Raw genomic sequence first — 122,211 nt, 5'->3', positions numbered from 1 at the left:
GGTAATTTTTGCTAGTACAATTATTGTCTCAATGTTCAAATCTGTTATAAGATCTTTCTTTGTATGATCACACGACTTTTAGTACGCACTTTGACACCAGACAAAGAGTGTTCTCGCCTTCGAAGCTACGGATTTTCGCTTCTTCTCTAGTTATTTATTTTATGGTGCAACAGTTGATGTATAAATGTGAATTCGATCGCATTATTTTTATTTCGTCTGGCTTTTTAAGTTTTAATAGAAAAAATGTTGAAGGAAGATATGAAGCAATTTCATAAAAGTCACTAATGCCCGTTTTATGTTGATTTGTTAATAAATTTTGTTATAATAAATTAACAATCTGTATTATAAATAAATAAAAACAATTAATAAATAAGAACCCGAAATACATATAAATTAATTCATTAATAACCTTCTGTGGCCCTTTAAAGACATAGTATGTAGTATGTCCATCAATGGGATAAACAGTACTCTTCCTGCTAGAAAATCGCATTCATTCTTGATTTTAGCTGCAAATTTCTCCCTCATAGGATCGTTCATCACCCAAAAATTACCTTTAGAGGGACGTTAATGATTTTTTTTTTTTTATGTTTAATTCAAAAGTTTATGCCGCAGAAACATGGGTCTTGAACAGAAGACAGCGCGAGAGACTCCTAGCAGTAGAAATGGATTTTTGGAGGAGATCTGCAGGGTGTTCGAGGCGCGATAAAGTGAGGAATGTTAATATCAGGGAAAGGATGGGAGTGGAGAGAAACTTCCTGGAGGTTAGAGAGGCTAAGGTATTCACATGGTATGGGCATATAAGGAGGATGGGTCCAGAGAGATTGCCTAAGGTGGTGATGGACAGCGAGGTGGATGGCCGGAGGAAGAGAGAAAGATCCAAAAGTGGGTGGAGCGACCAGGTGAAGGAGATTATGGCGGGATATGGTCTGACAGAGGAACAGGCAGAAGACAGGGGCGCTTGGAAGAAGGCATTGACTATCGATGGCTGAAGGGATCACGAATTGTGGAGAACCCTAGAGAGAGAGAGAAAAAAAATTAAAAGTTATTTTTACTCCTAAAAGAATTTTAAAGAAAAATTGTTTACAAATACAAGTTGTAGATTGGTTAGTTTACAATTCATTACGCAGAGATCCTGCACTATAAATGTGATAGATTCTAAGTAGGTTGACCAGAAAATCTACTCCACACTCCAGAAGGGGATTTAAAGACAATTACAGGAATGGCACTTTAATCGATATTCTTTGGATAAATGTTTCAAATAAAAGTTTATTTATTGGAACTAAATTTATACAAAGTTAATTCGCTAAGTTTAAAGAAAAACTTAAAAGGGTTCCTAGAAAACCTTGACCAATCAAAAATCGATTTTGTGAAGAAGTGCTTCTGGGTTATCAATTCTAGCAAAAATCCTTATAATAGCTTCAAAGAACTGTTATTCAAAAGTAATTTCAGTCTTCTGTATTTACCTAAAAAAAACTTTGATAAGCAAGCACCGGAACGTTTATTTATTACTAATTGAAATACCTGACGTTTCTCGTGAGTGTGACGGTTTTTGTAAAGTACTGAAGGGAGTAACTGTTTGAAACATTCCTTTGTAATTTCACAGTCGATTTATTCATTTAATTTTTGTCTCTTTAATAACTTTTGTACGATTGGCAGATTCTTTAACAGTGTACTTTCATAAATTTGTCCTGTTGCTTGTTCGAGTAGAGATAGCCATCTGCCTCCAAGGACACCTTACATCGCTCAGGTTTGCCGGAACATATATTTTTACAACTCGCACAGTTACACAAAACACACTTTTTCTCATCGGAATTAATGGGACTAAAATTAAACAAACACATGGACGGGAACTTTACTAAATAAACAAAAAATAGATTTTTTAAAACTTGGGCACATTCCTTAATTTGCTTTGGCCAATAAGACATAAATATTACAAAAAAACACAGAAATTTATTAATGATTGATCACTTCTACGAATTTTCCCCTTACCTTCAAACTAGGTGAAAAGCCAACAGAACAGAATGACATGAATAATGTAAACGATGCGTTTATTTTAGTTCTCCAGCAGACGGATCTATTCCATTGCTGTACAATACTAATAAATTACTTTGTTGCAGTGTAAACTATCTGTCTGTCTATTTATTTTGGTTTTTAAATGAAATATTGTGAATACAATATTGTGAAATTCGCTTTCAAAAACCATCAAATTCACGGATAACGCCGACTGTTTCAGCCAGTGTGTAAAAACAATTCAATTATTTGTGAGGTTCGGCCAATAAACAAGATGATGAAATGCCAACGTTTCGATATATTTGGTAATTTTTGTACTATATTTCCTGACGTTTCAATCAACTTAAATTCAGCACGCTCTATTTCTGTATGCCTTGACGAAGAGATAAACTATATCGAAATTTTGACATCTTTACGACTTATTCATTGCCAAACCTCACAAATAATTATTACTGATGGCTGATCATAACATTGTAATTAAAATTGAATTTATGTTAATTAGTTTTTACCATTTTTTTCATAATCGATATAATAGTAACATAAAAATCCTAATCTACAGATAAAATCGTTGTATTTTATTTCAAGATCACCAAACTGGATCAATTTCCCTCCTTGTTAAAAAGGTCATGTTCAAGATTTCTGTCTATTCTATTGCTAATATTTCTTATTCATTGATAACTTTTTTTTTTTTGTACTCCATTATATTTTTACTAATACTCGTACAACTCAACGTACACCCACGTGCACACAAAATACTAACGTTTTGCATATCTTGGGTAGTTTTTTTTTTAAATTTTGTTTAATGATACGTTGAATCATCTCGGGTCAAAATAAATGTTTTTTAAACAAACAAAGATAAGTAATTGTTTGTTTTGTCTCTTATAATTGATTCTAGTTGCAAGATTACTAACACTCAATTTTACATCTCAATGTCTACTCTAAACATAATAAATATTACTATAAAATTACAATTCAGTTCATTGTTTTCTTTCGATATCTTCAGTTCTTTAAAAATAGTCTATTCTAATTTGTTTTAAAAGTGTAAATTGCTTTTAATATTTAATCTCAAGAACAGAGACTAATTAACTTTCAGCCAGCTCGAGATTTCTTTCTATCCACTCGTTAATATTTCCTATTTATTTCTAACTTCATTTTTTATCTTGAGTTATTTTGTTGTACTACACGCCCAGAAAGCGTAGCGCTGTTGGATAGTTATCTGGGTAAGTTTTAATCGGGATTCCTTTTGTAATGACAGTTATTGTATTTTTTGCAGTATTTTTCAATAACAATAATATAATAAAAAAGTTAGCTGATTGCTATTGAAATGAATAATAAAAATGTCTTCAATTAGAAAAAGTTTTAAAATTGAATTGAATAAATAAATAATTTCAGGATATGCCAGAAACTACATCAAAATATTGTGTAGAAAATAAGAAAGAAGAAAATAATTTCATTCTTATAAAGCTATCGACCTAGGTGTTTAAAAGAATGAAGATGGCCGAGAATTAGTTCCTCTAGAATCTGTGACTTTCTATGATACAGAAAACTTTTGACGTTTAAGTCACTGAAGTTACACACATAAAAGTAATTGAGAAGGCTTTGACTTTAGTGAATCGGAAGTTTAACTGAAATGGTACATTGTTAGGAAAGATATGCTTGAGGAATGGATCAAGGCAAGATACGAGTAGTAAGGGTCTCACAGAAGTGGTTTATAGATACGAAGTGTGGCTATTAAATAACGAGACTGATGCTGCTACAGAAGAACTATGCATGCGCCAAATCCTAACGACCGACAGCGTAAAGCCTTCTCTTTCGATTGCAGCGTCTCAAGTGTTTGTAGAGAAATCTGTCTGACCGGAACCGCCGTTTGTGTAATATCGATTATAATTAATCAACATTACTACCGTGAGTTGCTTGCCTAACCCCGTGAAAGAGTAAGGAAAAACGGCCCAATTTGTGAAAGAACAAGTCATGGGTTTTCCATCAAGACAACGCGCCGGCTCATACTGCTTTGTCTGTCAAGACGTTTCTAGCCAAGTACAACATCCCAGTTTTAGGCCATCCGCCTTATTCGCCTGACCTGACCCCGTATGACTTTTGTCTGTTCCCTAAAGTCAAATCTGCATTAAAAGGAACACGATTTCAGTTCTTTGAAGCTTTGAAAGAAAAAGCGGCACGCGTCATGCAGGAGCTCACAGAAAAAGACTTCCAGCACTGTTTCGAACAATGGTAAATTCGCATGGAGCGTTTTAGAGATAAGGGAGAGGTGTTTATTGAAGGTGATAATAACTAAATATGTATAAATTTAAAATAAAATGTTTTACAGCAATAGTCTCGTTATTTAATAGCCACACCTCGTATAGGTAAACAAGTGGAGGTTAGCTGACTGCTAGGGCGTCGGATGACATTTCCTTAAGCTGTTCCTAATGTGCATTTAGCTTGAAATACCTAGAAAAACACAGGGGCCATAAGCATTTTTTCAGGTTATCCAGGCTGTTTTGAAAAGCCAGAAGGCTTATCCAAGTTGGTTAGGGAATGTTGGTTGAAGACTTCAATGTAATAAGACAGAAGAAAGGAATGAGCTTTTATGGATACCTAGCGAAGGAATCCGGAAAAATAAAAAAAACAGATGAGTTGACGATGTCGGGTTTTTCTCGACTCTTAGTAGCTCCAGAGCTAAATGTTCCTGGCAGTTATCTAGAATCAAAGAGTGGATATTACAAAAAAAAAAAAAAATAACTTGAGATGGCTCCAGCTTAACAAGTTTTGCGCCTGGACTGAAGAGATTTAATCAAAAGATAAAGCATAAGGATTCCTTCGAGATTATTGAATGGATTTGGAATGATCTAAGGGAATTTGATACTAATGGCCCTGATTTATGGCTCATGCACCTGTATCTCGTCGTTTGTTTTCATTATGCTGCAGATCAAAGTAGAATGATTAATTAATTAGCAAAAAATACAAATAGTTCTTTGATAAACGAACTATCTTGCAGTCGAAATTCTAGCTGACATGAAACTAAAAACATTTTATGAGGAAGCTAAACAACCACTTGAATGGAACATCAGGTAGTAAAGTTTGAAAATATACCGTTCCAAATATTTGTTTTATTTATTATTATGTTTTTATGCAACAGATTGAAAAGGAAATACAATTAGGAATCACGCAAAAAATAAATTTAAAAAAAATTGTACGCATTACGTACTCATGACAACCTTTATCATTATACTCGGTTTTTAAATTTCCTGTTATCATGTCCTTTTCATAAATAAACTCAACTGATCCAAAAATACGCAATTAATATTAATTTAAAAACAAAAAACTTCCATTAATATCAAATTATCTTTCAACGATGTTTAACATCTAAAAAAAGTAATAAATAACGCATGTTTTAGAATACGGTTAAGGAAAATGTATACTTATAATTTGTTTTCAAAAGATTTATTGTTTTTTTTTTTATTTTTTTTTTATTTTTGCCCTTAACTTGTGATGAAGGAAAGAAGAAGAAATGAGATGTGAAGCCTAAAAGTTGGAGGGAAGCAGATTTAGGACGAATGCTGTAGGGGTGGGGGCATAGAGGGTTAGTTAGAGTGCTGGCTGTCTGCACCTCAGTCTTTCTCATTTCACCGAGTTCTCCACTTGAGGTAACTTAACTACCTAATCTCTACCTTTTGCCTTTAAATTTCCCTGTTTGCTTCGTTCTATCAATACCGTGAAAAATCTTTTAAACTTTCATTAATTCTCCGAATACTAATCAAAAATTGGCTTTCCTATTTCATATATTTCTGATTTAAATAAATTTAATAATTCAGTTACAATTTCATAATACATAGATTATTTATCCGATCTATCTTTATGCCCTTCTCATCTTCACTATTAATGTTCAAGATAAAACAATGGACCGAGATTTTCGAAGGTTAAAATAGTAGCAAGTATTTACATACCGATTATATCTTGAGCACGAGTCATAGACCTTCTCTATGATGTGTTGACACAATCCTTTGAAGTCAATGTCACTTTATTATGGTACACTTGTTCGCAGTCTATCTCAAATAATCACCTGTCTAATTGCTACTTCACGTTCTCTCTGACAGTTATTAATTAATTATTGCATTTGTTCTAACTCTCGAACGTTATTGAAACATTTATTTCTAGTTTCAGAGGGATAGAGAAGAAGAGATGCTAAAAATGAGCACCGTTTCGTTTTTTTTACTGGTAAGCGATACATTTTATTTAATTATTAATGTAGTATTTTTGTTTTTCTTAAATAACGCACAATTTGATCGTTTTAGATTTCTATTCATTTAGTCTTTACCTAAGAATTTGTTTATACAAATCTTTGGAAAAGGTGAAAGAACTGTGAGATAAGATTTGGAAAACGCTTGCAGTCTTTCTCACAAGTTCGTGTAATTTCAGGGTCGACCTTACCTCTCTTTTCTCTGATAACCTGTTCGTTTATTTTCACTACTACAGACTTTTCTTCCTTCTTTCTTTTCCACGTTCCTTGTTCGTTACTAAAGATCCATTTTCTTCCTTCATTCTTCTCCACGTGTCTTGTTCATTACTAAAGATCCACTATTTCAGTTTAATTGTGAGACTTCGTATTAGTGTTATGTTTAACTGTTCTTCTCCACAGGTCTTTCCAGTCTCATGAAATATAGTAATTGTCAATTCTATTTAAAATTGTAATTTAAATCTTCTGCTGAAAGGGGAAAGTCATGCTATTATTAAGGAGCACATATCTTATTTTCGCTCTAACAAAGAAATTTAAAAATACAAAAACATTTTCTCAGAAGAAAACACACTTTATCGCAAAAAACATTAATTTTCTTTGTTCAAATCCTTTAAAAATTAATTGTTGAATATTATTTGACATATCCTTAACTTAGTGCAATCGTAGGAAATGCAGCATGACTCAATATTTACACTCCACAAAAACAAATTCCGGATGATATTTTAGGAGAAACCTCTGTACTGTCTACAAGTATTTGTACGAGGGTCGTTTGAAAAGTCCGTGCAAAAATAAAAACTACTTAATTTTTGGGGGTAAACCTTTTTTATTTTTCAACATAGTCTCCTTTTAGGCTTATACACTTCGTCCAACGCTGCTCTAGTTTGTTGATCCCTTCCGAATAATAGGATTTGTCCAAGTCTGAAAAATAGCCATTCGTTTCTGCAATCACCTCCTCGTTTGAATAAAATCATTTTCCCGCCAGCCATTTCTTCATATTGGGGAACTAATAGTAGTCCGAGGGAGCCAAGTCTGGTGAATCCCTATTTCCATATGTATGTAAAAAGGGATGTAAAACGAGTTGGAACCCTATTTCCATTAATTTTGCGACCACAACTGCTGAGGTGTAAGCTGGTGCGTTGTCGTTATGGAAAAGGACTTTTTTGTGGGCCAATCGTGGGCGCTTTTCTTGCAGCTCGGTTTTGCCTTTCATAAAGTAGTGTTTAATCAACACACGAAATTCTTTTTCGTCCATTTTTTGAAAATCACTCGACTTCCTCGATTCAAACGAATGCCAAACACAAAGAAATAGACCGAGCTGGCTGAAACTTGGTGTGTGTTCTTCCAAGAGATGCTACTAACTAAACATAACCTCGATTCGCGCCAGTGGTGCTATCTCTCTGACTTTGCACGGACTTTTCAAACGACCCTCGTATGTCTGAAATGCATTAATAAAAGATAATGCCAAGAAGTGCATACATGAAATTATTTAGGGCGACATTATTTGGCCATAGTTGCCACTTTAGTTATTTTTTTTCTAAACTTTTATTGAAAAAACAATTCTCTTGGATAGGATTCTAAGATTTTCATTAAAAATGTGGAATGCTAATTCTAGAAAATTATTTTCTATTTTCTCGAAGCTTCTTAGAATATGTAATTATTATTATTTGTCATTGATATTTATCTTTTACCAGTCTCAAGCACAAACAGTTAACTTTTAAATTCAGAACGCCTTCATTAAATTATTCGCTTTTCGTTCTAACAAGTTTACAGTGCCGGTTGCCTACTTAGCCCCTTGCGTTCAGTAAGTGTCCCATGTTTTGAATGAATCGTTAGTGAGTGGTTAGCCTTCAAAATTTGTTGTACGCTATTTTCTAAATTATGAGAAAAATATTCTCTGTGAAGTATTCACTCGTCCTTCTCGCAATGTAATTATAGTGTTATCTCACCATTCTAGTGGCAAAATTGCTTCGATTGAGGACTAGTCTCGATTGAGGCACCGACTGAGGATGTCTTTCTTGTATTACACAGAAATGTGGGTATTGGGGATTTTTTCTTGATTCTAATTACCAAGAACCCTTGCCTTCTTTCCTTGCAATTACTACAATTCAGACTTCAAACGAACGCCCACTTCCTTCGAAACTTCTTGAAGCAATTTTACCGCAAAAATGTTTCAAAAATAATTGGACCGTTTTTATAAATGCTGCATATCCGGTGAGTCAATGTACTTCATAATGCTATTTCCCATCCAATTTACAATTACACAGACTACATTCCCACTTTCAATATTTGTGTTCTTGCATCTTATGAACAACACTCTACTCCTTTCATGAAATAACTAATTTTCTGAATCTATAGATAACACGCAAACGTCATTAGACAAAATAAAGGACTGGTTCCTAGAATTAAAATTCAATACAAAAGTTTACAGAAGTCCCGGACCAAAATCCCTCAGTACATTGGCACCCAACCGTAACTTTCATCAAAATAAACAATCAATGGAAGAAGGCAGGCGAAACCTTAAAAAGACTTCGACTTAGAACTCAAAACTGGTCTCTTAGACCCCACACATCACTCTGAAATTAAGACAGGCCAATGTACCCTAAATACTGTAAATCCTAGTATTCCAAGTATATTCTTATACTTAGACCCCTATTGAGTTACATATGCCTCGTGTTTATGGAGGCTTGTAAAATTGCAATTAGCTGCAAGTTTTCCAAAACAGAGTTCTGGATATCGCATTTAAAGCAACTGGTTCATCCAGAATGGAGAAACCTGTTGGCAGCTGGAACATAAAACAAAATACACATTTCTATAGGATCCACAATGTCTTGGCAACACCACAGACTCGGAGAGAAAACAGATCAAACACATTTTAACCCTAACCTGCTCTAAGCAGGACTTATTATTTTTTTGTTATATTTTCATTATAATTGTATTCTTTAAGATAGATAAAGAGCTAGCGGGATGTCTTCTTCTCAAACTTTGCGTAGTAGGTCTGCAAATATATTGTGCTGAAGTGATATTTTGCTTCAATACAATTTATTTTGGAGAACTATCAATAGGGGTATTAAACGCTTTAATACATTTCATTTAAATTTCAAGAAATCACTTTGAGCTATTTCGGTAAAATTGTGAAAAACAAATAAAATATTAGAAAAGTCTCAATACCATAACTTAATTATTAGAAGCGAGGTAATTAATATCTAATTAATGGCCAACGTTTCACGATCGCAGGGTATTCCTTTTTTTAAATATTTTGTTGGAGGCTATTCACTGTAACTTGGCTGTATATTCCTTATTGTCTTTGATATCACACTGTTTGTAAAGACATTCTAAAAATAGGTGAAACAATTAGGAGAAAATAAAAGAATAGGCTCTCTTAATTTTACATGGTTATAAGTGCATGTAAATTCAAAAGTATTAGACAGTCTAAATATTCGTTACAAATATTGAGGTATTTCTTAATTTTTTATCTTATTTTCTGCAATTTTCACAAAAACAGCGGTCAATTTCATTAACCTTTCAATGTGGTGACTCTTCAAATGCAGTTTTTATTTAATCCAGCGTCGCTACAATGGACAGGGTAAGGAAGTATTCGTTGAATGGTTTAGGTCGTCGCTGAATGGTTCTTTTGGAGAAAGAGTATCATTGGTTATCGGGCTATGAATTTTGAACTATAAAGATTGAACTCAATTTAAAAATGGCTGCTTTCTTTACTTGATTTTATTTTATTTTATTTTTTTTTTATGTGAGATTAAATTTTTTTTATTTTTATGAATGAAAAAAATCATTAAATTGACATTTAAAATGTGTAGGAATAGTTAAAAATATTATGAACATGTTTTAATAAATTTGTGAAAAATGACCAAACGCTGCGAAGTTAGTGTCAAACAATCCACAGTATGTGGACAATTTTAAATTAGACCTTAATGGACCTTATAAAATACCTTAAAATTACAAAAAATGTTCGCTTAGTTTAGATGAAGTAAAGGCTCATTGTAGCTAGGTGAATGTTAAATTAAATGTTCATAATCGTAAATGGTCTTATTTTTGGCTACCCATTCGTTCCAAAAGCACAAACCTTAATTTTTACGAAACATGTTCGCACTAAACATTGAAATACATTAGAAAACATCAGCTTCTTGTTATCCTAATTATTGCTGATTGCTGGTATTCTGACTAATTTAAATACAACAGTCAGAAAACGAAGGTGAATTTTCCTAAATCATTCTGAAAAGCCAGGGGCGGATTATTCTCTCACGGAAGTGCCAAAACTTCCAAAATTGAAAGTGTTAACCCTTGCCCCCGCCATGACCTGGCGAGTTAAACTTGGTCAACCTCCCTTACCAAGGTCAAATAATCTTTTGTTCTTTTATATATATATTTTTATGTAAGTATATGATGTATAAGATGTTCATTGGTATTTAATTTCAAGCTAGGAACTTGTTGAATAAACTTGACCTAAAATCGAACAAATGATAGGATTATAAAGTATTAATAATGTTTCCTTCACGTTGATAGACTGTTATATAATTTCTTGATATTTGGAGTAAAACAAACCTGTTCAGATTCTCTCAACTTTAATTTTCTTTTATTCTAGTTTTCATTAAACAAATGTTTTGGACCGATCTGGTCTATCTTCAGTGAAGTAATACCTAGTAAAGTTATCCTTCTATTATATAAATAATATAAATTCGATTTCGCTCAGAAATCCTAAGGGAAAGAGACAGCATGTAATTATTTCCTTAAACCTTTTTAACTCTTTAAGTTGGCCAAATTCTAGGATACAGATTTTTATTGTCCTTTAATGTGCACTTTAAAATATATTTTCTGGTTTCTCGTCTTTATATTTTAATTCATTTTTACTATCATAACTTGTCTTATCTCCGAATCGTCATCATTTAAAGAAATTTATGAACAGCCTTAACTTTCTTTCTTAATTTATTTATGTACATATATTATTGTTTGTTTCCTTTTTAGTTTCTCTTACTCAGAAGGAATCGAACAGTAATCGAGTAGTAGTCGTAATCGTTTATTTTTACAAACAGCTCCAAATAATTTTTTTATTAATTTGAGTAACATTTGCATCATGTAGATTTGAAATATTTCTTCATGAAAGTTCAAATAACTTGAAAAATGTTTTCCGGAACTTTGATTAACGGTACTTTTGTGAATGGGGGCTTTTGATAAGATAATAAGAATATTTGCGAGAACTTTGTGAGTTATTTGTGGTTTTGCTGAGTAGTTTTAGTTTTACTTAGTAGCAACCAAGAAGATTGTTTTTAAAAATATTGATCTTAATGAATCAGTAAATAAAATAATATCAATGTGGTAAAAGTAATATATGGACAAGTAAAGTATTCGCCTATTTTTCAATCGAGACTTTATGTAGAACTACATAAACTATTAGCGTACTGGTTATACTTTACTGTTAATAACCATAATTAGCTTAAATTAATAAATTAACGTATAAAAAGTAGCCAATTGGGGAACCTCCCATTTATTAGTTCCGCACATAATCACTATACTAAACCCCTCCTATGAAATCGAATTAATTAAAGAAAAAGCCTATGTAATCTTTCCACTTTGGATTAAATGACGTCCCTAATTGGTCTTCAGTTTTTCGCAATGAATGTAAAGAGCAAGGTCTACTACAGTTGTAGCATTTGGTACTGACCTAAATAGCAAAAGATCATTACGCCAAAACACTTTTTTTGTGGGCCAAACTAACTAATAGTTCCTAAGATTTTCTCCGTTTTTCACAATGAGTGACTTGGCCAAAAAAGTTTTCGTGAAAAGAAACTTCTGGTGCGATTTTATATCCTAGTCAAGACAAAACATTATTTTTTCTTTCAGTTTGTTAATTCAATTTTAAATTTGCTCCCTTCGTTGGAGAAATTGTTTTTTTTTTTTTGCAAACTTCATTTGAAGACTATTTATCGCAACTGTTAAGAACAAAAAAGTGTAATTCGAGTTGAGTCTATTGATATGACCTTCAAGCGCGAGTTCTATGTTCGTAGAAATATTCTGGAAGGTTTTTTTCTGCGACTTCAGTAATAAGTGTTTCCTTTAGGTGGTTTTCAATAATTTATTAATGAACAAAAAACCAAAAAATAAGGTGCTATTATAAAAACCAAAGTAAGTTCGATACCTTTACTGTGAGAGATAGTTAAACTGTGCAAACAATGCGAACTAAGGAAGGCTAGTGTACTAGTCAAGGCTGAATGCATTTTCTTCATTGTACTTATGCTAATAGTGTAATCTCTAAAACAAAGTATAACATACCCAGTCATCAAGATTCAGCCATATTCCGCAACCCCCGCCGGCCATAATTCACTTCGACCTCAGTGGTTCATTATCATGTTAAGTTATGCTTGAAGATTATGTTTGTTTGATATTTACTAGACGTCTGATGATTGCTTTTCGTCCAGTCTGACAAAGAAGACGATCTAGCATAATTATTTTCTTACGTCAGGAAAATTAAATAATTTTAAAAATTGTTTACCCTTCACTGTTTTCATTGTTTGTGTAGATATTTCTGAAGAAATACTTTGTATGTAACTTACACTTATATCTTTAAAGGAAAACCTAATCACTGGCCAGAACTTATGGGATTACTTATTACTCACCATTAGTTCAGTTGGCACCACATTAGCCGAGCGGTTGGTGGCGAGCCCCTAAAGCTAAATTATATTGTGGTATTGGGTTCGATTTCTGGTTTCGCTTTGAATTTTATTTAATGAATGTGATAAATTAATAGTAATAGTATGCTAGTCGCCTCCATACGCCTCCTAATTTGGTAGATGGATGTAATACACGTATGATTGCCTGAAAAAAAAATTCTTAACACTTTTAACTTTTTACACTTCAGTTAATTTCTCACATTCTTTAATCTGGTTGCAAAAATCCGGCAAGAATTTCATAAGTAGCTTTCCACCTAGGCTAAGGTAAATTTGGCCAACTATTGCACACTTACAGACGTCCACAAGATAGGTATTTCCACACCAAATTCTACTTTGATACAAAATTGATCTGTTTCCGCCTTTCAACAGTAACCGAGAAGAAAGCGAGTTCATTAAAAGTTGTCTCAACACGTACCATACGTATAATGTATTAATGCTAACCTTCTGTTTACAACAAACAAACCTAAAAGTTACTAAAACATAAGAAATTTCAGTTTAAGAAATCAATTATACAATGTCTATTGGAATTACGGCAGCTACTACGAATGGCCCTATTTATGTTGTGTACTGTTAAGGGAGTTAATTTCAATTTCTTTGAAGCAAATTCCTAAACTGCAACTACGTCTTGACTCAATCTATTCACCTTTTTTTTTTAGTTCTTCTCGAAAATGGCTTCCAGGATTGTCGGTAAACTTTGTAAATAGGCATACATTAATTTATCTTTTTTCTAGTAAAATTCGTTTTTGGATAGATCCTGAGGGGAAGTTTGGGTAGCCTTCTCTGTAGCTTCACTTTTCCAGGGTAGGATATTGTTTTAAAATCTGTGTAATGTAGGAAAACACAATGCTAATGTTCGGAATTTGAAGAAAAAGGCTAAGCCTGAATTTGGAAATGGTAATGAGAGAAAATCGTGTCAGTGTTCATCAAGATTTTTTTACAGTTAGTGATTTTCCTTGATATTTGGTTATAGGTTTCTCCCATGTATTGTTCTTGGGTATATTGTAGAGGGAAGAGGAAGTCATGGGTGCCTGTAACACAGACGGAAAGGAAAATTCACAGCTAGTTATGGGGAACTATCTCTCAGCCTGAAGACAAACATGATTTTGGTCGTGAACTTTCCTCGTAATTCCCAACATGCATCAAATAGGACTGAAGTAACAAGTAACGGTCATCACCTCTAATTGAGTGACTTTGTGATTATTTCTCACTTGCAATAATTCATCTCTGTATTAAGTTTAATGAGGGAAATATGTGAACAATCTACCAAACAGTCGCAGGGGATTTCCATCTAAAAAATTTCAACTCACAGATTACTAAATTTGTAGACCGCATATGCCTAAAACCAACTTGTCTGGAATAACCGGATTTTTACCATCTCTTTGGGAAGGTTGGTATTCTTATCTACACCCTTTTTGCTAACTAATGCTTATAGGCATTTGTAAATTTCAGAAGTTTATTTTTATTTTTTCATTTGCAATAAAAACAAAAAACTTTCTTTTAGTATTTGAAGCTCTTTTACACCTGCAATCCTATTGAATTGCCTTTTTCAAACAAAACAATAAAAAAAAGAACCTGTTAAACGAGTTGGCCGTTAAAGGTTAAATGGAAAATTGCCAGATTATAGATCGACTATCTGGGAGTCACTGGGTCAGTTTGTTTCATTATTGTGATTATTATTTTTAAAGAAATATAATTAGCCATTTTCATTGTTAAAATTCATTTTTAAATCAATTCCTTTTAAAAATAACAAAAGGGGTTGAAGCACTTTAAATAATTGTGAAAAGTTCTTTGCAAGCGAATCTTACTTTAAAAAAGCGTGAATTTGGAATGAGGTCTAATTAATACGCACCTACATAAATTTCTCTTACCACCTTTAATTAAATTTTTGTGTAACTACGAATCTGCGAAAAACGTCAGTGGATTTGAATGTTACAAAATTTGCACATCAATAACATGGTATTTTTTAAGAAATCGAAATGCAACCAGGGGCGGCTTAACCTATAGTGCAGGGTGTGCAATGCACACGGGCGCCGCCGCGGCGCCTCCTGAGACAGCTAAGAGCATCGTCTTGGACCATCATGGTACAACAATGATATGACAGAAGCGGCCAGCCAGCGCGGTGGCGGCAGTTATCAAACGCGATAACTTAGTTAATAGTTATAGCCGCGGGGGGGGGAGGAGTCAGGCCTAGGGGGCGCCAGGGTTTCATTGCACACGGGCGCTACACGAGCTAGAGCCGCCCCTGAATGCAACAGATATCTCAGAACCCATCTAGGATACAAGTTTAAAAATCGAAGTGAGAAGCTAAAATAAGTTTTATTCAAGGTAATAATCAAACCCGTAGGCTAACTTTGGTCGTATTACAAACATGAACGTCTTCTTGCTGGTCAGTGGCTCGCTTAATATGCTCAATAAATATGAAATACCTGTAATTCCGTTGGAGGCCGACATTAAGGTTTAATGTCTTTATATATATACATATATTTCATTTATGTATCGAACGGTTTCATTATCGCGCTGAAATATTTCAATTTGGAAAATTAAAAAACAAGACATACCTTGTAGAACACTTTTAAAAAGTGTTCTCTGAATTCTGAAAAAAAAAGGTAATAATTTTATTTAAATTCATCACTGATGGTTTGAATCTTCAAATTCTGCGTGGTTATTAGTATGCACAGATTAAACTGAATACAAATTCCAATTTACGTATTTAACCTTGTAAATCGTCAAGTCTGTTTCATTTTGCTTCTAGCAATAGTCTAATTAATATTAATTGAACTTTTGAACAATTGAAGCAAATCGCCCACTATTCGTTTAATAATATGTTAAAAAATGATACTCTCTAGTAGTTTTTTTAGATGAAAAGGCGGAGTTGAACACTGCAAACATTACATATAAAAACCTTTGAATAAATGAATTTTATAAAACAAGATTTGTACTTATAATTCTGTTGTAGTTACTAATAATGTAAACGGGTATTTAACTTTGGCCAGACAGTATTTTGTTCGTTACTTCCTGCATTCCTAGGGAATTACAAAGCAATGCAATTTAAAAATAAAATTGAAAAAACAATAACTGATCTGCCAGGAGGGGAAGAATTTTGAATCCTTTATTTCTAGATTACAAAAAAACAAATTGAACTGCGATCACTAACCACTTTCTTATAATACTATCTTTTCAAGAAAGTTATAAATATATCAATGTTTAACTTGCGAATGTAGGTGGAAATAAATTTAGCTATTTCTTTTGTTATAAATTCTGCAATAGTTTAATTAATTTTTTTGAATAAAACCTACTTAAAAACGGATTTCGTTTGAAACGTCAACATTGTGTCAAGCTAACGAACGTTTTTAATCTGAATAAATATGAATACATTATGAACGATTCAGCTCTCTAACTTGGCCATTTTGATGTAGCTGCTTTAAATCTCAAATTAAGTTAATTATAAATTGGACACCTTTTTCTTGCCAGGTCGTTTCGAAAAGTTTTATTATTATGAGTCATTCGCGTTATGCCCGAATAGGCATAAAGGATATAAAGTCTGATTCTATTTAAAAACAATTTAATGATTCTATATATCGGTGATAGAGTGGACGCTGAAATACGTTTCAAACAGTTTAAATTTACAGATAACAACAATAAAATAGTTGGTTTTAAACCCTTCCCACTATCACTACCTTGGCTGTATAGTCTACTTAGCCAGGATAACACGCTCAGCACAGACTAGCTACTCCTCAGACTCAGGACCTTCATGTAAACAACATTAAAAATAGCCACTCCTTAGATTTAACTTCTGGAAAATCAGCTACATTTTACCCTGCTCCTGAGCTTTATTGATGGGAATTTAGGGTTTGAAAACATTTTTTTCCTGAGCGAAGCCTGCAAAACTCGTCACACTGAAAGCCTAGTGTCATTGCCCTGCTTTGGTGCGCTCAGTTTGCAGCTTCTTTTGGTATTGTTGGCGAGCCGTTTGTTCGACTGAGAATAGATCTTTATCAAAGCCAAAAAGCGCTATAAACTCGTGCCCAATGAATGTTTGTCTTCTGTTAGTTCAGCTGATCAGATCTCTCTCAATTTCGCAAAGGTCACTAAGAATATACACTCTTGGTACTCAGACTCTCTACAGCTTTAGAAGTTTCTGCACAATAAAACTTAAAGTGGGTTTCTACACCATTTAAAGAACAGGGATAGAGTTACATGGTTCCAGTTATTTTGACACCTCCTCGAATTTATCAAGAAGATTTAAAAATACTGTTTTAAGGAATGTTGCTGAACAGATTTACAATACAAATGAAACAAATTCCAAACTTTTACGTAATATCTGGTAGAAAGGGCTAATTTTGTTTCTTTTTTTTTATATATACAATACATTAGTTGCCACTTTAGTATTATGTCGCGGTTTTCACGGTAAGACATACAATTTTCAAAAACATGTTCATAGAGAGTTTGTAGAGCCTATACGAACCCTATATAGCAGAATTTAAGTTGAGGCTGCAAACATTTTGTAACAATAGGGTGAATGATATTTAGCTTTGACATGTTTAGATAAAGGCCAGTCATATCAAACGGATGCTTTTCATAGCACTGTCTACCTTCTGAGATGGCCTTAGACACTGAGAAAGTTCCTAGGAACAGAAGATCTAAAGGCAGCATTACGTGGATTCAAACTTCTACCGTGCCATTAATTAGTCGTTATTCATTAACAATTAAACAATCTTTTTGCATTAAGCATCTGAGACAATTCGAACTCAGAGAAACAAAATAAAGTAAATCTAGAAATAAAATTTATATTGATTTGCTAGTATTAATACTGCCAACGATATCGCAGGGAATACTTTGAATCACATTAACTCCATTTTCTTGGTCATCTTAATGCAAAAGTTTGCGTTTGTAATACGCCGAGCAGAAAATATGTTAATTGGCCAGACATATTCTCTATTCCTAACATTAACTGAGCTAGTTATATCTCTTTGCCCTCTCACTGTGCTACGTTTTGATGGAAGATTGCAATATTATAGTTATAAATTAATATAATGTATTTTATATATAATTATTTTTTTTTTATGTTAAATTTATATACATGGATATTCTGTAATTTTAAAAAAATGGGAAGATCTCTACAGAATTCTTTATCTGTCTAATCGTCCTTCATGGATTGACTGAAATGCCGTTTTGGTTTGTTTTTTCTTCTTGATATTTTTATATTTACCGTTTGAATATAAATTTCTTAGGCTTAGATGTGGCGGCTCGTTATTTATTTATTTATTTTATTTGATGAATTTTAATTGAATTTGAAGTTCAACTTTAAATATACATGTATTAAAATAAAGAAATGTAGTATTTATTGAATGCTCACTTGACGATGTTTAACATTCCTATTGGAGTTCTCGATAACATAGAATTTTATTAAAAACAAAGCTGGTTATTTGTTCTTCTGCCAGAATCAGTTATTTGTTACCATCTGTCCAAAAATTTGCTGTTAGCAATAAGTTAACAAGATATGCCCTCAAAACAGAATATGATGTTAGGAACTAAGAGCACTTCACTATTTATTGACCCCCGTCGTTAGTGTAGAGATACCATGACCTCTTTCTTTTAATACTACCAGAAGTGTTATCTGGAAACGGGAAGAAAGATATTTGGTGGCCTGCTGTGTTGGTGAACTACAGTGGATTGAGAGGTGATTCTAAGTAAAGATGGAATTTTCGTATAACGGATTTGTGCAAGTTGTGTAAAGAAAAAAATTTTTTACGTTTGTGAGATAGTTTGATGGTGACATTGAGTGGATCGTTTATTATTAGAGCGGAGAATTTTAGATTTTAACACCTGGAGATTCATTAATGGTTTAAAGAGGCCCCACAGTTCAAATCTAGAGCCTGATGTCTTCAATATAGAAAACTAACACTACTTATTCATTTTATTCTCATTTTCTTTATTTTGTCAGATTCTTTACGTAGTATTATTTTTTTTGCAACAGAAATGTTGAATACAACATAACTCTGATCTTAATCATCTTAATCATACCTTATTGTATGGCAGACTTATCAGATCAGCCTACCAAGCATATTATGTGTTGGAATATATCTAGCCAATAGACTTAGAATCGCCTCACAAGTCTCAAACATATTGAACGTAACGCTTCATTCTTCTAGCTAGGTCAACTGGCAAACGCTCAAAGACTGAATAATAGTCGACTTGGACTTGCGGACCTAAACTCACAGTTCAAAGATCTAATAACATAATTATATAGAATTTAAATTTTACAATCGAAAATCGTTCGCTGACTTGTGAAATCTTCTTTTCATGTTTGATATCTTATTACTTTTCTGCACCTCAAGATTACATTTATTTCCAGATCTTACCAAAACTCGATTTTCGTAACCCAGTCTTCTTTTATTTTAAACAGCAAATCTGTCAACAACTAAATTTTAGTCTAATCCTTGACAGACACACAATGCTGACAATAATCAATGGATGATGAGCATTCAAGTTTTTCGCAAATATTTTTTGCAAACCCTTACCTTTTTTTTTCTTGTAGCGCAATAGTAAATATGCAACAAAAAATATGAAAATTTACGATGTGATATGCAATAGGAGAATGCTTCGCTCTTAACGTATGTCCGATCTTAAATTACAATCTCACTCACAATCAAATAGATGTGGAGGGAAAACATAATTTCTCGACAAATCTACAATCAAGATACATGTATATCTTGAACTGAATCAGATTTAATCTCGTTTCTCTTATTTATCTCCTTAACAAAAACTTACAGTTTAAAATGTTAAGTATAAGGGTTGATTAAACGCCAAAAGGTACACAAATCAGCAAGTACCCAACATTTCATTAATACTTCATTAATATTTAAGTAATTTTACTGCATTAAATTTCATTAATATTTTTTTGAATTTATTAGAGGTCACAGACCCTTATGCTGGCCATTTTCGTCTACAAAATATTTGTTCAAATAGAACACTATTTCTTAGATTGACTGTAATATCTAATCAACAAACTATTAATCACAGGTTAAAAAAAAAAACTTTATAAAAAAAATATGAGGTTAAAAAATTCAAAAACTTTTTTCAAAAATGCTTGCACCAACATTCATCAATGATTTTGTTTATTTTATTTATTTATTTTTATTTTTAAATAAAAATCTTCGGTTTAAGTTCGTAATTCGATTAAAGCAATTGTTACTTTATTTAGTCAAGCGTTTTTAATAATAGGTAATAATTAATCTGGCTTTATCGCAAATAATATAGTTTTCTTCAATTCTCAATCTAGGTATTCTTACCGCAGTGTTATATATTTGGAATATAAGATATGCATATTTTTATGACAGCTAATTATACCAGTATTTTACCTACTATAAGTAAAATTAGAGGGACTACATTAAATTACAATTGAGAAATGAATAATTATTGTTGAATAATTTACTGGATATTACCTATGCGTTATTTGTACTCACAAATACTTCGGTAAGAAGAATTCTAGACTGAAATATTGTTTTAAATCCGTGATTCAAATTTAAACAGTAGCCGACTCTAACTTTGTCTTTTTCTATTTTAACATGCATGTATATGTGACTACTCAGAATAAAGGGCCTAATAAAGATAAATCAGAAGAATAATTTGGAATAAAGCTATAATAAAGTACCTATTTAATTACGAAGACATAATATACATTTTATCATAATTATAACAAAAAATAAAATATTATGAATGAACTAAGGGAAGGGATTAGCTATGCGGTTAGCGTATTGGATTCCCACGTGGAGGTTCCGGGTTCGAATCCAGCTGCTGTCCCTTAGATTTTCTCTTCCTAAGAGCTTCTTACAGCTCACTGGCCGGTGATGGACAGTGTTGTCTGTAACGAGAGAACACTGTCTGGAGGCCGGCAGTGCACTGAAAAAAACTCCGGGCGCCAATAACCTCAGATGTTGACGCGATTTAAATCAATAAAAAAAAAAATTATGAATGAACTGGCCAGCATAAGGGTCTGTGACCTCTAATAAATTCAAAAAAATATTAATGAAATTTAATGCAGTAAAATTACTTAAATATTAATGAAGTATTAATGAAATGTTGGGTACTTGCTGATTTGTGTACCTTTTGGCGTTTAATCAACCCTTATACTTAACATTTTAAACTGTAAGTTTTTGTTAAGGAGATTTTTGGACTTTTTGGATAGATTTTCCTTTTTGTCTGTTTTGCAAAGTTACATATCTGCTTTACAGATTTTATTAAAATTTGGAATAATAAATTCTACCATTATAACCTAAAAAGGTGTTAAGTCCGAACCGTAACTACCACTGGAGCGATCTTTTTAAAGAATGATTATAGTTGCGGTCCCCCAAACCATCCTCAATAACAATTTTTTAGAGAAAGCGTTTTGAATAAAATAGGAAGGTATTTGTACGTAAATAGCAAAATTAAAAAGCGATTTCAGTACTTCCTTTTAAGAGGAGTAAGAAAAATAAACTGCGATTACAGTACTTCTCCCTTAAAGGCAAATATTTTGAATCGAATTCATTGATGTAAATAGGTTCACTCATTGATAATTTTAACGATTGCAGTACTTCCTCTTAGTAGGTGTAAGAGCATGGTGGCACTTCACAGCCACGTAGAGGAGCTTTAACCACTTCTTCGTGGTAAATTTTATCCAAATCGAACTAAGCGTAATAGAAATATTGGTAATAATAGTATTAGAAAAGGCCTTACTTGGGTGGGGCAAACTCCCCTCCTTATGAGTCATAGCGACGAGACTTTTAAAGTGCAAATCTGTACAAAATTTCGATTCGAATGACACTTTATTCATGAAAATCGGTTCACGTTTCGATAATTTGAAACGATTACCATACTTCCCCCTAATAAGGGTAAGAGCAGAACGTCGTTTAAATGTTACGTAGGAGTGCCCTAAACCTTTCATCCTGCCAAATTTTATTAAAATCGGGTTAACATTTTCAGAGTTATTAGTAATAATAATTTTGAGAAGGGGCCTCACATATATGGGGCTAACTCCTCCCCCATTTGATGTACAGCGTCGAGACCCCCAAAAGGCACATCTACATAAAATTCCGAAACGAATGACACCTTATTCATGAAAATCGGTTCACGCGTTTAGGCGCTACGTTGTTTACAAAAAAGGTAACAACAAGAAGAACAACAACAAGAACAAGACCAATTTTTGAAAATGCCGTTTTTGCTCATTTTCAGTAACTTTTTTCTCTTAATATATTAAATCTGGGTCTTGACAAAAAAATTACAGTTATAAAGGAGGACTTGCCCTATAATTTAAAGAAAATTTGGGAATTTTATCTTTTATAGAAAAAGAGAAAAAAATTGTCAAAGTTGGGTGCTTTTCAACGTTACACTTTTTCGTGCAGTTTTTGATGATCAACCCTTATACAACTGTCCTACCGGACAGTTTTAATTCACAGCCAATTATAAAGTACTTGAATAGTTTTAGAACAAGTTTAAGGTTTTTTACGGTTTTATGAGTGTTTAATTTGTTCTTTTTGGACATCCGGTCTGCCAGCTTATCTTTTTCCTTTTCTAAAAGCACTTGATTCCTTCCAAAAAACAAAAATAGTTTTATTTTTATAAGATTACATAAAATGTAATAAAGTGAGATTACAAATTCACGAAAGTCCAAACAAGAAAATCTTCCTTTTAAAAAAAGAAAAAGAAAATTGTAACTAAGTTACAGGTTTCTAACAATGGAACTGGAGATGCAAGGCTTGAGATAACTACAAACAAGCTGTTTCTAATTGCTTTGCGTATTTTCAACTCTACTGCTGTTTTTGTAGACAAATACAATACAAAAAAAAATTCTGTTACTTTAAAGTCTTGTTTCTGTTTGAAATAGATTATGTAATTTCCATTCTATGCTAATAAAGACTTATTATTATTTTCAACTCCAAACGCATTTCATATCAAGATATCCTTGTATCTTGAGTAAGTAAAATTCCAAACTTGAAGAAATTTGGCCCACTGGGAACAAGTGCCACCTTTCAAAGAAGGTTACACAGTTCTTGTTTCTAACTTTTCAACTATTTCCTTCTAACTGCGAACGTACAGACACAATAAATTCATAAATAATATTTAGCGAACGGTGAAGTATTAGGGCACTTTTCTAAATTAATTTCTTTTTATATGTATTTATCTCAAGTTTTTAGACTTGCTTGGAGCTATTCTTCAATATCGTGAATAATTAGGATGCTGAACCTTAGATTTTCTCTTCCTAGGAGCTTCTTACAGCTCACTGTCCGGTGATGGACAGTGTTGTCTGTAAAGAGAGAACACTGTCCGGAGGCCGGCAGTGCACTGGAAAAAGCTCCGGGCGCCAATAACCTCAGCTGTTGACGCGCTTTAAATCATTAAAAAAAATAATTAAATTAGGATAATATTTCATTTAAAGTAGATCAAACCGTCAGTAAATTATTCAATTTATTTAAATTGATTAAAGATGACATAACAAAAATCTTTCCAAAGATTCTTAATTAATTTATTTCATAGTTGGGAATGGATTCTTTATTTTTCAATAATTGCAAAAGAATTTTTTCAAGTTGTGCACGCTAGTCATGAACATGCAAGAAGCTGAAGATTTAGTCTTTTTTTCTGTATCAAGAGCTAAACTTGCAATTTACATTCTTTAGTCACGTGATAAATATTCTTTTACATTGGAAGGCTGTTTAAAGTAATAACCAATAAACAGTGTTATTGATGTGGGAATTAAGATTCGTAAAAAGCTTTAATTATGTGCATGTGGTGAGGTGAAGCACAAAGAGATATTGGAGTAACCCTTAACATGATTACATCTGTTTCTGATGCAAATTACTTTTAAAAACTATTGCTCGAATGATTCCGCCTAATAAATATAAGATTTTCTTTTTTTGTCTACTTTTAATTATTTATTTATATTTTTGGTTTTGAATACGGAGGCGTTTTTTGTTGCCACACCTTTTTCACTTTAGTGTGTAATTGGAGATGAACTCCCACATGTTGGGGGTCATATGTTACGCGCCTACATTTGCACTGAAACACATCTTTAATTTAAAATGAACTTGTGTTTTATAATCCGTTATATTGGCTGTAGGTGGTTGACTAAGTCTGGTTGGTACACAATCGGCATACGTATAGTCCGCGAAACTAGCAAACTTTATTATACAGTTAGAATGTTGGTTGTGAGCAAACTTGTAAATAAGAACTATTTTCTTTCCATACACACTCTGAATGCAACGTATATTTAAATTCATTTATTTATGGCTTCAGTTTGATATCAATAACTTTGAACTTGTAATGGGCTAAATCTGGCGTGGAAAATTGATTTTAACTCTCTGTAGTATAATTGAAATTTTGCTTTATTTCGATGTTGAATAAATGAAAAGAAAGCCTTTCAAGAATAATTCATAATTTATTTCCAATGATAGTATTAATAATTACAGAATTTTAATTTTAAAGGCTCAACTTTTATTTTTTTTTTAATCAGTTTACCATAACTAAATCTTTCATTTTTTTTTTTTTGCAAAAAGCCATAGCTTACTTTTATGATTATGCATGCCGTAACTATAGCAATTTTAATGGGATTGAACAAAGAAGAAGTAGCCAATAACATAATTGGTTATAGACTTGTAAAAGGATGTAACATCTAAAATTTACACTTTCCAATAGCGTAGAAGAGAAAACTTGCTGTAATTTTTAAATTTTGCTTTAATCGAAGACAAAAAACATTAATTTTTGAACATCAATCAAAAATTAGGTTCGTTTCGTTCATGTTTCTAATTCTCAACATTCACTATCTTAATTTGCGGAATCTGTAATTTTGATTCTTTAGCAGTATTTAGTAAGCCATGATATGCTCTCATTCGTCTCAAGGTTCTTATGGTGTTTTTATTAATGATTTGCCCAAGATGCCAAGGTCTTCTACTAACTTCCGGAATAAAGGATTTATAAAATAGTCCTGTTAAAGACTATTCAAACCCGTTCTTCCAGTTGGCTATTGAAGCAAAATAATTTTTTGGAACTTTTTTTAGTAGGTTGTCTCATTAAGTGATAGTTTTGCAAAATAAAATCAGCCTTTTGTTGCCAGTTGTTTGCATGCGCCTGTTACCCTTAATCTTGACTTAACTTTGTTCTGATGTAAATAACTTAATTTTGGAAATTACTCAATTAATTGCAGGATATATTATTCATAAAGAAGAGGTTTAAAATTATATGTAAATAGAAGTATGTAACTTTATTTGTGTTTAATGTAATTGTATTTTTTGAGTGTAATTATCACGTTGGTTAAAATACTCGTAAAAAGTATTCAATTTAAATCTTTCAGTTTCATTTTGAATTTATTTTTACTCTTAAATCTGATGTCTATGACAGGACAATATCCTCAGAGCACTAAAGATTAACGCCGACGACTCATCTCTCTAACTCCTGAATTAGTTATACCCTGGCATTTACAAGGGCTTACTCTAGTAGCTAAACGATAATGCTTAATTTGTTATATTGCTTGAGCATTGATCTAGAGCCTCTCAATAGTAGTAACTCCTTTAAAAGGAACTTTTAAACTCTCCGATGGCAGTTACTAGGATGATGCGTGTGTATATTTAAAAGTTATTTTTAAAAAATTAAATTGCAGGGTCTACTTATGCGCCAATTCAGAAATAATTAGTCTGAAAGTTTCTTAATGATATTTAAGGATTTCTGATATTTTTTTTTTCTTGTTATCTCTTGGTGCCGTTAGATTAAAAGATTTAAATGCACTTGACTAAAAGATAGTTTAATATAATATAGTCTAAAAATGAGGTTATTCTTGATAATAAACTTATTTCAATGAGTAAACAAGTAGACGGAACATCTAAAGTTTTGAAAGAGTTGAAGGCGGCTCGTTGCAAGCCATTCTGCAATCCAGCTGCACCTTGCATACCCCGCTCTACTCTTCTGTTCAAACTGCAGAACACGCCCTGCCAACCTTAAATCAAGTCAAACCTCTGCAATACTCAATGCTCATTAGGTTGCATACAACATTAGATTCTGCGAACACCCCACTTACTAACTTTACATCTGTCTATAATTAACTATATTGCACTCTGGGACATCTGCCCACAACTTCAGTCGATTGCTTTCAACTTAAGTTTTTATTAAACTATAGTATTCTTTCTTTCATCCTGCATTACAGATCCATTTTCTTTCAAATACTGCAAATAAGTGGAACGATTATTATTGTGTCCAATTCTATTGCATTTCCGTTGGAAATACGGAACGCGTTCTGAGAAACATGAAAAATGTGATTTTAGCAAATACTATGTGCGCACGAGTGAAATATCTAAAAAATGAAAAATCAAACTGAAAGCTCAACCTTAGTATTCTGTTCTCACATCGTTTCTAATTCAAAATCCGTCAATCGGATTGGTGCTAGTTGAATAGAATAGAATATAATTTATTTGCTTTTAGAGTACACTCTTTACATTTAGCACGATCATCCCCCAATCCTCCATTAAATTCACTAATTTCTTAACTCTAAGATTCGTAACTGTATCAAGTGATAAACGATTTTCATAAAAACTTCCGTTTTGAGGGAAACAGGATTGGTGCTAGTTTCTCTGATACTTAGACGCAACCTCATCTACCTTGAGGTGTAGAGATTTATTGTAATCTGTTTGATTTCGAAAATGTGGGGGGATTGGCCCACAGTCCTCTAGTGTAATGGCGCCTTCAGAGTTTTATTCGCGGTTAAACTCCTACTTCCTGAGTCGGTCTGATGGCCTGACCCATTCAGGTTGGTGCCACTGTTGACTGTTTAGATTAGGCAGGGGCACCTCAAGCAGACGATCAACTTCACCCCCCACTATCTCTTAATGATTTTCTGAAAATGTAGTTAAGTGCACTGACCAAAAATGACAAATAGAAAAGTTCAGCTGTTGCGAGGTGGGGAGCTGTCAGGAATTCTCACTGCTTCCATTCTCGCATTTTTTACGAAATATTTTTTGTTGAAACCATTTACCGCAAAAAATTAGCGAATAATTTACTCAATAAAATGGCACTTCAGTTTTGCCGATTCACTTCACTACACATTGCAGTCCTATAAATATTAGATAGGTGTGGCTGCTCCAATTATACTTAATGTTACTTAAATGTTTAACCCATCTCTCCTCCAGAATCGGCTTAATATGCAACTCTCTTGGAAAATTTGCCAAATAAAATTGACAAACGTGTGCCCACCAAGTTGAGCACAACTCGTTGTAGCCCGTAATTGAGAAAATCCCAAAAGTTGATTCAAAAAACCTGGCTCTTTCGATTAGAATATTTTGTCTAAAAGCTTATTACCGAGTCATATAGTGGACCTGGTTTTGAATTTACTGCAGTCTTCCGTTTTTAGTTATGCTGCTCACACATATTCAGAATGCGAGAAAGTACTAAAGTAATAAAGTCAATGGCTACCGACTAAATTTGGTACCATCGTTTAGTTTCTCTCTAGAATGCTGCGTTTAATAAGAGAACTCTACTATTTATTAATTCTCTTAACTTGTCGAATATTGTATAATACAATTTGTACTAAATGCTGATTTAAACGTGAACCCAGAACTCTTTGATACGTTTAATCTTAAATTATTATTATTATTATTGTAAATGATTTAACGCGCGTCAACAGCTAAGGTTATTGGCGCCCGGAGCTTTTTCCAGTGCACTGCCGGCCTCCGGACAGTGTTCTCTCGTTACAGATAACACTGTCCATCACCGGACAGTGAGCTGTAAGAAGCTCCTAGGAAGAGAAAATCTTAGGGTCAGCAGCTGGATTCGAACCCGGGACCTCCGAGTGGGAATCCAATACGCTAACTGCATAGCTAATCCCTTCCCTGATTCGTATTATTATTGTTATTACTATTATTATTATTACTATTATTATTATTATTATTTTTCATACATCATGTGCCGCTTATTAATCTTATCGATCTATCCATCTTACCAATCTTATCCTTCTAATTGCTTTAGCCAGGTCCTCTAAGTGTCTTCCGCTTATTGTCTGTTTTACGTGTTGAACTATCTGTTAGTAATGTTTTCAAGTCAATATTTTCTGCAAAAAAAGAGCAGTATGATGTAAATGACACGAAAAATATATTTCCTACGTTAATAGGATTCAGAAGTTATTGAAAACAGACGATTGCGAGCTGGAATATTCATAATGTAAATCTCTTTCAGATGTAGAAGTTTATTTAAAAATTAATTGATGGTGTACTTAGGTGTCGGACACAGGTAGGTGTTGAGCGCAGTAATTTTAGTTTTTAGACATAAAGTTTTAATCGTCTTCTCCTCTCTAGATAGCAATTACCTCTAACTTAAATGGAGAAAGCAACTTTGGCGTTCCAAGACAAAATGATTTATTTTTTCGCTCAGATAGAGTAAATTTTATTGATATAGAAGAGATTGGTTCCACAATTTAGGTGGTAAAAAAAATTAAAAAATAACTAATGTCTGTTTTTCAGGCAGGCTTTACGTCAAACTACCAAATTGGGTGACGTGGACGGAGGCGACTAACAAACATCCATACTCCACTATAAATTACTCTTATTAACTATTAAATAAAATCCATGGCCTACAACGGGAATTCATCTTAGCTTTGCGGGCCTCTCATCTAACCGCTCGGCTATCGAGGCGCCTACAATTTAGTTCGAATTAACAATATTATAGGGAATCCAAGTTCCTTCGAAAAAAAATAAAATTGTGTCAAGTGTATAAATCTTCGAATACATTATGGGTAGTCTATAAATTTTAGACTTTTTCTATGATAAATAATAGCTTTTGTAGAAAGGTATAATGGCTTATGGCTTTGGACTTTGCGCTTAAGAATGGAATCTTTTCACTTGGTTTACATGATTTCCCCTTTTTTGCTAATATTTTAGGAACCATTGCCTCCAACCTAGCCAGAGGATTCGGAGATTGAATGGGGATTGTGAGTTTAAATGGGATGAGGTCAGGCAGATTTCAAATTTTAACCCAAGTCGCGCCAATATGTGCATTTATCTGCTCTAGTCAAACTGACACGTTTTAAAACACTTCTGAAAACGGCCTGGAACTGTGGAGTCGAAGTGTGGGGCTCCTCGAAACCGTCAAATATCCAGATAATCCAATCCATCCAATCTAGTCCTTCGACATATTGTCAACGCTTTATATGACTCTAATTTATTGTATATTGCTTGTTAAAACACTGCTGCCGTAGAGTTTCACAAACTGAGTATTCTACTTTTAATCGTTTTATAAGTTACTGGACTTAGTAAATGCTGAATAACCTGCTTTAGGTTTAAATTTAAAGAAAAACTCGGGGAAATCCGAGGGCGATGTCGAATAAAAATGTCAGAAAGACCTTCTACAGATGAAAAATAGGCGAGAGCAGATGACAAAATAATTTAAAAAAACTGAAAACCATGGGTTCTCACCACCCAGAAAATCTATTCTAGTACATAGACCAGTTCTGTTTTGTTCTTTTTTCGTTTTTTATGATGGCAAGTTTAAGTGAACAACGTGCAGCTCTGAAATTTTGTTTTCTACTCGGCAAAAATGCTGCTGAAAGTGTTTTAATGTTGAAAACAGCTTACAAAGATGACGCTGTGGGAAAAACTCAAGTATACGAGTGGTTTACTCGGTTTAAAAATGGCGACATGTCGATTGATGACAAACCTCGTTCTGGACGTCCATCAACTGCCCGAATCGACGAAAATGTTGAAAAAATTCGAGAGCTGGTGTTCACAGACCGTCGACAGACAATTGATCAACTGTCAGAGAGTAGTGGGTTATCTTGGAGCTCGGTTCAGCGAATTTTAACGGAAGATTTGGGGATGAAAAGGGTTGCTGCCAAGTTTGTTCCTCGAGTTCTGACTGACATCGAGTTGAAACATGTCGTGCTTTGAAACAACAGCTTGAAACTGATCCAGACTTTCTGTCAAAGGTCATGGTGCTATGGTTATGACCCAGAAACAAAGCAACAGTCGAGCCAATGGAAGACGTCATCTTCACCCCGACCAAAAAAATGTCGTCAAGTCAAGTCAAACATCAAAACAATGCTGATTTGCTTTTTTGATGCCAAAGGCGTAGTCCATTCAGAGTTTGTCCCCCCAGGTCAGACCGTCAATCAAACCTTGTATTTGGAAGTTTTGAAAATATTGCGCAATAGTGTTCGCCAAAAAAGACCCGATTTGTGGCAAACAGGAGACTGGTTCTTCCACCACGACAATGCACCTGCACACACAGCCATCTCTGTTACACAGTTTTTGACTAAAAATGGCATGGTTCCGCTGCCCCACGCACCTTACTCGCCTGACCTGGCTCCGTGCGACTTTTTCTTATTTCCACGCATGAAAAAGGGCATGAAAGGTCACCGATTTGACAACATTGAAGAGGTCAAGAAAAAAACGAAGAAGGAGCTGTCAGCCATTTCTAAAGATGACTACAAAAAATGTTTCGAACAGTGGAAGCACCGGTGGGACAAATGTATTAGTTGTAATGGAGAGTATTTTGAAGAGGATAAGGTTGTTCTGTAAAAAATTTGTAAATAAATAGCTTTTAAAAAATAATTCCGGTTTTTTTTGGGTACCCCCTCGTATGAGAGCCTATACGAGTCACGTGGGAAAACTAGACTGGCAGAAGAATTGAACAGTACCGTCAGAGGAGGGCTTTGCAATTTCCGTAATGCCGCAGGAGATAATAGGATGGATATTACAAGATACACAAGTGAAAGGTCGAAGAACTCGGGGAAATCCGAGGGCGATGTCGAACAAAAAAATGTTAGAAAGACCTTCTACAGATGAAAAATAGGCGAGAGCAGATGACAAAATAATTAAAAAAAACTGCCACATCATACCAAACAGTTGAGAATGCTAAATTAATTTAAAATTTATTTAAATTTCATAATTGTGCTTTAAAATAAAATCTTAGTAAAGAAGAAAAAAAAATATTTGAACCGGCGTCTGGATTAATTCAAGGATATCTGGTAGATATAAAAGTGATCAATGTCAAAACGATATTAACCGCAATTATAATTTGCGGCTATCTGTAAACATAGGCTGTATAGAGAAAACAAATACAGATTTAGTAAAATATTGGTCCAGAGGAGCATTTTTTTGTCAATGACGAACTAGTGTTGTTTTATCAACTCTGCTAATACTAATTCAAGAAAATAATTAGTTTATCATAATTTCTTACATTTTTGTTTTGACTAATTCTTTTTGATTTGACACTTTTAGGACAACTAATTTCGATTACTTTTAATCTGAATGTTTGCCGGAAATACTTGTTTTGGGATCCCTAACAGGAAATAAGTTTTAGCGAACTCATGAGAGTTGTGTGAGAACTAAAACTGACCGAAAGCTCTGATTAGGTATTGATAATACCAAGGATTTGGCAAAAGTCTGTCTACCGAAAGAAACACATTCTTGATGCTACACGTACTTCTCAGTTTTCCAATTTTTCTGAAAATTACTCCTACAGTTTTCTTTACCTTTGTTAAACATAAAAAACTTGTCACTTAGATTAAAACATTTTCCAAGGGAAATTGAGTTTCCCAAGAGATCTCAAGGTAGGGCTAAATTGGTATTCTTCTAAAAAGCCACGTCAGCTCCATATCCAGTGCTTTAAGAATGCAATTTCAAATACTGTAAACCGTTGATAGATTATTAAGTTTGAAAAAAAATTTGTTAAGAAAAAAGAAAATAAGTTCAAGTTTCCTAAACTCTGAAATTATTATTATATTCCATTTTCAGTTATTTTAAGAAAGCGGATAAACAGAACAAATTGATAATGAGATGATCCTTTAAAGAAATGTTAGAAGAATTTGCCCCCATATCTCTGCTGCAATAAATTTTCTTCTCACTTTAAATTTATAATATTTTAAAGAAAATTTAGGAATTTTACCTTTTGTAGTAAAAGAGAAAAAAGTTGCCAAATTCGTGTACTTTTGATCATCAATTCTTGTATTGGACAGTTTCAATTATTTACAATTCGGACAAAAAAGTATAACGCTTTTTCTTTTCTTACAATAATCTTTAATAAAATGGCCACATCAAGAAAATAAATAACAATTTACCAACATATCATTTGGGATAACGTAAATTGTAATCGGTCCAATAGAAATTTTGGAGTGTACGAGTACAATACAAAATGGCCCATCCACTTAACGAGATTGCAGTTGGCAAACAGGAGGATGTTGACTTGTTGAAGTAATGACGTACTTTGATTCCTAACTATCTAATTAATATTAATTTTATCTTTTGTTATGAGGAGCAAGGCATCGGAACAGAAAATGATAGAGATTGGTCCATCAGGTTTATTATTGGGTTTATTTGCGGTTATTATTGGGGCAAAAAGTGCACTGTTGGTCCGGCTAGAAGTGCTTTCTTAGAACTTAATTTCGTTTCAGTCAATAGCCTTAACTTTCCTAAATTAAACTCTTGGTTAATATATTCTTTCTTTCCGGCGAGTAGGCTTTTCAGTTTACATAATGGCGACTGAAAGATGACTTAGCGCTACTTTTAGAATACAAAGTAATTAAATACGTAGTTAATATCTAAACGGCTAGATATTTATTTATATTTTGCAGATATCTGAATGTGAAATGTTAGTGCTCCTGTTTAAGCATGAAGTGTGGGTACGGAATATGGTTGTGAAGAGGCGATCAGTAAGCGTTTAGCTGAGTTCGCTACCCCCACGTAAATGTAAACATCGACTACATCCACTAACCTGGAGGCTCTATCCTGTACTGGTTATGGTGGAAGTGTAAATGTTGTAATTGTCCTCTTACCGTTTTGATTGGGCTGTTCGGATAGAGATGTTCCAATAATATTGCTGAAGAATATCCTGGAATTTTTCTTTTACGGGATAATTGCATGGTGAATTTTTTTTAAATTAAACTGCAAGTGATACGTATGTGGATTATTAAACAGTGGGCGATTAATGGTGCTGGATAACCAATAAAGTGGCGTGTCTTGTTTAATTAGTTTCCTACATTTTACATTATTTTTAACAAAACCTAACAATTATAGTCTGTTTTTTGTTTCTTTTTTAAAGAGCAAAAAGTGAATTTGTTTAAATTACTTAATGGGCGTCGGCTACTTTTAATATCGTTTTATTATAAATTTTCATTTATACATAATGATACTAATTAAATCAACTAGCAAATTATCCCTCGAATATAAATGACGGTCCAGTTGTTCCTTTTGGACATAAAAATAGCCTGCCAATTTAGACAAATTGGACTGACTGGAGATGGACAAATTCCAATACGCGAAATCCAGTCCATATCTCTTTCTGGGCTGAATTTTGTAGACGTTCCTTCCTGCATATCTTCTATCCTTGGATGATCTCTTCTCTTTTCAGCCGTAGTGTTCAATCCCCTTAGACCAACACCTCCATCTTCATTAAACTATTAGATCGTTAGAGGCTTCTTGCTTCAATGTTGTGAGGATTGTATTGTTAATAGATAGTGAAGAGAGTGATTTTTTAGGAAGAAGAGCTTTGGAAACGGTACATGGTTATCTGCACCAGTGTGAAATGGCTTCAAGAATGCACAGAGTATTCAGGTTTCATTAAATGGAAAGAATTTGATAAATACGCAATATATAGTAGAACCGTACTAAGAACATTAGCATGAGAGCAATGTTAAATTGCGAACGGTTGGTTCAATTAATTGAGAAAGCAGATGAGGTGGTTTAGTCATATGAATAAAATGAAGAAATCTGCCACCCAGGAAGGCATAAATCTGTGTCTCGGAGGAAAAAAGGAAGATAATTTGCATAGAAAGTATTAAAGAGGAACGAACGGGCAAGGAATAGGAAGGAAGAGTACGGAAATTCGGTGCTAGATAGCGATTGATGCCTGTTTTTTTGACAGTCGATTTATTTATATATTTTACCTCGTAATAAGTAAAAAAAAAAAAGTAATAATCTAAAGTAATGCCTATTTTTTCGGGCAGGCTTTACGTCAAACTGCCAAAGTAGGTGTCGTATATGGTAGTGTCTAGCAAACGTAATTTACAATGAATTCCTTTGCTAGCCATTAGATAAAATCCAAGACCCAGACCGGGAATTGAACCTAGTACGACAATACGTATTAGCTTCGCAGCACTCGCCTTTGACCGCTCGGCTACCATGGCGCCTAAGTTATAGGTGAAAGAACCATAGATTACACAAAAGTGGTACGGAAACAAACCCCTCCGCTAGAACTGCCATTAAATAAGTTTTCTCGTGAAAGTTTTTCAAATTAACGTTACAGGCGTCCAAGTTTTTATGAAAATAAAGAAGTTTTCGAAAAAATTACTAAAAAAAATAGGAAAAATCAATAAAGTATGTTTTCATTTTCGGATATAAGATGTTTTTGCACAAAAAAAAACCTAAGGATTTTAAGGGTCCTAAGGTGGTAACTTCAACCAAATATGAGTATCAAATTTTAACTTTCCGGGAGTTTATTCTTGAGTTGTGCTGAACAACATCCACCGATAGATTAACCCACAATCAGACCAATTTTGAAAATCTAATACTTCCGGAAAAACTCAAAATTCTTAGTTGCACTTCTAGTTTATTTTCAAGAATTAAACACATTCTTTCACATGCTTAACTTAGATAAAGTAATTTATTTAACTTTGCAGCAGCGCCTTAGTTTTTATTTTTCAATTTCAAGAACTTCTGTTGAAGTTACTTGGTATTATAAAATCGTTTCTGAATGATCTAGTAACAAAAATGTAAAGTAACTTTATTTTTTATTTTTTTATTTTATTTTTATTTTTATTTTTTTTTTAAGAGAGAAGCTGTAACAGGATGAGAGTTCTTGGTCAAGCGAAAAAGTTCGTAAAAAAATATCGGTATGAGATCTGACCTTGGGAATGTTGCAAGGTAGACAGTGAGAGCCTAACCGGTAAAACTTTAAAAATAAATAACGAATACAGTCGTGTACGCATATTTTAAAAAATACAGATACTAAAACTGTGTCTAAATTCTCCCTCTTTTTTACGCGTGAATATAATAATAACCTTTTCCAATTTTTGTTTGGCTCGATCAGTAAGTAGTAGAGCAATGATCCTTGGCATGACAATCAAATGATCTCTTCCTCTAGCCAGAAGCAAATTCACATTAAACTAAATATATAAGCTTTTTTTTCTCAGTTCATGTTTCGTTGAGGTTAAGTTCGGTCTAATTATGGAACTTGCAAGGTCGGAGGCATTCAACGCCCTGTTGTAGGCCTGCTGAATCCTATTATTTTCTTGTATGGGTTAATAAATCATTCCACATATTGGAAATAAAGGCAGTTTGAATTTATTACATATGAAATGAATTAGCAATTTACATTATTTCTTTGCGGATGTTGAATTTCGAATCGTAAATTGTCTCTTAAAAATGTTTATTTCAGTTGCAACAATCTCAAATTCTATTGTATTTATCTTGGTAATCTAATACTTAATTTTGAGTTGAATGTTAACTTATTCTATTCTACACATTCTATTCATTTATAATAGCTAATATATTTGTATTTGTGCTGAATATTGGCCGGATACATTGTGATGAAGATTCCTATCAGCAACAGTAAGCTATTTTTCGTAATACATCTTTTAACACTCAGGTTTAGCGTGAGAATATTCGCTAATTTTCAAGTATCTCAAAGCATTTCGACAGGAACATGGTCAAATACTTTGAGAAGTTCATTCGATTAAGTATTAATTTCATTGCTACTTAATTGAAGTTTGTTGATTGAATCATTTTTGCATCTTCAATAATTTTAGAAAAAGAAGACATTTGTATAGGAAAATGCGCTCAATGAAGAGATTATTGTAAAACGAATACTATAGGCGTAATTCCGCTTGTTGAAAAGTGATGTCAGGATGTTAAAACCCTTTTTAATTTGCAAAATATTTGCACTAAAGAAATTTCTACCCATTAATTTTTATTTGCCCTTATTACCAAAGGAGGAACAAAGTTTTGGTTAATAGAGAAAATATTTTATCAGTCTCCGTTTTCATTGATTTTCTTAGATTGAAAAATGAAGGGTAGTTTTCCTGTCATAAATTAATCATCCTTCTTGTCCATCTCGTAAGAAGTAAGTATTTCTTAATGATGAAAAAAATACGCTGTTTGCTGTTTACACTGGTCGATTTTTATTATTGTTTGTATTTAAGGTGTGGCCAAACAGTAATCCAACCTTCAAAGTATTGTATTTTTCATACCAATCTACAGCCCTCTGCCATATGGCCACGCTTCTACTTCGTATCCTATTTAAAGAATACACAATAACCTTGTAGCCCATCCAATCTCACTGCATTAGCCCTTAAAGTCGTTTCGAACGGTCTTTTCATCTATCAAGTTCATAGCTTCCAAGACTATATCCACAAAGCGCCATAACAGGCTGGCTTCTATCATCACGCCTGATAGTGACACTGAATCCTGAAACCGGGGCACAATTTTTCATTTTACCAAAGATACATAATGTACGAGGTACATAGATTGTTAGTGAGGTTCTTGGTACTTTCTACGTTCATGGTGACAGTCCAATTTAGCTAATCCATTTTCTTAAATTTTGTATAAACTAAGAAAGTAAGTTAGCTATTTAGTGAAATAAATTAACATTATGGCTGTACTTATTGGAATGAAAATATTTTTTGGTGAGCTTAAGCATCGAAGATTTCTGTTGCTTCTCCAAGTTGCTTTTCGGAAATGCTTTTTTTTTTTTTAGGACAACCTAAATGTTTTTACTTAGAAATATTTCGCCATGCTGACAATCGGGATACAGATTATTAGTAGTTGTCAATAAAAGTGTTGACCTTTCCTTTACTACGGCCATCGTCTTTTTATTTCTCATTATTCTCAATTATTTTTAATTTTATTTACAGTGGCGCTCGTCTATATTTATATATTTGGAAACCCTTTATGTGATGAATTTTTCAACAAATTTTGAGAAGAGGCAGCATAAAAGTGCATTAGACGAAAAGATATAATTTAACTTCATAATTAAGAGCCTATTTGTTCCCTGAACTGTACATAAACAGATGGTGAATAAATATTTTCAAACGATTAATTGCTGCAAAATACGAGATATATTTGGATAAGGGTTTTAGGTAAAAGTAATGTTGAAAACCTGGTTGGATCCGCAAAGCTGGATAATATCAGCGATTTCATTCATCATAAAATGCCTGTTTCATCCACGACAATCCGAAAAGGTCAGACTCACAAAAAAACAGCTTGCCATGACGGATGAAATTACTTATATTAAAACTAATCAAAAATGAAGCTTGTATCACATTATATAAAACTCTTATTAAAAGGCAGAATTTATTTGATATCGCAAACTTCAATCTATTGTGATTGGCAAATTATTAATAAACAAGATGATGAAGCAAATGTGAATAATGATTGAAACTTCAATAGTTTGAAGCGGAGTATTAGATTTGTTTTTTAGAGGAGAACAATCAAAAGCAGAGACCGTCTGTTCCAACAAAGTTGGTGTGTTTGGTTTTCTTATTAAGTTTACCTTTCTCTATTCCACAAAAATGTTTTAACTTTTTGTATAATTAAATTCAAGGAGAAATTTCCTCTTTTTTTAAAAATAAAAGTACAAAACATATTTTTAAAAAGATTAGTTGCACTTTTAATGAAATATGGGGGAGCAAAAAATAGAGGATTAATCAATCAACACATAAACAGGAACTTTCAACAAAAGTAGATTGGTTTAAAACATTTTAACATCTTTGACGAAAAAAAAACATATTTCATTTTTTTAAATAATAGGCAAAATAATATCATAAATTCAATTGTATTAAAGCTAATTTATAGTATATTATCTTAAGCACCTGTTAACTCTACCTTGCGTCGTAAGCCCCAACTTATAATTCTAATGAACTCCATTGAGAATGATACAGTTCTCTTCATGTCCACTAAAGCAGCCAATGGTGCTTACAGTTTCTAAAATTAATTTATTATGTTTCACATGCGATAGATCTTATCTTCTATCCATGCCCATCCTATCTTATCAAATCATAAAGGAGACAAAGAGCATATCCCAAAGCTTCTCTTGATCCACAATAGGCTCAATCTAAAGGCAATTATCCATAGTCACTCTTTTCTTAGGCAGATTTACTTTTTTCCATATCTCATTTTGTAAGGATCTAAGCTTGTTTATGCTTAGATAGTGAACCGTACATTGAAGGAAAAGCAGAATATAAATATCTACTTTCTCTTAATTTATTGCAATGAGGAGAAGTTGTCGTGACTCGAAAACGGAAAATAGCCGAAAATTCAAATTTGATAAAGGCCAAAATGGGGGGGCTAACAGAAATTACTACAATATGGTTTTAGTCAAAATCTGTCAGCCAGAAGTATCATTTTACAAAAAAAGTTTTCTCAATTTTTGAATGATTTTCCCGAAAATCCAACAATCATTGAATGATTTTCTTTTCTTTAAAAATTTATGAAATGAAATTGAATGAATTAATGAAAAACGGCTGCGGGGAAGTATCAGTTTCCTGGATGAAATTTGCCCATAAATTGCCCATTAATAAGGAGCTTCTTTAGATCTTTCAGAGTTGTATTCTTACCAGTTTAGATACTTTTATGAAGGGATAAAAAGCGAAATGGAGAAACAGGCAATTATTTTATAATTTAGATTACTTTTAGATAATACATAGTTTGTTTTGAAAGAATGCAGATCATGTGTAAAAAATAAACATTAAATATTACCTTATTGACCTCGGCTAATTTGATAGTATTTTTTATTTATTTATTAATATTACATTTTTTTTTTTTAATTGATTAAAGATTTATTCAGATATAGAATTTAATTATGTTGCTTCAGGTTAATTATTTCTGTGGTTACTAAATAATGTATTGTCTGTTATGGTGGGGAACTGCGTTGTCCTTAACAAGGTGATTGTGTTTAAAGGCCTCAACAACGGAATAATGCGAAAGAAAATGTGTTCACAAGTCATCTAAAACCGAAAATAAATAATTTTTTTAACTAATCCTAAACGCTCCTGGTCGTTCTGCGTGAAGTTTTGTTGCATTGAGTAGATGGTCACCATCATGACAGTCACTTACCTTCATGGCCTCACTGGGTATTCAGCATAAAAAAAGAATAAATTTCAGTGCCAATTTGCTTCGAGAGTTTTTGAACGCATAGGTTATTTCTTCCTGGCTCTCTACGGTTTCACACTTTCTATCTAAAATTCCATATTCCTCTGTAAGTCGGTGAACTGCAAAAATCAATCATGCACTTACATTCATTTACTAAATCTAGTATTTTAAAATATTAGTCATTCAGCCCGTTTGGAAAATGCCGATCATCGTTTTTCATTGAAGTCCCCTCTTACTACATCACCAATCTTTCGCATCTTAAAGTCCTTAACATTCCTTTCGTCCGCGACCTAGCCCAAACCCGTTCACAACAATTTTCATTCAAAACAGTTTTATCTACCTTTATACTCTTATATAATCGCTTATTTGCGCTCACCAAGAGATTGAAGTATGGTGACCATGAAACCAAATAATTGGCACCAACAATCTTCTCAAAAGCCATGCCTTCGATCATCATTACATCTATTATCTATAGATCAGTGCTCCTCTGGGATAATTTAGAAAATTTAATATTTCAAATTAAAAATGAATGTTCTAAGTTGCAATATTTAATTGAGCCAATCAAGGTTCTTGAATTTTTCTATCCGATTAGAATAGAATAAATAAAGTGGAAGCGAGCCAAACCGCTCCCAGCTCTTACAACCCTTCTTAGACCCGTAAGGATTTAATCTGACTTCCCACAGTTAATCAATGGCTCAGTGGACATATGCAAGCCCAATGATCGTAAACTAGCCGCTTGAAAGGTGCCTATGTATAGTAAACCTAAAAGGGATCTTACTCTTGCCAATATCTCAAATGAGCCCAGAACACCTGAAGCATTTTTTCGTTCTCAGTCAAACAAATCCTGTTTACCCTCGACCAGACCCAGAAGGTTCAGTCTACAGGGCTCATTCAGCAGAACCACCATAACTTTAAAGCCATCCTGATTGAGCAAGTCTGCAGTAAATTTTTGGATAGGATTCTTGAACAGACTCCTTTGATCATTCTTTGACCAGTGTGGTATCACTCCTTCAGAAATTAAAGTTATTGCAAATCCTGCATATGATGGCTGATTTATAGCAGCAGAATGGTCCCCGTCCCATGAAGAGCTTAACCATTCATATTCGGTGGATTTTCTCCTTTCCCACATCCACATCTGTCCCTGGCATCCCAGAGTGAGCGTGATAAGACTGCCTGAAAAAACTGAATACTCTAGAACTGACTTGGTAAGCAAGGATAGCCTGACAGTGCATTAAATGACAATTCTGCTTATGGAGATTTCTTTGGAAGAACTCCTAGGAACTGTAAATAATAATCGTTACCTCAGGCTTCCTAACAGTTATTTAAGATGCTGCGAAGTAATCAGAGGAAGATCTCTTACTATTTGTTGGAAAAATGTTTGTAGTGAAGCTTCCATCTCCTGATCACGACAATTACATTGGTAGTTGAACTCAAAGCCAACCAGAAAAAATAGGCGATTACGTTATTCTTTTACTTTATATAAAAAATAATAATAGAAAAATGTGATAGAAAGTACTAATTATTAATTTCCTTTAGTACTTGTTAGTTCATAATATTTGTCAACATAAATATATAATATCGAAGTAAGTGTAAGTAGATAAATGTATATTCAGGATTTTTTTAAATGAAATTATCGGTTAACAGAATAACCCGCTGTCAATAATTTCATATCTTTGCCCATGAAACACTTTCTCTTAAAAGTGATAATAAGAACTAGTTCATTAACATTGATAACTGTTTTGACTTATTTTTGTAGTTTAATTAAAGGTCATAGTCTTTAACTAAAAAAGAAACCAATGGACACCAATGAAACCGCAACGTCTTAGATCCCTACTATATCATACACTTCTCTTATGTGGATGGCGATAATAAGACTGCATTAAATAACCTTATCAATTATTAATAACATAATCGACCTTAATTACTTAAGAAAAATAGTTATTTTTGTTTTAAGGCAGACTTAAGTTGCTGGTCAAATAAGTTGTATTTCTTCTTCTTGTTTAATAATTGTTTAAAGATTTACATATATAAGGAAATTTAATCATCTTTATCTGATTTTAGATGTTTATAGTTGTAAATTGTAATGAATTAATCGCTGGATTACAATTGATTGAACTTTACTATCTAGTTATTATTATGAACAGTTTTATTTTATTTCTTTCAAAATTGTTCAACTAAACCTGATTGTCTCCAATTTGTAATTGTCTTCTAGATTAATGAGGGTAAAGAGATAAATTCTTTTTATTTGATTTGGAGTGTGTAAAACACATTCTGCATTTTCAATGTTTAAATAAAATAGAAGGATTTTCATTATTTTAATTCGATTTTATTTATTTTGTGCCTTCTACTTCAGAAAAAAGAGAGAGAAAACTGAAAATGAATATATTAATTATATTAATGAATTAAATTGTTTTACAAATCTTTGTATTGTTATTGCTTAAATGTATTTATTTTCCTTATTCGATTCTTTTGTTAAAAATCAAAAATAAAATGTAATACATTCTGAATTCAACATATCCTTCTTTATGATTGCAACTGTAGCCCTGACCTAAACGGTAAAAAAATTCTGATAAAGTCAACAGCTTGAGGCATTTATTTTTAATTCCGTCAGAGGGTAGTAATACGTAAAATGACGTTACTGACAATTTCATATATAATATTAATAATAAAGAGCATAATAAAAAAGATTAAATTTTGGTTTTAATAAATCGACAAGACTCATTTTATAAAGTTAATAACATTATAGAATTTCTGCGTCACCTTGTTTTTAAGATATTATTTTCTTTAAATTGATTACTTAAAATTATTAAATGTTTTCTATAAATGTCATATTTAGCAATAAGTAATTGAATAAGAAAAATGTTCCTATAACATGTTAAATATTTTTAAATTCATCCTTGTTGATCTCAAAGAACTGACGTAAAATAATTCATTTTCAGTTAACTTGGCTTACAGCATAAAAAATAAGCTAACTTTTTAAAGTTTATATAAATAATAAATAACTTGAAATTACGAAATATCACAAAATGTGATCCAAATAACGCAATCGTTATTTTGGATCAATCGCTGCAATTGCATTTTTAAACTTTTGTTTTTTTTTATCAAGGTGAAATAAATTGGCAAATCTTTTAATAATTATTTCTTTATTAGGAAATTACATTTTTTCTACAGATTTAATTTTTTGTATAGGTATTTTTTGCTTTTATCTTCTTTACTTTATACATCTTCTTTCTCTTGCCAATGTTTTATGTTTACTTTTTCTTTCCGCAGCGCCTTTGAAGCGAAAACTACAGATTATAATCATCAAAATTAATAGTCTTCTTATATGTCCATGATTTTTTTCCGGATAGACTCCATATATTTCTACAGAACTTATCCGCGTGACTTCGCAACCTTCATCAATGCCATCGTCTTGTAGATCCATTTTGGAATGGAAGCAGTATTGCACTAAGCCTTTCGCCACTTCCTCGGGCATCCTTGTTTAATATCAAGCAATTTCTTTCTATTTTATATCATACTCTTTCATTGTAACTTTGTTACGGAAGTAACATGGTTAAAGAGGGTTCTAATTACGCTTCCTTAATGCTAGAGTAGAGACTGGGTTTTCTCAGCATCTCAGATCCTTATTTCATCCTTACAGAACTATGCTATACTATAACGTTCTGACCTATTCTCTCTCTCTCTTCTTATTCCAACCCATTGCGATCTTCTCGTAGCTTGCAATAACAATTAAATTTTTTATAACGGTGGTTTAGAAAATGAAGATTCTGAATTAACAACCAAAGATGCCAAAATATAACAATTCACTCTCATATGTAAAACTTACTCTCACGTTTATTTAAATCAAACTGCACTTCTTTGCGCAGACTTAGTCAAATACAGGAAACTATTGGCAAATGGTGTGCGAATATAGAATAAACGTTATTACTTGCTAGCTCAACTACTCGACGATCAAAACTAACACTTACTGGCTTGGACATAAGGACTTGAAGAGTGACGCTCAGCTCAGCATTCCAATATCTAGTGTTCTCTTTTTCTCTACCAAAGCTCCCATATCAAGTCTCGAACAAAACATTTCATTCGTCAGGGTCTTAACTAAGTTCGATAGAAAAAATTTCATTCACTCATATTCGATCATCCGGATTCAGTAATCATCACTAGCCACCAGTTGACACTGCTAATTATGCCCCTCTGTGACTATAACAATATGAAACTATTAGGATTGTACATATCATACGATAGACATTTGGCGTATATTAATGTATAAAGATGGGCAGTTTAATATTCCGCACAGTTCAAAAAAATTGCAGACTTTTTATTATAATAGTCACCCCACAGCGATAAATAACATAAAGTCAAAATCTATGGTGAATATTTTCTCTCTATTTAATGCCCCAACCTAATAAATAAACGTTTTCATTCAACTTGGAATTCTTACGCAGCGCTATCCTGGCTTCATTAGCTTCAGCTTAACGTAAAAAGTGCTTTTAAACATACGAGTATTTGAAGCACTACAGAAACTCGGTTTATTTGTTAGTACTGGTTATGAAGCATAATTTATAAATTATAAGTTGAAAACTGAGTTTATAATGAAAAAATGTAACCTCTAATAGTAACTGCTAAAAAAGTCTTTTCTTTTCTAGTAAGGCATCATTTTGAACTAAATTCAATCTAAAATTATAGAAATTATCTATTATGAACTATTTGAAATAATATCTTCCTTTAACATATTTAATGTTACAGAGGTTAATCACTTAGCAATCAATTTCATTAGATATCATAAACTACTGTTACAAGCAATAATGTTTGTCTATTCAAACAGGTTTACTATCAACTGTGTTTTTTTTATAATTTTCTTTGACTCTTTCGTGACTCATTAAAAATTTAGCGCGATCTTGAAATGCTCAACTGTAGAACACAATTTAAGGTGATTTGCATTGGAAAATACGCATACACGAAGGATTAACTCAATAAATGTATATTTTTATAACTAAAATATTTCGAGTAAACGGTATGAGAGTATTGAATTGAACAAAAACTTACTATGTTGCCCAAATTTTTACTCTTTTTCTTCAGTTTAGCCAAGTAGTGGGGAATTAAGCGATGTGTAGAATGAACAAGGTGAGCCGGACGGGCAAGGACTTGGGGTGGACAAGGACGCACCGGTCTGACATTTACGTAAGGCTGGAGCCCTGCGGCGGCTTGCCGACATTGCTGCGATCTTAGTGATGCTGACTTATCTTGTTGTCTGGAGTATTAGTCCGTTAGTACAGTTGGCCACCGTTACACGAACAATGACACCGCCCCTCTTATAATACCTGTCTTTATTTTGTGTTTTCAATATCAATGATTACTATATTTGATTCTGTTGCATTCATCAATGCATTGCCACATTTTACTCTAATTACGACACTCCTACGAAAAATATTCCTTGCGTATCGATCTTGTTGCCCCCTAAATGCATATATTTATTAGGAACTTAAATATTTACGAAACGTATCCACGTTTTTTATATTTAAGGATATCAGCGTAGGTCGACGATCGTTTCTGTTAATTTTATAACCTTATTTTAATGTGGTAAGTAGGTAGAGTGGATGTTGCTACGCTGAATGTTATTCTCAATTTGCATTTTCTGTCTATCTACAGTGTTATTAACATTTTCTAATTTTAATGCTCGAAACTAGGTTTTAGTTTCTGGGACTTTTGTTTATTTTCTTGATGTTCAAACTAGTTTGCTGCTGCTGTTGATTCTCTTTCATCCAACTTCTGAGAGAGTCAGTTTGGCTGTATAAGAAACTTTAAATTTTAAACTATTTCCAAAGAAAAACACGCTATTTGCATCACCAAGTTGTGAGATATGTATATAAAACTGCTACGAAAACAAAAAATCTAGGAGCAAGGATTGTACATAATTCAATCTACAAAGCAAAACTTATTTATCTAAAGTTTGCCTATTCATCAAAAGATCCTAAAGTGAACTTTAGAGGTTTTATCAATCTCATTTACAAACATAAATAAATATCAAAATAATTATTAATAAAGTAATTAAATTAATTGCTTGCTCTGTACGGTGATGCAATAATGTTTTCTTTCCCTTGCTGGAAAGAAAAAATATTTCAATCGAGACAAATTTTGGAAATTGAGTATTCTTTGGAACCCTCAGTGCACTAACCAGGCAGAGTCAATATTCCGCACTGTTCAAAGAAACTTCAAACACTTTTTATTAACAATACTTACTCCATAGCAGAAAATAAAGTAGAGGCGGGTGTTGGTCTAGTGGTCAAGATCATGGCCCCAGTTTGGATCCTGCGTATGACTTAATTTTTATTTGTTTGGGAAAATTGTTTGTAGGAAAATTATGAGTTTTCTTCCCCGTCCACGACACCTAGTAAATGGTAGTTGGACCTTAAGCCCCGCCTGAAAAAATAGGGGATTACTTTACTTTACTCTTAAATAAAGTAAAAATCTATAGGAAATTTTTTGCATATTTATTTATGTTCACAATCTAATGTTAAACATTTTTTTGCGACAGAATTTTTACTCTGAGCTAACTGGCTCCAGATTAAAGGATTTTAAAAAAACGTGAAGTCCCAGAATCTTCTTTCCTTGAAATCATTTTCATGAATCTCACTTTTTTACCAATTTTTATTTTTTAAAAAACGCAATTTGAGGTCTCGAGCTGAATAGACCAAAGCTTCAAGAAGCTTCAAGAAGCTTTCAATGATTTTCTTCAAAAGATTTTTTTTACTAGGAATTTTAAACAAGATTAAACTTAAGATTTTTTTAAAGTATTATTAAGTAGTATTGAGTAAGATTTTTCAGTAAAAGTTTAATACTCTCTAATATGACATAGTAGCTGTTAAGAAGATGGCTTTCCCTACCCACCATAGAAATGTATTTCTCTTGGAAAATAACTTCTATCCAAATGTAGCCTTTCAAATTATCTTTAAAGATTTTACTTTTACATCATTAAGTTTAATGACCTCTTGGAGAAGTTTTAGAAATTAAGCACTTTCTAGAAATATTCAAAAATATACAGTAATGGGAGAATTAACTACTTTTTCTTATTGATATAATTAGAGATTTGCAGCGAAATTATATATACAGGGTGTTCATTTTAAGACGGCTCAAATTTAAACGGTTAATCTGAGCAAAAAATGGTAGAGGAAACATTTGTTGCCCGTTACCTCCAGTTTCAGAATATGTGACTTGATTTTAGGTTCCTGCCCGCATACGCGGCTGACGCGCGACCAAATGTGAGGGTTTGCAGTTGACCCCCATTTTCATATACACAGTTTTAAAGAGTATAAAAAGTTATGAAAGAAACCGGAAATCGCAATTCAATATCTTTAAAATTAAAGGTGCTAGGCCATTTCAAAATCTGTTATTTATTAATTATATTTCTATTTTTTAACTTGTTATCAAAGAGAAAGAAGAGCACGCGATAGGTCATTTTTATGTATTTTTTCATCCCCTTTCTATAAAAAATATTGCCAAGGCAGTAAAGCTAGTATTTTTCTTAATATCGTGAAATAAGTCGTTTTCCGAGTGATTTTTCTAAGAAAAATCAAATGTTAAAAGCTTTAGATGTTCTCAAGCATACACAAAATGGGTAAAAATTAATTTTACATCTGTTACAAACAATAAGGTTTAATAATTATTTGATAATTTTGGGAGAGTTGCGTTTAATTACCAAAAAAATTGAAAACCTCCTGCCACATATTTAAGTGATCAATATCTTTAATGAATTGCAGTTTCCGGTTTCTCTCATAACTTTTTATACTCTTTAAAACTGGGTATATGAAAATGGGGGTTAACTGCGAACCCTCACTTTTGGTCGCGCGTCAGCCGCGTATGCGGGCAGGAATCTAAAATCAAGTCACATATTCTGAAACTAGAGGTAACGGGCAACAAATTTTTCCTCTACCATTTTTGGCTCAGATCAACCGTTTAAGCATAAAATGCATTTGAGCCGTCTTAAAATGAACACCCTGTACGAGTATACGTATAAAAAAGTCTTTTATATGTACGAGTACATATATAAAAGAACTTGAATGCTGATAAAAAAAAGGAAGAGAAATTACCTTTGTAAGACAACACATTGTATAACATTGTACTATTTAATATAGGTTGAAGAAATTAATCTGTTTTATAAAATAAAGAAAATATTAAGATCTTTTGTGTATTCGCTTAAAAGGCGATTCAATAAACTAAAATTAAATGCACTGTTGTCAAAGTTTTGACAACTCAGAGATTTCTGAGTGGTACGTCGATTGCACTTTGTGAAATGATGTATATTCCTTTCTAAGATAATATCTACAACCTCATGAAATGACAAATGTTTTTAAGATGGAGAACCTTAATGAGGAGCTGGGGAGGGCAATTTTTATACTAATTTCACCAATCCCTCCAAACAAAGTATTTTGTCAGTTAGGAAACTTATGAAAAAAGTTTTTCTTTCTATTTACTATTTATTATGAATTAAAAGTCAAACAGTCAAAAGCTCTAGGGTCTTAAGAAATCCAGGAGGTCCAGGGGCCTCACTGTCCAGGGAGCAGTTGGCTCACTGCTTTCTGTAAGCTAGTTTTAAAAACACAATGCTCACGTGAACATTTAAATTGCAATAGAAAACATGAAGACTTGAAGGGGGAGATGTAATGATGAAGATGAAGATTGGGAATGAGAAGATGCCAAAGTAATGTACTCTCCAAAATTAAATGGATTCTAAAAACTAATTATTTCTTTCTCTTTCTGGAATTTCCTGTAATTTCTAAAAAATTCAATGGATAATCCTAAAAGAGTAATGGAAATTAAGAATTTATTTTTGGAAGAAATGGTTTTTATTAAAGTTAATAAAGAAATTCATTTATACAGTAAATCTTAATTTACAGGAGGTTTTTTTTTTTTTTTTTTATGTTCGATAAATAATATTGCGCGTGCACATCTGCCAGGGTCATCTAAAGTTCATGGGAAACACAATCAACCTTAATAAATAAAATAAAGCGGAAGATATTTTGGGCGTCGTCTCTTAGCCGATTTCTAAATAACAGTGCAACTTGAAAAGTATCAATTAGATCAACTAATACTTCCTTACTTGATTTGTATGCTTGTGGGCGGCCACTTTCTTTGTATTCCTAATAAATTTTATTTGTCACTCAAAACATAGTAGCTTCTTCAATTACGAAAATACTACAATTTAGTCTCTTTTTAACAATTTGTTTCTATAATGAAGTACTTTATCAATTTACTAGCTTTCAATAAATATTTTGTATTTAAAATAATAATAAAACTTTAAAATTTGGTTAAACCCGCATATTTTATTATATCGCTAATTTTATCCATCGCTTCGAAATTAGCGGATCCATCTTGATGCAATTTGCGGGCTTTACCACTAGCGGGCTCAGGTCAGAATGATTTCTATGTTGGCAATAAAACTAAATGACGTTTTGATGTTTGAACTTCAATTAAGCTCGCTCACGAAAATTTAGAGAGCCGAACTGCATAATTAAAGACGTTTATCAATTGAATAAATTATAATTGAGCAATAACTAGCACAGCTGAGATTGGATTCACTAAGTGACAATGCAAAGGAACTCTGGATGCGAAGATCCCGGATTTGTTAATCTGCACTTAAATTTCTCTTTCTGCGGATGGACGGTGTTGTCAGCGTAAAATAAGCTGTCCATAGGCTGGCGGAGCACTGAATGTTGAGGGCAATACTGATATCACATGAGCGTTTTAAAATTAAATAAATATTAAAACTACTCCTTGGAGTCATATAGTTGCGATAATATTCTCTTACCTTTTCTCAGGAAGTCTAATAGAAGGCAGCAGTGGAAGATCAGCATTTAACAACATTTGGCACAAGATAGTTCAGTATTTATAAAATAAAAGAACAGATATTATATATTGCAAGTTTCAAACCTTAAGGCATTAGCATATCGGCGCTGTTATTTAATTATATTTGGGTGGGTGCTCATTTATTTGTAAATATGCAATTATTTTCATTCATTACCTCTAAAAATATTTCACTGTAATGACGTTTTTGTAGAGAGAGAGAGAGACGACAAAAGTCTCAGCAAACAGAAGCACTTCTAAAATAAGTACAACAATCATTAAATGTTTTTTCATACAAATTTGCAATCTTTCTTTTTATTAGTCAATCAATTTTCTTTAAATCTAATATCACAGGAGGTATGAGCAGAAATATGATTTACTCTAATGATGGTTTACAGAGGATATTCAGGATTGATTGACAATAAAATTCCTGTAACGGTTCAATTATTGGAGTGGATTACCAACAGGGTACAACAGAACGGAAGAATAACATCAGTAGCGCCATGCAGCCTTCATAGAGATAATTATAATGCTACTTCGACAAAATGGTCATTATCTAATTCTCTCTGTAAGGCAAGATAAACGACCATTATCTTAAAGGAGAGCATCTGTCCCAAGGGCAAGTTTTGGCGAGGATAATAATGACAATTATTATTATACTTTCCTCTGTATAAAAGAGAAAGAGCAAATTTAACAGTTTCAATTAAATGCAGACCATTGTTTGGTTTCAGATGGTGTTATTGGAGGACTTATTCGATTATAACAGTAATTTCAATGAATAATTAGTGACAATCACAATAATAAATTCATAATGTATGAAAATTTAAAAGTTTCTCAGTAGAACCAATTTTAAAGGCAGAAACGTTGGCAAAATAAAAATTAAATTAAATTAAAACTCTTCGTAAACAAAGAAATATTAGAAGACTTTTTACAAACAAACAGAAAATTCCTGGTTGAATTTAACACAGGTCTTGTTAAAATGAACCAAATTAATTAATTTTTTAAATCATCCGCCTTTTCATTTTAATTATATTCTACAAAATTACTCAAATTTGATTCTCATCCCAAGATTAGCTTTTACTTCCACTATTATAAAGAGCATAATCACCATGAACTGCCTGCTTTTAAATTGTGTTTATATTTTGTTAATTTTGGGCGAAATTGGTAAGAATGAATGAATGAATTACTTTAATGACAAATTATAAATATCAAGCAAAGAACATCTATAATAAAATATTTAATTACTTAAAGGAATCTGGTATTAGGGGAAAACAAACAAAACAAAACAAAAACAAAGAAAGTGACCTCGCTGAACATTGCAGGGGAATTTCCTTTAATGATATTATTGGCCCAATATCGTAAGGGCTTTAAAATTATTATAAGTTTCTAATGTTTAGTTATGCTTAAGTACATTTCTTTATATTATAATAATTTTCATTTCATGAACATTATTTATAATTTCTGTTTCTATTGGTTACAGGTGGTGTTATTGGACAGTGCGATTTGTTGGAACCTCCAGCATGACGGTGGGCTGGTCCAACTGGCCGTTATTGGGGACAGACCTCTTTCGATTGCCAAAAACATGGTTCAAGTGCCATTAGTACTAGTGCCCAACAATGACGTTGCTCTTTATTCAAATGTTCACATTAGTTCAGTCTCGCCTACTGAACCACTTGTTACTTGTAAATTGAATCATTATTCTCTGGTAAGAAAACTAGTAATTAGAAACAATATATTTATTTGCGAGTTTTGTATTATTGACAAATTGCCTTCCTGCTGTTTGAAATAGTTTACGCTCATGATTTCCACTTTCTCAAAGAACTGCAGCAGTTTTGATTTGGTTCCCAAGTTAGAGAGACATCAATTAATATTGTTAAATCATCAAAATGCCAGAACTTTGGATGCAACAGGCTCATCATTTTTTTTTTCTTTTTTTTTTTGAGAGAGATCTTGATTCCAAATCTACTCAGATGCTTTGCCCACCTTAAACTATCTTCTGCATTAAAATGGTAAATGATTGGATGCCTTTTAAAATTCTGATAGTTCCCGGTTCAAGTTTCGGGGAACTCGCTCATGTTCAAAAGAATCGTATGGAGAAGGTCAGTAATAAAAACAAGATTCGGTCATTTCACTTTTGTGCCAATCTAAAACTTTGAATTGCCGAACTTTGAATTTAAAACTGTGAATTGTCGAGATTTATTTAAAAAAAATGAAACTTGATATGCGCTAATTGACTTTTCTTAATTTGCCGTTTTTTCTCCTCCTTAAATAAAAGAAAATTTGTAGAGAATAAATTCTATTGTAGGTATCAAATAAAACAAATTAATCTACATTGCAGTTCGTTGTTGCAATTATTTACCATAAAAATTTAGAAGTGAAGAGGAAAAGAATAATTCGAGAAGTTTATTTTCGAAAGAGCTATTAATTGAAAATATAAAGATTAGAGCACATCTAAAAATGTATATGAGGTAAGGTCTATCTGAGGCCATCTTTTTTTGCAAGGAAAAAGAAAACTTTAATCAATTATTACTTACGTTTTCAAAATTAAATAATTTAAATAGCATAGTCACACAGAATTTAAAATAATTGAAATTAAAAAAAAAGAAAAAAGAAGTGTATTGTAAGTTAAAGGAAGAAGGTGCAGGCGCATGTATGACTAAGCCAGATGCATATCTTATACGGCCGTTGTACCCGCTTACGTATTCTTTCTGTATATTACCGTTTTTATTCATCTCTTATTCACGACGAAAGGGATGTTTATGTCGTTGGGTAATGTCGCCGTAGAATGACTTGTTTTTTTTGTTGCAAGCAAGCTAAGGCAAAAAAAAGAAAATCTTGTCCTACGCGAAGTAGCAGCCACCCTGCTAACAAATACATTAATCAAAAATAATATTATTTCTTGCTTATACTGTGCAAGTTTTATAGAAACAACAACAATGAAATTTATATTAGTGTCAGGCTAGCTATAGTTTGTACACCATCCATTTATTTCATTTTTGTTTTATGCTTCATAATTTCAAAATTCGTCTCTTCAAGTAAGATAGAAAGATAGTATACAGGATTTCATTTTATGCAGAGGCATTGTTTTTTTTTTTGGAAAGTCGTATTTCCATATTTCTTTTGTTTATTTCACAGTTCTTTAGCCCTAGTTCCTGTTCTTTATCCGGATCTTTATAATTCAGGAGACCTTAATTTCGCTTTTAAAGTTTAACAGTATTCCAGCAACTACGATGTTTTTTTTTTTCTTATTTCTAATTTTCAGGATTTTATTTAGAAATGATTCCGTTGTTTAAAAAATAATCATTGGATTCAAAATGATTCTGTGACCAATCATCACTGTTACTCCTTCAAGCGAGAAGAAACTTCACTTTTATGTCATGTACATTTATTAATTTGTTTTCATTTCTTTTCTCAAGGTTTTTAAGAATGTACTGGAAGAACTATTTCTTCTGTTTGCCAAGCATGCCGATTGAGTTTAAAGCAAATTAAACACAAAAAAAATTGTTAATTTATGTATGTTAATGTAAATTTAAATGCCAAAATATAACGAAGTATATAAAGTTTTTAACCATTTGAAATATGGGTTTAAACTGTAGTTTTTATTTTAGTCTGCAGCTAGTTAACAAATTGGATAAAATTAAGAAAAGTCACCTAACTTTTAATAACACTCATCATTTGGAGAACTGCACATACAGTGGAGTCTCGGTTATCCGTCATGACCGGGACCGGACACGTGACGGATAGTCGAATAGACGGATAATGGAAAAAAACAGGAAAATTTCCAGATTCTTTTGTTTAACGTGTATAAAACTTTGCATTAACTGGTATACATATTTTATACGTTTATACGTTTATGCTCGTACGTTTAAGCCTTAAAGGTCAGGTATCTTTCATTATTCAATTCATTCTATTGTGTATTAAAATTAATGAATACAATGTCTGCGACATCTAATCGACATCTTAAAAAAAAACCCATATTTTTTTTAAAGACAAAAGGACTCTTTTTTTAAGGCTAAAGGACTCTTTAAAATTTCTGTACACTTAAAATAAAGTTTTTTTTTTTAACTTTTTAAATACTGAGGAGAGTGACGGTTAATTGGAATAGACGGATAAAAGGGTGACGAGACTCCACTGTATTAGAATACAAAGTAAGAGAGGTTAAATGAAATCAACTTGATTTCAAATCAGTTTTAATACTGCATCCTTACAACTGAATTCAATATTTTATAAGGTTTAAAAAAATAAAAAATATGTAGGTATATATTATCTGTTTAAACTTCTCCTTTATTACGGTGATGCCTACAATTATATTGAACACTGATATTCGGAACCGATTGTTGCTACTTGCTAGGAGTTCATTCTGATTCTGAGTTCAGTCTGATTTTTACCATAATTAAAGTAAAATTCTGACTTGGTCCCTCGTTCGAACCTTTGTTAAAAATTATACAATTTATTAAAAGTTATACACCGCAAATTTATCATCAAATTTTTCAAAAAATCATATTAGAATTTGGGCTATAAATTTAACTTATTAACATTATTCAGTGTAGAGTACTATTCAACTTGTTTGAATTTTATAGGTAAAAGGTTTTTGAGTTTTGCAAGGCCCGAATGAAAAAATAGGAATTACATTATTTTTTTTTTCTTTAATCACTGCTCCTTTTTTTGCGATCAGTTCGCTATCGCATAATGTATTGAAATGGTACTTTAGATAGAGCAATGGTTCTCAACCTATTGACCTACGACCTATTGTTGGCTCCAGGTTTTTTGGGGCCTACTACTTAAGCGCTCAAAATTTGCTTAGAGGAATCATCATCTCAACTTCCGAGCAAATCTTCCGCTACGAGGATGGTATAAATATCCCCTCTGCATATCCCGATCCTTAGCTCAGCAATCACAAAACTAACAATGGAGTTAAAGATAGAGAATGAAAGTAAATATCGACAAAAGCAAAAACAATCTTCACACTGAGAGAAGTGCCATCTTCCTTTCACTTCTTATGAACCGGGTCTTACTGCCACGCGTTGATACATTGAAGTCTCTAGAACTCTACTACGCTTGACCTGGAACCCTCAGACTGAAAACTGAAATCTTCAGACTGAAGGCTGAAATGAAGTGAAGTAAAAACTAGACAAACGCTCGAAACTGCTAGAAACTAACACTAAATAACAATGTAGTGCTTCTAAATCCATTTTTGGAATTAAGGACTTGAGTAAAGGGGTACAACCAAGCGTTGCAATATCCACCGCCTCCAATCTCTTCATTCAAAAGTACTCCTTGCTTAACTAATGCTGTTTCTTTTTCCAACATGCCAGTTCATTCCAATTCTCAGTTCCCATTGCTCAATGACCCAATCCGTATGGGTTATGCCGATTACTACATGTTCCTCTGTAAAATGGGGATGGACCTGTAACCGAGATTGGACTATTTCCAGGGGCAGCTCTTCTGTCGGGCAGACTTAAAATTGGTTTCGTGATGGGGCACTTATTGAAGCTATAGTGACATCTACCAATGAATGTTTTTAATTATCCTATTTACGTGAAACAACTTTTTTTATTTTATTAAAAAAAAAAAAATACTCAAATACTTCTGTTTTAATAGAAAATAATCATTCTAAAACTTCCAGCAGTTCCCTGAATATTAATTTTTGTTGTTTATTTTTAATTCCAGGACGCAACTCCAGCTGTCAAAGTGGTGCTCAGGAGGCCGGTTATTGTAGAAAGTGCAGAATCATTTATACCTTTCCCAGCTAGTGTGGGGGTGGTACACGAAGGACTACGTATGTCGATTCCTGTTGGAGCTTTAATAGCGCCAATCCCAAGTTTTGCTCATGGACCTCAAGCTATAAGAGTTATATATGCGATACCAACAACTCCTCTTAATTTACGTTATCCATATTATTCACCTGTACCTTACCCATTCAGGTAATTATCGTTTAGATTATATTTCTTGTTAGTGGGTATTCAATAGATAGAATAATTAGAATTTTTAGGTGGTATTAGTAATGATAATTAAAAATGATCATTATTGGAATTCAACATGACTGTTAAAATTTTCTACAAAACACACAATAATTCCACATATGAAACAAATGTCTAATATAAAATAATAAACAATTCATAAATCAAAATCACAGTGGGCAATATTTAATCTCGGGCCTTTTTGATGGACAGATCGCTTTAAAAACATTTTTCAACATAATTTTTTTTTTATTCATTTGCTTGGCTTGTTTTAGAATTAATAAAAACTCTTCTTCTTCTTTCTTTTTAGTCCTGTAAAAACCAACATATTGACACGTTTGCTTCTTTACCTTCAACCGTCTGTACATGAGAAAAATATGCTCTTTCTTTTTATAAGTGCAAGGTTTTTCGTGGAAATCTGTGCAACTTCTTGCACATTCTCCACGCTAGAAATGTAATAAGGGTATCTTGTTTGTCTTGGACTAAGTTTAGAAACGTTAATATAAATTTCTATTGCCTTTAAGCGATGAACATCACTGAAAAATTTATAAAGCTGCATGCCTATATTGACTTGTTTTATTGGTGTTTAAAGTACCTAAGTACTGATTTAGGCAGAGGAGATATACTGATGCATTTTAATTCCTCCCTCATATTGTCATTTTATACTCTTTGATGGGTTGGTAACCAATTCGGTTTGAACACAAGGAAATCGTTTACATTCGGAAATTCAGTTTAGAAATGTTTTCAGTATATTTTTTGCCTCTCCTAAAAAAACAGAATTTTCTGACAGAATTAAGCAGGAATACCAAAGAAAAAGGAAGGAAAATAATGTCCCAAGTATCCTGTTTTGAAGGAAAATGTTTTACCCGAGGTTGATATTAATTTGGTAACATTTGTTGGACTAATACGTACTAATTCAGCAAACTTTGTTACTTATATTCCTTCTTAATAAAGATGCAAAAAAAAAATGTGTAATGATTATTGCTGTTTTATAATTAAAATTCATTTTCAGGCCTACTTATGAAGATTATCTGTTTGAACTTAAAAAACCAACTTCTTTTCCCATAATCTCTACAACTTCTTCACCACTCAGCAAGCCTGTTGTGTCAACATTGAAACCTGTCCATGTAACAACTCCAAAGCCAGTGGAAATTCCTTCTAAACCATCGATAAGTACGACGGATTTGTCAGATTTGACAGGCATAAACAAAAAACCCGTGAACAGACCTCTGGTGACAGTTTTAGATTTTCCATCAGAACTAGCCAGTCCTGCGTCCCTTTACTACCAGCCAACGATAGAAGATGAACTAGGTAATAGAGGTCCGCCTGAGGCCATCATACCAGCAGGTATTGTGCAATCTTCACAACCGCAGCCAACCCTACAGCTATTCCTAAATGCTAAAGAGTCTGCATTACTACAGGCCCTCAGAGATGAAGCTGAAGCAGTCAACGAAGACAAAAACAGTGCTAGCTTCAATTCAATAAAAGTTGAAGCTCTTTAGAAATTTTAAATTAATAAAAGATCATACATGCATTAACCATAAGCTGAGACTATTAAGTATAATAAAACTGACATATCTCAACAACTGCCAAACTACTAAATGCAGCATTAAAATGCATTAAGAATTTTTCTTAAAACTCAAAGGATTTTAATTTTTTATAAAATTCCTGCGAAGGGTCGCCAGATGCCAGTAGAAAAGTTACCATCTTATTACTTAAGAAAAATTAATTTATAAAATTCAATTTATTTAGTAAATTCAGTTACATTTCCGCTGTTACTCACTCTAAATGTTAAGATGAAAACAAAACAAAACTGAAAGCTTTAAATGTAGAGTTGTAAGTGACAGTCATTTATAAAACTGAATAATGTAATAAAAATTGGCAATCCAATAGTAATTGAACGGAGTTTTGCACCTGTAGAATTATTTTAAAATATTACAATTGGCTCAAATTTAAAAAATGTATGTCACTTTTCTACTTTTATACCTCTACTGTTTATAAGTATTCTATTTTTTAAAAAATGTTAAAATTACTATAAGTATTACAAGCATTAGAATATGCATTAGTTCATAAAAGCTATAATTATACATAAAGTTCAGAATTTTTTGGCCAAATTTTATTTTTTGTATTTTTATGTTTTTGTAACTCTAACATGATTTTACAAATTTTTTTAAACATTTTGATGGACCTGTCAGTATTTATTCAGAATTTGTTCTTTGTGTTCCTTCCGAATAAAGGCATGCAGCATTTTCTGATCATTATTGTTATTTGTACACCTCTTCGTCTCAACACTTCTATTTATTATTATAGCTCATTATGGACCAATTATTGATCACGTAAACACAGAATGTCATTTTAAGCATCTGAGGTAGAGAACGTACCCTATTAAAGTGTAATTATATTTTATGCAGGTATGGTGTGAGTACATTTTGCAATTTAAACAGGTGGCCGCGAAATTCCTAGAGTTACTGCTTTTCAGGACTAGAGAAACTTCTAGCAAAAATTCTACCATGTCCTTAATGAATTCACCGGCAAGAAGAATTAACATATGTCCAAGTACTAGTGCCTTAATTGCTGTCGTGGAAAGTACTAATATGGTCACCGCAGACATGAATCGTTGATTTTTTTGCCCTTCTTTCAAATGTTAGCCCTTCATTTCTCATGAAGGAATACCCTAATCGCATACGCACTAATGCTGGCCCTCATACAATGAAAAAATACTGTTAGTCTATGACTGCATTGTTCTGGAAGGATCCAGATCTAAGTGCTAAGGTCTGATACCCTAACGTATATCACCAACTGCCCAGTGAGTACGGTCTGTGAGGAAACACTGGAAGGCTTGTGATGATTGATCAGGTGCCATGAAAAACAGAATTCAGATGTTGATAGTATAATATAATAATTCGAATAAAAATAAATGTCGTAATTAACTAAGCTTCAGTTTAAATCTGTGCTGATATAAATCACAGCTCAAAAACGTCTGTCCATGGATACGTACTGAATGATATCTTCTTATATCATGAATATGTATGGTACTGAAGGAGAATGGTTTCAATATGCAAAATAAGAGCCAGAGGTTAAAAGAAGGACAACATTCTGGCCAACTAATGCTAGACAAGAAAAAGTCAGTGACATATTTAGTGAACTTTAGCTTAGGTGGTAGACCGCTGGAGTGGAACTAATCAAGTGTAGAAGATACTATCTTAATAAATAAAAAAATAATGTACACACTAAAAATATTTATTTAAATAACAAAAGATCAGACATAACTTTACATACTCATAAGTTGGACAAATATATACAGCTCCTGGGTTTACTTCAGAAAGTGATGAACACTAGGGAAATTATTGAATTTGTGATATTCATTATGAGGTGTATTGTCGAAAACAACGTGGGTTCCAACTTTAGGCATTTTTAAAGAAGAATTCTCGTCACTGATCAAGCTCAGATTTTTAAAAAGGACATTACTTTTGCTGCTTTTAATACTCTCACTTTTATTCAAAAGATTTGGAAAAGAATCATCGTCACCTGCAAGATACGACTTATTCAGCAAAAATGTATTATATTTTTTGCTAGGATACAGATTATATGTTACTGTAGTTTCTTCTCTCACAAATGGATTTGTGTCACTAACTGACTTTTCATTTTTGTTAAATTCTGAAAGGTTATTGTTTATATTTTTTTTCGATGTCTTCTTATACATAATTCTTGTTCCCACCTTTGCAGCTGAATTTTTCAATTCGATTATTTTCTTTAATGAAGATTTTCTGAGGGCTAAATTTTGATATAGAGTTGAAGCAGGATTGATTTCATTTTTTAGTGAAATTTCAGCAGGGGTACCTTGTTTCTTTTTGGTTGTAGTTGATGGTAATATCCAATTATCCTTATTGAGCCTGAAATTTTTTTCACTATTTTTTTCATTTTCATAGTTAATCCATGCTTTCAAACTTTTGGCATTTAATATTTGGTAAAGAGTTGAATATAAATTTTGATTGCCATTGCCTGGCTCCTGGGCAGAAGGCGTACATTCAAGATCTAATTTCTTTTTACGAATGGAATCTGAGAAGGATGTTAGTTTAGAATACAAATTTTCTGGGAGCGCATCCCGTGTTTTTGGTGGAGTACTGTAATTTTCATCTTTCTCACCTTTTATTTTATGCATAATTTTATTGGGTTTGTTACGTTTTACAAAACTTACTTTATTTGGTTTATTTGCGGTTAAAAGATGAAATTTATTTTTGTATAGCGGTGGTTTTTTGAAAGTTTTTAAGCCAGCATATGATAATTCTTGAGTATTACGCTTAAGAAATGTATGAGATAGGGTTTTGTGCTGAGGAATTGCTGATATTTTCGTTTTAGGCTCAGTAGCTTCTATTGTTGTTGATTTTAATGCGGTACTCGTTTCCCCCAATTCAGACCTGGGAGTTGACAATATTTCTTTATTTTTAAATATATTTCTATGAATTGGATTTTCTTTTTCAGGGGCAGTTTTCGAAGATAGATTCAATAATGCTTCTGAGTTATTTGTGGATGTTTCAATTTCCGTTTCAGGCTCTTCATTTTTGGATACCTGAAATGTTACTTCTTTGTTACCTAAACCAGAATTTTTTATCTTTGATTTCAAATTGACAGATATTTCATCGCTTAATTTTATCTTACTCTTGTCAACATTAACATTTCCTGAGTTTTTTAATGGTATCTTATTAGTATAAGAAAATATTCCTAACCTTTGGCCAGTCGATTCTTTTTCTGAGTTATTTGCTAACGAACTTTTCTCTTGTTTTTTCAAATGCTCCTTGAATGAAGAATCGTTTGCATTTGGAATTTCTAAGGAACTTTTCAGCGAACGGAAATCTGGTTTGGAATTCCTGAGAGACAAGCGATTCTTATTGGATTTCTTGTCTGATGTATTTGACCTGTTCTGTAAGTCAAGATTATTCGAAGTAATGTGTGAGTTACAACTTGTAGCAACAATATTTTGCTCATTTATTTTATTACGTGGTTCGAATTTACCAGACTGACACGCATTAAGTAAAGAAAGTTTATTGAACGAACACTGTTTTGATGGTTCTGGAGAATCCTTCTCGCAAGTAACTTCTTTATCAGATATGTTATTTTTCTCAGGAACGTTTTCTACAAAATCGAATCTGGAATTTAAGAGTGATAGTTTGTTAAGCTTCTTTTTATTTGAGACCTTTCCGTCATTTTTAATTTTATCTGCATTAAAAAGTAAATCAATACGTTTTAAACCGTTAAATTGTCCTTTTTTCATCTTCTGAGGATCTGATATATTTTTTTCATATAAGTGAGTAGAAGAATGTAAAACTTCACTTTGATTATTTGAGTTTATATCATCTAACGACGGCGTATTGTTTTCACCGCCCTCATTTTTAAAAATTTGTGAGGTGCAGGTTGAAGTATGGCTTTTTTGAAGTTGAGATTTATCCTTTGACAGTGATGCCTTCATTTGATTTTCTTCTTTCGCTTCTTTATAAATTGATTTATTTTCATCACTTAGAATAGTTTCACTTCGTTCTTCGGTTGTGGTTATAAGTAATTTTTGTCCAGTTTCAAGATTTTCTGGTTTTGAATCTTTAATTATTGCATCTTCTTCTGCTAAAAGATTTTGCTCTATCTTTAAGTCTGCTTTATCTTGAGCCTGACAGGCATCTTCTTTTGCTTCATTATTCTGCAAATCAAACTGTTCCATTGTGTCGGCTTTATTTATTTCAACCTGTTTTTCTTGAACAAAGTCTTTTTCTGTTATTTTATTTTCATCTTGAATACATGATAAGGTAGCTTTTTCCTTGGCTATGTTGGGCTCATCTCCGCTCTTATTGACATTATCTTGTACCATTTCTTTTTTGATACCATTAGTAGCCAAAACATCCAACTTTTTACTATCTTTAGCCAATGCATTCTGATTTTTACTATCAAGTTTATTTTTTATGAAGTCACAGCTTGAAGAAGTTTCTTTCATAAAACACGGTTTAAGTTTATTTTTTAGAGAATTTGTGGAATAGAACTTTACTGTAGGCTCAGATGACTCAGATGGCTGTAAATTACCAACTGCTTTTCGTGCAGAAGTACCCGCTTCAGCCACACAATTTTCTCTTTCCAACATTCTTCGCTGTTTAAATCTTTCAAGATATTCAGATTGATTGTTACTTTGTTTTCTTGGAATTGCTACAGTGTATGTATTTTTAGTAAGAGGTTCCAACATTGGAACACCTTTCGATACTGCAACAGCTTGATTGGTAGAAATATCTTTAATAGAAAAAATTGATCTCTTGTAATCTAAAGATTTACAAAATTCTGTTATTCTTGATATACTAAAATCTTTTAATTTATGCGAATGTGTTGTACTTTGTCCTGGTTCAGTTGTTATTGTTTCCATACCCTCTCCGTTTAATCTTTCATTTGGAATTCCACTGCTTTTCTTTTTGAAGCTAAAATTTTCTGAATTTCTTGGATAATGATTATCTAATATTTCGTTGTTCCAAATCTTTTGTAAATTATTTGGATTAATGCTTGTTTCCTGATAAGTATTAGTCTCCTTTTTGTTCCCATACATTGATTTTTCTTTGGACGGTATTTCGTAAGGAGAATAAACTAAACTATCAACATCAGAGACAGAACTTTTTTTCTTATTTCCCATATTCGTAAGCGCTTCCAAACTATTATCAAAAATGTCCGATGAAGTATTATTTTTCTCTTTTATATTACCTTTAGCGGTTTTTCTTGAATTGCCAAATATCTGCATAAGTCTATTTGAAAAGGAATTTGTATTCCTTTCATTTTCGGGAATGGTATTTTCGGTAGACTTGTCATTTACTCTAAAATGTAGTGGTTTATCAAAACAATTTATAGATGTATCTTTCATAGGTTCTAAACGTTTATTTCTAAAATATAACGACGCTTTATTAAATTCTTTTCTTAAAACTATTGCTGCTTTAGAAAGCATTGCTTCTTCAGTTTTGTTGATTTGAGGAATACTAAATCGTTTTGAAATTCCTTTTTTTCCAAGAAGTACAGGCAAAGAAAAGAATTCTAAACCGTTCACCATGTCAGTTTTCGTCATTGCAAAATCAACAATATTTGGGTCTCCTCGAAGCCCAGAAAGTACTGAAGTGAGGAATCTTACGTTTCCATAAGCCTTGTCTATTGAATCTCTACAGCCTTTAGCTTCAAATATGTTTAAGTCCCTTCGCTTGATATTTTTTATAATTTGTTGTTGTACTTCCTAAACAAATTTAAAAACTGTCATTGTTTAATAGCAAAAAGATAGAAAGCACTTTAGTGTAGTGTCAAAAAGAATCCTGTTACGTGTACCTCATCTGAACCTGAGAAACTCTAAAATGGACTGCTAGTTCCATTATTATCTACGGATATTAAATATTGTTATTATTATTTAAAAACTAATAATAACATTTTCTAAGTTAGCCGAATCAAGGAAGTGTTGTAAATATGGGGTTATACAGCCAAACAAACATTATATAACATTATACATAATAAAAACATTAAAATACCATGTTCTACTTGTTCTACTCATTGCCCCAAACATTTTTAAACTTATTTTGTGAAACTAGTAATTTTTATCAGGAATTCTTACATCTGGTATATAACAATTTGGTTTTGCCAGTGATAGAATGGGCACTCTGGTTCCTTCTGATGAACCTCCTATTACTGGAACGGTTACGAACTTCGGATCAATTTTCAGGTAATTGGCAAGAATGCTGTTGGCGCAAATATTATCCACAGCTGTTGATCCGAAGATTTTATTCCGCATGTCGACACCATTAACGTCAAGTACCTTCTCAAGCACAGGCAGCAAGAAATTTAATGGAGCTGCAGCAAGGATAACGACTGCCTAAAAAATAATTCATATAAGTAACTGCAAATATTATATACTTAATTTTTTTTTAAATGGACATGGTTCATACATACGTTGGGAGCTGTCTTAGAAATAGCATTTCCATAACTAATTATTTTATCAACAACAACTGGAAAGAGACTTTCTTGATTGCCAGCTTTTTCATTTCCTTCATCACCAATAATAACAACATCAACATCCTAAAAAAATAGCAGAAGTAATAGATGGCTTTTCTAATAAGTGTTAGAAAAAAACTTAAAAAACAGGTAATAGATAAAATATTTTCAGAGTCTCTGGTGGCTTAAGTCCCTCGTGTTTTTGAAGTCCCAATAATAATGTTAACAATTATTTCCAGATGAGTTATGTATCCATTTTTAAAAAATATATATAAATAAAAGTAAAGTAATGCCTATTATTTCAACGTTTACTAGAGAATATTAATTATACAATCAGTGCGAATAAATTGTGCAATATAGACTTAGCATAATTAGTAGGACCGTCAGACCTTACTATGTTAGAACTTCAGGAACCACCCTTTATTTTTATTTATTTTTTTATTTTTTTTTGGCTACTAACAAAAACAATAATTTTGATGCCCAATCATCAACTCATGACATTACATTAAGAGGCTAGGCATAAAAATTAGGTGGACGGACAAGTCATTCATTCCCAAGACCTTTTGAAAATTTTAAATTTACATTTATAACATATTCAATAAGGCAATCTATTATTATTATTATTTTTCATACTAAAAACTAATTTGGAAAGTTCATATTCATAGCAAAATTTAAATTAAAATATCAGTTCTCAAAGTAATCTTTAGAAAGCATCTTTTTTCTTTTAATAATACTTAACCATATATCTACAAGAAAAAACTGAAACTGTTTTGTGCTTAAAACACAACAAAATGGAGGAACCCAAAAGATATCAAATAACCTAGGCATGCAAATGAATCACTATCTGGTGGACGCCGCCAACTATTTGCCAAAACAAACTTTGCACACAGACTTATAAATACCATTTGTTCAAATAGTGAATACAACTACTTTCTTAATGACTTGAAGACGATTAATCCAATCCGTAATTAAAAATGACTTCACAATCTTCATGGATTTTGCAGGATGATCTAGAATGTGAATCAAGGTTGCTCTCGGTTAAAATGAAGAAATGCCAAGAAAAGGAATCCAAAAAATAACTTGCAAACTTTAAAATAATTAAATAAGGATTTATTTATCATTAAATTTCCAGTGGCTCTTTTTTATTGCATATGAATATTGCAAGTGGACTAACATTAGAATATTTTGTATCGCTTTGCATTTTAAGTTATTTCTGTAAGAAACTTTTAAGAATTAAAATACATATATTTCAGGAAACTTCGCACTTCCTATACACATTCATTCATAAAAAAAAGAAGAATGCTCTCATAGTGAAGGGATTAGCGGAGGGGAAAAAAACCGTAGTAAATAATTAAAATAGTATTGTAAGTAAAGAATTATTATTATTAACAATTGAATTTTGGTCAGCTAAAAGGCAAATGAGGAGGAGATATCTTTTATTAAGCGCTAACTATATTACTTGCCTTTAGAGCGCTATTTAACTGATCTCTTCCAAGAAAAGCCTTTACTTTACAGTTAGTGTTAATAGCGGAGACATCAATCGCTGGCCCAATGTTAGTGTCATCGTACAACTTTAAACATTTTATAAATGGTGACTGTTTCAGCAGTAGAGTTGTAATTTTACCAAATAAACTATTTAAGCCAAGGTAAGCAACCTGAAAATGAATTTAAAAATTAGTCTTTCTTATTTGTTTTTGTGAGCGTCATAGTTCCATAATAATTCAAATTTGGATTTATTAATGGGGGACACGTTGGTTAAAATTAATTCTAATCTTCCATTATTTTTCTTAAAATACTCCAAATGAAGTTGAAATTTTAGTTGGAAAAATTCTTAAATTAAGAATGTACCATTGGAACCGAAAAATATCTTTTGAATTCTCAAAACATTTTCAGGAAAAAATGTATTTCTACTGCCTCTGTTCGTTGTGCGGGCGGTGATTTTTACTAATTCACGCTTTTGTTCTTAAAATAGTGCTTAATAAGAGAATCTTTAATTATTATTTTTTTTTAAAAAAGAAATCAAATTTAGGAACTTATGAACAGGTTTCTGGGGACGGAACGGGAATATAGAACAAAAACACACTATTAAGACAAAATGTAACGAGATAACGTTTCAGTTTCTAAATATGAACATCCTGAAGTAATATTACCAATATTATTTTTATTTTTCAGCATTATTTGTTTAAAAACACTAGAATACTTTTCTCGATAAATACGCTTTTAAACAAATTCATATTCAAACTAAGTCTGGAGACGTCATGAACTCAAAAATCAACGAAACTATACCTGAAATTTTAGCATTTCCAATAATTACGAATTTTGACATTCATAAATTTAGAGGTGGTAAATTCATACTTTATACATAAATAAAAAAAAGAAATGGTTACCATAGAAATAAAATATTCAATGTATATGTAAGAAATAATTTGAACAAAAGTGAAATTTCGTTGATTAATAAATTCTTTGAAATATAGAAATTTGATGTCTAGTTCTTAATATTAGGTAATGAGAATAATAAGTAACAGTAATAGGAGAATATTTGTTTTGAAGATTTATTTTCTCTGGTAAGTTAGAGTGATAAAGATTTTAAAATTTATGGAACGGAGGCTTTAAAAGCTTGCCTTATTTCTACATTCGTGCAGAGAAAAAAATATTAAATAAAGATTAAAGGAGATTAGGTCTGCAATTAAAAAAGAAAATTAAAAAGTTTAAAAATGGTTTGATCCGAAGTGATTCTAAACATGTTTTATTTCTGATTAATTTTGGATTTTTGTCCACATTGAGAGAATAAATAATAAGTGATTTCTAATTCTTAGCATGCTGATTTATGATTAATGCCGGTTTCGGAATTTTCAAACACTTTTGGTTAAAACCATCAGAAATCCGAAACCGGCCATAACTAGCAAAACATGCCATAATAAAACAATTGATATTATTCAGCTTGAATTTGACTTCCACTTTTAAAGCTTCTGCCACAATATCTATTTAAAGTCATTTCCTAAAATATATCCTCCTTACCTGCTGAAATGAATCAGTTTTAATTCCAAAGAAACCAGATTTCAATTACATCCTAGCAAGCTACATATATGAGTTATACTCGTAAATCCAGCAGCTTGTTACCTTAATTCTACCATGCATATAAACTCAAAGAAATAAAACTAGCGAAATAAATGAAATAAAACATATAAACTAGCGATCCAGTAGTGAATTCAAAAAATATTACTTTTTCAAAACTTTATGAAGAAGTTAATCTATTTTATTTGAAGATAATGAGAAAAAAAAATATGATATTAATTGTTCTGGTTCACCATTACTACTACAGTATTTCTTTAATACCCTAGTATAAATTTAATCGCCTTCCAGTACAAAGGAAATTCGAAAAAGATATTTCTTAATCATAAATAAAACAATTTTATAAATTTATTTATATCCCTCCTTACAATTTGATAATAAATCACAGTTGTTTGGAAACTCAGAAAATGAAATTATTTTGACGGGGTATTTGAAGAAATTTGTATAATTTTCAAGAACTGTAAATAGGAGTTCTATTTACTATTACATAGCGAGACTTAGCCACAATTTCAGGACAACAAAGAAGCAGAGATTGAATGAAATAACTAAAATAAATACGATCATCTGTACAACATTTTTGCAAAGAGTTGCAAATAAGTTTTCACTGGTTCTTAATTTAATACGCTTGAACGCTGCAAATATAAATTCATCAGTTTTCAATCTATTGAAATATTATAACCTAAATAAGAAAAACTCCTTTGATAGGTAAAGATACAATATCTATTACTTTAGCAAAAAAAAAAAAAAAATGCACACAAATTATTTCAAGCATTTTTTCATATTTCTGTGTGCAACTGATATGTTTAAAATAGGATACTTACCACGAAATCCACAATTAATATTTAGAATGTCAATTTACACAAGGAACATGTCAAGCGAAAAATATAAATTTTAAAACAAATATTGTCTCCTTCATTTGTGCCAAAATTTTTATTGTGGAACTCAAATTATCCACACAATTATTTACAATCTGTACATTTTTAAATTGCAAATACTGTATACATACTTTGTTAAATGCATTTTATGCATTTAATACGTGTTATTGATACAAAAATTACAAATGTTAAACAAAATAATAATTTTTTTAAACATACTCATTATTTTAATTAACAATAATTCTTAAATAATTTTCTTTAATACTTTAATAACCTATAGAAAAAAATAATGATAAATAAACAAATAAAAATAAATGTGTGCTGCGATGGATAAAATCAAAAAAATAAAATAATTATAACAAATGACTTAAGATTTTTCCACAAATTCATTTTTCGGAACTCTGTTAGCTCCCAGATTTACAAAAAGATAAATTTATCCAACAGGTTGATTTTTAGATTGATAATATAAAAGGAGACTGATTTTAAAATGGGGAGTAAGAGTATTTTATTGTAATTAAGGAAGTCATCAATGAATTAATAATAAAATAAAACATTCATAATTAATTGAATAAAAGAAAGTAAACAATTCCGATTAAAAAAAAACAAAAACAAAAAATAAATTAGTAAAAAATTAAACTTTTCATTATCAACTTCAAATAAATATAAAGGTAAAACAACGTCGTAAGTTAAATTGTCATGAATGTGAAACTTTATTTATAATGTTAGCTTAAAAAATTATTAGCATATGATTTCACATCGATGACAGTGATGTGAGTGATCTTGGAGTGAAAACATGAACGAGTGAGTCCCATCCACAATCAGCAATTTGGCCTTCGATATGGTTATTAAAATCCAATCCATAGACAAATTCAGAATGATGCCTTAATACTTCAATTGCTTCAGTAGACGCCTTGTAGTCCCATATCCTTTATGAAAATTAAAAATTTTATTATTAGAAATTTAAAAAAATAAAAAATATGAGTAAATAAAAGCAGAAAACCTATGAAAAAACCATCTTGATTATTACAATGATCAATACTTCCAGAAACAAAAGTTTTAAACAAATATTGGTAAACAAATATTGGAAAAGTAGAATTTGCCAAAGAATTTAGAGGAACACTGAAGTTCTTCCCAAATGGAAGATAAAAATTATACCAACAAAATTAGTTTTAGAATATGTATGTGCGAAATAGTTTTTATTTTAAAAATTTTGATGTAATTTGTAACTTGAATACTAAAATTAGATTTGCGTAACTATTGCCAGAAAGAGCGCAAAACAAAATAAATGAACTACTTTTGCCTAAAATTCATCAAAAGGAGATACAAAATTCCTGTTAATTCCTGTTTAAAAAATTCAATCTTTGTTCCAATTCATGACTATAATAAAAAGAAAATTTGAGTATCCCAGCAAAATAATTTTAAATGAAGGTAAAAGGTCATTACTTACTAACTACAAATTTCTGAATAGGATTTAGTAAAATTTCAATGTTACTTACTAATAATTTAATTTTACCTGGTTGTGAAGTCGTAAGATACAGAGGCCAAAACTGATAAATAATGAGGGGAAAACTGGATTCTTCTGACAGCATATTCACAACCCTGTAGATGTTTAATATAATTATTACAAGTTATTAAAGATAATACAAATCATGAAAATATGATTAAATGTTTGTTTGGCCGTCCTGAAAAATCCTTCCCTCTTTCTCTGGTTCTGACGTAGGTGATTTGTAGGGCATAAACTCTGTCAGTGATCTGTATCAGCGCTGAAACTCCATAGGGTTAGATAAGAGGGGATTAAGGAAGATCTCGAGGCAACGACGTTTAAAGGTCGCAATAGATCGAAGGGTGGAGGAGTGTGCTAAGAAATAGTATATAAAAGTTAGAATAATCCTATAAGTTAGTATGGAAATTTTGGATTAATTGAGTGATTAGGCCTTGATGACGGGTACAGAAGTTTTCAGGGTTACAGCAAAATGGTACTTAACAATTCGGCAAAGGGCTTTGGACTGGGAGGACTACATAAAGGTTATATTGGAGAGTTACGTGGATCTTCAGAATTCTTCTCCACTTGTCCATATTAGCCTTAGTAGTTCTATAGCGTGACTTTGTTATATAATTACATGGTGATGCAGGTCCAAGAAGTCCCCAGAGAAGTTTGTAACATCATTAAAATGTGGGGTTCTATGTTCTATGTATTTGATCCACGTTAGACGAGTGTCAATAAAGGGTCTGAGTTAACGTACCCGTGAAGAAGACGATACTTAATATTATCTTGGTGACCATGTTTGTTTTTTAGGGCTAGAAAGGGAAAAAGTAAGGTGCCATCAGCAAAGGTAGTAATTACAGTTTGAGAATAGAAAGGGATGTCGATGAATAGATTTCTAATTTTTCAAACAGCAATACTTTACTGAAAAATTACTTTAATGTAAAAAGTAAATTTGTTTCATACTCTCGGCTGAAATAATATTAACCACTATGATTTATCAAATTTTAGGTGTGTCAGAATAATTCAACATTTACAAGATTTTGAAAATTCGTCTTAATTTAGAATCTGGTGAAAAATAAAATACAACACTCACTAGGATTTTGATTCCCTAAGATAAAAAGGTTTTGTGTTTGGAGAATGAGAAAAGATCAATGATAAAGATAGGAAGGCTCTTATTTTTATGTTGACATCCCAGAAACAAAAAAGTTGAAAATACTCAGGAGTTAGAGTGTAGGATATAACAACCCTAAGATTTTCACAGATATCTATTTTCGGGAATATAATCCTACCACACTTTTGATAGCCTACCTGGGAGTATACAGTCAACAAGAGCAAATAAACAGTTGTGGTTCGATCCTCAGAAGTAATCTAAAACGCTGATGAACACTGCAGTAGACCGGCATACCACAGGAGTCAGTATTAAGTCTAACATTATTTACAGTGGTGGTTAACTGGCTTGTTGTAGAGAGTTGTATTAAATTTGTATCATGATTCCCGGCCTGTTTTTACAAATCATTAATATGTCAAATCATTAATACTAACGGCGGACTCCCTAAGTTTTTTAAAGATCCCAAACTAAATCCCAAAGATCATGAATATTCATTTTTTAAAGTCCGAACTAATCGCACATGGCCAAAAAGTGGTGTTTACCTGAGTACCGGGCCTCATCGGTGATTCAGTAACGAACATTGCAGATGAGGCTACAAAACGAGCAGCCACTGCAAAAACAAACCACATCATTTCGGTTCGACCCACTGACATACAAATGTATAGGAAATACATAATTAATTGAAAATGGCAACGGGAAATTAAAAGCTATTAAAACATTTGTGCGAAATGTTAAGAGTCTAGAACTTCCCGCAGCGCGAAACAGTGATTCTGACGAAGCTAAGGTTTGGTCATACACGTGTGACACATGGGTAACTCCCAATTGCCGAAAGAAGGCCGACGAGTGGACGGAGTGTAGGAAGAGTGTCTAGAGATAAAGCAGGTCTGCCTCACGACAAGCGCGATATTCTGAAAGAGGTTCTCTTTATATAAGGGAGCTATGTGCTTATTTAAAAAATATAAATGAATACAACAAAATTTATAGCACTAGATTAATTTTAACTCCTGGTGAAGGAATATTGAGTAATTCACCCAATAAGTTAATTTAGTTATTTCAAGAGGAAAGAAAATATAGTACTTTCCCTGGTTAGAATGTCTTCTTAGCGTGAATGCCATGTATTGGTGAGAATGCTGGTCTGAAATTTTAGTTCAAGTACTTTTACTCAGGGATTGAAAGAAATTTTTAAAAAGTACTTCAACCCCACTAGCTTGAAGTTTATTTTAGGAATGGGCAATTTTAGGGTGTTCAGGAATATTGGTTAAAAGTACTGCACACCCCAGATAACAATTATAGGTAATAGTCCCCAAAAGTAGGCTGCAAGTTGGATATAAATACAACTAATCTCAACAGAGAAACAAAAGTCGTTCAGCTTTACACACTTTTATAAAATACGAGTAACAAGATAGGCACCAAACAATAGACTTACAACGTTTTTGTAAAAATAAGTTCAAGAAAGACAATGGATGGCACAAATAAGATTCCTCGGTTCCACCCGTCGACTAGTGCGATGAATTAAGAGGGGATGCTGGGAAAATGCCCTATCACCTATGCTTTAACCTGCCTTGCGGGACAAAATGCATAGCAAAGAAGCTATATAGGATAATAACAGTGCCAACCAGAAAAATGGCTCTACAAACAGAAGGAAAATAAATTTAGGGCGCTAATAACCGTCGTAGTTGATGCGCCAAAACAAAACCAAAAAACGGAAAGTTTATTTATTTAATTTATTTGTTTAATGTTTTTTGTCAGTATAAATTATTATTTTTTCGATTTAGTAAAATTTAAATTATGCATATTATCAAAAATTAAGCACCTAAATGAGAAAGTCTCTTAATACCACCATCTAGTAATAAGATTTTTCCATTTTCAAGGATATATGAGGAAGACTACAACACGAAATATCTATAAGGAAAATTAAGAAACTTGGCGTACTTTTTGTTCAAATATTGGCATTGCCAGACTTCGTAAATCCCACCCTCTTATAAGACCATCAGAGCCACCTGTGGCCAATATGTTTTGATCATATTTACACCAACTGCAGCTAAGAACTTCAGCATCATGTGCTTTCATAATTATTGAGGCCTTCTGGGAAACTCCAGAGTTCCAAATCCTTAATGTGCCGTCACCTGTTAAAAAAAAAAAAAAAAAATATGAATAAATAATGGGATAATTTCAGTAATAAACAAAAATTTTCCTATTAATTAAATGAAACTAATATTACCTGAAACTGAAGCAAAGCAAGAAGGAATGTGTGGAGACCACATAGCATTATATACAAGCTGAGAATGACCTAAATACGTAGCTAAAGAAGCGCATCTTGTTGGGTCCCACTGCAGGAAGAAAGAATAAAACAAAATGTAAACAAACATTAATAGATATAATGCAAAACTTTCTTATGTATATCCAGAAAAAAACAAATTTCTTATTTTTAAGGGACTTCGAACAAAATAATATAAATCATTTAACTTATTTATATGTAATAAAATTTCAAATTTATAACATCATCTGAAATATATACTCAATCAAGTATTCATCTCTTTGCGTTTGCAACTTTAAGCATTTTAATAAGAAATGATTTAAATTATCTTTTTAGTGAATGCTGCAGATAGGGCAATTATTGAAATCTCCATGAAAACTGTTTCTAAAATCAGAAGTAGTTATGTTTAAAGAACTAAGCTGACAAACTCATTTTACTTATGATTTTATGTTTAACAACTGGTGCTCTAAGGCCAAATATCGCTCACCTAGCGTTAGGCTACTTATCTTTCTAAAGGCTGGGTTATAATTTGTGTGCATAACCACGTTAATATCTAATATTAAATTCATTATTAATTTATAATTTTTCACCAATATTTAGCAAGCTAACAGCATCAATAGAATCCAACTTATCTTTCAACTGTTCATATCAATTGAATTTAGCAACAGATATTTCATTAATACTGAGAGTTTTTAAAATATTCAAACATATCTTGGAAGACCACAATCTAACCATTTTTTTTAAAACCACAATCTCAATAACCTCTAACCCAACTTTTAAACGAACATAATGGTAGGTAGGAGCACGACCAATGGAAAATTTATTTAAAATATCTAGTCCGAAGATTCTAGTTTTTTTGCAATAAAACGAAGTCCAAATTTCTGCGCTTTTATAGTGGAACGGAATTAATCACAAATTTTAATAATTTGATCCTTATCACTAGCGAATTCAATTTTGATCTTATTCAAATTTCTATAACTTTACACGAAGTTAATTAATTCTAATTTTCTAATATAACGATCAGCTGTAAACGCAATAAGTCTTAAGAAGAAAAAAGTACTCCGAGATAAATTTACTGCTTTTTACTATTTCAATTTTGAAGTGTTCATATAAAAGAAGTTTTATACATTTCACTCCACCTCCCCTTTAAAATACCAATATTTTAGAATTATCTGGATTAACTGTTAATGAATTTTTGTGACAATAAACAGTGATTTTATTTTTGTAATTGCTCTTACCCAATTATCATCAAGTAAGATCATCGTATTCATTAACGCTGTAATCTAAAAAAAAAATCAATGTATTTTAGGAAATTTTATAACTTTCATGCCCTTTAAGTAATTTCAATGTATTAAATTAATTCTAATTTTTAGAATTTATTAGAATCATTATGCTGAACATTCATAAAATAATTCTGGGACAAAACCTAAGCGTTATTATGGAGCGTGGTTATTAAAATGGTTAATAGTGAAATATGTGCTTATATTCCTAGTCCACGACTCTAATTTGGTAGCTGAACATAAGAACCTCCCTAAAAAAATCGGCATTTCTTACCTAACTTACTTTTCATGTACACTAGTAACATATTAATTACCACTTATACTATCTCCTTAACAAAAACTTACAGTTTAAAATGTTAAGTATAAGGGTTGATTAAAAGCCAAAAGGTACACAAATCAGCAGTCCACAACATTTCATTAATACATCGTTGATATTATTTAAGTAATTTTACTACATTAACTTTACCTTCACATTTTTTGAATTTATTAGATGTTCACAGAGCCTTATGCTGGCCATTTTAATCTACAAAATATATGTTCAAGTAGAACACCATTTAACTTAGATTGACTGTAATATCTAATGTTTTTTTCTACTTTAACATGCATGTATAGATACTACATTAACTTTTACATTATTTTTGTACCTTACATTAACAATGTAATTTTACTGCATTAACTTTTTATAAATTTTTTTAGAATTTATTAGATGTCGCAGACCCTTATGCTGGCCATTTCATTCATTTTAAGTTTTTTGATATAATAATAAAAGGTGAGTAATATCAACATAATTAGTTATAAAAATTTAAGTAATTTTATTGCATTAACTTTTCCTTCACATTTTGAATCTGAACTAGCCAGCATAAGGGTCTGCGACATCTAATAAATTCTAAAAAAATTTATAAAAAGTTAATGCAGTAAAATTACATTGTTAATGTAAGGTACAAAAATTATGTAAAAGTTAATGTAGTATCTATAAATGCATGTTAAAGTAGAAAAAAACATTAGATATTACAGTCAATCTAAGTTAAATGGTGTGCTACTTGAACATATATTTTGTAGATTAAAATGGCCAGCATAAGGGTCTGTGAAACATCTAATAAATTCAAAAAATGTGAAGGAAAAGTTAATGTAGTAAAATTACTTAAATAATATCAATGAATACTATAACCTCCGCTAAACAGAATCTAGAAGTGAGAATGTCTACTGCAATTGCAGCTTGGGCCTACTTCAGACTTCATAGGTAAAAAAAAGTATTTGAATTTTAAGATTAACCCCCATTTGCGGAATTGAATTTCTCCACTTTTTCTGGGACTTAATGTTCTTGTAGATATGCAGGTTTAATAACATGATCAACACTTATATTAACATTTACAAAGTAAACAAAACTCCCGCAGAAATAGATGGTCAGTTCAACTGCTTGACATTAGTTCGTTACCACTAACTCATTCACATACATATTTACAAACCATTCTAATCTAAAAAAAAAAACACTTAAGGGAGCCGAATAGATTTTTTTGGACGTGGATTTGATATTACAGACTCCCTCTAAACTAAATCAACGGATACTGGTGATAAGGACAGTAAAAGAAATGGAACTAAGTAATGCCTTTTAAAAGGTGCATTTAATAGAAGTTATCCAATTTTGTTAACTCTTGGAAAAAAAGAATTAAAAAAGCCCAACTTTTAATTTAAGATGTTTAAATTCAATGCAAACTACTTGGCAAGTTTAGAAACAAACAAAAAATTTAAGAGAGTACAAAAAGATAGATTAGGGGCAGTTCCTTTAGTCAAAAAATTCGTAACATTTAAACAACTGACACTGTTAATTGTTGCATTTTCAGCGATCTTGACATACCAATTTTATTGTGCAGTCCCAAGATGCAGACAATATAAATTGTTCTTGCCTAGTCTGACTCCAGTCTACACTATAAATTTCTTTTTTGTGTTCCTTTAAAGTCTGGGCAGGATTCTGTACAGAAACAAAAAATTAGATAATTAATAATATAAAATAAAATGAGGTTCTAACATTTTGAAACAGTGTAGAGTACCATATATTATTGAGTACAAAAAAAAAATTAAGTTGGATGTTAAGTAAAGAAGCAGGCAGTAAAGAATTAAATCTTTTTCAAGCAATCTTCATTATCTAACGATCAGGAGTCGACGATGAAGGCGAACCCTAAAAGAATTTACTCTATATGTCTCATAATTAACAAATTAAACTAAATCCAAAACCGGGACTGTAAACATGTATCCCATTACATCCTAGCTTTAAGATCCCCGTTTCTATCCATCCAGTTAATGTAGCAAGAGAGAATTGAACTTGAGCTTCATTAATTATGTTATTCAGGCGAACGAGACATAAGTAGCGGTAACCAATCAATCTAATAACATTCAACTAAAGTAAAGTTAAGCCGGGGCTTAAAATCCAACTACCACTTAGGTGTGGTGGACGGGGGCGGAAGCTCATACTTTACTGCAAACAATTTTTCCTAAAAAATAAAAAGTAGCTTGGTTTCGAACTGGGGTCCTCCCACTTACAAAGCCACGCTCATGACCACTAGACAAACCTCCGCCCCAACATTTAACTATTCGAATAAGATAATCAGTTTCCTTTTAAACGAAATATAAATTTATACAAATTTATCTTATATGCTGTTATGTTGTTTTCATCGTATATTACTAACATATACTTCAAATTAAAGCTAGGCCAAATATTAAAGGCGAATTCATTCGATTTAGCCAAATGCTAATAGTGAAAAATGAATTAATAGCGATTAGGAAGTCTGAAGATACCGAGCAAACATCAGAAAACTGTCATTGCACAATAAGTAATTTTAATTTTGTAAAGTTCACACACAAAATCGATCGTTGTACGTTATTTTATTTACAAAGCCCTGTAAATCTGAAGACATTACATGATTTGACATGAATCTTTCTCAATTAAGAAAAATAGTTTTCTACAAAAATAGAACCTAGGTAAATAAAGGTTCAGACCAATCATAGATTATTCTATCGCAGAAAGAAAAATGATCCAAGAATCTTGAGTCTTCGTGCATAACATCACTTGTAAATTACATACCTGTGGAGCTGAAATATCCCAAATGTGAATAATACCATCTCCACTTGCAGCTACTAGTAAATTTGGATCTGTTTCACTCCAGACAACATCAAAAAGTCCATCTTGCCACTCATATGTACAAACTTCTGACACAGTTGACGCATTAGAAGCAACATCTAGCACGAACAATGTTCCTCCACCTAAAAGTGTATTGTTTGTTTAAATATGTTCTTTATTTCATGACTTTCAATAAGGAAAGAAAAAATGTTTTGCAAAAATATTTAAAAATTTTATTTCAAAAATGGCCTACCAGTCAGTCCATAATACTGAGATGTTGCACAAACTAGGCGATCCTTGTGAAAAGGTGAAAAACGGACCGAATACCCATGACGATTTGGTGTAATAAAAGTAGGCATAGTTCAACGAAGTCTGTAACAAAAATATAAATATATATATATATATACATATTAAATCCAATAATATGTAAATTTCTAGAATATATGATAATATTACATTACAGTTTAAATCCTTAATAAGTAAATTTAATACTAGAGTTGAAAATTATAAAAACAATCGGCTTCCTACTACTTAAATGCTTGGAAACATTCCTTCACTTACATCAATCAACAACTGTTCGGTTTACTTAAATTAAAGAAAAGCAAAATTATTATCCACAACTTAAAAGCTGAAGTGGTCATGTTCCTTTTTATATTTTCTTCAATTTCTACAAATCACTGGACGCATAACCAACTTCAATAAAACCACTGGGGAGGTTGCAAGAGGTTTAGATAACATAGATTTAAAGTTACTTTACAGGGCAATCCAAAAGCAAAACTAGGTAAATTTAATTGTTCAATAAATTAAAGGTTGAACAGATAACGTTATTTATTATTAGCAGATAAAAAGAAAAAGTGAAAAATTAAGAGGGAGTATTAAAGGGTCTATTGAAGAGCTTTTTCTATATATTCTCGTCCTTTTTTGAGTTATTTTTTAATTATTTTGTTAGTTACTGAATTAAATATCTAAAATCTGCTAAATAATTCAATCCGTCAGTTTTAAGTCCTAAACATAATTCATATTATTTTAAATAATCAATTATGATACCAATGTCTTCAGTTTATCATTTGTTGGTAATTTGAAAAATGTGACTTCACTAAAATAGATGTATTTTTTTTATTTTTCTTTACATTTTTAGAAAAAATAATTTACGTTTCACACATATAAATTCTTAAGTAGCAATGTAACAGTTCCTTCATAAATCAACTACCATTCAAATGAAAATTGAAGAGGGAGGATGACAAATACTACTCGAAAAGCATCCTATTAAATCTTAATTAATAATAATGATAATTGTTAATTACAATCTATTAACAAATTGAAATGTCTTAATTTCTTAAAAATTAAACAGCAATGTTTAATGACCGAAATTATTTACATATGTATGTCTGAATCGTTTAGACCTATTAATATATCCAAATTACTTAGTCTTAGGATAAATAAATCTCTTTTAAACGAAAACTTCAGTTCAACAATGCTATTTTTCAGCTTATTTTTTTCAAGAATGCTTCCTCTTACATACATTACACATCGCAAATTAAAATTAGAATTCACCCAATGTAGGTTGAATGAAAGACAACTAATTCAATTCTTACCTCTTTATATAAATGAACCCATAAACCCAATTTTGTTGAGGTATCACCTAACGATCAGATCGAATTCAGCAACTTAACAGCTTCTTTATCTCCTGAAAGAGTTCTAAAAGATGGCGTTTCCAGGACAAAAGATTCTAAACAATGGTAAGCAACTCTGAATGGTGTTTGCAGGCATTTGGTAGTGATGTATGTGTACATATTATTATTATTATTTTTAGGAAGAATTACATCCTATTTACATTATCGAATCGAATTACAATTTATCTAATGGCGATCTTAAAGCCTAATAACTTGGTAACTTGTCTTTGGAAATCAACTTTGTGTACACAAGTCTAAGATGGATAGTTAGTTATGTATTTATTTATTTCAGCTTTAAGCTAGAAATTGAAACTATTTCCTGGTAATGCTTCTTTGTAACTTCTTCACCACAGAATATGTTAGAATCTAGCAAACTCTCTAGGGACCGATTAACCACGTTCAATTTTGCAATTTTTCAGTTATGGAAGTTGCTGTCAGAGTAAAAATTCTTTTTGAACGAAGTACAACAATGTCATCTCGAGACCCAACTTCATTTTCAAAGCTATTAACTGGACAAAACTCTACTTCATACATGTGATATGATGCCCATTTAATGTATCTTTAGTTTGTTTTTTAGAAACTTCATGCTACTCAAATTAATATGAATGCCAAATCCGCCTAGACACCTATAAGTTTTGTTGCTGGTTATTATTTATTGGTAATTATATGGTAAAATTTGGATACAATATTATTTCCTACCAAAACATTCAATTAAATGCTTCATCTATTTAGGAAAGAATATTTATTGAGAGAAGGTTGCTGACATGTCAACTAATAGCAAATAGATTCTATCTTCACACTCCAAATATTTTTGTTCTTTTGATGAAAAAACACGGAATTTTTAGCTAAGAATTATTATTATTTTTTTAATAAGTTTTAAAGTTTGAAGACAAATAGCTTCTCAAAATTAATAAAAAGTGAGAAAAAATGTGTGATATGAAATCAATCTTTCAGTGCAAAACAAGCACTACATTGAAAATTTTAAACTTTTAACTATTTTAATCAATTGCAAAATACATAAATAATGAGCATGTATGAATTATTCCTATTTTCCTGGACTAAGCATTAAATTGCTTTTACTTTTTGTATATGTAACATTAAAAAAAAGTTCTTTTAATACGGTTGCCAATAAGATGCATCAATAACTTTAAAATTCTTTACACCACCATATAGCTTGATTGATTATTAAATCATTAAATTATTTTTTGAATTACTGTGAGCAGTGTATACAAAGTTTTGGAAGTTTTATTTATCAATACATTTTATTAATAAATTCTTAGTCATTTCTTGCAAATACCTCTTGTGTAAGGTTTCTTTAACTTAATTTTATTTCTTAAAATGAAAATGCTAGATGGGAGGTGTTAAAGTTAATTGTATTAGTAAAATCCTACAGCAGCTCATGAAACCTAACAGTTAACCATATAAAAGTAGACTTTACAAGTCTTCTTCGTCACATAGTGTGGCTTGTTTAAACAAAGAACTTAACTCTGTACTAAACTTGCTAGTAACCTTGCCATTGGGTATTGCTTTCATTGGTGATTTCATTTAACTTCATTTATAAAAAAGTTTCGTTATATTTTCAAGATGTTCGGGTTTTTAGGCATGTGCGGTGTTGTCGCAGTGAAGGTATTCAAGAAAACAACACCTAATGGTTTGTATAACGTTTCACTTTTTCTTTTCTTTTTCCTTTTTCGTAATAACCCGATATCAATTTTGTTAATTAGGCAAGGTTACCGTTTATCTTGGCAAGAGAGATTTCATTGATCATTTAGATCATTGTGAGCCGATAGATGGAGTTATTGTAGTGGACAATGATTATCTTAAAGGAAGAAAGATTTATGGTTCGGTAAGTTCACTTGCTAATTTCTTCTGCTTAATTGTAACATTCAATTTTTAAATACAATTTCTGAACATAAGGAACGGTTTAGATTAGTTAAGGGTAGTGATTTAGTTTGCGTGGAGGGTGCAAGCTTGAGACAAGAGGGTATCTACTCAATATTTGTTGATAACGTACTGTGTTAGCAAACTTATTAGTTGCTGAATAGTAGGGCTGATCATTAAGTGTGTATAAAAAATTTACATGATTAAAAACTGACGCCGATAATGACAAAGAAATCGAGGCGCCCTGGAAAAAATAAAACAATGAGCTGTAAAGGCTCATAGTAAGGAAAATCTATGTATAGCATGACAAAATTGAACCCGCGACTTCCGGCTATCTTTCTTCTATTATCACAATTCTAATCACCCTTGAAATTCAAATGCAAAAGTATTTGCAAGCAATAAATGCTGGGATTGTGGTTACATACCTACCTAAGATTTTGGATCAGGGCTTCACTGAAAGGCATGTGCTCCTCCAAAAAATCGTATTCACTGATTCAACAATACTTAAAATAAAAATTTCAAATAAAAATATTAGATTTCTAGTCTAGAAAAAAGATGTGAGTTCCTTTTTCAGAAAATTCTAAAAAAAAAGTAACTTATTCTGAAAATCTCATTTTCTGTCAAGCATTTTTTCTCAAACTTAGAACTCTAACTTAACTATAAATGTACCTTCAAAGAAACACTTTTGAGGAAAGTTGATGATACTTCTCAGAGAATCTCTAAAAATAATAAAGTAGGTATGCACACCTACACGATTTTCTCTTACTGTAATTAAAGTTTTAATGTTTACACTTTATTCAAACTCAATTTCAAAACCTTTTTAAAATCATAGAATCCTCTTTTGAAAAACCATAAAAAAGTGAAAAATCCTCCTAGTAAAGTAGTACTTGCAGTTAAAGGAATTTCTTCAAACTTTGAATTGCAGCAACTCATTTAATCCACTAATAATGTATAAGATTTAGGGCCGTACATCCAAATAAACAACTATTTAGACTATTTAGAGGATACCCTACCCGCTTCTAACACATAAGTGGCCTTAATAGAATTTTTTAGGAAAGTAAACATTCCTAGGAAATCATAGCAAATCAAGCATTAAAATAAACACTTAATATTTATGTACCTAAAATTCTAAGTTTAAAACAAAAAATGGTTGGAGCTTTTTTCAAGGAAATCGAGATAAATCCATTCTATGATCCTACTACCGGGTAAGGGATTTTGCCTAAACTCACTGAGGAATATGAAGGTTGACTGTCCTTCCTTATTTTAGAAATCTTTCCTTCTCACAGAGACATACATTTCAGGAACAAAACAATCATATAATTCAATTTCGAAAATTTCGTCATGAACGCAGAGAATTCAATTAATCTGAAACGTTTTTTTTTTTTCTTCTTCTTCTTTTAGGTATTTACAACTTACCGCTATGGGAGAGAGGAAGATGAAGTTATGGGACTCAAGTTTAGTAAAGAAATGCTACTAGCAAAAGAACAAATAGTACCACCACAGAATGAGAAAAAAGATTTGACCCCTATTCAAGAGAAACTATTAAGGAAATTTGGACAAAATGCTTTTCCATTTATTTTTAAATTCCCACCAAATGCTCCTTCTTCGATTACCTTACAACCCGGCGAAGATGACCAGGGAAAACCTCTTGGAGTAGAATATGCCATAAAAACATTTGTTGCAGAAGGCGCAGAAGATAAAGGGCATAAGAGATCTACCGTAAATCTCGTCATTAAAAAAGTAAGTGCGGACATAATAAATAGTTAATTTTTAATACTTGAAATAATAAAAATGGTGATTTTTTTTTTTTTTGGTAATTAACAAAATAAATGGGATAAAAATGGAGTGATAAGAAGCACTCAAATATTTATTTATTTCATTTTTTATGATTAAAGGCACGTCAACATCTGAGGTTATTACCACCCAGAGCTTATTTCAGTGCACTGCCGGCCTCCGAACATAGTTCTCTCGTTTCAGACAACACTGTGCATTACCGGACAGTGGGCTGTAAGAAGCTCCTAGGAAGAGAAAATCTAAGTGCCGAAAATCGGGATCTCCGCGTGGGAGTCCAGTACGCTAACCGCATAGCTAATCCGCTCCATAAAGCACTCCAATAATCATAACTTTCACTATTCTTTCTTTCCTAATTAATTAAGTTTCTGCAAACCGAAATTTACATAAATGTTTCTGTGCCCTTGAGATTTAATTGCGGATTTGCTCTTCACTAGAATAGTGAGAGATTTTTAGAATTTCAAGAATTGTTGGCCCTTATTTCAGGCTTCTCGAAAAGCTATTAAGGATGTACATATTTTTGATTTCTGTGTAGTACTTATGTTACTTGGCTTATCTAAATGATTTAAATGATCAATTTTTTGTTCTTACTATATAGCTGCAATATGCACCACCTGGACGTGGTAAACGACAACCCAGTTCTTTAGTGAGCAAAGGATTCACTTTCTCCAGTGGTAAAATCACTTTGGAAGTAACCTTGGATAAAGAAATATACTATCATGGGGAAAAGATAGCTGCTAATGTTACAGTCAGTAACAACTCAAGAAAGTCCGTCCGCAATATTAAGGCAATATGAATTAATTTTGTCACCGCTTAGTTTAATATGTTTTTCGCTAAACTTAAAATTATATTCTATAATTTAATTCAATGCCATAACCTAACCAATTTATTTTTATTTTTTAGATAAACGCTGTGCAGCATTGTGAGGTAACTATGGTGAATGCTCATTATTCTAAACATGTTGCTGGCTTAGAAACCCGCGAAGGTTGTCCTATAACCCCAGGGGCATCCTTTACAAAAGTATTCTACATTGTTCCTTTAGCTTCTAGCAACAAAGACAGACGGGGTATTGCTTTGGATGGGCATCTGAAGGTTGTATTATTATTTTTTTGTTTAATCAATTAATAAAAATATGGTTCAAAACATTTTATTTAACTAAATAATCATTTGCAATTAGGATGATGATGTGAATCTGGCTTCCTCAACTCTTGTTCCTGAGGGAAAATGCCCTGCAGAGGCTTTGGGTATTGTAATATCTTATTCTGTACGAGTCAAACTCAACTGCGGAACTCTTGGAGGTGAACTAGTCACTGATGTGCCATTTAAGCTTCTCCAACCGGCTCCAGGTATTCAGTGTTCTAAACTTAAAATAGACAGTGTATAACGGGTAAAATGGGCTCTCCTCATTTGATTTTTATTTTCCTTCCTAGGAACATTTGAAAAAGAGAAGGCCAACGCATTGAAGAAGATGAAGAGTATTGAACGATCTCGTTATGAAAACTCATGCTATGCTGACGATGACGACAATATCGTTTTTGAAGATTTTGCTCGTCTTCGTCTTAATGAAGGAGAAGAATAAACGAGTCCTTATTCATTTTATTATTTATTATCAACGTTGTCATATCGCTACTTGACAATTTTGATTAAGCTTAAAATATTTTATTAATCACCTAACTAAAATATGGCAATAAAGGCTTTATAAATTATAATATCTGAAGCTTTTGATTTTTATTTATTTTGATTAAAAAAAGGAATTTTGAGCCTAAATTAAACAAAATATGAGGGAAATTAATTCCTTTTAAGTTTTATAAAACATTCGTTGAATTCCCGTTGGTCAATTTAATTTATATATATATAATATATATAATGGTTTAGTGTGTGACTTACTTATAAGAATAATTTTTTTCAAAACCAAAGTAGAACAAATAAAAATAACAAATGAATTTAAAAAACAATTTTAAAGTAATATAATATTTTATATTTGTACCATTTTAACTAGTAGATAAACTTCATAAACCTTTTAAATAATCGAATGAAATGTATTGTTTCAAACAAATTATTATTCCAAATTTTAAAATTTCATCATTGGGTACAATTGTGTCTGCAAAAATTAAAGTATCTCAATCGTTCAGATTTTTATTATTCTCTAAACTGCAGGTAGTTCCGTTAATACCTGCCATTTATAACTCAAAAAATCCGTAATTAGTAAACAATTCTTGTGCAACTTTCTTTAGACATCTCACGAATATAATTTTTGTAAGAAAGAAATTAGGCAAGCAAAAAGCAGTTACTAAAATTAACTTGTTATTTATATAATATAGACAGGAATCATTCAATACATGAACAATATAGTAGCAATTTTCCTGAAAGAATAAAACAAATTAAGGCCTAACATTGGAATAAAAAGCAATACTTGGGGCATAAAGCAATGTTCCTTAACCAGACAACCAACATATTTTATTAGGGACCACGGTTCGTTCTAGTAATTGCTATTATACAGTATAATTAATATTGTTTTGGTGGGACTAATAGATGCTTTAACAAATTCTGTTCACGCTAATGCTATCTATCTAAGAACTCATTAGAAAATTAACTATTTATCTTGAGGGAAGAAACTAGCTCATTGAATTAGAGCACTGAATTCCCACTTGGAGATCCTGGATTCGAATCCAGCTGCATGTACTTAAATTCTCTCTTTCTAGGAACACTCACAGCTAACTGTCCAAGAAAACACCGACCAGAATCTGACAGTGCATTTTCGGAACGCTAATGACTTCAATGACAGCGCCTTATGCATACATTAAACTCTTGTACTTCTTTTTTTTTTTTAGCTATGGAAAGATAATGAGTTGCGGGAATTAATAAAGGATCTAAGGGTGGTATCTGTTATCAAAAAGAAAAGTTATATGGTTCAATTTTGGTTGCAAGAGGGATTGTTGTCCCTTGTTTTTATTATTTGAATGAAAGTAGGTTATCTGTGATTGTAATGATTAAAACGAAACAGCGAAACCGTTTGAATCGATCTATATATTGTTGTGTAACATAATTGGACCAAGAATGGACAATTAGTGTTGCGAATGTGTAATAAGAACAATCTCATTGTTCAACAACTTAAAGAAAAGATTTATCAATTTCTAAAAGAGTAAACTTTATTCAAAGTTAATAAAAATAAATATAAATATTTATTAAAAAATTATAATCTGGCCTAGAGGTGTTGCACGCGATTTCTCGGAGATCTCTTCATTATGATTTATCTTGTAAAAGGTATTCGTATGTCCAGTTAGATTTATATGATAAGTTTAAAGAAAAATGGGGGGATTTAACATACCTAGCTTTTATAGCGCGTATGAGGGAAATTATAATCAACCCCTATTTACTATTTACGGACGGAACAAAATCAGAGCAGGGAGTATTTTGTGCCGTGCTAGACCCTCTAACGAGAAGTTACGCCAACATAAGCTTCCTAATAATGCCTCAATATTTACCGCAGAGACCTTAGCGATCTGGAAGGCGGTAATTCTGGCGGAACAAATGCACATGTGTTAGAACCCATAATTACAGAAATTCATTTGATTAACGCAATGATTAGGTTGCATCTGGTGTGGCTGAAAGGGCATGCTGGGACAGTTGATAACGAGAAAGTCGACATGCTAGCGAAAAGAACCATTTTGTTTGGGGAACATACTCCTATGCTCAGTTTAGCGGACATCAAAATTACTTTAAGAAAACGTTGTTCTGACTCATGACAAAAGCCCTACGATCTGGAAAAAGGAAATAAGGGTAAATATTACGCAGATTTACAGCCTAGAATCCCCTACAAGCCATGGTTTGTAGAAGTACTGGAGGGAGAAAGGCAATTTTACACAATAATAATGCGACTAAGGTTCAACCATAATCTCACAAATCCACATCTGCATAAAATTAAGTTATTAGATAGTCCCAAATGTGATTGCAGTAGCGGGGAGGATGGGGACATCGATCACCTCCTCTTTAGTTGCAGCAGATATATCAGAAATAGAGACAAGTTCCTAAAGGAATCGGCAGCCCATGTACGATTTCCCTGTAGCGCTAAAAGTATTTTAGCTATAATGAATACTGATGCGCTACGAAGCATTTACAAATTCATTAAAGGGAATAAAATAAAAATATAGGATGCAGAGAGACTCCATAATAGTTTCTACCTTAGTTCTTATTTACTCACACAAACACAATAACTACACAACTAAATACACCACTCTTAGCACACAAAAATTAACGAAGTCACATGCAGATAACATTGTATTGTTCTAGGAAGGTATAAGCTTGTATTCAGCGCTCAAGTTATCCTTACCTCATGGAAGCCTCGAAGAAGAAAGTTGTAGAAGAGTGACAGTCTTGGAGAAGAAAGAAGTGAAAGAGGCTGCGCTATTCCTCAAATTGTATATTGGTAAAGATAGGGCTAGTTTTTTCCACCAATGCATTGGTAAATTGAAGCATTAGAAGCCAACTGTAACTGTACATACCAATATGTTGGTTTCTTCCAGCCCTCATAAACAATAATGGTTAACGTTCAAACAAGACCACAAACACAATATATAAATAAATAAAGAGTTTCATGGAAATGTTTTAATAAATAGTCTTGGAAAATAAAGAACTTATATGTTCCTGTAATAGTCGGCTTCGATTTTTTAAGCTTTGAGAAAACAAAATGTTATAGGTCTTTGATTAAAAAAAACCCTTTGATGACGATTACAAAAAATTTTAAAAAATAATAATGTATATCCAGTTGCTGACCCTTGGATTTTCTCTTCCTGGGAGCTTCTTACAGCTAACTGTCTAGATAGTATTGTCTGTAATGAGAGAACACTGACCGGAAACTGGTAGTGCATTAAAAAAGCTCCGGGCACTATGTTCTAAGCGAGCTCAAATGTTGACGCACTTTAAATAAAAATCAAATAAAGAATAATAATAAAATAAAGTAGATTAAAAAAAGATAAAACTGATAATTTGTCAAAATACCGAATAGAGTTCACCAAAATAAGTAATTATCTCAAAGTCAAAAATTATCAATTTGGAATGACGTTTCTCTGGTACTTATAAAACAATATGTAGTAGAATTAAGGATGACAGTCTCTAAAAACTCATAATAATAGTATTAATAATAATAATAATAATAATAATAATAATAATAATAATCTTTAGTAACCCAAGAAATAATAAAAGAAAAATGTCGTTCTTTAAAAAGTATAACTAAAAATGAATATTAATGAGCATACAAATAAAAAAATGTAGTTTGATCTAAAAACCGTGCCTGAACAGTGCATAATTTTAAAAAAAATATTTATCAATTTAATAAAGCGACCGATTCCAATTGACTGATTTCAACTTCGCGACCGATCCTTATATTCGCGGCCTATGTGGTACCTACGCAAATAACTCTTTTGAACTTTCAGGTATTTTGCGATTTTTGAGGTACGTTTGGTACATATTTTGGTGCACACAATAGCAAATTTTAAAACACCAACTTGAACAAACAAAAATAAAATAAATAAATAAAAACAAATAATATAGTATCATATATCTATGAGTAATAATGTAAAATATTTTGAAGTTCGAATTTTGGAGGAAGATTAATTATCACTTTCAATTTTGCTAAACCGTTGTTATCAACTGATGCATTAGAATGAAGAATGTTTCGTTGATTAAGTTGCTGCGTTTGGGCAATAACTCACCATTAGTTAAAGGCACTCAGGAAACCCTAAAAGAGATATTACCGGCAATACAGTAATTTCTTCTTACCGGAGTAAGAAAAAGATTTTTTCCTTCAGGAATTAAAAAGACAATCAACAGATGTTATCAAATCACTTTGTTGCTATTCTTTTTATAAACATTAATTGAAGGATTTAATTAAGGAAGAATAGATAAACGAGAAGGGCACTTACCTGAGAGACGTGTCGTCCAAGGGTTAGTGGGCACAAATGATATCAAGTACAAACAACCCTTCCGGTACAACTAGTAATGACTCAACCCTTCTTCTTGCATATCTTTGTGACGTAAGAGGCCGGCTGACCAACCTTCTTGTCCATCTCTCACGCTCGATGAACATCAATCACTTACCGTCCCAAGTGCCCATATCACCCCTTCTTCATTCGTCCCAAACAGTAAGCATGCATTTACTCTTTATGACCTTACGAACTTTATAAGGTCGGTTGGTTTAGCTTACTTTCCCAGGGTTATAAGTCTGTCAATAATTTGAAAAAAACGTTTTAAGGGGATATTTGGAATAAAGCAAACAAAATATTTAAATACAAATCATTAATGGGTTGTTTTCTAGAAAGAAATTAAATTACATTACCGACTTTCCCAGCACTCTTTGATCAATTTCGTCGCGTTCAAAAACAAATTGCCCTAAAAAATTATATAAAACAAAATAATTTCACAATCTTTTGAAATCTGAGGGACTGAGGGCTAATAACAATTGTTAACGAATAGCTTAATCATACCTAAATTGTTCCATTAGGAATCCTAAGTCTGTTTACTGTGAATAATAGTTGACATTTTGCTTCACAGTATAAGCAGTTAAGAGAAAATCGTTTTCAGAAACTAACAAAGTTCTTCAGTAAGGACGCACTTTCGATTGATGGATATCTTTCGAAAACTTAGTGGCAGGAGCGACCAAAACGAAACGTTATGCTGGAGTTTTCAGCTCGTTAATCTGTTTTTGAGATGTTCTGTGCAAATTCCCGCCCACAAAGAGTGGTGTGTATGAGAGAGAGGCCGTTTAACACTTAATTTGGAATCGGTGTCATGAAAAGCAAAAATTTTGGTACAATATGTATGCAGCAATTCAGATTTAGACCGTGAAGTAAACATTTGTCCGAATTCAGGCGGCCCTAAATCCTCTTGATAAACAGTGGACCTCATATAATCCTTGGTCCTTTAGGTGCACACTGATGTTTATACCCTTGCTCGAAGACTTGCTTGAGGTCATAACCTTAATAACAATTTTTCGATTTTAAGTTCCGCTCAATACATGCACATAGCCAGACGGAGATACACACACACACACACAAACACACACCGATATCAACTTTTTCGGACTCAGGGGACCTCAAAACCGATATTTCCGGTGAAACTCAAAATAGAAAATCAGCAAGTTTAAAATATCTTTTTTTCTTTGAAGAATGAAAGTAAGCAATCAACTTAATTTCTGAAACTGACAGCAAAATATGGCATTTACCATAGAGCTAAAAACTCCCTAAATGAGAGACTTAAAGTACAACAGGTCCTACCGTAAAGTATGGAAGAGGACAGATCAATTTAAAATGATTAATTAATTATAAAAATTTCCTTCCTGCATTTAGTTATACAAGAAAAGATTTGGTTACAATGCTCAGAAAAAAAGTTTATTAAAAGCAATTTAGAACAATTGTTCTCTAAGAGATTTTTTTTTTGTTATAATTATGTGAATATCTTGATTTAAAATGAATTATGTAATATTATAATAACAAACTTTCTTTAAGTGCTGGATATCATTATTTATACTGTTATGTATGGATATTTATATATTTAACTTTAAAATATATTAGTTACATAACGGTGGCTACATCTTCAATTATGTGTAACACAACCATAATTGCTCACTCGGAAATTGTGTTTTCCGAGTTAATATATTTAATTTCTTCAATGATGTTGCATTTAATATTCTTTAAGCACAAGTTTCATGAATTTTTAGTTAAAAATAAAAATCATTCCGATAAATGCATTAAAATAAGTCTGCTGATATTTTTTTGTTTGCTTTAAATACATTTATTAAGTGAATGCAAGAGAATAAATCTGTAAGCTATAAAAGTGTTGGCTAAAGTCAGCCAAAATAATGGAGTTTGTGAAAAGAAAGTCGGTGGATCTAAGATTGCAGTTGGCCATACTTTAGAGTGGTAGAGTATCGAGTGCCAGGACTGTCGAGCATGTTAATTGTAAATAATTAAAATAATAATAAAACCTGGAGAGAGACGAAAGTATACTCAATGCACATTGTCCTGTTATTGTTTCTAAAAAAAAAAGTTACGTTCAACTACCAAATAATGTGTCCACAATAAAATAGTTTCATCCTTAGACAGGAGGTTAAATGCAGAGTCATTTGTAACGATTAAATTGGCAAAGTGGATATTTAGACAGATTTCAGCCTGAACATTTCTTGTTGCAAGAAAATGAAGTAACGATTCATCCAGTCTGACTAATTGATGATATATGACTCATCATGAAGTAATTTACTTGATTTATAGAAATTTGTATATCCTTCACCTTATGAAAAAAACAGAATTTATACAGTAGAAGGTTGCACGTCGCCAGGTGTTTAGTAAACAGATGATGAAGTAAATCTTGATGCAGTGAAAGTGAGAAGATTAGTTAGTTAGAGAGATCCTATTTTTTTAAAGATTACTTGGTATTATTAATCAAATCTCAGTAAGCAGGGTTTTATTACACTTAATGAAAATCGATATTGTAAATTTCACTTTTTATTTTTTGAACTATAATTATTATTATTCTTATTTAGACAAAGTGATTAAAGAATCCTAAAAAGAATTTACTTTAATTAGTTAACTTTATACCCAAATTTATTAATGACCATTCACCAATATATATCATCAATTGTATTAATGTGTTTTATTTAAAGGGTACAGGAAATCTTAGATGCCATTTTAGATCATAACTATAGAAGTGAATTATCCATTCTGTGAAGAATGCTTCCAGTGGAGTATATATATTTTTTTGTTTTACTCGGAATTTATCAACACATTAAACCGTATTTAAATATACATAAGTATGTATGAAGTGATCCACTGAGCTAAGCCTAATCATTCTTTGTCTCAGAAGCGGCCTTGTTATGCCCTCGTACGCCGAGTATCAGGGATCTTTTGTACTGTTTGATTGGCTGAAGAACCCATGAAACCAAATACTTCTCTTGCAAGACAGGACTCTAAATGTTTGAATGTTCAATGCGTTGGAGTGTAGGATGCGAGAGTTAGTTTGGCTGTGGGTACGCTAAACCCACGAAGCAGTAAGTACCTCAGTTGTCCTCCTTTAAAAGCGTGCCACTAACTTCTGTAAAAGTTCTCGAATGTTAAAAGTGTTGTCAGTTTCGCTAGACAAGACGAATTGAAGTATTTAGTGCCACGAATGTTGTAGCTCATAAAATAAGGGTACAATGGAAAACATAGCTTAATAAATTGATATTTATTTTGCTAAAGCCGTTTTGTATTGTTATTTAACTGTTCATAGAACCTAGGATCACAGAAACACATTGTGGTCTCCGAGATAATAAACGTGTTTGGGAACTCAAGATTTGGGCTCCTAAGTTTTAACATCTCAACTGATAGTTTCGATAGTTATGGTTTTGATCTCTTTGTGAGAAATAGTTTTTCTAAACTAAAATTAAAATAATATTGCAGCACAATACCCGAATAAATAAATTATCAAATAAATAATTGAAATGATTTAAAATTTTTAAACAATAGTTCCAAAGGAATAATTAACAACTACAAGAGTAGATACTGTAGAAGATTCTTCACTTGAATAAATCTTCTTCACAATTAGTGAATATTATCTTATAATAAAATGTGAAGACGTTAGCTTACTGATGAGTTTAGATTGTGGAATAGACAATAAAGACCCTTCATATTTATTTACTAATTAATTGTCTCTAAGTAGCCCGTGTACAGTTCCCATGGTTTTAAAGCAGAAAGCTCTCCCTAAGCAACCTGGCTAGGTCATTTTCTAACTCCCTACTTTACGGCCATAAATCTACATGACCAGTGGTCCATACGCAGTCGTTCATTAAACTCTCCCCTTTTTCTTTGTCCTTTGAAAGAAGCGTATATTTTTTTCTTAAGATAGAAAGGTCAATGATTAATTACTAAGGTAGTTGTTTATCAAAGGGATAACCATTTCTATTCAAGTTACTCTCTAACTTCCCGGGTAACTAACTAATGAGCAACTGAATTTGTTATGTACAAATCCATTCCTAAATAAAAAAAAATTTGTTGTGAACACTCAGAAGACTTTATATTACCATTGTTTAAGTTATTGCATTTTCTTGAACACTTACAATTAGTTATAAAAAGACAGTCTGTTGACTTCAATCAGGTACGTGTTCACTTCAAAGAAACCATTTTTGAAAAATCTCTAAAAAATAAATATCTATGGAATAAATTAATAATTTTTAGGTTTACCGATTTTCTCCAAATTTTGAATTTTAATAGTTACACATTTAATCCTTATTTATGTTTAATAAGTGATAAGTACATAATTTTTATTAAATGACACATTAGAGGATTTATACGCAAATCTCTTTAACGTAACTCTTGTTACAGAAATTGTGTGAAGATCATTCAGTTCATTAGAAGCTGAATACTCGTTGCATCTCGCTGATTGATTTATTAAGAGTCTTTCGCGTGTAATTCGAATCATAAGAGATAAAATATTCTATTCCACATCAAAACAATTCAGCTAGGATGGTCGCTGAATTACGTATCTAGAAGTAAAAATTGGACAATGCAAATAGAAACAACAAATTTACAGTCTTTTGAACCTACAAACATCGCTGGCACTAGGTAAAACAAAATTGGATTTGGAGGCAAATTGAATTTAAAATTAAATGATAATAAACTAAACATAAAAAATAAGTAATAAACGAGTTTTCTTCCTGAGAGGCTTCTTACAACTCACTGTTTGGTGGAAGTGATTCCTATCACGAGAAAACACCGTCCGGAGGCCGGCAGTGCAATGAAAAAGACCGCAGAGTTAATATCCCTTGAATTAAATGGGTTCTCTCGGCAAATTATCTGGAGAAATGAAAAATATTAAGAGCACATGATTGCTACTATTTTGTGAAATTCACTAATTCTTAAAAGCATCATAGTTACAAATTAATCAGCTGCAGTATAAAGACAAATTGTATAAAAATCTATGCACATTTAAAAAGTTAAGTTGCCAATAATTTTTTTTCCTTACTAACATGAACCTGAACAGAAAAACACCACAAGTTCAGTTCACGTAAGACGGTTTCGTTCCCTAAGCCTTAACCGACATTTTTAGGGTTTTACTCGAAAACGCCTTCCTTGATTTTACTTTGATTCGGTATGTTGAACTACTTGCTTCCAAGTATGTCTGTAACTTTTATTTGAATCATTTTCCGATAAAAAAAATTCATAACAGGGCACTTTTGAGATTAGCTTTCCTCTGAAGCCTTATTTTAATGTTATATCTGGAGGCGTCATCAGTTGCTTAACATTAATAGATGGCAATATGTGATTTTTGTTTATGCAACCAATAATCCGACATAAAATTAAAGGAGAATCACCCAATGGTGACTCTCAGCAGTCTACACTATTTTAATGTAGACATCGCGAGGTCGCCTCAGTTGCCTTAGTTGTCGAGGAGAATTATCTGGGTTAATGAGAAAAGTTAGTGGGTTAAAGGATTGTAATGGTGTACGAAAAGGAAGTGAAATTTGTGATAACGCGTTCGCATTAGGTTACTAATGAATGGGATCAGAAATACGGAATGGACTGTCATTTGGATGCGTAAAAAAGAAGCTTCGGTTATGCAACGGAGTACTTTTCAGTGAAGAGATTGGAGGAGGTGGATGTTGGAACGCTTGGATGAACCCCCATACCTCGAGTCTGTGTAATCCAAATTGGGATTAGGAGTAATTATATTGCAGAACTATGATGTTTAGTGTGTGCTTCGAGCGTTTGTCGCTAGAATAGGTTGTAACGTATTCAGTTTTGTTTTGTTTCGGTCTCATATGTGTGTCTCAGGTCTAGCAATTGACAATGTAGAGTTCTAAGTTCTCCGGTTCATTAGAACTTGAGGACAGTCTCAATGTGAAGGTTATATTCTTGCTTTTGTGGACATCTCTATCTGTAAAACCACTGCTCGAGGAATCGCAGTTGTTGTTGAAGATTAGTTGTGCTAAGGACCAGCTCGGGACATTATGAGAGGATGTAGGTGATGATTTACATGTGTGGATGGGTTGAGATGTTGGATGTGTAGATTATGAATTGTAAGGGGCCAATGATACTTCCTTGCGGGACGCCAGCTGCTAAAGAATAGTAGAAAGTTAAGGAGTTACCAACACTCACGGCGAAGAATCGGTCCGAAAGGTAAGATGTAAGGAAATATGAGAATAAAATTTCAAATTTGAAAAAAGGTGACCTAACGTGGCATTTTATATTGGCCGCAGTTTTCATAAAATTTACTAAACCCCGTTCTAAACAAGGTCGTTGGAATAGATGCATCAAACTTAAAGATTGTCGAACTTGTAGTTTTGGAAATTTGGTGACAACTTATATTATAAATTTTGTTTGATTTTTATAATGTATACCTAAATATTTAGATATATGTATTTCACACCAGAAAAATGTTTTTAGATAAACAGTAGTTCTCTTATGTATATCTGTGATTACTACTAATACACACGCAACAAAAAGGAAGTGAATGTGAATGTGGTTGCACTTTCCAAAAATTTCTAATATCAAACCACAGTTTTGAAGGAATTCTGACCATCTACACAAGTTTATCACATAAAATAATATTACTTCCTTTTAAACAATCAGTAGAAACTTTTTATCTTTTGAGATAAAGATAAATTGGAGTCTATGTAAATTATATCGTTGATTTTATCCGTTGTTGCACTTTTTTTATGTTTCTAGCCGGTTTTGCATTTTAATCCATCATCGGAGATTGATTTATCAGTTCTTTATAGACAATGCCAAATTCTCAGGTTTCAAATTCTGACAAATCAATTCTATTTATATTTCTGTCACACTCTACGAGGGTCGTTTGAAAAGTCCGTGCAAAGTCAGAGAGATAGCACTACTGGCGCGTATCGAGGTTATGTTTAGTTAGTAGCATCTCTTGGAAGTACACACACCAAGTTTCAGCCAGATCGGTCTATTTCTTTGTGTTTGGCATTCATTTGAATCGAGGAAGTCGAGTGATTTTCAAAAAATAGACGAAAAAGAATTTCGTGTGTTGATTAAACACTACTTTACGAAAGGCAAAACGCCTCAGGAGACTAAAGAGAAGCTTGATAAACATTATGGTGACTCTGCACCTTCGATTAGAACAGTTTATAAGTGGTTTCAAAATTTTCGGCGTGGCCATATGGGCACAAGTGACGCTGAACGTTCTGGACGCCCTGTTGAGGTTACTACTCCAGAAATCATTGATAAAATCCATGATATGGTGATGGATGACAGAAGAGTGAAGGTGCGTGAGATTGCTAGAGCTGTGGGCATCTCGAATGAACGGGTACATAATATTTTGCATCAACATTTGGACATGACAAAGCTATCCGCAAGATGGGTGCCGCGATTGCTCACGCTTGACCAAAAACGAAATCGTGTGAAGTGTTGCAAGGACGGTTTGCAGCTATTCCAGAAGAATCTGCAGGACTTTAAGCGTCGTTTCGTCACTGTGGATGAAACATGGATACATCACTACACTCCTGAGACCAAAGAACAATCTAAACAATGGGTTACCAAGGGGGAATCTGCGCCAAAAAAGGCGAAGACCGTTCCTTCGGCCGGAAAGATTATGGCGACTGTCTTTTGGGATTCGCAAGGAATAATCCTCATCGACTATCTGGAAAAGGGTAAAACTATTACAGGTGCATATTATTCATCGTTATTGGACCGTTTGAAAACCGAGCTGCAAGAAAAACGCCAACAATTGGCCCACAAAACAGTCCTTTTCCATCACGACAACGCACCAGCTCACACCTCAGCAGTTGTGGTCGCAAAATTAATGGAAATAGGGTTCCAACTCGTTTCACGTCCCCCCTATTCTCCAGACTTGGCTCCCTCGGACCACTATTTGTTCCCCAATATGAAGAAATGGCTGGCGGGAAAAAGATTTTATTCAAACGAGGAGGTGATTGCAGAAACGAATGGCTATTTTTCAGACTTGGACAAATCCTATTATTCGGAAGGGATCAACAAACTAGAGCAGCGTTTGACGAAGTGTATAAGCCTAAAAGGAGACTATGTTGAAAAATAAAAAAGGTTTACCCCAAAAAATTAAGTAGTTTTTATTTTTGCACGGACTTTTCAAACGACCCTCGTACCTTGCTGTCTAACTTTTGAGTTTTGCTCGCGGAATTTTCAAAACTAATCCAGCATATCTTGTGGCAGAATATGTCAAATTCTTGCCAATTTTTTTTTTTTTTTTTTACTTTAATCTTCTTACAGTGCAATGAATTGGGTTCATCATTGACATGTCCCAATTTTATTTTTAGACGAGGATCGAATTCATGAGGATTGTGTAATCCACTTCTTCTAATTGTACACCTAGTACCGAAAAATTGGGCCCATTTCCTTGCAGTATGCCTAAAATCCTTGCTTTTCAAGACAATCCTAGATGACGACAGTTTTTTTCCTTTCTCTTTCTCAAGTATTGTGATCTTACAACACATTTGAAATTGAGTTTTGTGGTCTCTTGGGGGAGAAATATATGTTTTAAGATCTTGATTACGTACAAACCCACATGCAAATTAAACATCCAAACACACACACATATATACACGTTATAAGAGTCTAGGAAAAAATGTTCATTATATTGAAAATCTGGCTGGATTTAGGGTCAGGGTAATCACCAACAGATCTCTTGATGATCATTGAAAATGCGAAAACGTTAAGAAATTGGGGGGAAAACTGCGATGGATAGAATCAACGATATATTTGTATAAAGTCAACCGGATGTAAAGACTGATACAAATCGCTTAGTGGTAGCTACAAATGGGAATGAATGCGGAAGATAATAGATACAAACGCGGAAGATGTTCGTTGCAGCAGCAGAAAAGAAGATAGGTGTGAAGTTGTGGTAGATAATCCGGCCAGATAAGAGCCCGAGTAATAAAAGAACCTAACAGTTCCTCTTTGCCACGGAACCCTTTTCATCACTTTTATCCTTCACTCTCATTGTACGATAAGGGAACGGTCTACTACAATGAAAGATTTAGGGGTAAGACGTTTTGTCGACCGTGCTTAATGTTTATGTTGGTATATAATTTAAGATTTTTTTTTTTCTTTCTTTGGCTACACCATTCTCTGGCTGCAGAAGGACACCACCGGTACTGATGGTCGTGGTCAGTAGGACAAACCTGTTCTGATAGTTACAGGAAGGGTTCTGAATAATAAGCGCAGCCCTAATGTTATACAGTGCAAGGAGTTTACGATAAATCACAAACAGAGACGAGTATAGGGTCAGCTATTGCAGACAATACTGGCTACAACCCCTGCTTCCTTTTACTAGATGCTGTCATTGTCTTGTGTTTTCTGAAAGGGTTAGATACACAAAGACCTTTTCATTCTCTTCTTGTCCACTCGGTTACTTTCTTTTAAATATTACCTTCTACAATGCTAGTTTTTTTTCTAATATTTTGTATATATGAATAAGAATTTTTGGGAAATATAAATTTTGCTACATTAGAATAAGAAAATGATATTTACAAAAATAAATTAGTGTAATTAGATAAACAGTTCAGTTGAAAAATTCAACTTAAACAATTTCAAAATAACTACTAGTTTCATGTAAAACAGTCACCTAGAAGAAAAATATGTAATTTTTAATTTTGCTTTTCTCAAAATACTTCAACAATTTTCCTCACTTAATTTAGCTTGTTGAGTCTTCATTAGGATTCTTAGTGTTTAGTCTGTTCCCAGTCTAATAACACCTTGCCATCAACTACACCCCCAGACGCTCAAAAAATGGGCAGAATATCCTGGAAACTGGTCTTCATCTGGTCAATCAATTTGGGGTTAAGTACCCGACATTCTGACATCTTCATGGCGAAGAAGATTATCCTCATTGAATAGGAGTCTAAGTTGCCTCGTTTCTAGCCGGCTTGCGGTGACTAACTTACGAGGGTCGTTTGAAAAGTCCGTGCAAAGTCAGAGAGATAGCACTACTGGCGCGTATTGAAGTTATGTTTAGTTAGTAGCATCTCTTGGAAGAACACACGCCAAGTTTCAGCCAGATCGGTCTATTTCTTTGTGTTTGGCATTCGTTTGAATCGAGGAAGTCGAGTGATTTTCAAAAAATGGACGAAAAAGAATTTCGTGTGTTGATTAAACACTACTTTATGAAAGGCAAAACGCCTCAGGAGACTAAAGAGAAGCTTGATAAACATTATGGTGACTCTGCACCTTCGATTAGAACAGTTTATAAGTGGTTTCAAAATTTTCGGAGTGGCCATATGGGCACAAGTGACGCTGAACGTTCTGGACGCCCTGTTGAGGTTACTACTCCAGAAATCATTGATAAAATCCATGATATGGTGATGGATGACAGAAGAGTGAAGGTGCGTGAGATTGCTAGTGCTGTGGGCATCTCGAATGAACGGGTACATAATATTTTGCATCAACATTTGGACATGACAAAGCTATCCGCAAGATGGGTGCCGCGATTGCTCACGCTTGACCAAAAACGAAATCGTGTGAAGTGTTGCAAGGACGGTTTGCAGCTGTTCCAGAAGAATCTGCAGGACTTTAAGCGTCGTTTCGTCACTGTGCATGAAACATGGATACATCACTACACTCCTGAGACCAAAGAACAATCTAAACAATGGGTTACCAAGGGGGAATCTGCGCCAAAAAAGGCGAAGACCGTTCCTTCGGCCGGAAAGATTATGGCGACTGTCTTTTGGGATTCGCAAGGAATAATCCTCATCGACTATCTGGAAAAGGGTAAAACTATTACAGGTGCATATTATTCAGCGTTTTTGGACCGTTTGAAAACCGAGCTGCAAGAAAAACGCCCACGATTGGCCCACAAAAAAGTCCTTTTCCATCACGACAACGCACCAGCTCACACCTCAGCAGTTGTGGTCGCAAAATTAATGGAAATAGGGTTCCAACTCGTTTCACATCCCCCCTATTCTCCAGACTTGGCTCCCTCGGACTACTATTTGTTCCCCAATATGAAGAAATGGCTGGCGGGAAAAAGATTTTATTCAAACGAGGAGGTGATTGCAGAAACGAATGGCTATTTTTCAGACTTGGACAAATCCTATTATTCGGAAGGGATCAACAAACTAGAGCAGCGTTGGACGAAGTGTATAAGCCTAAAAGGAGACTATGTTGAAAAATAAAAAAGGTTTACCCCAAAAAATTAAGTAGTTTTTATTTTTGCACGGACTTTTCAAACGACCCTCGTATTTGCCAGCGACAAAGCACACAGTACACATACAAACCAAGTCATTAACTTTTACATTGTAATTATATAATCGATAGTGTACACCTCGAACCGGATCATAGAACATTTGACGTAAACTCCCCATTATTTGTTTTTGTTTTGTTTTAAACCAGTTGATCTCATAGAAGTGACCACCTTTCTGAACATTGAGCTGGGGATAGCAGCTTTTATTTAAAGGAAGTAAAGTCATGCTTAAAGACGGGCTTTACGACTAACTCCCGATAACGTGTCATAAGCGGAGCGGATTGCGAACATACTTTACTTAATTTTTTTCATTTATCACATTAAATGAAGATCATGACTTTGAATAGGAGTCGAACCCATTGCCACCAACCATTTAACTTTGAGGGCCGCTTAGGTGGTTATTCAGTATAATATATCCTCCTGCGTCTTTATTTATTGTGAAGGAAGGTTAAATGGGTAGCTGAATATTTGTATTTTGAAGGAAATTCCATGGATATTTTTTCATTTTTTGAGATTTTCTAAAAAATGACTCCGACGATTTTGATCAATAAGTTTATTTTAAAAATTTAGATTAAGGACAATTTATTAAGTGAAAAAGGGGCAGGAAGGCTCCCTTTAAAGTACCATTTTAGCGCAAGGATTCTCAGTGTCTTGTATCACAAAAAGAATGTTAAATTTGTTGCTAAACTTCCACAACCAGAAGTGTATTAATGAATATTTCTTTTTACTTTTCTGAGATTTCCTTCCCTAAATTGTGATTCCAGTGTGATGTGGAGTTTTTTTTAATTTAGAAAACGTTTTTAATAATCAACTAAGTAAATAGGGAGTTTGAAGTAATGGATAACTTAGAACCAGGATGGCCTTGTCTTAGGGAATGTCGTGAGAGTGTTCTCATTAGATTTTTTTGGAACTAATGAATGCACTCTGGCCAGGACATTAGCATACTTTTAGTGACGCTGTAGTACACCTGTTTTTCACTTCACTGTAATTAAAGGACCAATTGAGGTAGAAGGGGGGAAAAAAATGTAATGAATGAGTATTCCTTATTGAGAAGAGTTGCTGGTAATGGACAAACCGTTGGTACTTTAAAAAAGAAGCCCTTTCAGGAAATGTACGTTAAGGTAATTGCGTATAGACAGTGAAGAAGAAGGCTAGGGCAATCTGACCTTACATATAATTAGGGGTGTGAGAGCTGCGGACTAGGACAATGATAAATAGGGAGAAGTAGCCCTGTACAACAACCTCAGCGGTTCTTCCTTTAGTGTGGATGTAAACCGGCACCCTTCCCAAACGAATGATAATCCTAACTTGGAACTTTAAACCCTTCATACAAGATTTCTACCTCACAATGTCGCCTTTTATTTTAGGACAAGTTTTTGCAGGTATGATGTCCATGTACTTTCTAAATTATCCACAATATTTTTGACTCGAACTATAAAACTGGATATATTTTATTTTTTTTCTAATTCTGTAAACTTTTTGGAATATTGCTTAAAGTGATTGTATGAGTAATTCATGATATATAAATATACATATATATTTTTAATTCAATATTATTCATTGCCTAGCCCAGGGGTCGGCAACCCGCGGCTCGCGAGCCGCATGCGGCTCTTTTATCCCAATTGTGTGGCTCTTCAGCGTGCCCAAAATATATTATATATTTTAATTATATTGAAACGAATGGAAATTCCATTTATTAAAGGTATTTTTTCAAAAATAATTTTAAATGTGATAGGTTCGAAATTGAATAGAATTATACAATATCAAAATAAAGTACTTGATTTATATTGTAAGACTGCCGTCTTTTCATTCGTTATTATTTATTTGTTTATTTACTTTGCAATATGTGAAAATAAATATATAAAACATTTAAATGTTATTGAATATCATAAAATAATAATTTGTGAATACATACGATCTTCAGAGTTGTTCACACTATCATCCTTGCGGCTCTTGGTAAAATTTATTAAGATTATTTAAGGAAAAATGGCTCTCTACTTAAAATAGGTTGCCGACTCCTGGCCTAGCCCCAACAAAAATGTCAAACCATTCAATATTTTAATAAAAATAAGCACCATTATCTGTGTTCATTTACGTATTTATTTCGCTTTATTAATTTTTTATAATTCATTTGAATTGAATAAAAAGTCTTGATTACATCAGACTTCTCCTCAAATCATTTGTTTAATGGTGAAAAGTTCAAAATAATAAAATTTTTGTAAAAAGTAATAACTATTGTGAAAAATAAATTATTCCTTTTACAAAATTATTACACAACTATAAACTATTATAAAAGATGCAATAATAGTAATTATAAGTACAACAGAATAATTGAACTGTTGACACCCATGAATAGGTTGGTACCTAACATATTACATTATTAGGTTTATAATTATTTTTTATTGATTTTATTTTATTGCACAGACTTTCAATATTTTATTGAAAGGAACGTCAACAACTTAGGACTTCGCTACACTGATCAGCTCAGTGAACAGCCGGTCTCCAGCCACAGTTTAGCTACGGAATTAGAAAAGAATGAAATGGAAACATCAAGTAATTCCTGAAGTTAAGAATACAGGGTTTTGATGTTTTCTTCTTTATAAATTTTCTTAAAAAGTCACAGTTTTTTCTGTTTCTATTAAAACTTAGTAAAATATAGTGAAACAAAGTAAATAATTGAAATTTAGTATTAATAAAGCTGAAAGAAGTAGAAGATAATACCGACATAATGAGTTTTTTGTAATTTTCGTTTAAAAATAAATGAATAAATAATCATAGCCTATTGAACTTAATATCGATGAAAATAAAAGTAAAGTGCCACGGAAGTGCGTATTGTCAGCGATGTCCCTAAACTCTCACTTTAGATGAATAAAAGGAAATACTGTATACCGACTCTTTATTTCTGTAATAAACGAAATAAAAAAAAAAAAGAACTTGTAAATGATTTTATTTGTAAATATTGCTTAGTAAATTGATTAAAGCCGCAGTCATTTGTTCCTTCCCTCCAATCGCTGAAGAAATGATTTTGTGGTGACAAGTCGATGAACCGGAACATCCCCGACGTTTCTAACTCTCTACTCTCCGTATATAAAACTAAGCCAGATATATGGTGCAGTGGCAGAAAATCTCCATCAACTACTTGGATATGATCATGCAATGTATTCAGGTATGATAATTAAAGTATATTCATTAATTAAAGATATAATTACAAACAATTAGTATTACAAACAACATTAAACAAGTAGTTCGCTACCGGTTAAACACTTCATAGAATTTAATATAGTCATTAAAAAAAAGATGTAATTAGGCGTGGTTAATATAAGGTGTGAAGCGTTCCTGGGTTCAATTACAGGTCCATTATCTGGCCTAAAATTTTAAAAGTATACTTCTAAAATGAAGAGGATCTGGATATTCGCTTATTTCCAGTATGCCTTTAAAACTATGAAGCTCAAAAACCTAAACAAGTCGCAGAATATCCGAGCATTATCTTATCGCCGTAAAATTTGTCACAATGAGATTTTGGGAACTAGAAATTTACTAAATCTTTGTAGCAGTGGTTTATACATAATGCCACGACATGAGGCTTGGGCTAGAAGCTTGGGTATAGTACAGTTATTATGTGCAAAAAAAAAAAAACTTGAGCCAGATTATCTTATCTTTTCTGTATATAAAACACAAATCTTCGTGGCATTTTATTTTTTTACCATGAAATTTGAATGTGTTTGAAGCACTTCAGAGGCAAGCTTCCAATTCTTCAGAGATCCCTTAAGTTCAACTAAAAAGTCTGAAATGGATATCTAAAGTGTCATAATAATAAACAGAAACAATGATCAAATTAAATGCAATAACTTTTGTCAGAGAAATCTTTTATGCAACATACCTAGTTACCGCTTCATTTGCTGCCCATCAAAGCATTAAAACGCTGATAAAAATGCTTAGTAATACACATTTTTTACTAACTTTAATAAATAAGCAAAATTATTATTATTTTATCAGGCATTTATTAATTAATATTATTAATTATTATTGCGTTATAGATGATTTCTTGCGATTTCTCTAGCCTATAGTAATTGATTCTGCCAATAATATGTCCTCTTTTCCTCCCTTATGATTTTAAGGGACTGTTTCTGTTGTCTTTCAGCTGAGGACCCTCAACTAGAAAATAACAATGAGTGATCAAAAATCCGTAATTATCAATAGAAATTTACATTTGTACCGCTGAAATATTTGGAGTTTTGTTTTTGTTTTGCCAGCATCGTCTAGGTGCTTATCACTAGAATATCACTCACTCTCCATTCTTACTTATAATTACATTCGCTTCACACAGTCATCCCTCTGCTATATACAACTATTTACATATACTACAACTAATGGTTGGATCCGTACTCTATATTCCAGCCATCGTTATAGCTTAACCGAAATTAAAATCACGTATTCTTCTGTAATCATTTTCTTGCATTCATTCTATAACTTTTAAATACATTCATATTTCACTGCTAGTTCTGCTGTAGACTTAAGCACATGTACATATGTTGGTGGAGAATATTATGTCTTCGTAGCGAAATGGTGCATCTAAATACCTGTATATGTCGTCAAACATTCGTTTCTACCACATAACGTGGACATATCATTATTATATTATATGTTTGGAATCCTCCTCCTCATTGCAATCTACGCAAAGAGGAGAGGACCTTTTGTTGATCCTGTGTAGATACGAACCGTACACCGCGTGGTTCGCTCAATATTTGGAGTTCAATTAAAAGAATTACTTTTTTTCCAAACGACCGGCTTCCTCTCGTTTTGATTTAATTTAATGTTAACGGGTTTAAAATTTGTAAAAAGCAGAAGAATGCATCAAGTCCTAGATATGCTCCCATTCTGGTTTAATATTAAAATCAGTAAAGATTTCTGTGTTTATTATTATTTATTTATTTTTTGTACGCCACTCATTTAATTTTTCCAGCTCTAGATAAAAGTTCTAAACATTCGACCTATACCATAGTACCCATTAATTTCGTATCTCTAGGTTATTATTGTTTAACAAGGAAGGTGTGGAAATATATACTTAAATTATTTTAATTTTGTAGGTTTTGCTATTAACTTTTCTAACTGATTTCGCCTTTGTATCATCATCTCAGTATCAAATTCAAAGGCAGAATTCCATATCTCTCGCAAGATTACCAACGCAGCATAATGCAGGTTAGTGAAAATGTGATTTGTAATCTATATTTCATTTTATTGCACTTAAATTATTTTGTTAACAAAAATTGGGTCAGCAATGTTGGATTATATTGTTGTTTTTATCCGTCTAGCTCCGTTTTTTTCTCTCCTCTTCCTGACCGAGCTCAAACTTGCAGCCATCATCAGAGGTTGATTTATATTTAGTCGAAGAGTTTGACTTCCACTGTCAAAGCTTTAACACACACTACCCTTACCAGACCCACCTCCTGCATTTTTAAATAATTCACATCCTATAAAAGCAAGGGAGACTGTCACAGAATGCGCCAGTTTCGAGTGAACTTAGAACAGTTTCTGTAACTATAATACCTGTTGAAATTAGCATCTCTAAAATTGGTAACAATAACTCCTTCAAATATTAATCAAATTTATATGAAATTTGACAGGATAAAGACGGAAGGGTTCGAAGTTCTCTCGCTCCATTTGCTCTTAAATATGACTAAAGTAATGCTGACAAATTTTCGATAAAACTTCCTTGAAATTTAGAATTTAAGCAGCACATTCAATCGCCGCGCGTAGGTAATGATAATTGAAACGATGAGAAGTATATTAACTGTAATGTCATAGCGTACCCTTCCCAAAACCACACCAGAGTGAATCTTGGAGATCATGACACTTCTTTCAATAATCACTCTGCTCTTTTTTCTCACTATTGTTTGTAGAAGCACTGAAAAGTGAAGAAGAAAATAATAAAGCGGAAGCGACTGTATTTGATGAGATACAAAGTTTTGGTGGATTTGGAGAAGAAGATAATGGAGGCAGTGCCGACCACCACTATTTCATGTAAGTACCGTCTATCAAAGAGTTTGTTGTTCACTTACCTAAAATTTGTCACCTCCTTTCTTCTACTGCTTGAAGACAGAGGATGAAAAAGAGATTTTGCAGCAACGGTTTTTGACTTCATAAGACTTATCTCACAAAATCTTTGCATTTATTTTATCGGTGAAAGCCATGATAATAATTAAATAAGAGGGTATCAAATCTTCTCTAACACAAAACTGACGGAGTTTCCGACCAGAATCCGTGATACTATCCTAGAGATCAGTTCATCGTGGTCGGCATGAAGCTGAAAAATGCCAGGGTCACAATGATTTCTTAAGTACCTTCTAGACAATAGAATTAAAGGCAAGAGATTCGCGTAATTAGAGCCCCCTTTTAGATAACGAATTTCTCCGTCTAATACTATTCTTATGCCCAAAAGGTGATTGAGATTATTTTAAAATTTGTCTATTTTAGAAAATTTGTCAATTTTTTTTTAAATTTAATTTTGTTTTTTACTCACATACAAAGTTTTAAGAAACACTTTTTTTAATTTTTTACTCATTCGAAGAAATACTCAAAATTTTGATACCCTCGCAATACATTCTCTTATTACTATTATTTGAAATCCGCATTTCATTTCTCTTAAGTTCCCTTGAAATATTTCCTTCAAATTTACCAACATACTCACACCTACATTTCTAAAAAACTTTTTCGTCTCAATCATAGGGCAAAAATTTAAAATATTATATACCGGTAACATATTTATTACAACAAATTTGCATGCTCAATTTTGCTTCAATTTGGCGCTCTTAAGGTGTTGAGAGAAAGCAAAATACTGTTCAAATTGTTAGTTTCAGAATGCAGTAAAAAATAAAACCATGTTATTCATTTTTTTTTTTTTTTTTTTAAATAAGAAAAAAGCAACTCAATTCATCAGTGGGAAGGTTAGTTTTTTGTGATGTTATTAAACTTATAAATATTTCGAATATAATTTATGCAGTAGTTTGTACTGTACATCCTCCTGATCTTACAACGGTAATAGTAAAATCGATTAAATATTAACAATTTAATCGCTAAACAAACCTGACGATGACTTGCCTTACATTAAATAAATAAAATTGTTTACAACAATGAATTTCAAATAGGGATCAATATTATTTACAAGAAAAGCCACATTTGGTAGAATTTGGACATGTCTGTGAGGATCCAAAGGAATGGGAACAAAGGTACGAAAAGAAGGATTACAAGGCTGGAAGACATCAGGGGCAGGTCAGTTTGAAGTTGTGTTCCGCATCCTTGGAATGGCAGTAACACTACTGACACAGTACTTACTTTACTAGATTTGCAAGCATTATTGACAAAATAAGGTGTGCTTTTGTAATTAATTGGAGTGTCATTTTTTATTCCTTAAATTAAATTTTATCACTTTTTATAAAGCGTTTCGTATAATTAATCAATTCATTGTAATTCTGACGTTATTTAAAAGTTAGACAATGAAGTTGTACCTAAGTCCAGCCTTGTATAGCGTCATTAGTTCCTTTTAATGCTGCAGTTACATTCTATGGGTGATTTCTCTCGAGTTTACTACCTTAACTTGAATAGAACAGTTTTAGGGGTACTGATAGTTCTCAGCATATGATTCTTAAAAAGTTAACAATTTGATCTAAAAATAGTGTTTTTTTTAGGAAATAGTAAAAAACGGACATCCAAGTATTGCACAGTCTTAATTTAGTCGACTAATTTCTAACTTCGGATTATGTGTGCTCATTTTTAAGAGATTTTAATATTTAATGGTGGTATGAGAATGTACCACAAAACCCTTACCGCTTATTCAAAAGCAAAAAAGTTTTCTCTAGAGAAATGTTTCAAATAAAAGTTACGGTTTTGTATATATCGCTTGCAAACTCTTAAGGTTTTCCGAAATAATCTCAAAATAACTTATTACGCTTGTAAACATTATTTAAAAAAATATAATTTAATCTTTTTCTGAGAGGAACTCAGTAGGGTTTCTTGCATAAAAGTTTTCTAAAATTTAATAATATCGCAATTCATCCCATTGGTAAGCTCGGTGCCAGCGCGCTGAACTCGACCGCAAAGAACAATGTTGCCTTTGGATTTCCCCTTTCTAAGAGTCTTTAGGGCTCTCTGACCGATGGTGGGCATTATTATTTTTCAAAGGGCACTTCAGAAAACAAATAGATGTACCTGAAATTAGAAAAAAGTACTTCGTCTTTCCAACCAACAGTAAAAGAAAGTTAAAACGTTATTATTTATTAAACAAGTTAACTTTCACAAGCTCTACTTAACCTCTCACTTGCACTTTTAATGTTTTTCACTTGTTTAATCCGCTTGCTTGCTTCAGGTACCAACACGTTCCTAAGAAGGATCATTATGACTTTGGCTATAAACGTGGTAATGATCATCACTACCAAGAACGGCATGAAAAGGCACATCCCCATCACGGTCAATTTCATACTAAGGTACCAAAACTTCATTGCTAAATAAGTCGTTAGATTAGCTTTTTAAAAACTTGCTCCTCATCGCATTTTTAAAAATTCTGTTTAACTTAAAGAAACGCTATAACTATTATATGCAAATGTAAACCGCCTTTAAGCCCTAATTTTTTTTCTTCTGGAACCTCAGAGTAACTTTCTTATAGCTTAAGTCATAATGTAAGCTCAATACTATCCTGACGAAAGAATGGAATGCGGAAAGAATGCTTGAAAAAATTCATTTGCAATCTCCAATATCATTGATAAAATTAATATTCAGGCCGTTATGTCAACAAACATTCTTAATAAGGGTAATCACAATTTCTCGGATGTTATTTCTTCCCATCCTTTTATTAAACTAATGGGACTGTAGTCTCATAAACGACAACAGGAACATCATATATTTTAATGTATCTTATTACTTAAAAAGTTATCCTTTGAAAAAAAAAGTAAAAAAGCACCCCTAAAAGAACTAATGGACAGTTTAACCCCATCCTATGACTAATAATCCTATGGATCTTAATAGACACTAACCTAACGGAATTAGTTTCTTGTTGCAGTCGTAATGTTCTACACATTCCTGCTTTTTTTGACCATGTAATTCAGATAGTTGTTAACATTGCATGGGGAGCTAATTTGCGATGGTTATTAGGAATGTAAACTAATATAATATGAAATAGAATAAAGTTAACAATATGCGTTAATAATCGCTCTAAATATTAAGCTATGATATTGCTTTTATGTTGAACTAGGTAAAGTGGGGAGATAAACATGGGGGCCATGGAGAGCACTACTGGGACTACAATCACCACGGACATCATCATGGCAATGACGAGGTAATTAATCATCTCTTTTATAGCTTTCCTTAAGAAATATTTTACATAGAAGTATGTAATATAAATGTGGAATTTAATAAATCATAAGGCTGTTAAAATATTAAGGAACTAAAAGGACTTGGGGAAGCATACCAGAAACAATTGCACCACCTAATGTGGCAAATTTCAATCTTGACATTTGCACGAGAAGCTTAAAGATTTTTATTACAAAGAGAAGTTATATTTTTGAATTTATTTAAATAAATAGTCAATTGTCCACCCTTTTTTAGGCGTTTACCTTTATAGTGAATGAAATGGATCACCAACTCTGGACAATAGTATTTCTTAGTTCCTCTTTATCTACTTGCAAGAACTTGCTGACATGCAATTTCAATACATTTGGCCATCCTCAATACAGAAAACTCCTCAAATAAAAACTGATGTTTCAAACAATTTTCTTAAAAAATATTAGCACAGATTTCTTATTTAACAAACATATTTTGAGCTCACAAATGGTTAAATGTTTTACAAAATATTTCATGTAAGTTTCAGTACTTACAGTTTTATCAAACAAAAAAAAAATAATAAAAATAGTTGTCTTTCCAGATTAGTCTTGAGACATGTGCAAGTGAAACGAAACTGGTTATTAATCGAAATGAAAGGAAAGTTAAAAATAACTCAAATTTAGTTTTTACAAAAGATTTTAAACTAGATACTAAAAACATTTGAATTAGTGAATAGATATTGACTCTAAAGATATTATTGGAAGTTTTAGTCAAAAGTTCCAAATAAATTATTGTATTTTTCACAGAGGCATATTCAACAATCAGTTTGGGAATTTTTAATAATTATAAAGAAAGGTGTTTATAGAATTTAATAATTGAGAAGGTAATTAATATAAACAATCTTCAAGGGGAAGGGATTAGCTATGAGGTTAGCATACTGGACTCCCACGCGGAGGTCCCGGGTTCGAATCCAGCTGCTGACCCTTAGATTTTCTCTTCCTAGGAGCTTCTTACAGCTCACTGTCCTGTGATGGACAGTGTTGTCTGTAACGAGAGAACACTGTCCGGAGGCCGGCAGTGCACTGAAAAAAGCTCCGGGCGCCAATAACCTTAGATGTTGACACGCCTTAAATCATTAAAAAAAAAAAAAACTTACATCGCTATACTTTTATTCTTCTATAACCGTTCATGCTAAACGTCGAAACATCTCTGAGAAGGCATCTGCCACTGATTATAGAAGTTACATGTCAAAAAAAAAACAAGTGATCTCACGGTGATACAAAATAAGCAAACGTCAAAAAAAAAAATACAGAAATTCTAAGGAAGGTGTTAATGTTAGGTACTGCAAAATAGTTCCTAAATCTAAATTAATTTAGTTTACCTGTTGGTAGGCCAAATACTATGTTTTTAAATAACCTAGACAACTATTGAATATTGATGGAGAGGTGGAGAAAGTGAATGTTGCAATTTTCACGAAATTTGTTTGCGATTTCTTCAACCAGAGAATACTGCTTACACAAAGCCCTAATACTTTATTTGCAACACTTTTACAGTATTGGATGGGAGTTCACGAGTAATTTCTATGACCATGTTCTCTCTACAGCTCCCCTCAGAACCTTCATTGAGCAATCCCAGAAGAACTAAAAGAAAGTTTAAGAGAACTTAAGAGAGCTGATAAATTCATAAATCTCTTAACCACAAGAATGGCGATTTACAAATTAGTTTACTGAATATTTTAATTTTTTCTGCTTGAAGTCTTCTTACCTTTCTTAATAACTTTTACTTAAAATAGTTGCTTTTCACATTGAATTTTGTAATTCGCATTTTGTATGAAAGTATATTATTTTATTTTAAATTTTCTGGTTTAGTAATCTGAAATTTTAATTGTTCTAGGAAGGAAGGGACGATGTAGGAGATGTAAGTATAAATTTATAAAAACAAGAAAATTTTTCAAAAATTTGGTTTTTGTTTAAAAAGGTGGGAAATGATTGATTATCTGAACCACCAACCTTTTAATTTTATTTTCCGAACTAAATAAATATTCACCTCAGGATAATTGCTGCCTCAAAGAGTTTATCCTTTAGAAATCTCTTTTAAATCTAAAAAAAATCACTTCTCTAGCTAAGCTAGTAATTGATTAGTTTAAAAAATAATAATTTCTCCGCAATATAAAGCTTTTGTTAATTTATTCAATTGTTATTATGAGATCTACGAATGAAAGCATTTACTGAACAAAATATCCTAGACAAGGCGATTGATGTAAAGTTGAAACATCAGCGATCTTTAGAAATGTTATCTCGTTTATTTACTTATTACATAATTGCGTTAGATACTTTATACTACCAAGAATAACCTACTTACCTTCAACGTAAACTAATCTTTTAAAATAGTTTTATCTCATACATTTTCTACTACATTACCTGCTTACAAATTGATACTACCAATTTGTTGATGAAATAAAATTACAATATTGATTTATTACAAAATTTACAATTAGTTACATAAGAATATCAGTTTATTTTTTATCTCTTTCAAATAATTCATGCCAGACATACAATCTAAACTTATTTAAATAGCTGCAAAAAAATGTTGCAGGCGCTGGAGCATGTAGTTAAATTTTTGTTATTGTTTTTATCTTTCAAAGATTAAATTTCAGACCGAAGCCACTTTTCAAAACTTCTTTTCCAGCGTAACAACGTTCGATAGTTTGGTTAAGTAAGAAAATCTTTCAAAGATACGTTTACACTGAATAATATTACTAACTCTTCGCAATATATACTGGTCCTAAGAAACTACCTCTTCGCCAGATCTTCTTGAGTGGAATTACCCTGTTTGGGATCCCAGTAACCGCGGGAGTAACAATAGCCCAAATTTAGGTAGCAGGCGTATGTTGGAATTATCATGATCTAGAAATAATGCAACATACTTCGGCATGTCTATTTCTACATGGCTATTTGAAAACAACTACGTCTCCGTTTTACACACCTAATTGCAAATTACTTTCACTGGAAGCATTAATCCTGAATAACTAATTTTGACGAGTTCGGTTGGACTGACTACCGTCAAGGAAGGGAGAAGTTAGGGAACTATCTCTGCCTCCAAGAATGTCCACCCTTTCATAACTCAAACTCTTGGCCAGAAACTTGTCAACTTAACCACCATCTGTACATATTGCACTTGTTTCTTTTACACATAATTGTCATGTGATAACTGTCCTCACTCAAAGCTCAAGGTTAAAGCTCTTTTTAAAGGTTAAATGCATTGAGAAGACTCTGGGTGCAATTATTTCCTGACGAAAGAAAAACAGTTTCGGGCGTTTTTGAAACTTTCAACTAAATTACTCTTTGAAAATAATCATCTTAAGCTTTAGCTTATTTAGAGAATGCTTACTGTTTTACAAAGTAATGATTGAGCAGACTTTCAACTGGGTTACATTCTACCATATTCTATTCAGTTTTACCCTACAAAGTGATAGTGTTGAAAAAAAAAAAAAAAGGCAAAAATTCACCCTTGAAACTAGAGTCTAATCAGATTCCAATATTGTTTTTTCAGAATACAGAGGTAAATGAAGACGTAGAAAGAGTTGATGATGAGCTGAAGATGAACGAAGATATTGGTAAAAATCTAGTGTTCAATGTAGAAACAGGAATAGTAATGGATAGGATCACGGGGCGGAAATTTAGACTACAGCCTGTTTATTCTTAAAACTTTTTTAAGGATGTATGCACAAATCTTAGTAAAAAATGTATGTGCATGTAATAACATGCAGTATTGACTGTGAAGCACCTGTAGTATAGCTTTATTTCTCCTAAAAATAGTCGGTTCATAACATAAATTGTTAATAACTCCTCCATTTCATGAAGTGTGTGAATGCAATATGTTTATTATCACAGTCACAATTAAAACGAGTTCAAATTTAATGGCAATGCACCTTCAATGCAGAACTAAATTAAGGTACATTATATACTTTTTTTTTTTAAATAAAAAAATTCATTTTCTTTCCAACCGACTGATATTTTTGTTTTTAAATTAGGTAAATCAAAATAAAATTAATGAATGTATAAATTCAAACAAGAATCTTTAATAATAATAATAAATTAATTAAATATAGAATTTTCATTTTGAATCCCTTTTCCTTTAAACTGTAGCGTTATTTCCTTTATGATAGTCTGGGACTTTGGTGAAGTTGCAGGCACTTTTACTTTCTGAATTTTTTTCTATAAATCCCTGGTCATTGTCAACTCTACGAAATTTCTTTCATCCGCAGGCGTACTCAAACTAGTTTTCCTGAGTACCTTCTATTAACTTTATGCAGGTAAATCCAGCACCCAATTATCAAATTCTCTATGCCCACTAAAACAAATTTTCAAAAAATGCTTCTAGGTTCAGTCTTACAAAAAAAAAATTCAAAATGCTTTACAACCAAATTAAATTTATTAACAGTGATGCAATTTATATTTTATGCATATTATTCAAATCATTTGGTCATCGATTTGTACTGCAATTTATAACTGTTTAAATTTAAATAGTTTATTTATGGTTTAATACAGTTTATTGATACTTAAAAATCTATTTCCACTATTTAAATTATTTTGAGTTTTTGCAAATGTAGGGGTAGCATCTATAAAAATATCAGCTGCAAACTTGATGTGATTTTCTGGGTTTAGTAACGCTGTTCATAAAAAAAAGATCTAATTTCAAAAAATTACTTTTGGACTCATGTCTCTAAAGTTTCAATCCCCCCCCCAAAAAAAAACTATATATTTTACAGAACCAAGTAAAAATATATCATTCCAATGTCTTTATAAAAATATATTCATTTTAATTAGCACTTAAAACTTGTTTATCGGGCGAGATCGCCTGTGTTCTCAGAAACAAGTTTAATGGTAAACCCTACGGTAACCATGTAAATAAAAACTAACTAGTACATAAAATATGTATATCACAAAATGTAAATAACCAATTCTGATTAAATGGCTTTGAGAAAAAAAAGGGGGCGACCCTTTTGCATAAGGAAATCATGTTACAGTTCAAGGGTCACCAGGTACCCTACAAGATTTAATAATCCCTGAGCTTACACTAGGTCCAGTAGTGACCCTAGGAACGCCCCGGAAGCAAATTTTTTCACACGCGTTAGTCCACTAAACAGGATTTTTAATCCTGCATACAAATTTACCAACGGCTATTTCCTTGATCTACATTTAACTGGACATTACTTCCGCCTGTGGACTTGTTGCACTTTGACCTGTTCAAATCGTATGCATTAAATCGCTTGTCAACGACAAATAGCATTAGTAAGAATTAAGTGGGAAAGTTTAAAGTACATAGCCAATTTCTAAACACGTTTATTTGTTACTATTTAGACGGTTTAAATACAGTAACTTCTAGATTTGTCCTATAAAAATCACTAATTTAATGATATTAATGATAATGATGAAATGATAATGGCTAAGCTTTAATCAGAAATTTGTTTGAACTTGCGGAAAATAATCTTGTATTATTCAAGGGAATAATAACAATTAATATCCTTTGAAAAACGGTCTACAATCAAAGAAATAGAATATAAGAAAAACAAATTTTTTCGTGCTTAACCGTATAAGCTTCGCAAATAAGATCCTCATTAATTATAAAAATACAACAATTTGATGCGTATGATACTTGATATATAAATAGTTGAATCCTATGTTGGGCAATATAAGATTGGTCCATCACTGAATTATTATTTACAATAATTTCAGATTGTCATCCATCTTCCGAAGATAGATGCATCAGTTATGTACTGAAATGGAATTACACTTTTAAGGTTTCTGACAAACAGATAGTTCAAAACTATTATTACATAATTTCTCCAGAGTGGACGTGTCCCTGCCCAAACTCCAGGTGATAACCCAGGCTCTCTGGTGGTACCCCAGGAAGAGTGGGGAAATCGGCAGGTTGGGATCACCACTCCCAGAATCCTTAACACTTGAAGTGGGTACATCTTCCTTCACCAACCGACAATTACAAAGGATTATTGGAGTGAAACGCCCTTCCAAGCCAGCGTAAATTGGGATAGGTTATTTACACCAAGAGGACGCCCAGGACCTCGAAGACTTTGCTTTCAACCCAATCGTACTAGTATAAAAAATTGTGACCAAGACCTAACAATTATAATACTATCTATTTTTTTCCAATTACAGTTGAATACTTAGTTACATCATGTAGATTGGGTATTTGCTCTGCTTTCCCATTGTTTATTTTTAATCCTCATGTTTCATATTTCCATATTAACTTTCTGCCGAGTCATTAATGATGTCCTGGCTATTAGTGTTTACAAAACTACTGAGAGAAATTATTTTAATTAAGTAGCTGAATGAACTATTAACACATTTTGTATTCCCCTCTACTTCAAAAGAAAACCGGGTGGATAAATCTATAAATGATTCAGATAAATCTGATACGCACAGTCATCACAGTTGACCTAGAAGTAGGCCACTTTCAAAGGTTTGGATAGAAAGAAACATATTTTTTTCCAATCTGCAAGGTGGAATCTTATAAATGGTGGCGTATATTTTATAAACAGCAGTCATCGTTGGAAAGAGTGGGTTGCAATGTAATCTGTTGGTTAGATTCGCCTTTAAAACAACTTTTATTGAAGATATTAAATATTTTCATATGATCGAATCATAAAATTAATAGGTAAAACAGGTAAGTAGTGAAGTTTAATGCTTTAAATTGGACCACTCCCAGAAATGACAGGTTTTGAAAAAGAAAGTTGCCGTTTGTAAAAATATAGGGCATTTGAAATAAACATTGGTCTGAATTACGTAAAATATTGGTTAAAAAATAGACTGGGGCTTCCTTTTTAATTCATATAGGTTCCTGTTTGATTATTTGGAACATTTTTGAATATCTTTGTTTTTAAATGATCTTGCTATTTCAGGAACACTTTCATATTAATGATCCATTTTTAAGATTCAAAGTTGCTTTATTTTAATGCCATATTCTTATTTATTTACTTTAGAAAAATTACTTTAATAAGTAAAATAAAGTGATGCTCCTCTTTTTAATAAATTTTAACATTCAATTACCTGAATACTAAAAGATGAGTTTAATTTTATATCTTTATATCACAGGGCGATCAGATCTAATCTGGAAAAAAAAACATAATACATAATATGCTAATCCGCTAACGTAAAAAAGTAATAGCTAGGTAGAAAGTGAATAATTTAGCATTAACTAAAAAACTCAGAAAATAATTGAAAATATTTTTGACAGAAACAATAGAATGTTTCTGGAGAGGAAGATAAGGTTAATGGCTTAATTGTTTAGCGTATAAAACAAATTAATTAGGTATTAACTCTATAATGTTCGTGCATTACTCTAGCAAAGCATAATTTTCCATTTTTCCACTTATTAAAATGCAATCGTGGCGAAAACAATTACGAAAATTCTAAAAAAAAAGTAGCTAATACCCCATCTGGGGCAGTCATTAATATTAGATAAAATCGGAAAAGTAACGAGTAAAATAGGTTCATTAAAATCGTAGACCTACTATACATAGAGTAGAATGACATTTATTAAATATTATAAATACATAATATGTAGCTAGTTACATGTTCAAATCTGCTTAAATTGTAGCCACTGAATTAAGTATGTATACATGTTAAAAATAATGAGGACAGTAGATGTAAAAAACTAAAGGATCTACTCTAACTTCCTTAGCAAAAAAATAAATCACTAATTCTTCATAATGGATGTATTAATGAAAGCTAGATAGCGTAATCAGATTGGCTTGTATGTATAATTATAACTAAATATCCCCTTGCATAATGAATAATTCTTACCATTGTTAGAATTACCTTTGTGGGATGAAGGTGTTTATATCTACTTTACTGCTGTATAGTTATTTTCTTTTTGAATACAGTGAAGAACATATCCGCAATTGTTTTAAAATAAACTGTAACTTTGACTTATATTAACCGGTCAGGTACCTTTTAATTGAATTACCACAGGAGCAGGATTTGAAAATACTAACTTAAATCACTTTTTATTTAATTTTTTTTTCTGTTTAACAACGCCTGTTATTTAGTAGCATTTCAGTCATTTTCTTTCAGCAGTCCAATAAAAATTATCCTGTTAAAATATTTATCTCTGTCATCAATAGAGGCGCAAGGTTAGTGAAAGCAGGACAGAGAATTAAATGCTCTCCGTTCATCTCAAAACGGGCAATCCAGGAAATCGGCAGTTCTAATAGCAAACCTAATTTTTGCAAGTAATCATACTCAGCTAACAGCTTGAAACTAATACTTTGACCAAAGGGCTAGATAGGTGGGAATTATGCCATTTTGGTTTAGAATGGATTTCTTTTTTTGTGGCTTTGTATTTCTTATTTGCTCCTCCACTCCTTTTTCAATTACCTTCTTGATTCTACCCGGGCGTCCCTTACTGGGACAGACTTAATTAGGGAAAATCTATTCTTTCAACGTTTGATGTTTTGACAAAAGCTTTGATGATACTACGGTGTGATGGTTCTGTGCTATGATGCTACTATGCCACGATGATACTATGCTATGATGATAGCCAAATTTCAATTTAAGCTTTCTAAGAAAGAATTGCATTGAGCAATTTGTTTACCACTCAAGAATAAACTTTGTTTATACTCATTATACAGGCGTATGTAACCCACTCACTATTGTAAACTCAAGTCAGAAAAAAACTATAACGTTTTATACGAGTTTGCAAAGGTCAATTACAATTGAATATAAATAATAAAAGCTTTCAATCCATGATTAAAATATGGTGTAGAATATCTAGGCGTAAAACAAACCAGATATTCATAAAAAATATTTTAATCTGAACATTTTATATATAGATATTTATTCAACAGGAGCCGAAAGAGTGTTTTGGTTTTAATTGAGTGATGGTGCCCTTTAGTGAAATTCTAGAAGTGTGAGTAGCGTTATAAAATATGTAATATTAAAAGGTAAGCCAGAACGAATCTAGCCATTGAAAGATAAAACCTCTTTTGAACATGTAAATACTTAATATTCTATTTATTTACCATTGTAAAAAGGCAGGAATGAAATACACCATTTAACTCTCATTATACTATATAAATAAAAGAAACAATGGCAAATATAACCATAAATTAATAGATATAAATAATTAATTAGTATAAATTTAATTTAAATGTCCACAAAGAAGGAAAGGAAAAAGAAGAAAAATTAAAATTTTAATGTACTGTTCATCTTCTTTGGTGAGTGATTAATTCATCTAGTAAAGTAGAGAAATTATTACAAATCTCAGTTCTAGTTTTATTTTCTCTTACACTATCTACTCAGAGAAGGTATAGTAATCGTGCAGACTTTTGGATTTGATTGTTCATCTGAAATACCCGTTTTGTGGCCTCTTTGAGCCTGGAAAAATGGTTTATACAAATAGATGTGCCTGCGAATGTATAATATAGATATATACTCGTATATATCCACCGTAACTCAAAGATGAAAAATCTGGCTTTTTGCTTAAATGCCAATAAAGGATGCAATAATGTTTTGCCAAAAATTGGTCAACCAGAAGACAATTTACTTTATACATTTTACAGTTTTTTTAGGATTTTATCTAAAATTGCTCCTAAGTTTTTCTTTAAACAATCTAAGCTCAGAACTCAGATGTTAACTAATTGCACTTACAAAGATCAGTGACATTTATTTAAAAAAAAAAAAAAAAAAATCGATTAAGAAATATTTTGAGATAGGGAGAGTTGGGAGTTTCCTCTAACATGCCATTACTGTTAATTGTACTGTATTGGCACAAATAATATTCTTAAAAATTAAATGTGAGAGTGAATTTCCAAAGTAGCTGAAAGCTGACGGACTGGAAGATCTAATTTTCCCAATAGATTTTATCACAAACGGCTCCAATGATTTTATTTAAACTTTGCATGTTGATTACATACACATAAATCTATAATAACTTTCACTTCAAATATTTTCCCCGTAAATTCACTATTTTGAGAGAGGGGGCAGATTGCTTATATGGTGAGAAGTAATTATGATTTATACGATCGGAGTTTGAGAATAGTAGATTTGGTTTATTTATCTGTGCCAAGCTTTCGACTAGGGACTAGATCATCGTTGGAAAAATAAATAAATAAAATAAAAATATATTAATTAATTAATTAGTATAAGCCCTGATGGTGATATTTAGTTCCCAGGTTAAAATCTTGGCAAAGATAAATAAAAAGATAGCGCTGAATTTGTCAATAATTTTCCTGCACTTTGAAAACTACAAAGCTATTATAAAAAAAAAGTAAACAAAAGGTAAGCCTCAATGCGGAGAACAGGAAATATTGTTCAATTAACCAATTTAACAGGTACAAAGAAAATAATAGAAATACTGATTTTCAAAAAAGAAATTGTAATGCATGTAAATAATTGAACAAGCCCTAATTAAAGAGTGTTTATCATTTTAAAATCATTCATTGAAGATGAAAGCTAGCTTAAAATGTCCAAACACACTATGTTGCATGTTTATAATAATTATTAACCAGCATACGATTGGACATCAACTTGATTGATGTACTACGCATGAAGCACATACTTTCAACGTATCTTGTAAAATGAAGAACGCACGTACTGCCTAATTGAGCCACTAAACATAATATAGTCGTGTAACACTTTCACTGCTGTTACAGGAAGTGGAAATAATCCAACATTTCTATACTATAGGCATCAAATCAATTTGCCCTTGAGTTATATAAACTATTAAACGAATTTTCTCATGTTTAAGATTTTTTTTTACTTTCCAATATGTTAGATGTTTGATGGAAAATTTATGTCACTTCAAAAAAAAAAAAATATTACTTTATTTTCTCTGCTAAATTAAAAAGTTACTGGGAGTTCCTCTACTTGAGACAACTTACTGTTCTTATGAGCATTTTTTGAAAAAATCTGATTCGTTCGGAGATTTTTTACCGGTATAAAATTAAAGATTCTTTCCCAACTTCTGGCTAAACGATAAAATAACTACGCTACCTAATGCTCCTAAGACGAAAATAGAGGTTTATAAAAACATTGTATTTATATGTTGTTCTTTAAGTAAGAAAAACCGCAGAAAGCTCATGATTATTACGCTCTTTTTCTGAAACTAATGATTAAAGATGGTTTCATGATGTGCAGCTAGCTGTACTTAGTTGCCCAACTTACATACTACGTTACAGATAAGCCCTTAGAGTTTAGAGAGGACGTCTGACCATAATTGTGTACAGTTTCAACTTACTTTTTCTCAAACCAAAATTTTTAAAGTCAGAACTATGATCTCGGCCTAGAATACCAAGTTTTAAGGAGATCAGTTGACTGGCTGGGCAGATAGAAACATTGAACCATTTTCATGGTTTTCTCGTTAATGAATACGAAGATTACATCAAATTTGGTACCCCTAACTTTTCTTAAAGAAGACATCTAACGTTAATTTCAACTTCTTTCAGTAAATATTGATCTTATAAATGGCCTTCAACCACCAAAGTCATGTCCTACGGTGGCAACTAATATTAATCAAATCAAATATCAAATATGAACTCAGTGATTTTTCTTCTTTTTTTTAATAATGAGACCACATATTAACAGAAAGGCACAGTTGGCCGCTCTGCATAAACATGTATAAATAACTACAAAGAGAGCAAATTTAGGTTTAACATTCCAGAACAGGGACAGCTTTATTAAAATATTCATTTATGCATCCACTTCAGGAAAAAATATTAATAATTAGTCGACCAATTGGAAACTAAAATGTGGAATTGACGAAGCAAATCTAGATAATTATCACCTTCTTTTAAACCACAGAATTACGATATTTATTTAATTTCCACAGGCGAAAAAGAGAGTCTTTACTTCCAAAAGAACAATTCCTCGGGATAATTTCGACATTATGACAACCAATGGTAGATATTTATTATCAAAATGGGGACAAACTTATGTAACAAATCAGGGGCGGGTGTAGTGGTTATGAAGCGTGGAATCGAAAGTGGGAGATCCCTAGTTTGAATCCCACGTGTAGATAATTTTTATTTGTTAGACAAAATATCAATTGTAGAGTATGTGCTTCCGCCCCCGTCCACGGCACCTAATTTAGTAGTTGGACGTCAAGCCTCGCCTTAAAAATTAGGCTATTACTTTATTTTCCTTTAATTTATATAACATATCACCTCTAATCAACTAGCCACGGCTAGCGAATATGAGTCACTAACTATTGCTACCTATAATAATCTCTGCAAGCATTAACAAGCCCCGCTAACTACATTTAAATAGTACAAGGAAGGTGGACACTTCAAGAAAGTTTATTATTAGAAATGTAAAGATTTCATTAAGAAGAAGTATTAGTGTGGATTAGGTGCAGTTAAATGCTGGTAAAAATATTAATTTGGTTAGTCTTATACTTACTATCAGGAAATAAATACATTTTCCATCACTAATTGCACTTTTTGGAGTAATTGCACTTATTTATCAGACCCTACACTTCAGTCGGCTAGTGTGTGATGTAGCTTTCTGAGCGTAAATCCACATACGTATACCTTGAAATTGATAAGAAGCAGTAATTCAGTAATTATCTAAAAAACTGAAATCTGAACAGTCCATTTTCATCATGTTTTTGCTAGAAAAAGTAATTATTTTTTTATATTGGGCCAACGATTATCATACTGAATAATTCCAAAGTGAAAAATGAAAGAGAGAAAAATTAACTTTTTGTGGTTTGTTTTGGAAATTTTAATAATTAACAATGAAATAAAAACTATTGAAAGCAATATGATTAAGGAATAGAGAGCGATTTCAGATGGAAGAATGTGGCCGATACAATGCTGCACAGTTGACCACAAATTCTAAAACATAAGCATAATAGGTCATTTTATTAGAGTGCTAACCTCTTATGTGTTTACAAGGAAAGAAAAAGAAATCTTCACAAGCTCAAAACGTTTATGCAAATGCAAATTAATTACACTCCAAAGCTCTGCTTAGGAATTATTTTTATATAAATTTAATTTTTTATCACATTAATAACAATTTGTTGAAGTATAGAGTTGACTGAGTGCTCAGCGTCCTTGTAAAAATGAATCTAACAATTAACATGCAACAGGTGTCAGTCTATTATTTAAAAATCAAGATGCGTTTTGAAAATCTACTGGTAATTTTAATTTCTGATTTTGTATTTGTTTATCAAACGGGCGACATTACAATGAATGTCTTTAATGAAATAAATACTAAAAGTACTAAATAAATATGTACAATGTAGGCAACAATATTACAAGAGTATTAAGTATACATACACTAAAAATTGCTAACACACTTAACAAGTGCAGTTTATAGGTTGTACAAGTTTTCTGAAAGCAATTTTTATATTTTGGGGGAGAATATGGGAAAAGTCGAAATTATCAGATAGTAGATTAGCTAATCTGTGTACACACAGTAAAGGGATAGTAAGATTAGTTACTGGATTGGACGGACAATTATTTTAAGAGCAGGAGACAACAAGAAGAAATTAAAGTTAATTAGGGAGAAGATCTGGACTATCAAAGGGGTCTCTAGTATCTAATTTAAAAAATATTATTATATCAGATTTTTGCGTCTTACTTCCAGCGATTGGATGCACCATGATTTGAAAACCAATGCACCCGTTTGTATTAGAACCTTAATTCATAGTCAACCAGTTGTATAATTTCAATTTGGTTCTATTCTGTTGTTGTGCAGTTCTTTTTACAGTGATCAGGGATTCCTCCTTTAGATATTTACTGGAACATTATGCGCAAACAGATTAATGCTACTCTGCAGTGGAACGCTGCCTGTAATTTCCTTGTAGAATAGAAGCTTAAGAAGGACTTTCTCAACAAGTAACAGCAGCTTATTTGGGCTGAAGTTATGAAAATAGATGATCGGGGTTCATCCTATATTTCCAACGAAACCTAATTTTACTTTATTTGTTTTATATGATATTTACATCTCGACTAATTGTTGTAACTGTCACATTAATAAAAACGGAATAATTGTTCAGAAACGTCCACCTTTCAAACACTACACCGGATTTCTTATTACTGGAGAGAAGTTTGAATTGATATGTTGTTCTTGAAATTTAGGAGTTAGAGAAGATATTGCTGATGATTATTTATTTGGAGTAAAAATCATAAATCGGTTTGTAAATCCGAGTGATAATGGTGAAATGGTGATTATTTAAGACACAGATTCCATTTAACACCTAAACGCTATTAATTAATTAGTAACACTTAATTAACTAGTTTAACAGAAAGAAAAAAGACTGATCTCGTAATTATATTCACAAAGTTAGCAAATTTTTATACATTATGCTATTAAGGCATGTTTTATTT

General features: G+C 32.2%; 5 protein-coding genes across 9 annotated transcripts; 3 read left to right on the top strand and 2 right to left on the bottom strand.

The window, feature by feature from the left end:
* The first annotated feature begins 5,569 nt into the window (after window positions 1-5,569).
* On the top strand, window positions 5,570-57,075 carry LOC141458376 (uncharacterized). The gene is made up of 5 exons (XM_074136277.1): window positions 5,570-5,654; window positions 6,166-6,225; window positions 50,338-50,562; window positions 54,528-54,781; window positions 55,830-57,075. The coding sequence occupies exons 2-5, from the start codon at window positions 6,190-6,192 to the stop codon at window positions 56,317-56,319; spliced, it is 1,005 nt and encodes a 334-aa protein (XP_073992378.1). The 5' UTR covers window positions 5,570-5,654; window positions 6,166-6,189; the 3' UTR covers window positions 56,320-57,075.
* On the bottom strand, window positions 56,784-65,210 carry LOC141458351 (uncharacterized). Of its 2 annotated transcripts, XM_074136219.1 has the most exons (5): window positions 65,093-65,210; window positions 64,270-64,461; window positions 62,765-62,890; window positions 62,430-62,687; window positions 56,784-62,060 (listed from the first exon to the last, which is right to left on the bottom strand). In XM_074136219.1, the coding sequence occupies exons 1-5, from the start codon at window positions 65,105-65,107 to the stop codon at window positions 58,131-58,133; spliced, it is 4,521 nt and encodes a 1,506-aa protein (XP_073992320.1). In that variant the 5' UTR covers window positions 65,108-65,210; the 3' UTR covers window positions 56,784-58,130. The 2 variants fall into 2 exon arrangements, with proteins under 2 accessions (XP_073992320.1, XP_073992323.1); XM_074136222.1 differs by lacking the exons at window positions 64,270-64,461; window positions 65,093-65,210 and having other exon boundaries at window positions 62,430-62,683.
* Window positions 65,211-66,789: 1,579 nt separating this feature from the next.
* Pex7 (peroxisomal biogenesis factor 7) lies at window positions 66,790-76,742 on the bottom strand. 4 transcript variants are annotated; one of them, XM_074136247.1, is made up of 9 exons: window positions 76,456-76,742; window positions 76,253-76,371; window positions 75,964-76,142; window positions 74,740-74,853; window positions 72,843-72,887; window positions 71,569-71,677; window positions 71,280-71,473; window positions 68,267-68,352; window positions 66,790-67,679 (listed from the first exon to the last, which is right to left on the bottom strand). In XM_074136247.1, exons 2-9 carry the CDS (start codon window positions 76,356-76,358, stop codon window positions 67,505-67,507), a joined length of 1,008 nt encoding a protein of 335 aa, XP_073992348.1. In that variant the 5' UTR covers window positions 76,359-76,371; window positions 76,456-76,742; the 3' UTR covers window positions 66,790-67,504. The 4 variants fall into 4 exon arrangements, with proteins under 4 accessions (XP_073992348.1, XP_073992356.1, XP_073992338.1 ...); XM_074136255.1 differs by having other exon boundaries at window positions 76,461-76,742; XM_074136237.1 differs by having other exon boundaries at window positions 76,561-76,740.
* A 2,380-nt stretch (window positions 76,743-79,122) lies between these two features.
* Window positions 79,123-83,053, top strand: Arr2 (arrestin 2). The gene is made up of 7 exons (XM_074136229.1): window positions 79,123-79,323; window positions 79,397-79,518; window positions 80,955-81,293; window positions 81,943-82,131; window positions 82,248-82,436; window positions 82,522-82,690; window positions 82,775-83,053. Exons 1-7 carry the CDS (start codon window positions 79,257-79,259, stop codon window positions 82,921-82,923), a joined length of 1,224 nt encoding a protein of 407 aa, XP_073992330.1. The 5' UTR covers window positions 79,123-79,256; the 3' UTR covers window positions 82,924-83,053.
* Window positions 83,054-98,488: 15,435 nt separating this feature from the next.
* LOC141458346 (uncharacterized) lies at window positions 98,489-111,885 on the top strand. The gene is made up of 7 exons (XM_074136203.1): window positions 98,489-101,712; window positions 103,634-103,745; window positions 104,447-104,567; window positions 106,909-107,026; window positions 107,791-107,874; window positions 109,752-109,775; window positions 111,411-111,885. The coding sequence occupies exons 1-7, from the start codon at window positions 101,653-101,655 to the stop codon at window positions 111,561-111,563; spliced, it is 672 nt and encodes a 223-aa protein (XP_073992304.1). The 5' UTR covers window positions 98,489-101,652; the 3' UTR covers window positions 111,564-111,885.
* Window positions 111,886-122,211: the final 10,326 nt, after the last annotated feature.

The sequence above is a fragment of the Rhodnius prolixus genome, unplaced genomic scaffold (assembly GCF_049639745.1).
Source record: "Rhodnius prolixus isolate KJV_2025 unplaced genomic scaffold, Rpr scaffold_1, whole genome shotgun sequence".
NCBI lineage: Eukaryota > Metazoa > Arthropoda > Insecta > Hemiptera > Reduviidae > Rhodnius > Rhodnius prolixus.
The sequence above is the reverse complement of the archived record's forward strand: the minus strand, read 5'-3'. Positions and strand labels throughout refer to the sequence as shown.

What these genes read in the sequence shown, in the direction of transcription:
- LOC141458376 (XM_074136277.1), top strand. Translation starts at nt 6,190, where the DNA reads ATGCTAAAAATGAGCACCGTTTCGTTTTTTTTACTG. An exon ending in CCGTTTCGTTTTTTTTACTG is followed by an intron (nt 6,226 to 50,337) that starts GTAAGCGATACA and finishes TATTGGTTACAG; the next exon opens with GTGGTGTTATTGGACAGTGC. An exon ending in AATTGAATCATTATTCTCTG is followed by an intron (nt 50,563 to 54,527) that starts GTAAGAAAACTA and finishes TTTTAATTCCAG; the next exon opens with GACGCAACTCCAGCTGTCAA.
- LOC141458346 (XM_074136203.1), top strand. Translation starts at nt 101,653, where the DNA reads ATGGTGCAGTGGCAGAAAATCTCCATCAACTACTTGGATATGATCATG. An exon ending in TGATCATGCAATGTATTCAG is followed by an intron (nt 101,713 to 103,633) that starts GTATGATAATTA and finishes TTAATTTTGTAG; the next exon opens with GTTTTGCTATTAACTTTTCT. An exon ending in ACCAACGCAGCATAATGCAG is followed by an intron (nt 103,746 to 104,446) that starts GTTAGTGAAAAT and finishes TATTGTTTGTAG; the next exon opens with AAGCACTGAAAAGTGAAGAA.
- Arr2 (XM_074136229.1), top strand. Translation starts at nt 79,257, where the DNA reads ATGTTCGGGTTTTTAGGCATGTGCGGTGTTGTCGCAGTGAAGGTATTC. An exon ending in CTTTGGATGGGCATCTGAAG is followed by an intron (nt 82,437 to 82,521) that starts GTTGTATTATTA and finishes ATTTGCAATTAG; the next exon opens with GATGATGATGTGAATCTGGC. An exon ending in GCTTCTCCAACCGGCTCCAG is followed by an intron (nt 82,691 to 82,774) that starts GTATTCAGTGTT and finishes TTTCCTTCCTAG; the next exon opens with GAACATTTGAAAAAGAGAAG.
- Pex7 (XM_074136247.1), bottom strand. Translation starts at nt 76,358, where the DNA reads ATGCCTACTTTTATTACACCAAATCGTCATGGGTATTCGGTCCGTTTT. An exon ending in GGGACTGCACAATAAAATTG is followed by an intron (nt 72,888 to 74,739) that starts GTATGTCAAGAT and finishes TTTTTTTTTTAG; the next exon opens with ATTACAGCGTTAATGAATAC. An exon ending in TCTTACTTGATGATAATTGG is followed by an intron (nt 71,678 to 72,842) that starts GTAAGAGCAATT and finishes TTCTTCCTGCAG; the next exon opens with TGGGACCCAACAAGATGCGC.
- LOC141458351 (XM_074136219.1), bottom strand. An exon ending in TTTCTAAGACAGCTCCCAAC is followed by an intron (nt 62,688 to 62,764) that starts GTATGTATGAAC and finishes ATTATTTTTTAG; the next exon opens with GCAGTCGTTATCCTTGCTGC. An exon ending in CAAATTGTTATATACCAGAT is followed by an intron (nt 62,061 to 62,429) that starts GTAAGAATTCCT and finishes AAATTTGTTTAG; the next exon opens with GAAGTACAACAACAAATTAT.